Consider the following 111828-nt stretch of genomic DNA (forward strand, 5'->3'; position numbering starts at 1 on the left):
TCTTTAAGGAAATTCTCCAAAGAGTTTCAATTAAAGAGCTTCCGCTCCTGTTGCTCAGTCCACTTCTCTTTGGAAAGAGAAATTAGAGTTCCTTGTGTGTGTGTGTGTGTGTGTGTGTGTGTGTGTGTGTGTGTGTGTGTGTGTGTTTCTGTCCACTGGTTCTAACACTACCCGGGTAGATTTTTAAAGTGTTAGTCTTATCTGTGTCAAGGAATGTAGTTATAGTCCTGAGGTTCGCTGAAGATGGATCCCACGGCTGGCCACACCGTACTCTGGTCCGTCTACAGTCACTCTCTTGGGATTGGCTCGCCACTGAACCCACAGGGTTCAGATCTCGAATGATCCAGTCCTGGTCAAAAACCAATCTATGCACAAAGTTCAGAGTGCATACATTACTATTTTATCTATGCTTCTTCCATCACTCATCTTTCAGTCAAGTATTGCTCAAGTATAACAAATTATTTTAGTTATACAATGTCTCAACCATCATGAAATAACTTGAGTTACATCAGGGGCAATTTTAGCCCAATTTTGGGGGTGCTTCAGCAGCCCCAAAATGAATCAAAGCACCCCCAAAGATTTCTTTCTTTTTTTTGACAATATTTGCTTTTTGTGTGACACACTACTAAAAATATAAAAAGCATACAGTACTGTACTTGTTTGAGACGTAACATTGTAACAACAAAAGTATAGATAACCCCTCCTCCCAAAATGGTTTGTTCCAGCTCGCCTCTCCCCTACTCTGGCTCTAGCGCTCTTGCTGCCAGAGCGATGGTGGCTGAGACGCAGCGGAGCGGAGGTGTAAGTGCCTGGCTTAAAACAGGACATATTAGCTGCATTTATCCTTCAGTTACTCTTTATATAGTTAGGTAGGAGTCAGACCATGTTTGTTTTTAGCTGAAAAGCATTACACCCAGGTAACCTGCAGTGTTAAAAACGTTTTTTCCGACAATGTTTGCTACCCTACAATCCGTCCTGCTCTGTAGTCAATTCAGCGACATTTGACCGTCCTGTTGCCCCCATTGAAATGTATACAGCTTATTTAAAATCTAAAACTTAAAATTGTCCGTAGCGTACTGTTGTTACCACTGTCCTGTTTGAAATGGATATTAACTAGCTAACTGACTGAATGCCCATTAACCTTATAACTCCTGTTGTGTGTGTGTGTGTGTGTGTGTGTGTGTGTGTGTGTGTGTGTGTGTGTGTGTGTGTGTGTGTGTGTGTGTGTGTGTGTGTGTGTGTGTTTGTGTACAGAGAGACAGCCAGGTTCATAATGGATATAAGGAAGTTTTTTCAAAAAAAGGAGCCACATTCAGGTAAAAGTGTAAGATCAAATGATCCGTCAATCAAGAACAATGTTGGATCAGTGTTTCAATGTTTACATCTTTTATTAGATGTTCATGTGGTTTGGTTATTTGCCTTTTGGTTGAAAGTACACTGAGGGAGGACTTTTTGTTTGTGATCTTAATAGAATTTTTTTCATATTAATGTAACTTTTCATCTAATTGAATACAATCTATTTGTGTATGATTGTCAGTCTAAAGAGGGAGAGAGGAAAGAGGGGAACGTGAGGAGAAAGTACAAGGTCAGGAAGAACCACGTAAGAAAACAGACAGGGAACAGTGACAGGCAATATAGAAACTGTTAAACTGATAAAGAGAAAAAACCTGATTTTACTCATACAATCTGGAAGTTGTGTTCTCCCTATAATAAAGCTGCTATACAGAATCTGCAAAACAAACTGGGTTGAAACATTTTTGACCCTCTTTAACAACATTCCAACATAACATTGTAATTGATTGGGGAGATTAAAATTAATGATATATTTTTATGTGGTTCAGCCACAACTCTACTGAAACCTCAGCCAGTAATAGGTAGGCCAACTTTTGGACCGTCCAGTTGTCTGTATGACTGCCGCAGTATGTACATCACATTTGCACACTATCAGAAACTGCCAAAGAGCCCTGGTGGAGTGAGGAGCTGTAAAGAGAAGCAGAAGCTCTGTTTATATTCTAAAAATGTTTTAAGCTAGCTTGTTTCAAAGATTCTGTACAGCAGCTTTAAATGTTTTCCAAAAGCACACACACACTTAACTTATCAGTGTTTCTCAAACTTTTTACAGTGTGTACCACCTGATAAAAATGTCAAGCTCTCCTTAGTACCACTATGAAAGCATGAAACTCATAAATCTTACAACACAAAATTAGTATTATTAAATTAGTAAAATTAGGGTCTGCAATAAAGATTTTTTTTTCATACATTGTATAAATTCTACCACAGGAAAAGTTGCCTCCATTTTTATAGTTTTTATTAATATTTGTAATAATTTATTTGCAATAATTCTGTTTTGGGAGTGTTTTTTATGTATCTGTATTATATTATACATACACATTAAAAGTGAATCTCTGTCCAAAAAATGCACTCAGTTTACTTTTTACTCACTATGAGCATCATTTATTATTCTCCCCCAGTAATTAAGGTTAGGATATGTATTTTTTCTATTCCAATCCATTCTTCTTTTGCAGCATTTAAATAAGCTTGATCAGATTTCATGGTTTTGTTACAGACTTTTCAAAAAAGTGTTTTGCTTTTCTTTCACAAATGTGGGGATTAAATTGTGTTAAAATGTACAAAACAGTCATGTCATGTTTTGTGACGAGGACCCAGGTACAGAGAGACTTGATGAATTTAAGAATCTTATATTAATAAAGAAATTTGCAGACTTGCACAGAGATGGTAAAATTATGATGACTGATAACGGAGATGAAGACAACAGACGATGAGGACAGGGAGGAACGGGGGTTTAAATGCACCAAAGTGACAGTCAGAGAGAACTCGGGACAACATTTACAGATGCAGGGACTGACAGAGACAGGTTTATCTTGCCTGGCTGGGCAGCTCTCTAGGTGCTCAGCACCCCCAAAGCTCTGATCCTAGAATCGCCCCTGAGTTACATCACGCAAGGTTTTAGTGCAACAGAAAATATACCTTATATTTACCCTTTTAAGAATAAATGAACTTGTAAGATTAACTCTCCCATATTTATCCCTCGCTTTTAACTGTTCTTCTTTTTAAGATATTTCAACTTGAATTATTTCTCAGAAAAATATATCAACTTCTTAAAACATTAATACTTCAACAGAGTAATGAGATCCCTCACATTTTATAATCACATTTTATGAACTTTTTGCACCTTTATCAAATGAATTAACTTCTAAGTCAACAAAACTGAAAGGGTGCATTTTAGCACTACATGACAATATTACTGCTTCTCCAATGTTTTGGAACACCTCTCTTTCCGGCCGTCGAAGGTGAGCACTTTGTCCCCTCTTTCCAGCAGCATCTACGGAGGTGTCGATGTGCCTGGAGAGCCACCCGGGCGGCCCTTCTTTGCACAGCTGATCGCAATAAGCGCCTGGTGGACCGTCACCGGACCCCCGCACCTGCCTACACCCCGGGACAAAAGGTTTGGCTGTGGACCTGATTTGTTCCGCTCCGAGCTGAGTTAAAGAAACTGTCTCCCACCTTCATTGGTCCGTTTGTTATAGACTCTCTGGTTAACCCGGTTTCTGTCCATCCCCAAAATATGAGGATCCATAACGTGTTTCATGTGTCTCAAGTAAAACCCTGCCTGTCCAGTCCTTTGTTACACCAAGTTTAAGTATCTCGGGGTCTTGTTCATGAGTGACGGGAGTGGGAGATCGACAGATGGATTGGTGCTGCGGCTGCAGTGATATGGATGCTATACCAGTCTGTTGTGGTGAAGAGAGAGCTGAGTGTAAAAGCGAAGCTCTCAATTTACTGGTCGATCTACGTCCCTCCCCTCCCCAATGGTCACGAGCTGTGGGTAGTGACCGAAAGAACGAGATTGCGGATACAAGCGGCAGAAATGGGCTTCCTCCGAAGGGTGGCTGGCCTCTCCCTTAGAGATAGGGTGAGAAGTTCAGTCTTCCGGGAGGGGCTCAGAGTAGAGCCGCTGCTCCTCCACATTGAATGGAGCCATGGAGAGATTTTATCTCTCAGCTGGCCTGGGAACTCCTTGGTGTTCCCCCAGACAAGTTGGAGGAGGTGGCTGAGGAGAGGGAGGTCTGGGCTCCTCTGCTAGGGCTGCGGCCCCTGTGACCCGGCCCCGGATAAGCAGATGGATGGATGGATGCTCTTTGTGGATTACAGCTCAGCTTTCTATACAATCATCCTGGATATCCTCTTCACCAAACTGGTCACTCTTGGCCTTTGACTTTCTCACCAACCGGCCCCAGACTGTAAGACTTGACCCCATCTCTCCTCCACTCGCATGCTGAGCACTGGCTCCCCACAAGGCTGTGTGCTGAGCCCCCTCCTGTATTGTCTCTAAACTTAAGACTGCAGTTCAACCCACAACAACATTATCATCAAGTTTGCTGAAGACACCACATTAGTCAGACTTATCTCAAAGGGAGACGAGTCAGACTACCGAGAGGAAGACCTGAAGTTAAATGGTAAATGGACTGGTTCTTATATAGTGCTTTTCTACTCATCTGAGCACTCAAAGCGCTTTACACAACTTTTGCATTCACCCATTCGCACAAGCACATTTTTCTAAGTGCTTTTATAGCTAACATTCACACACATTCATACTCCGATGGATGCATCGGAGAGCAGTTTGGGGTTAGTATCTTGCCCAAGGATATTTGGCATGTAGACTAGGGGAAGCCAGGAATCGAACCACCAACCTTCCGATCTGCTCTACCACCTGAGCTACAGCCACCCCCAGTCGACATCATAGTGTTCAGAGAAAAAACAAGCACTGACTATTATGAAAACCAAAGAGATCATTGTCGACTTCAGTTGGCACAGCACTGACTTAGGCCCCCGATACATCAACAGTGATGGTTGGAGAGGGTCCACACCTTCCGGTTTCCAGGAAGCACAAACTGGACTCCAACCTGCTGCTGATCTTCTACTACCTGTCCATTGACAGCCTGCTGACATACTGCATCAAAGTAAGGTACGGCAGCTGACCAGATGGGAACAGAGTGAAGCTTCACAGTGTAATCAAGGCAGCACAGAAGATTATTGGCTGCCCTCTCCCCTCCTTGGCGGACATTTATTTCACCCGCTGCCTCAACAGAGCAACAAACATCATCAAGGGCAGCTCCCACCCAGGTTTTGACCTGTTTGACCTGCTTCCCTCAGGGAAGCGCTACAGGTGCATCAGCACAAACACTGACAGACTTAGGAACAGTTCCTTTGCAAAAGCCATGAGCACCCTGAACTCACACATGAACCGATGACACAGTTTCACCCCCCAATTCAAGCCTCCCCTCTATACACAGAATATACAAAAACTACCACTACTGTGCAATATTTAATTTATGTCAAATACCCCACTGTAAATATAGATATTGACCTGCTCATATGTATACAGTGCCACAGAACTGTGGACCTCACCCCCCCTTTCTTCTTTTCCACATGTCTGCACTGGGTACGAGATGCTCTCAATCTCTTTGTACATGTGTATAGTGACAATAAATGGCATTCTAGTCAATCAGTTTAGAGGGTCAAGAACAGCAGGGAGAGAACACGCCTATTGAGGAGGCCTTTGCTGGTAGTTTGTGTGGGATGTGGTGCTTCTTGGCCTCACCTGCTGCTGAGAAATGAGCTACCAGATTTTTATTTTATTTTTTTGCAACTATACACATTTATTTCTTACTATTTAACAGATTTCTCATTTCTTTTTACTTAATACAGTAAAAAGAAACATTTTGTCATGTAGAAAAACTGATTTGCACTGTACATCTTCAGCTTCAACTTTCAATCCTTCAAACAATGGAAAAGCCATTTAATTGTACAAGTGTTAAGTAAAAACGGATTTCATGTTTGATTAAGCAGAAATTCAAAAACTGGTCCAGTTGCTAAAACCTCTGACTGTTTCAATAAGTGTTAAAGAAAAAGAGGATAAAACTGAGAAAACTACTAAAACTGCTTCACATCCATGTGGTTGTGGATCAGATTTATAAGACAGCATAATATGGCGCGGCTGCCCCTCTGTTGGTCTTCCTTGGTCTCTTGTGTTCTGGGGGCCTCTGGATGTCTGGAGTTTTGACCTGCTCCATACCTGCTTCATGCCCTGGAGGACGGGGCTGTGGCTCCCCACACTCCCTAGCAGATCGTTACATGGAGAAACCTTTGGAATGCAAGCATGCTGATCCACACAGGTATGCACACAGGTGTACACACGGGTATTCACAGATGCGGACTACAGCTTTCTTGGCTGCTGCCTCAAAGCACATTGTGCGCTGTCTATCTTGCGTGCTGCACAATATCGTTTATTATTTAGTATCTACTGATATCTACTGCTAGCTAGTTTATTGTGATGGTGCCGTTTTTTTTATTATGTTGCTCTTTGTTGTTTGCTTTCTCTTCTGTTTTTTTTCTCCATACAGGTGACCCAGGTGTTTTGTTTTTTTGCTTTTTTCTTTCTTCCCCCCTTCTCACCGTCTCTTCTCCCCTTTGGTTTTCTTTCTCTCCCTCTCTTTCTTTCATTCTTTCTCCCTGTCCTATCCCCCAGTCATGTCTGTCCCGTTTGTAGCAACTGAAAATAAAATAAATTCATAATTATAATAAAGGTCAATCAAATGGACCAATATGGCAAGGCCATGATGATCCACTTGGTAAAATAAATCCGCTTGGCATCTTTCTTGGCCTTAAGACAACAATTCTGATGGCTAAAGATCCAGACGGGACACAAAACAAAAAAAAAACAAAAAAAAAAAACAGCATAATATCAAAATAGATTGACACTCTGATAGTGCTGCCACATCTAAAACAGTTTGTCTTTTAATCCTTTTCACATGTGCAGTCTCCACGGTGCCAGTTATTTCCTTGAACAGTAATGAGAAGAAAGAGTGAAATTTACAGCCTTTCTACATATCAGTGTTTTTTTGGTAATTAGGCAGGTGACCATCAAAAATACATTTAGTGCAAAGACATCTACAAAATGTAAATCATCTGGGAAATGCAGATAAATAATAAAACTTCATATCCGCTCACATCAATAGACATGTTTTCAGACAACTCCAAATAAAACACAAATTTCAGTAAAAATTAAACATTTTTTTTGGACTTATTTTAAAATGGATGTCAAACAATGGGTGTGACACTTAGCTGTGTGTGAAACTATTTTCTGATCGAATAAAACAAAAAATAGTTACTTTTAAAATAACAACACTATGAAATTTTTTTCGAATTTTGGTCAGTTTGAAACCGTAAATCAGAGGATTCATAACAGGAGGAATGACAAGAAACTCTAATGCTATAAAGTTTTGAAGGGTCCGAGGCAACTCTTTCGAACCCAGTCGCATACTTATAATATTAGTAAGTATTGCCACAACAAAAGTAAATAATGAGACGAGATGTGGGACACATGTTTGCATTGCTCTGTTTTCTATAGACTTTACACATGTTTGAATGATATACATATAGGACCAAACTATAAAAACACCATGAAGCAAATAAATAATTATTGTAATATTTGCAAATATGCCATTAACTATAGTTTGTGCTGGAAAACAAGCGAGTTGAACAATACTCCAGTTCACACAGAAGAGTGTGGAAATATACGGGCTGCATAACTTCAGTCTGGATGTTAGAAAGGCATTCACAGCCATAATGCAGAAATTTGTGAACCACAAAAAACATGCAAACCTTATGACTCTTTGCTTTGACATGATAGAGTGGTACTTCAGTGGCTGACATATGGCCACATATCTGTCATATGCCATGAGTGCAAGAATCGACAGTTCGCCGCAGACAAAAGAATTAATCACCTGAGACTGAATAAGGCAACCGTAATATGAGATGAGATGAACATCAGAGAGGAGATCCCAGAGAATTTTGGGAAAGAAACCTGCTGTTCCATAAAGTGCATTGATGCAAAAGACACAGAGCAGAATATACATTGATTCCTGGAGGTTGCTGTCCAAGATGATGATCACAATGAGAGAAACATTGACGAGGCAAATGAAGCAGTAGCAAAACAAACTGAGGAAAAAGAGAACAAACCTGTGACTGACTGTTTCATTGAAACCTGAAAGAAAAAACATTGTTATTACAGAAACATTATTCATTGTGATTGAGAGATGTAAGTGAAGCCTAGTCTCTCACTGTATCTGTTCTCCTCTCTCCTCTATCAGGTACAGATAACAGCAACACGTGAGCTGGGATTTCAAACCAGCCAATCATTGATCTGGAATGAAAGCTCACAGCTTTGGAAAATCACAGGGGATTTAATATGTATCATGTACTAAACACTAGGGGTGCAACGATACACAAAATTCACGGTTCGGTTCGATACTTTGTTATCACAGTTCGATATTTTTTCGATACAAAAAAAAATGTTCATGCCTTTTTAATTTGTCATTTATTAAAATTATAAATATATATTTTAACTCAAAAGTACAGTTTTTAAATTTAACCCTAACCCTTGTGTGTGTTTTTTATATCTTGACAGCGAATGCGCACCTGCGGACCACTTATGTGCAGCCCTGGTTATTTAGCTCGTCATATTGCAGCCACAGAAATTATTTTGTCCATGAAACCATAAAGCTGCACTTTCTTTTTGCCTTATAGTCTGATTTGTCATAACTTTTCCGTTTTGTGGTAAGCTTTTCTTTGGCTGTCACTTCTTCACCCTGACCTGTCTTATTTGGCTCAGCAGAACTGAAATATATATCCTGCTGCTTTTACACACGCACTCACATAAGCTCAGCGATTTTCTGCGCGATCAACCTCTCACATGTTTAAGCTGCGGGAGATTTCACTTGTCATGTTTGCATAGTAAGCTAACGATTGATAAGACGATGTCAGAGGAATTGGTGCACAAATTATCATCACTCACCAATCAGTACTGTCACTCTCTATACACAGTTCACGGGATTGCAAAGTGAAAGCAAAAAAACAAGCGCAAATTCAAACTCGATTTCAATATGTCACATATTGACAGTGGCTCACCGATGCCAATGACATAATTACCCAGCTACATTTCCGAAAGAATGCAAAAGCATTGATTTTTCCTTCCTACAATAGCCCGACGGGCAGGGCAGAGATAGATTTTGGTAGCCCGACTGGAAAAATCGCTAGCCCCGGGACGTCGATGTGCAGTCATATTCGTTGTGTTCCCACTAGTGCTTTCAGGTTAACCTCGTTAAAATGACCTTAACGCCACAACACGGCAAATCTCCGTTAACGAGCTACCCCTGATAGCCCCGTGCATGGGGCTAGACGGCCAACATGTTAACGAGCTAACTGCGCTAACACACTAGCTCCCACCCATGTAATTGAGCATTGCGTGGCACATCCAACATACTGTTTTACTTTAGTCCATGACGCGCTTACCTTCAGGGTCATACGTCACATGAAAACCAAAATAATTCCAAACGCCAGATCTGAATGAGGGTGGGGGAGGTCCATGTTGCAAAGAGAGCTTAACTTCTGTCTCGCTAGCTTGCCCTGCGCTCTTCCTTCTGACTATGCTGTCTGTGTGGAGCGCTCAGTGGATCTGCGCTCGACAGTGCAGCCTAGGCGGAGTAGTCGAACGCAGATTCACTGAGCGCTCCACACAGACAGCATCGTCAGAAGGAAAGTTGATAAAATAAATTACAAATGTTGTATTGTTCGATACATATGCGTACCGAACCGAAAGCACTGTATCGAACGGTTCAATATCGATACGAATATCGTTGCACCCCTACTAAACACATAATAAAACAAACCTGCAGGTTCTTGAAAAAGAAATATTAAAACGTTTTACAACTTTATTTAAAAAATGCTTTCTTCATAATACTGTTAGGATTTTTTTTACATTTATGCCAATTAAACATAATTGTCCAGGGCTTGTTGTGGTTTTCTTCTGTTTTTCATTGTAGTCTTTCGTAGTCCAGTCAGATCATTGTTGCTTCAGTGATAAGGATCAGGCTCTCTGACGTTTGCTGAAGTCACTAGTAAGACAGTAAGAAGTTCTTGTGAATGTTGCTTTGTCTTTGCCTCTTAGTAACTCTGTGGAAAAAAGACTTGTTTGCACCTGTTACCTGCTACTTACCTGTTACTCTGCCGCCTGCTCACTCTCTACCTTTCCTATTCCACAATGGAAAGATTCCATCCCAGGTGCTTTTCCAATTTTCTGCAGAGTGGTGTAACCTTATCGTTGCACCACGATCACCCCCTTTTCCTCCAGCCCAGAAATGAGTAAATCAAAGGGTTTTTTTTGCATAAAACCATGGTCTCAGAGATCAGGTTGTAAATTCTGAGTTGCTGCAGGAACCACAACCTCTGCTGGGCCTTCTTCTGGATAGAGTCTATATGTGGGGACCACTTCAGATCATGTGGAAAGGTGGATCCTAGGAATCTGAAGTGATCCACGGTAAGTACTCTATTTTTGAGGATAGTTAGGGTGAGTCTGAAGGTTCACTGCCACCTCCACGGTTGGGTCTGGGTGGTTCTGACTGCAACAGTGGAACAGCTGGTCCACATCCTGTTTCTATGCGGACTCGTCTTCATTGTGGATCAGACCAGTGATTACCAGTTTGCAAATCATGCGAACAGATCCATAGAAGATGCCATCAACGTAGCTCTCCACTCTGTGCTGAGCCACCTGGAGCAGCGGCAAAGTACGTCAGAAAGCTCTTTGTGGGGTTTGTCAGAATCTCATCTCTACTTTGTGGTTCTGTTGGCTTCATCAGGTGATGGCCTTCTGCTCGCTTTGGAACGGTTCAAAGCTGAGTGTGAAGCAGTGGGAATGAGAATCAGCACTTCCAAATCTGAGGCCATGGTCCTCAGCCGGAAAAGAGTGGAGTGCCCACTTCAGGTCAGGGACGAGTTCCTGCCCCAAGTTTAAGTATCTCAGGGTCTTGTTCATGAGTGACGAGAGACGGGAGATCGACAGACGGATTGGTGCTGCGGCTGCAGTGATATGGACACTATTCCAGTCTGTTGTGGTGAAGAGAGAGCTGAGTGTAAAAGCGAAGCTCTCAATATACTGGTCGATCTACGTCCTTCCCCTCCCCTATGGTCATGAGCTGTGGGTAGTGATCGAAAGAACGAGATTGCGGATACAAGCGGCAGAAATGGGCTTCCTCCAAAGGGTGGCTGGCCTCTCCCTTAGAGATAGGGTGAGAAGTTCAGTCTTCCGGGAGGGGCTCAGAGTAGAGCAGCTGCTCCTCCACATTGAATTGAGCCATTTGAGGTTGTTCAAGCATCCTGGGCACCTCCTGAATGAGGTGTTTCGGGCATGTCCCACCAGGAGGAGGCCCCGAGGCAGACCTGGGACACACTAGAGAGATTTTATCTCTCAGCTGGCTTGGGAACTCCTTGGTGTTCCCCCAGATAAGCTGGAGGAGGTGGCTGAGGAGAGGGAGGTCTGGGCTTCTCTGCTAGGGCTGCGGCCCCTGTGACCCAGCCCCGGATAAGCAGATGGATGGATGGATGCTCTTTGTGGATTACAGCTCAGCTTTCTATACAATCATCCCGGATATCCTCTTCACCAAACTGGTCACTCTTGGCCTTTGACTTTCTCACCAACCGGCCCCAGACTGTGAGACTTGGCCCCCATCTCTCCTCCACTCGCATGCTGAGCACTGGCTCCCCACAAGGCTGTGTGCTGAGCCCCCTCCTGTATTGTCTCTAAACCTAAGACTGCAGTTCGACCCACAACAACAACATCATCATCAAGTTTGCTGAAGACACCACATTAGTCAGACTTATCTCAAAGATGGGAACAGAGTGAAGTTTCACAGTGTAATCAAGGTAGCATAGAAGATTATTGGCTGCCCTCTCCCCTCCTTGGCGGACAATTGTTTCACCCGCTGCCTCAACAGAGCAACAAACATCATCAAGGGCAGCTGCCACCCAGGTTTTGACCTGTTCGATCTACTTCCCTCAGGGAAGCGCTACAGGTGCATCAGCACAAACACTGACAGACTTAGGAACAGTTCCTTTGCAAAAGCCATGAGCACCCTGAACTCACACATGAACCGACGACACAGTTTCACCCCCCAATTCAAGCCTCCCCTCTATACACAGAATATACAAACACTACCACCACTGTGCAATATTTAATTTATGTCAAATACCTCACTGTAAATATAAACTATTTATTTCTTTCCAATATTTGTATATTTGATATTTTTTGATATTGACCTGCTCATATGACTGGGCGATCGTGGCTCAAGAGTTTTTTCCAATAGATAACAGGGTTATGTTGATGCAACCACGGGTAACCCAGAACTAGTAGCGTGAGTGTAGCTTGAAACACATACAGGGAGTGCATAATTATTAGGCAACGTCCTTTCCTTTGGCAAAATGGGTCAAAAGAAGGACTTGACAGGCTCAGAAAAGTCAAAAATAGTGAGATATCTTGCAGAGGGATGCAGCAGTCTCAAAATTGCAGAGCTTCTGAAGCGTGATCATCGAACAATCAAGCGTTTCATTCAAAATAGTCAACAGGGTCGCAAGAAGCGTGTGGAAAAACCAAGGCGCAAAATAACTGCCCATGAACTGAGAAAAGTCAAGCGTGCAGCTGCCAAGATGCCACTTGCCACCAGTTTGGCCATATTTCAGAGCTGCAACATCACTGGAGTGCCCAAAAGCACAAGGTGTGCAATACTCAGAGACATGGCCAAGGTAAGAAAGGCTGAAAGACGACCACCACTGAACAAGACACACAAGCTGAAACGTCAAGACTGGGCCAAGAAATATCTCAAGATTGGGGCCTTTTCGGGTTGAGGATGGAGTCAAGCTCAACTCCCAGTCCTACTGCCAGTTTCTGGAAGACACCTTCTTCAAGCAGTGGTACAGGAAGAAGTCTGCATCCTTCAAGAAAAACATGATTTTCATGCAGGACAATGCTCCATCACACGCGTCCAAGTACTCCACAGCGTGGCTGGCAAGAAAGGGTATAAAAGAAGAAAAACGAATGACATGGCCACCTTGTTCACCTGATCTGAACCCCATTGAGAACCTGTGGTCCATCATCAAATGTGAGATTTACAAGGAGGGAAAACAGTACACCTCTCTGAACAGTGTCTGGGAGGCTGTGGTTGCTGCTGCACGCAATGTTGATGGTGAACAGATCAAAACACTGACAGAATCCATGGATGGCAGGCTTTTGAGTGTCCTTGCAAAGAAAGGTGGCTATATTGGTCGCTGATTTGTTTTTGTTTTGTTTTTGAATGTCAGAAATGTCTATTTGTGAATGTGGAGATGTTATATTGGTTTCACTGGTAAAAATAAATAATTGAAATGGGTATATATTTGTTTTTTGTCAAGTTGCCTAATAATTCTGCACAGTAATAGTCACCTGCACACACAGATATCCCCCTAAAATAGCTAAAACTAAAAACAAACTAAAAACTACTTCCAAAAACATTCAGCTTTGATATTAATGAGTTTTTTGGGTTCATTGAGAACATGGTTGTTGTTCAATAATAAGATTATTCCTCAAAAATACAACTTGCCTAATAATTCTGCATTCCCTGTACAGCTGTATAGTCTGGGAATGATTGCCAGAGAGAGTCAGTGGAACAGGCTCAGTGATATGAGTGATGTTAGGAAGCTGCTGGCCACTGAGGGCGGGGACTTGGAGTGGGACGATTGTGGCTCAAGAGTTGGGAGTTCGTCTTGTAATCGGACGGTTGCCGGTTCGAGCCCCGGCTTGGACAGTCTCGGTCTTTGTGTCCTTGGGCAAGACACTTCACCCGTTGCCTACTGGTGGTGGTCAGAGGGCCCGGTGGCGCCAGTGTTCAGCAGCCTCGCCTCTGTCAGTGCGCCCCAGGGTGGCTGTGGCTACAATGTAGCTGCCATCACCAGTGTGTGAATGGGTGGATGACTGAATGTGTAAAGTGCTTTGGGGTCCATAGGGACTAAGTAAAGCGCTTTACAAAATACAGGCCATTTACAATATGTATACAGTGCCACAGAACTGTGCACCTCACCCCCCTTTCTTCTTTTCCCACATGTCTGCACTGGGTAGGAGTGTTTATAGTGACAATAAAAGGCATTCTAGTCAATCAGTTTAGAGGGTCAAGAACAGCAGGGAGAGAACACGCCTATTGAGGAGGCCTTTGCTGGTAGTTTGTGTGTGGGATGTGGTGCTTCTTGGCCTCACCTGCTGCTGAGAAATGAGCTACCAGATCTTTTTTTTTTTTTGCAACTATACACATTTATTTCTTACTATTTAACAGATTTCTCATTTCTTTTTACTTAATACAGTAAAAAGAAACATTTTGTCATGTAGAAAAACTGATTTGCACTGTACATCTTCAGCTTCAACTTTCAATCCTTCAAACAATGGAAAAGCCATTTAATTGTACAAGTGTTAAGTAAAAACGGATTTCATGTTTGATTAAGCAGAAATTCAAAAACTGGTCCAGTTGCTAAAACCTCTGACTGTTTCAATAAGTGTTGAAGAGAAAGAGGATAAAACTGAGAAAACTACTAAAACTGCTTCACATCCATGTGGTTGTGGATCAGATTTATAAGACAGCATAATATCAAAATAGATTGACACTCTGATAGTGCTGCCACATCTAAAACAGTTTGTCTTTTAATCCTTTTCACATGTGCAGTCTCCACGGTGCCTGTTATTTCCTTGAACAGTAATGAGAAGAAAGACTGAAATTTACAGCCTTTCTACATATCAGTGTTTTTTTGTTAATTAGGCAGGTGACCATCAAAAATACATTTAGTGCAAAGACAACTACAAAATGTAAATCATCTGCGAAATGCAGATAAATAATAAAACGTCATATCCGCTCACATCAATAGACATGTTTTCAGACAACTCCAAATAAAACACAAATTTCAGTAAAAATTAAACATTTTTTTGGACTTATTTTAAAATGGATGTCAAACAATGGGTGTGACACTTAGCTGTGTGTGAAACTATTTTCTGATCGAATAAAACAAAAATTAGTTCTTTTTAAAATAACAACACTATAAAATCTTTTTCGAATTTTGGTCAGTTTGAAACCGTAAATCAGAGGATTCATAATAGGAGGAATGACAAGAAATTCTATTGCTACAAAGTTTTGAAGGGTCCGAGGCAACTCTTTCGAACCCAGTCGCATACTTATAATATCAGTAAGTACTGCCACAACAAAAGTAAATAATGAGACGAGATGTGGGACACATGTTTGCATGAACTTTGCCCTGTTTTCTATAGACCTGAGACATGTTTGAATGATATACATATAGGACCAAACTATAAAAGCACCATGAAGCAAATAAATAATTATTGTAATATTTGCAGATATAGCATTGATTGCAGTTTGTGCTGGGAAACAAGCGAGTTGAACAATACTCCAGTTCACACAGAAGAGTCTGGAAATATACGGGCTGCATAACTTCAATCTAAATGTTAGAAAGGTATTCACAGCCATAATGCAGAAAGTTGTGAACCACAAAAAACATGCAAACCTTATGACTCTTTGCTTTGTCATGATAGAGTGGTACTTCAGTGGCTGACATATGGCCACATATCTGTCATATGCCATGAGTGCAAGAATCGACAGTTCACCACAGATAAAAGAGTAAACTACCTGATTCTGAATAAGGCAACCGTAATATGAGATGAGATGAACATCAGAGAGGAGATCCCAGAGAAATCTGGGGTAGAAACCTGCTGTTCCATAAAGTGCATTGATGCAAAAGACACAGAGCAGAATATACATTGATTCATGGAGGTTGCTGTCCAAGATGATGATCACAATGAGAGAAACATTGACGAGGCAAATGATGCAGTAACACAACAAACTGAGGAAAAAGAGAACAAACCTGTGACTGACTGTTTCATTGAAACCTGAAAGAAAAAACATTGATATTACAGAAACATTATTCATTGTGATTGAGAGAAGTGAAGCCTAGTCGCTCGCTGTATCTGTTCTCCTCTCTCCTCTATCAGGTACAGATAACAGCAACACGTGAGCTGGGATTTCAAACCAGCCAATCATTGATCTGGAATGAAAGCTCACAGCTTTGGAAAATCACAGGGGATTTAATATGTATCATGTACTAAACACATAATAAAACAAACCTGCAGGTTCTTGAAAAAGAAATATTAAAACGTTTTAAAATTTTTGTTCTGATATCAAAAGTTTTTAAGGTAGACTGTTTTCTTGGATTTGGTAAATGTTTAAATATGCAATTGCAACTCTCTGGTGCCACCTTAAAACCTGTAGTCTGTAATAGGACATGATGTCGTCGGTAAACAGGAAGTAAGTCTGTGAATTAAGGAGAAGGCATGTGCAGCATGGTGGCCTTAGCCAGATAAATCCAGTGGCATCCACATACATCCTATGCCTTTGGTAGCATTGTGGGTATGTATAGACTTGTTTTATATTTTATGTGCATGTATAGACCACTTTCTTTCAAGTAAGTTCATTTTTCTGTAAGTTTAATGATAAAACCTATCTTGTGCAGTTTAAGCTAGCAATTTCTTATGGAGCTAGTTAAAGGGGAATGACAAACGAATTGGAGGCATTCATTATAGTAAGACTTGTTAAAATCATAATTTGAATTTGTATTTGACTTAAAAAGGGAAGTAATTCATATGAACATTGCATGTTGACATATTAAAAAACTGGGTTAATATATTTTCATCGTTATATATGTACATGGTGAATAAGTACAGTGATTATGCCTTGTACTGTTTGTTACAGTTTCACCTTTCCCTGTGTCAATAAACCTGTGAACCGGGAATCGTGTCATCAGAGTCTTGATGTGGGGAAGGAGTTTAGCTGACTGCCCAACCATAGCAGAGGCAGTACAATTTTATTAAAAAAATGCTTTCTTCATAATACTGTTAGGAATTTCTTACACATATGCCAATTAAACATAATTGTCCAGGGCTTGTTGTGGTTTCCTTTTGGTTTTTGTTTGTAGTCTTTCGTAGTCCAGTCAGATCGTTGTTGCTTCAGTGATAATGATCAGGCTCTCTGCCGTTTGCTGAAGTCACTAGAAAGACAGTAGAAGTTCTTGTGAATGTTGCTTTGTCTTTGCCTCTTAGTAACTCTGTGGAAAAAAGACTTGTTTGCACCTGTTACCTGTTACTTACCTGTTGCTCTGCCATCTGCTCACTCTCTACCTTTCCTATTCCATAAGGGAAAGATTCCAGCCTGCACTCCCTCCTTAGTCCATTCTGGAAAAGTGATCAAGCTCCTCAAAGCAGAACTCCACTCATGAAGCCTCAAGAACCCAGCTATTTCTCCAATTTTCTGCAGTGTGATGTAACCTTACCCTTACACAAAACACATGTTGACTGGTTGGTCAGTCACCCATGAAACCTCCAATAGTTCCATAAGAATGGAGACCTGGTCTAATGTTTTGTAGACTTTTGTAGAATCTACAAATTCTTCTTTCCAGCAATGTGATACTGTTTGTGATGCAATGATTGACTGGAAGTTTTTTCACATTTCCTAAATCTTTGCTGATAAGCTTCCAGGACAAGCTCCTATGTTTGTAACACAGTTTTCTTTACAATTTCATAATTAAACAACCGACAAACTGGTATAAACCTCCTGGGCTTTACCGACCAGTTTACGGTATAATAAAAGCAGCCAAAACACCTTGGGACAACTTGCAGTTGTTGAAATATGAACCAACTTTGTCTTCACGAAATGGAGGGACTAGTTGAATGTGCTTTGTGATGTCAAAACATATAGAAATAGTGGTGGATGTGCTGGGATGACCACACACAGGCATGGAAACAACACGTGAGCTTTTCTCTAAGTCCAAAGCCAAGGCATAGCTTGCATCTCAAGTTGTTTAGTGCGGGCCTCCATCTGTTTTACACAGAGGGTTAAGCAGAGATCCTCAGTGGACAAAGCTGTTTGAGGGTCCCCAGCTGCATCATTCAATAGAAGGCACTTAGATAGAAAGCGCATAGAAAAGAGTGCCTCTGCGAATATGTGTAAATGAATGAATGTGGCAAGTTGTGTAAAGCGCTTTGAGTGCTCAGACTAGAAAAGCGCTATGTAAGAACCAGTCCATTTACCATCAGCCTGCACGCTAGCAGGGAGCATGTCAGTAGCCTCCGGCACTTTGGCATCCGGTCCCAGTTTAGTCCTGTCTGGGGGTCAGGTCATAGCAGGAATGTGGCACCTGCTCCAAGCAGGACCCATGCAGCCACAGGAGACAATCTTCTGTCACTACATGGTTTTATTTATAGAAAGGAAAAAAAACAACAACCAGACAGGACAGTCAGCACTTCAGGGTGAGCCGAGGCCAAAATAATAAACAAATAGACAAAATAATAAACACGGGGAAGCAAGTAAACCTCTGTCACAGGCAGTTCTCCAGGTACCGCAAAAACAAGTATATATGACAACGGCTATAACACTATGCCTTTATGGTATACTCTGAAATAAATATTTTTCATTACGATTAACGATTATCCCCTTTTGTTCTTCAGACACTTTAAATGATCTTGCACATATATAAAACTGGTCAGAAAATCCAGTAAAATCACCGAAAACTTTTACAGGTAAATCTGAACAAGCAGAACAAAGATGATATCAGGTTTTTCCTCTTTTATTTTACTTATGAACATAAGTGGCGCTAACTGCTTGCAGTAATCACTGCAACCAAGATGGCGGCGCGCACAGGCGCAGCGGCCCGGAGCTCCTACACTTTTGCACTTTTGGTGGTACTGTGTATTATTTCACACAGTCTGGGGTTACTTCAATACAACAGAGATGATCTACTACAACTAAGCCGTGGAGATCTTCAACTAACATCCGAGTATCTCATCCCCCCGGAGATCGTTAAGCAACCCCCGGGGCTACCCGCAACAGCAAGCCGCAGGAGGAGACGTTGCGAGCGGAGGCAGAAGAGAGGCAAGCGGGGAGGCCTGTGGGCACGGCTAAAGACTAGTCCGTTTAAACCACCACTCCCGATCATATTCCTCTCCAACGCCCGTTCAATCCGTTACAAACTGGATGAAATACGACTGCAGATCGCCACTCGACGGACTTTTAATAACTGTTCGTGCATGATTTTCACTGAAACCTGGCTGGACAGCGCCATTCCCGATGCGGCTATCGATCTAGCAGGCCGCACCGCCTATCGAGCCGACAGGTCTGCGGACTCGGGTAAGAAGACTGGCGGGGGGCTGTGCATCTATATTAACAACCTTTGGTGCACGAACGTCACGGTAACGGAAAGACTGTGCAGTACAGAGGTAGAACTGTTGGTGTTAAAGTGCCGTCCATTCTATCTCCCTCGGGAATTTTCTGCCGTTTACATCTGCGCTGTTTACATTCCACCAGATGCTAATGCTAAGCTAGCGTTAGCACAATTGAGCAGCAGCATCAATAACAGCCTGGTAGCACACCCGGACAGTGTCTTTATTGCGGCTGGGGATTTTAACCACGCGGACCTGAAATCTGTACTTCACAATTTCCACCGTAATGTGAAGTGTGCTACCAGAGGAGATAGAACGTTGGACCAGGTGTACACCAACATGGCGAATGCGTACAGAGCCCAGGCTTATCCCCACCTGGGTCTGTCAGACCATCTCTCCCTTCTGCTACACCCAATATACACACAAAAGATCAAGAGCACTGGGATTACAACCAAAACCGTGAGAACATGGCCGCAGGATGCTATTCCGATGCTTCAGGACTGTTTCCACTGCACAGACTGGGATGTATTCAAGGTGCAGGACACTGACAATCGTGTCGCATTGGACAGTTATACCTCCACTGTCTTGGACTACATCTGTTTCTGTGTGGACAATGTAACAACTTGGAAACGATTCCGTGTGTTCCCTAATAATCCACCCTGGATGACACACGGAGTTCAACAACTTATTCGAACAAGGAACAACGCTTTCAAATCCGGGGACCAGGAGGCATACAGTGCTGCCAGGGCCAACCTGAGAAGAGGCATCAAGACTGCCAAGCAGCAGCACAGGAGGCGTATCGAGGCCAGGTTTGAGAACAACACAAACCCAAGGCAGGTCTGGGAGGGCATCAGGGCTATCACGGACTACAAAAGAAGAACACCATCACCCTCAGCCGACAGTTCTACTCTGGCTGAGGATCTAAATCTCTTTTATGCCCGTTTTGACAGGGAGAACACCGACCCTGTCCTGTCCCCTCTCCCCTCAACCGACCCTGCTCCGGTCCTGAGCACTCATGAGCTGAGGCGTGTGTTCCGGAGCATTAACACCAGGAAGGCGGCCGGGCCGGATGGAGTGCTGGGCCGGGTGCTAAAAGACTGTGCTGCGGACCTGGCGGACGTCTTCACCTCTATATATAACACCTCGTTGTCCTGTTCACTGGTACCATCCTGTTTCAAAGCAGCAACCATCGTTCCCATCCCAAAACAGTCAAATGTCACATGTCTGAACGATTTCAGACCTGTGGCACTCACCCCCATTCCCGCCAAATGCCTGGAGAGACTGGTCATTAAACACATCAGAGCTGCTTTTCCACCATCCCTGGACTCGCACCAGTATGCATACAGGGAGAACCGGTCAACCGAGGATGCGATCGCCACAGTGCTGCACACATTACTGAAGCACTTGGAACACAGGAATACCTATGCACGGCTCCTCTTTGTAGACTACAGCTCGGCTTTTAATACCATCCGGCCATACAAACTACGTCCCAAACTCCACCAACTGGGACTTAACTCCTCTCTGTGCAACTGGATTGTGGACTTCCTCACTAACCGTAGACAGAGTGTCAGAGTGGGTAAGAACACCTCTTCCACCCTTGTGGTCAACACCGGTGCCCCTCAGGGGTGTGTTCTGAGCCCTCTGCTATACACTCTCTTCACCCATGACTGTATTTCCTCCTGCGCGTCCAATCTCATTGTTAAGTTTGCAGATGACACTACAGTGCTCGGACTTATATCCAACAATGATGAGACAAACTATAGGACAGAGGTGCAACAACTAGAGTCATGGTGCCACGACAATAACTTGGTCTTAAACACCAAAAAGACCAAGGAGATCATTGTAGATTTCCGGAAGAGGGGTCATAACAACCATCTGCCTCTCTTCATTGGCAGTGAGGCGGTGGAGAGGGTGAGCAGTTTTAAATTCTTGGGGGTAACTGTGACCGAGGACCTGTCCTGGGGCAACCATATCACCTCAGTTGTACGGAAGGCCCAACAGCGCCTCTACTACCTGAGGAGACTGCGGAGCGCACACATTCCCAGATCTCTGATGTTGAACTTCTACAACTGTGCCATCAGCAGCGTTCTGACGTATGGATTTCTAGTGTGGTTCCCCAGCTGCACCAAGGCCGATCAGCAAGCACTCCAGCGGGTGGTGAAGGAAGCTGGCAGAATTATTGGAACAAGTCTGCCAGAGATCAGTAATATCTTCCCCACTCGCTGTCTGAGGAGGGTGCACAGTATCCTGCGGGACCAACATCACCCTGCGCGCCACCTTTTCCATCTGCTGCCCTCAGGGAGAAGGTACAGGTCTATACAGGCCAGAACATCCAGACTGGCCAACAGCCTGTATCCACAGGCTGTGAGGCTCCTGAACTCTCTGCCCCCCTCTCACGGACAATAACCATATCCAACTTCTTAATAGCAATGAACTGGTCTGCATTGGTGCATCATATCTTTATTCTCTTCCCCCTCCTGCCCCCCCCCCCTCTTTCTTAAATAGATAACTATCATATCTGATATCATATCTCACAGTACAATAATATTGAATGGGTTGCATTGTTGTATTTTGTCATGTTTCTCAGGTCTTTGTCTGAATTTCTACGAACATTATTGCTAAGGATTGTCTTATTGCATTGGAGTCACACTGGGTTAAATATGTACACTTGGGTTTTAAGGGGTATTTATTATTTTCTTCTTTTTTTTGGGTTGTATGGAAGCCCCAAACGCAATTTCATTGTTCTTGACAATGACAATAAATAAATAAATACTAAATACTAAAAATGTCAGTGAAGTTTCCACACAGAGTGCATTTTGTAATGGGTGTTAATCATTTGCCTTAGACGAATTCTCTGAGATATATAATTTGTAAATTACATGTAAAAATAAAAAAAAATTATTTTTTAGTGCCAAAAAACTTGAAATATAAAAAGATTTAAGGCACAAAAAGCAACTTCCTATCACTCAGTGTCATGATGATGCAACAGTTCAATAATAGTTTCTTACCAATTTAAAACAAAAAACAAAAAAAAATGTTCTCTCTCTGTGAAATGCTCTTAAACGGTCAATATTTAATTTTTAATTTACAGTGCATATTGGAGTCGGCCTGCATAAAATTGTTTTAGATGATTTTATATCATTTGGTCTGAAATTTAACTTTGACTCTACCAAAAGTGAACATGTGTGTGATAAATGTGGAGCTGTATGAATTCTATGTGACAGAGCTGTTAAAGTGTGTAAAATTAACAAAATGCTAATTTTATCATTTGCTGGAGAACATCACATTTATTAATTATTCCCTTTTAAAAGTAATATGTTGTCCATAAACAAGAAAACACATATAATGAATTTACACATTTTTATTAATAATATGTATGAAGCACATCACAAATGTTTGTTGTTGTTGTTTTTAACTCAACTCTTTATTTCAGTTTGTTTTTCTGAAACAGTCACAGCACAGGAACATGCGTTAATATAAATGCTGAAACATGAATCTATTCGCATTTACTCACATATTAAAATAAAGTAATTCTTAGCAGAACCATAATCCCTATTTAATTCTTTTAAGTTGATAATAAAATAACCTTTTTATTAGAAACGGCACAGATTCTTTTACACTATTTTCTTTGTCATATGACATTTATCTAATTAGGCATGATAAGTTTCTTAGGATACACTTTCTAATTTCTGGTAACTTTAAACCATACATGAGAGGATTTAAAATGGGGGGAATCACAACAAACTCCAGTGACAGAATGATGCCCAGAAATGGATTCAGCTCTTCAAGGTCAATTCTGCTGAGGGCAACATCACAAAACACAGTAATGGAATAATTGACAAAAGTAACAATGTGTGGCAGGCAGCTCTGTATGACTTTGCTCTTGAACAGTGACGAGCGCTTCCTACAAACCAGGAAAATTCGCATATATGTATACAAGACAAAAGCAAGTGGCAGAAACACTGTGGTTACGCTCACAAACATGCCAATAATATTATTGATCACTGTAGGGACACATGACAATTTTACAACAGGCCAGTTGGCACAAAATACCTTAGGTATCTTATTGCCACACAGTGGAAGTCTGGAAGCCAAATAAACACAGGCTGCAACTGAAAAGGCTGGATAGATCCATGCAAAAGCGAGCAACTTGGAGATCACCCTTGAAGTTAGTTTGCTGTGGTAATGCAAAGGCTGGCATATAGCAACAAAGCGATCATATGCCATTATGCCTAAAATAGTAAGCTCATAGGATGCATAGGTGTAAATGATATAGATCTGAGTGTAACAAGCCGAACGTGCAATCAAGTTTGAGTCAGACAGAAGATCTCTTAGAAATCTGAAGAAAAATCCACCAGAGCCATACAGAGAGTTAATTGAGAGGCACATAATAAAAATATACATAGGCTCGTGTAAGGTTTTCTCTCTTGATATTACCACTATTATGACAAGATTCGCTGAGATAATAAACGTATACAAGAGTAAAAACAAAACAAATGCCGGATAGCGGAACTTTCCTATGTACACAAACATCGTCAGATTAAAATATAGTGGATGGGAATTGTTTTCCATTTACCCCATAGGCAATGGGCAGTACCACAGATGAGCAACAGAGAACAACACAATTTAACAGAAATATTTTCAAACCAACCAATTATGTAAAACAACAGGTTAAAAATATTTGTAATAAATCTGGACAAGTTAGAAAATAAACAACTTTTAGTCTCAGTTATATTTAAAATATAAATTCAGCGTTTCTAAGCCTCACCACAACTGAAAGTCCTTTGTGTTGTCAGTGTGTGTGGTCTGTGGAACAGCAGGTAACCACTGAGGATTAAGAGCAGTGCTGAGCGCCTCTTTATGATGGCAGCTGACAGTCATCGTTCCATGGAGAATCTAAAACAATGATAGTTTACTTTATTGATGATTGCACTTGTGTACAAAAATACAAATAAGTACACAGTATTATCATGATTCACTCACCAGACACTTTCTCAGTTACACCATGTTCATATCCAGTTTGAGCCTTTTTTTAACTTCAAAAATGCCTTAATTCTTTATTTTAGAGGTTCCATATTAATATGATAGCATCACAGAGTTACTGCAGGTTTGTCTGCTGCACGTCCATGATGCAGAACCTGCCATTCCACTGCATCTGAACAGTGCTCTTATGGACTGCAATCTAGTCACTGTGGAGGAAACCAACATGATCCCGTCTTTGTGACATGGCATGTTAACCTGTTGGAAATACCCATCAGAACATGAGCACACTATGGTCATAAAGGGACGGACATGGTCAGCAACAATTTGCTTGGTAAGTTATGATGGTATCAACCCTGGTCCAAGTTCCCACTGCATTAAGGCTGTTTGTGACAAGGATGACGCATGACAGGTCCAGAGGTTTGATTTGAGAGCCAACTTTATTCACACAGTGCGGCCTGCAGCTCTCAGCAGCAGGCCGCACACCACACACACCAACAACCCTGAATCCCCGTGTCTCTAACTCTCCGGCCAGATTGCGGATGCCGTGCAGGTGTGTCCGCATGGCACCGCAGACCACGCCCCACCACACTGTTGTCTTTTTCTGTGTTTTGATCTTGTTTAATTAAATATAAACAAGCCTCTAAAAATAATCAGTGGTGATTGTCAGCTCGCTGGGGTTTTTGTTGTTGTTGTTGTTGTTGTTTTTTTTAGCAATATTCGTTTGTGTCTTTAAGCTAAATTTTTAAGACCTGGGCCCTGTTTCAGGAAGCCGGTTTAGTGGAAAAACTGAGTAAGTATACCCTGAGTTAACGAAAACTCTGGGTTTTCGGTTTCACAAAGCGAGTTCAGATGAAGCCTCAGTGAGTCACCATGACGACACACTCCGTGAAGCTAACCTGCCCCCTAGCAGGTTTACTACAACTAACCCTGACTGTCTCCGCCCCTTTGTCGGAAACCTGACAGTAGGAAGTGTCGGACATGGCGTGTCCCTTTCTTGAAGAGCCAGTAGATCGTGAAGCCCAAATTCTCCGCAGAGCTCTCCGCCGGGAGAGAGTGATTAGAGCGTGTTTGGACATTTTATCATTTCCTGATGATTTTCTGTGCGAATGTTACCGTTTGTCAGCACAATCTATAAGTTATTTGAATAACATCCTCAGGCCATATATTACGCATGTGACACATCGCGGACATGCTCTCAGTTCTGTACATATTATTTGTATTGCACTTCGGTTTTTTGCAAACGGGAGCTTTCTGTATAATATTGGTGACGCTGAGCACGTTTCCAAGGCTACCGTCTGTCGGGCAGTCAGGAATGTTACAGTTGCACTGAAACGTCTCCTGCACTCGTCTGTGGTGTTCCCCGGTCATAGACCCACAAGATTTATCAAAGAGGGATGCCACAAAATTGCAGGTATCAGGATGACCAAAACTTAATTTATGGTGTGGTGATACTTGGACTACTACTTAAATTTCACATTTATTTTCACGGTTCCCAGGCGTGATTGGCTGTATAGATGGTACTCACATTCCAATTATTGCTCCTTCAGTAAATGAAGGAGACTATGTGAACAGGAAGTCTTTCCACAGCATTAATGTACAGGTACATAGTTCCCTGTAGCATTTCAAACTAACAAATTATTTCATTATAGTAATGGATGCTAATTTGTGTTCTCTGCACTGTGAAGATCATATGTGATGCTGCCAACATTATCACAAATGTGGAAGCCAAGTGGCCAGGCTCTGTCCATGACTCACAAATATTCCGTGAATGTACACTGAGCACAATTTGGACATGGTGAGTTGAGAATACTTTAAAATATATAAAGACCAATTGCTTCAGGGACATTTGAACTGAAGTGTATCCTTCTGTCTTAGGAGAGTTCACTGGCTACTTGCTTGGTGATAGGGGGTATCCATGTTTACCCTATTTGCTTACCCCTTACTCTGACCCTGAACCGGGCCCACAGCAGCGATATAATCTGGCTAATTGCAGGACAAGAGCCAGAATTGAAATGACTATCGGAATGCTTAAGGCCCGGTTCCAGTGCCTGCAAAGACTCAGGGTCACCCCAGAAAGGGCATGTGACATTATTGTGGCATGTGTGATTCTTCACAACATTGCCACAATTAGAGGAGAACACTGTCCTTCTGAACCAAACATCAGCAGTGATCCAAACCATGAACATCCTGACCCTCCCACGGACATACAAGATGGAAGAGCAGTCAGAGACACCATATGTCACAATCATTTCTTTTGACCCATCACCTCAACATGTTGAAAGAAGAATAAACAGATTTTTTGTTCAACTGGCTTTATTGGTCGCCTGTATTTCCTGTACACAAAGTATTAAAAGATGTAAACCTCATAAAGTGTCTCTGTTGCTTCCTCCTCTGTAACAGCTGTCAATGTTTCTTCATTATTTTCCTGTAGTAAAGAAATAAACAACATTGCTGTTCTACTGTAAACTCATATAATCTGTGGAGTATTACTCACAACTGCATGTTGGTCTGGCTCAACAGGAGGCTGCACCAGATGCAGTACACCACCACCATCAACTGATAGAATATGAGGTTTATACAGGTCACTTATAACTTACAAGGGAACAAATGGCAATTAACAAACATACCAATCACCTTACACTTCATTGTCATTATGCTCTCAAAGACAACCAAGACTGAGGGAAGGCAAAATCAGTAGGAAAATAACTTCACTACAAAATAATCCATTATGGTAAAGAGTTTATCAAATGAATGAGTAGCACTGCAAAGGTGACTGTGAAGAATGGATGTATGCACATCATGTATTATTTAGAATTTACCCCCTATGTAGGCACTTGTGTCTTGCGGGGTTATTGACTCAGAGGATGTCCCCGCAGAAATGCCTTCGGCCACAGGGCGCCCACTGTTTTGGCTGAGGGCCAACTGCTCAGCCTCTGTGAGTGGTGGTGGTGGAGGACCCCCACCTGTTTTTCGGGCCTCCGCTTTTTTTCTGTTGGCTATAACGGGTCACATTTGAGCATACAGAGTAAGCAAATATGTACTTGTAATGTGCTCAGATAATTTCAATAAGTGCTTACAGAAAGAAAATTAATGTAGCCTCTAACTGCAATTGATTTACATGGGACAAACAGACCAAGCACTATGGCTCATAATACAATTACACCTTACCTGTTTGGACTATATTTTTATATTTCATTTTTACTTGCTGCCAGGAACGTTTGGGGCCTGTTGGGTTGCACCTGCGCTCACATCACGTCACAAAATAAAATGTATAAAATAACAAATAAAATAACATATGATAAAATAACATATGATAAAATAACGTGTTAATTGGGTGGAAATCCCTAGATCAATGTTTAAATTAACACTCACGCATTGACTCTGTCGGCTATGTTTTGCTATGCATGCTCCCTTTCTTTTGCAGCTGTGGCTGTGTTACTTTTTTCCGCGGAATTTGCATGTTATCAGCATATGCTGCCATCAGAATTTCGGCCTCAAGCGCTGTAAAATACATTGACCACGCCTTCTTTCCCTCCGTCTCCATGGTGACTCGCTTAATCTGTGCTCCGCTTATCAGGGCTTTATGTATCCTCGTCCGCGCGCTTAACTTGGGGTTAAAGCAACTCCGCGTTGACTGAACTAATTGTTATCAGCCTTTCTGAAACCGAATATTCCGAGTTGGACAGTTTGGGGTTACTCAACCCTGAGTATCGTTTTTCACTCTGAGTTTTCTAAACCGGCTTCCTGAAATAGGGCCCAGGGGTCCGTTCTTCGTACCTCGCTAAGTAAATTAGCTGGATTTGATTGTTGACGATTTCGCATGATCCTGGATCGTTCGGTTCCCCGAAGCTCATCCGGGACTTGCTGCCATAGCAACAGAGCCGTAAGCGTAAACCTGCTCGGGAGCAGGTTTACTTTATGTAAACAGGATTAGATCGCGGCCACGCAGGTATGTCCGCTTCATGTATACGAAAGCAACAGCGATATTCCACCACTGTTTCACCATAAATAAATATTATCAATGTAACTAAAGATAATGCAGCACTTGATCCTTTTATTGATTTCACACAGATACATACAGGTCATTTCCTAAAAAAGGGAAATGTACTATTAACATTCTATTACATGTATGTGATTATTACAGATGTAATTCATATTTCAGAGTAGTAATTGCAAATTACTTCGTGTAATCAAGATGAGAGACCACGGCTATAAAAGCGAAGGTGGATTTGGGAAGTCTGTCGCAGCCATGTCCTGTCCGTATACGCGAGCCACCCATTGCGGAAGGTGCAAGATTGATAAGGAGAGTCCTCAGAATCCAGCGTATATTGCGGGATAGACAGGATCCTTTAGCTCAGCACGACAGTGTGCTCATTGAGAGATATCGATATTCCCGTGAGGGTATTATTTACTTAACCAACTTGTTGACGAGGGGGTGCAGGACCACCACCTGTCTTTTTTTGCTCTGCCCTTTTCTTGGTTGTTGTTATAAACAAACAAACAGATTATTTCAGGGTCTCTTTTCAAGAGACTAAAAGCAATATAAGTGATAAATATTACCATTCTGTAGAATATTCTTATGTTTCACTTTTACCTGTTCCCATGTTCTAGTGGGTCCTGTTGTGGCTCTAATGTGAAAGAGGATAAAATATAACATATTATAATATAATGTAATATAATATTGGATAATATAGTGTAATATAATAGATTTACCCTACCGCCTACTGGTGTTGGCCAGAGGGGCCGATGGCGCGATATGGCAGCCTGGCTTCTGTCAGTCTGCCCCAGGGCAGCTGTGGCTACAACCGTAGCTGCCTCCACCAGTGTGTGAATGTGAGAGTGACTGAATAGTGGCATTGTAAAGCGCTTTGGGTGCCTTGAAAAGCGCTATATAAATCCACTCCATTATTATTGTTATTATTAAATTACTTACGAGTTTAATTTGTCAGTAACTTTCTGCAACTTTCTCTCTCCTTGCTTTTGCAGCCTTTGCAGTGTTCCTTTGCGTTTTAATTAAACTCTGAAACTCCTGAAATCCCTCAATCAAGAGTTCTTGCTCTGCTGCCGAAAAATACCGAGCGCGCTCCTTCGACATTTTCGCCGACCAATCAGAGGGTTGCCGATCAATGTTTCTACTATCGATGCTGTTAGGTATTTTAGTACCATGGGAGCATTTACTGGATATTGTTTTATAGTGACATTATGCAGGAAAACTCTGTCATTCAATAAGGCCCCTTTGTTTTAGTTATTTTTCTCTTTGACCCAAGAATTGATGTGTGAGAATCACAGGCTGGTACAAGGTTGAAATACCACAGAGATCACTCCCTAAGCTACATTAGTTTCTTAATCTTTTAGGAGATGCCTGTTGAAGACCAAATGGTTTGTTTCAGATTTCACTAATGTAAGAACTCTTTGTTTTGTGCCTTGAAAATATGTCGCTGAGATAATCACAATTGTAGCTGAACTGATACACTACACAAAGGATGCTTCTTCACCCAAGGGCAGGAAGACGCTCCCTTATCTTGGTCTGTACTGGTTTAAACTGATAATCTGCTGTCTCATGAATTTTACCCTCTATATAAACTGTTGTACTTGTGAATAAAGTTGAGTCAATTTGGGAAGACAACCTGAAGCAGTCTCTGTTTTCTTGTTCTCCCAAGCTGCTCCCGAGCTCGTACTAACACGCTGAATGGCATGCTTGAATATTACTTGAGAATATATTTGACTGTGTTACAGACTAAGGGACATTCTCTGCTGATAGGTGAAGGTACATTCTCTGCTGATAGACGTCCACGCCTCGAAGGAAGTCGATCCACGGATTAGGCCCTGGAAACCGTTTCCTTCAGATGCGTAGCCCCTTTTACGACACCCAGTGATCTCACATTACTTCATCCAGCTGTACTGATCGTCAACAGCAGGTGTGTTCGGGGAACCGGATTAGCGAGCTCACGGTTAGCGCGATGGTTTGGTCTTGGATGTGTCATTTGATCTTGGATGTAGTAAGCGACGTACGAAGAACGGGTCCCAGGGCCCTATTTCAGGAAGCCGGTTTAGTGCAAACTCTGAGTAAATATACCCTGAGTTAATGAAAACTCTGGGTTTTCTAAACCCGCTTTCTGAAACAGACTCCTAATGATGAAACTGCAGCCCATGGGCTCATGGATTGGAAGACATCAAATAGCTCAATGCTTCACTCTGAGGCAAAGATTTGAATTTGTACATGAAGCTTAGGATCAGGAATTTTTTATAGCAAGTAATCCAAACAACACAGCAACATATTAATGGCTAACCTCGTTCAGTCAGATGTTCTCTTGACTAAAGTTTGGTTCATTTTCAGCGACTTTTTTTGCCATATGATTGCATTTAGGCAGCACGGTGGCATGGTGGTTAGCACTGTTGCCGCACAGCAAGAAGGTCCTGAATTCAATTCCACCATCAGGCCGGGGTCTTTCTGTGTGGAGTTTGCTTGTTCTCCCTGTGTTTGTGTGGGTTCCCTCCGGGTACTCCGGCTTCCTCCCACCGTCCAAAGACATGCAGCTTGTGGGGATAGGTTAATTGGATAATCCAAATTGTCACTAGGTGCAAATGAATGTGAGCGCGAATGGTTGTCTGTCCCTGTGTGTTGGCCCTGCGACAGACTGGCGACCTGTCCAGGGTGTACCCTGCCTCTCGCCCTATGACAGCTGGGATGGGCTCCAGCACCCCCCGCGACCCTGAAAAGGATAAGCGGAAGCGAATGGATGGATGGATGATTGCATTTGTCTCTGACCATCAGGGACCCTGAAATTGACTTTTATTCAGTGGAAAGGAGATAACACTCATCCTCCATCTTTGCTGTCCTAATGTATTTATATTATCCTTAACACAGCTTTGTAGCTAGCCACCAGGTAGCACACCATTATATGCCAGCAAGCCCAACTTTAATAACCCTTCAAACATTGCTGCTGTTTAGTTTTTCCATCTTCATTTATGCATAAAGTGATTGCAGAACAGTACATGTTAGTCTCTTAGAAATCCATTAGTCAGAACATGGTACATCATCTTTAGATGGAGACCAGCGAGCTAACTTCCTGCTAACTTCTAATCAGTTAAGTCTCATAAATCCTCTTTTCATGGTTGTCTGGAGGTTCAACTTTGTTGTCACACCTGGGAGAGCAGCCAAACAGAATATTTTATTAAAGACGAAAGATTTTAGGCTGTTTAACTCACTGTTTGTTTAGGTTTGGGAACTGAAGAAGAGTTTGAACCTGGAAATGACCAATGACGTCAGAGGCCGCTGTATTTAAACACTGCCTCTGATTGGCTGACTAGAGATTTGTGTTAAAGAGACAGATTTGTGAGCGTGGGTAGCTAACTGCTGGTGATAGAAGCTGTTAAGTCAAACATGACTTTCAATAGCACCAGTTAACTTTTGAAAGGCCCAAGAGGGGGGGAAATAAGAGAGAAATATCCTGCGAAGATGACGTCACTTCCTGTTTTGCTGATGTGTGCTGTCACAATGCGATGACGTTTATTCCAATGTAGGAAGTGCCATGAGCAGCTGATCAAATCAGCAAAACGTGTTTGTGGATTGTAATGTTTTTGTTGTTGCCAGCGGTTTTTATGCGATTTTTCCAAAGTGGAAGGAAACCGCGGCCTGGGACAAGTTGAGTGCGTGATGTGTAAGTAAAACCCTCCGTTTTCATATGCAAAAAATTATTGCTTTAGCACGTTTTGGTTTCAATTCTGAAACCAAGATGAATTTATACATGATTGAAAAAAGAAAAATGTAGACAAAGGAAGGAACAGCTCATGATCTCAGCAGGATAAGCGTTTACAGACTATACTATATGCATACTGTGAAAGTAAATAATAGATGTTTTTCAATGGCCAAGTCAGTCACCTGAACTCAACCTCACAGAACATTTTCAGGTATTAAAACAAAAGTAAAGGCCTGACAGAGCCTCTCAAGGCTGATGTTCAGTAATCTTTGTCTGGGACTTTATTCCACATTTTAAAAACACAACTACTATTTAAACACAACTACAGTAAACAATTACTTTTGATCTTCTGAAATGGTGGACAGCAGTAAACATATATTATGTTGTTTTGGGATAACTGGGCTGAAATAACTGATGATGCTTATTTGGGAAGGACTTATCGGGTTCAATATTCCAAATCACATTTGAGGTCTCAGGTCCTTACTTTTAACTCCCTGTATGTGTATTTAGGTGGATAGAGTGATGCATAATGGAATACTAAAGATGGATTCACATGCATGAAGGATTTATAGGACAGACAAAATCTGTTTAATTTCAAACGTTTAAAACAACTTATCAAAAACACACACAGGGGCATGAATGATGCAAGGACACTGAAAAGAATTGCGTGAGTCCCTCGGCCCTTCTAGATGCCCATCACGGCCATGAACCCACACGTGTATCTGCCTTAGGTGCCAAAACACAGAGCTTGGGTGATTAGTGTCAGTAAAGTGAACTTGGGTGAGCTGTAGTCAAATAACGTTTAATTCATCTCCTGGTTCAATGTTTGATGAGGCTGAAAGTAATGAGAACCCATGGGATGGCTCACTGCTCAAGTTGGAAATGGTCAACAGGTCATTACCTTCATTATCCCACAAGAGCAATTATACACACTTTGCAACGCCCAGAGGGCTGTGCTGGGTTACCAAATCAAAACAAAGATGTTTTTCAGTGTAAGTGGTCAAGAGAAGATCGCAAACTATGACAAACATAGAGTGAAACCAGCTGACTGACCTAATGAACATGTTTGTGAGACTCTATGATGGCAGCAGTCATAAACTCTATTCCATACGTTTATGCTACACTGTATATGCATAAAAGGGCCCATAGCAGTATTTACCTTTAAGGGAACAGTGTTACTACTACTAATACTGTATATGTTCCTTTTGTTTTGTTTTGTTTGTAGTGTAGTAAATGTCAGATAAAGGAAGCATGACAGATGTTTACTTTGACTATATGAACATTATGTCGGCGTTGGTAATGGGTATTAATTTTTAAATAACTGAATATGAATAACTTGTATAATATCTTACTGTACTGTGCAATACTTTCTATGAAGATATAGCACATTTTGGGGTAGAAACAAAATTCCCAAATAAGATTCTAAAGTCCTAAATGTTGCCAGCACAAACAAAGTTAGTAGAATTTTAAGCAAAGCAAAAGACATTTTCTGAAAGTTTGACCTTATGTGATCTTGAAGAAGAGGTCAGAGGTCCAAAGTGATATTTAGAATCCTCATATATCATTCCCTACATATCAATATGTTGTTAATGCAAATAATGACAGTAAGAAACATAGTCTTAAATACCTTTTATAATGCATTTTTCTCACTTTGACCATCAGATGAATCTATTGACCTTAAAGCAGAGGTCAGAGGTCAAATGTGACATGATATTTTTACGAGGCCTTTTGGCAATTTTTAACCAATAAATCATTAACTGGAGCTTGAACACACTGATGAATTATTACTGGATTGTTAACATAACTTTACACTCCTACAAAGTTTCATTCAAAACTATCCTGTATGACACAGACACTCAAAAACATAACCTGCTTGGTCGAGGTTATGACAAAGCATTTTATCACAGCAGTCGGCTATAATATAATCATAGCCAGGTGTCCTTTGCTAAGATAAACCTTTTTTTTAACTGTATATCTTGAAGACATACTGTAAGGAATTTGGGGTATTAAGTCCCATCGTACAGTAAAATGGGTGACAGGAAAAATAATAATAAAAATCATAAGTATGTTTTGCGTTCTCACTTGAAATCATGCAATACAGTGACTAAAACTGTAGTGTGTTCTCCACTTTTCTATTTTGTTAATGTTCCAGTATGAGACAGTACAGTCTGTAGAAATTGTCCCATGAAAGGGTTAAGTAAGAGGCCCTGCCCCTGTTGTGCACTGTTAGCAAATCTGCAGCTGAGTTTAGTTCCTGGCTTCAGAGACACCTTTCAACTCGTAAGAAGCATTTTTTCTTCATCGGTTTTACTTTCTGCTTTTCTTCCCTCAGTGTTTTAAACGTATCTCTGCTCTCATGTTTGAGACTGCAGCTTCAGTTCAGTGATTTTTTTTCCTGTTAATGCTTTGATTAATGTGGAAAAACGTCAGTGCAGGAAAAAACAGGAGTCCAGTGTGTGTCCGGACAGAAAGCAGCTCTAACAGAGACTGTAGCAAGAAGACAAGAGAAGACATGCAGAAGCTTTATTAACAGAAAAGCAATTAAAGTCAAACAGGAGGCTGAAGGGCAATACGGGCGAACTTTGCTCCACAAAGAAGGCTGCTTTACAGCCCAGATTAAAAGGCCGCAGTTGTAAAGAGAAGAGTGAAAAGGCAACTCCATGGCATACCGGCTCTTTGAAGGGAAGGATCATGCTTCCATCTACCAAAAGTATCGCTTTACACCTCCAGCAGGGCTCAAGGATATTATTATTCAGTACTTAGATAAAAAGGTATGCTTAAAATATAATGTGCAAATTATCTTCACATATGAAGGCCTTTCCTGAGGAAAGACATTAACAAGTAGCAAACTCCTTTCTGCAACTCCAGAAGGGACAGCCACATGAGCTGGCGGTGGATCTGGGATGTGGAACGGGACAGAATTCACGTCTACTGGCACCGCACTTCAAGGAAGTAGTGGGTCTTGACATCAGTGAGTGTCAAGTGGAAGAGGCTAGAGCTGTGCCAGGGCACCCCAACATCACGTACAGGTAGGAGAGCTTCCGGGCTGCAGCCTGTAGGAGTGTGTACAGTAAAGTACTTCGAGCAAGTGATTTGCAATATCATGCCATGGGCGGTATCTGCCTTCTTATCTGGCTCACAGCAAGAAAGTAAATAAAAGTTTTCTTAATGTCAAACTGTTCTTTCAAGACCATGTCCACATTTCTCTTATAACTGCCAAGTCCACAGCTTGAGGAACATTTCTATTGTAAATCACTTGTTGAGTACTTCCTTCATGTTTCACCGCAATATATTTTCCTGAGTATTATCAAGCTGATCAGCTTTTAGCTGACTAGGTAGAAGGATCCCTTTACATGGGCAGGTTGTGTATTGTGTCTGTTGCATTTGCAGAAAGGGGACAGCAGAGGAGCTTCCATTTTCAGATGGATCTGTAGACCTGCTGACGGCAGCTTCAGCAGCGCACTGGTTTGATCAGTCGAGGTTTCTGGCAGAGGCAGCTCGGGTCTTGAAACCCAGAGGCTGCATGGCTCTGCTGGGCTTCAGCGATTATAACACCAAACCCACCTACCAGAACTGTGGAGACAGGCTCAAAAACATCTATGAAGAGGTAGGTGCAGACTGATAATCAGAGTAGTGTTAGTCCATTCCCATGTGCACCGTTGGATTCCTTTCAGTGCTCCTGGATCTCTCCCTGAAAGTGTCCTGTTCTACTCAAACATCCATGTGTGCATGAGCGTTATCACCTTGGCAATCAAACATCGACTTTGCCAAAGAGCCTGCAGCGTCTGAGACAGAATCAGCTCATGAATGTGACAAAGAACACTTTTTTGCAAAATGCCAGTTCTTTTCACTTCATACAAAGCGTCATTTGTAAATTTTCTTGAAGTTTAATTACTTCAGCTGCAGTTTTTCAGTATATTTTCATGTTCAGTGAGAGAAATCTGGTCTGTTTAGAGTCAGATTCAGTGCTGTGACTGAGGATCTGTGTCTAGTTTTGTTAAACGTCATCACTGACAGTGTTTGTTCACATGTGAAGGTGGATTCAAACATCTTCCGAGCACGTGTCTTTATGTGAGAGAAGAATAAAACTCGAGCAGTGATACTGTCCTGAAGTAATCTATCTGTAGCGAATCAAAGTGCAACAAACTGTCTGTGAAGTTAATTATCTCAGTTTCAACATCAGCAACGTGGTTAATTTTTAGCGCTGACAAAACCTGGTGCAAAAACGCTGCTTTTGTTGCTTTCCAAGAAGAGTTTCAGATCCCTGTTCCTGCTCGGCTTCCATGAAGTTCTTGTATTTCACTGTGTTTAGTCTCATTCATGATGATTCAAACTGTAATCTTTCACCACAGAAATCTGCTTTCCACAAACGAACCACACAGCTTTACTTCTGACTTCAGTAAATACTTAGAAGCCTTGTCTTATTGAAAACTTCACATTCCACATCAGTCTTTCTTTTGTCACTGTGACATCTCTCGGGGCTAGAAACTTTCAGAAACAGTGACGGTGCATTCCTTTGTGCACATCTACATACATTTTTAAAAAAAGTAGTTACTTAAAAATAAAAGCAGCAAAGTTGTGTTGTGATTTGTGACCCGTGTGCCACATGATTGCATCCACTCAGAGGCAAACACAAACATATATAGATCTATAAATAGAGATGTACAGATAGATAAGATGTATAATAACAATAAAAGTGAAGTGTACAGCAATTTAAAATTAAAGACAAAAATGATAAACACCAAGACAAACACAGCAGCCAGCACTGGACTGGCTTTTAAGGTGGAACACCCGACTAAATATAGTTTGCCTAATGTAGCGTAGACTAAAGGCTTGGGGAAAGAGCCAGCAATTCTGTCTCTTAACAAAATCGAACACTACAGCTAAGCTTTCTCTCTGTTATAAAATGCATAACTTTTTATTTTAAAATGTTTGTACTTTGGTAAATGTCTCTTGTTGAAGAATAATACTGGGCACTGACTGTTTTGAGAATCTCATATTTAGTCACTATTTGCAGCAGTTCCACCATTCACTGCTTTAATGTATCATTTGTTTGTCTTTTTAGAGATGTACTACTTTGACAGCTTTTGCAGACAGTCACATAACAAATGGTGCAGTAACATCTCACACCTCTATGAACTAACTTCCAGGTGAAGCAGGCGCTGCAGCCCTACATGAGCAACCCAGTAGCTGTAGCTGACGGTAAGCTGGACCCGCTGTACTCTGCCATCCCCTTTCCAGATAAAGAGAGGTAAACACAAACACATCCCTGTCTTTATGCTACCTCTGTGATGGTTAAATAAAAACCGCTTAAGCACAAAAACAGCATTAACTTGTTGCTTCAGAGGAAACTCACTGCCAACAATACAAACTTAGGCTGGAATGATTTTTTTCAGCTGTGTGTAAAACTAATCTTGTGCCTTATAGGAGACATTATTGGTGCTTTTTCATCAGATTAATTGTATTATTTTACTGATCCGACAGGATTGATTGTTTTCAAGCAAAGTCCTTGATCTCAGTGAGGCATCTGGTGGGTTTCATGCAAAGCTGGTCCATGTTCCAAGCCTACGCTCTGAAAGACCCCAAAGGTGCTGAAGAGCTGCTGTCCAACACTGAGAGGAGGTCACCTGCACACACAAATTCAGATATTTAACTGGCCCGTGCCTGTTATTGTGATCTGACTCACACTTTTTGGTGTCACTGATCTTCTTACAGGTTCCTTCAAGAGATGGGAGTCACGTCTCCTGACACTGAAGTGGAACTTGAACTGGATTATTACTGCATCCTGGCCTGCAAACCACATTAATCAACACTTCAACATTCAGTGAATATCACTGTGAGATACATAAACCTGTTGTTCTAAATAAACCATGTTTTTATCAGCAGATTCTGTGTTTTACTGATTTTCTTGAACTGGACACATGTTTCATTTTGAAGTGAATAACCGGTGTCTGACATGCACAGTCACAGGTTACATAAGTGGAAAGAAAGAATTGAAGATTAACCAGCTGTGTCACGTCAGGGGGTGGAGGTGGGTGGGTGCTTAGATGAGTCTGTCAACGGTCTTGATATTGTGGGTGGCCTGTCCTCTTATTGTAACCATATCAGTGGCCCTTCCTTAATATTTCCAATAGTTAATCTGATGTTCCAGCTGAAAGAATAGCTGTCATTATCACTCGGAAATCAATTTAAGAGATTTTTCACATAATGAACTGTCAGAATCAATAGATATGTCTTAGTGTAGGTATTATTTAGGTGTAGTGTAAAATCCATCCATCCCCTCGTTTCCACTTCTCATGGTGGGGTTGGAGCCTATCCCAGCGGGTACTCTTAAAACTTTACAACTTAAAGTGGCCGAATGGGGTCAAGATTAACTCTCTGTGCCAAATGTATTTTGCTAAGTAACTTTAAATCTCTCAAGAAAAGATATCGCTGAAGTTCATCATAATTACTTCCTTGGAGGTTTTTTCATGAACGTAATCCATTCTTCTAAAGGTACCTAACACGTGGGAAAAGAGGAAGCCATTATGTTTCCTTGCAAAATAAAATGTGTTGTAGGTGACATTTAAACTTTTGGTACAGGAAATACTGAAAGACTCCACTTTAGCTGTAACACACACACACACACACACACACACACACACACACACACACACACACACACACACACACACACACACACACACACAGACACACACAGGAGTTTTTATTGGTTCTGACGGGAGCACATACCATCACATGACCCGTAATCTAACCCTTTTCTCACACAGCGCTTTTGAGCTTGACCCAGATTTCAGTTTAATGTTAATATCATGGCTTAATTTTGACATTTAGAATATTAGAAATCAGTATTATGTACGGAAAGAAGAAAACAACAACATTATTATAACAACAAGCAAAAAATAGGAGTATAAAAAAAGACTGTCTCTTTAAAAGGCTCTAATTATGAAGCAAAGCAGGTTTTGGCAGGAGTGGGACCTCCCACTCCACTGTGTGTCTTTCTTTGTGTTTGTGACTTACTGCTGATTCTCACAGTGGAGTGTAGAGTTTCACTTCTCTTATCTGATCAAAAAGAAAGATACACAGACAAAAAAACAACAACACCACATTAGGTAACTTATTACTTAAACTGATGCTGGTTCAGCTGTTTGAGAAGGCTTCAGCTCACCATGGCCTACCGCCTGTTTGAAGGTAAGCAGCATGCTTCTTCCTACTGGAGGTACAGGATCTCTCCATCAGGTCATCTATTTCAACACGTGCTCGACTTCCTGGAAAAACATGTAAGTGTGACAAATGCTTCTCCTTCGAGAATCCTTTCAACTGTACCTTCGAGAATCCTTTCAACTGTAAACTGCCATCAAACATTTACAGCGCGTTAACATGTTGAATATTTTGTCAGAAAGGTCGGCCCTTTGAGCTGGCAGTTGACGTGGGCTGCGGCTCAGGACAGGGCACTCTGCTGCTGGCCAGACACCTTGCCTCTGTGGTGGGCACTGACGTGAGTCCCGCCCAGCTGGAAGTGGCTTTGCAGCACGCCAAAGAGCCGAACATCACGTACAAGTAAGAAAAGACCAAACAAGTCAGAATTCATCAAAACTCGTGCCTGTAAAAAAATAAAATACCACAGTTAATGCCACATCATTTGTTCTGTTCTAGTAGGAGAATGTTCCTTAATGTAAGCCTCACAGCATGACCAGCCTTCACAGGACAGGGGTTACATTGTTCTGCCGCGAGCTACGTGTTTTCAGAAGTCCTGCATAAACACTCTGAAAAATGATCCTGCAGTCGGTCAAAAGTTTCACTTGGCCTTTGCTCCTCTTTCATCTTCAGACAGTGTGGTGCCGAGGAGCTGCCACTCGCTGACAGCTCAGTGGACCTGGTGACGGCCATGTCTGCCTTCCACTGGTTTGACAGGCCACGCTTTCTCGAAGAGGTCCACAGGGTCCTGAAGCCCCGCGGCTGCTTAGCCTTGCTCAACTACACCATTGACATGGAGCTCAGCTACGCCGACTGCTGCTCGCACTCAGTAAACCAAGTCTGCAAAGAGGTGCTCGCATAATATCCACCTAGAATAGACTGCTGTGTTTTCATTACCACTGTTTATAGTCTAGTGGTTTTTAAAGTAATGCAGCAAAACCATTTCTGGAAAAATTCTTGAGCGCTCACTTATACACCACAAAGTCAATATGATTACTAAAATAACTCTTTTCTTTAAGACTAAACATTATTCAAGCCTCATATTCATGTCCAGGAAGGTGATTTCAGTTAAAATAGTTACATTTAAACTAAATAATTCTTACAGAAAAGATTTATGTAAAAAGGATTAGATGTTCCTGTGTTTAAAGTCTGTTTTAGAGGGTAAAAAAAAGTCCACCTTAACTAATAAATATATAAGGAAGGAGGGTTTGTGTGCCACTCAGATGTTATTTTATAGGAATGTGAGCGGTGAATAACGGCGCTTTCAAAAAACAGCCAAAAGATGATAAATAATAATAAAGGAAGCATCTCCTCTCTGCTTTCGGTGGAGTTTTATGCACCAGGTTCATTGCCACATCATCCAGAGAAACAGCACTTGGTGCAGTGCAAACATAAGGACACAGAGTTTGGATTACTTTGTTGTTAAGAAACTAAGATGATGTGCGTTGCCATCTAGAGGGCGTTTCTGGTAAAACAGCCTGAGCTGAGGGGTGCAGTTGTTTGAGTTGATGAGTGAGGTGCACCAACTTTGAGTGGACTGTAACACACAGCTCATAGTTATCATAACTTGAATATTACCGAGTTATGTCTGATTGATGCTCTTTGTAATATTATTAACAAATTCATAATAAATACTTCTCATGGCCTTTTCTGTTGGATTTGCCAGTTTTATGCAGCGTTGCAGCCGTACCGCAGCCCCCACCTTGGAGTGAGCTCTATTAACTTGTACCGGGAGGCCTTAGAAACTATTCCCTACCCTCACAAGGAATGGTAAATAATCCTAACTCTAATTGTTTCTTAATATGGAATTTTCGCAGCAGACCACCATTACTTATGTAACAGATGTTTTAATTCTTTCCAGCATATACATGTTGTGTACTTTATAATTTGTAACATTTAAAAAATAAATAAATAAAAATATCACTTTAGCTATTTTAATGTTCAGCATCCACTTTAAAAAAAAAATCCCCTTGGCATGTCTGATGGGTATTTTATTTATCTCTCTCTCTCTCCACTGACTGCGTTCATGCCGCGAGTGTATTTTGTGTTACAGGCAGGAGTGTTTGTGGGACAGAAAGACCATGCCTCTGTCCAGCTACATGGGGCTGGTGGAGTCTTTCTCCAGCTATCAGGCTCTGCTGAGAGACGACCCGCAGGAGGCCTCCAGACTCTCCCAGGACATCTGTCAGAGGTGAACCGGGACCTTCACGGTGTATATGTGTCATAATGACAATAATGTGTTTTGACAGTTTAATGTTCCTCAGTGTTAAAATCTATTACATACAGTAACATGACAAACATGTCAGCAGGTTTTGTGGGTGATAATAATGTCAGTGGAAAAACCACAATTATAGGTGTAAGACTGGCATTCGTTGTTGTCTAAACGAGTCCCTCTAGCTGAATTATCATGCGCTCTGCTTCCTGTGTTTCTCTGCATAGGCTGATGTCTGTAATGAAGGTGACCTCTGCAGAGACAGAGGTGGTGGTGGCTGTCAAGTATTTCTACCTTTTGGCCTGCAAACCACAGGAAGCCTGACACCTGTCTCCTCCATTATTATTATTATTATTTTAAACAACAAAAATGAACCTAATTAAGGATCCAGTAGAAAACATGTCCTGTTTTTGTTTTCCCTTCAGTTTCTCTGTGCACAAATGTATCTCTTTGATACTCAAAATTTAGGACAAGCTCAGAAACAAATAGTGCTATATAATGCTTTAATTACATAATTTATTTCCTGTATTTTAACTAAAATTAGTCACGTGTGTACATTTACCGTACAAACATAAGAGTGATATTCATCATCACACTTAATAATCCAGCTTTTATAAAACCAGCCTTTTCATAGAGAAGTTGCACAGAAAGGTTGTGCAGATATTATCTGCTGAATACGCACTTTTCCCAATAAGCACAGAATTATATACTCAGTGTTTGCATCAGATTGCTTTAGTAAATTCTCAGAAACATGTGAAGCCTTCATGGTGTTTCATAAGTTGCCACTAGAGGGAGCCATTGATCAATGTTCTACTGATGACTGAGACCATTCCGATCAGGGTTTTGTAAGTCTGGCAAAGCACCACCATTAAAACCCGACTGCTGTGTCCTTGGTTTCTTCATCATCACCATTATCAGTGTCTGCTTGGCTTCATTGCCCAGGAGGAGATGTAAATGAAGCCCCTGTTACCTTAATGTCGGTGTGCTTGGGCCATTTTCAACCTTCAGTCTTTGAAAGTTCATCGCAGCTTCTCTTAAATTTGTTTGCTCAGAATCTCAGTGAAAAAAAATAGAATTTCCTTAACTATCACAAGGGGTTGGAGTTGCTATTGCTTCTTAACAGTTCTCTATGACCTTGTATCACTCTTGTCTACAGGGCTTTAGAAAACCTTTGAACTTCTCAGGGCCCTCATCCCATTACAGACCACAGTGGATTTATGGGCTTGTTCTCCAGACTAATCCTTTTGTATTCTTGTCTTTACTGAGCTAAGAGTAACTTTATCATGTTTGTTATGCTTAAAATAGCCTCAATTTTGTTCTCAAACCCTGACTTTCTAACTGAGGGCCTTTATTATAAACACATTATAGTACTGGCAGTGCAGGAGTGTTAAACATTAGAGTGCCACTTGTTGCTGCTGGCATGACTTGAGATCATGGTTTGACTCAGGAGGGCCAAGTAAGCATGTTTGCCTAATCTGAAGTTGGTCTGCTTTAACCTTTAACCTCTTTAACCTGACAGGACATCCTCAAAATATGTAGTTACCTACATTTTGTTTCACTCTATATCATTTTATTTTTACAGTATCTTCTTGTCTTCCTCCTCTGACCAGGCAGAAGTATCTAACAAAATCTGTTAAATAGTGAAAAACATGACATTCTCACTCCCCTGTGCTTTTTGATTTTCTTCTTCCAATTTCTGGATTTTTAAATGATTTTTTTTACCTTTAACTTTTTAGTTTCCTTTGAACATTATTGCAGTTTTTTTACTGCTTAATGTAATTAATGTAGTGAAGGCTACAGCTGATTTAAACTATGATAGAATAATAGTTGTAAATAATATTACTTTCATGTATTAAATACAACAATTTACTACGGCACATCTGCGTCCTCCTTTCTCTCTGATGTTTCAAGTGCATGGGCTCCATTCAGATCTCATTATAAGCACCCTGCTATTATCTAAAGATATGGAAGGAAATCAATAGCTGTCTGTCCTTTGAAATCACATCTGTTCTGTCAGGCTGCTGACAAAGCTTAGCAGAAAGTCAGCTTGAAGGGATTTATTTTTATTGATCTGCTTTTGAATTACATCTTTGCACAATGGGGTACTCTGTGCATGCATCTCTGCAGACTCCACATCTTTGGGCACAGTCGGTGTCTATGTAACAGTTTCTGATTTTAATGGGAAATGATTAAAAATAATGTGAAAGCTGAGAATAATTTGAGGACCACCTGGAAGTCAAGAACACAAACAAACCAAGATCAGAATCTTCAACTCTGATCTTAAATCAGTTTTGCTCTGTGGTGCAGAACATAGGAAGCTGAGAAAGGCTCACAGACCTTCATCAGCAGCTGTCTAAGGAACATTTTGAAGACTTACTGGTCTAACTTGATCTGCAATGACCTGTAGGAAAAAGCAAAACAAAGACCTGCAGAAGAAGAGGAGGATGAGATGGGTAGGACTCAAGGGAACACCACCACTAGACGAGCCTGAAGGAAAGGAAAAAAGAGGCAGCCCAGAGTTTGAATAAGCAAATATTTGAATATACAAATATGAGCTAGAGCTCATTTGCATCCTCCTCCATCCCTATACAATGATCAAACAGAAGCAAAGGGGCTCAAGGAGAGTTTTAGTTTCGTCAGCGCATGTGTGCGGTGATTTGTGACTGAAAACTCTGTGCTTTACGTCAGAGACGCCAGGCTCTGATAGTAACTCTCATTGAATTCTGCAGAATGTGCTGGAGCAACTTCAAACCAACTGAGATATTCTGTCAAACAGTGAGCATGTCTGATGTGTCTGCTAAACACGTGTTTCCATCTGTGCAGTCTTCAATGTTATGCATTAAAAACCAAAGCAAGGATATTAATAACAGACAAATAATTTTGTAGAGCATACATCGTAAAATGAACACAAGCACAAACAGTCCTCTCCTGACTCAGTGTTTTCTGGTACTTGCAAACACTGCACATTACACATCAGCTTCCCGCATGCCCGAGGACAACATGACCAAATACTTCCATCAGGGTCTACTTTTTGACACAATTCTTCTTTCAGCGCTTTGCCCTGTCACGTCGCATATTCCTAAAGCTCACCTACAACAATAACACCACATCTAATGGTACATGAGTAAAGGTGGATTGCTTGTAATGGGTTTGACACAAAAGGTATGCCTTTTTCTGACATGACAAATTTGAGCCTGATACACGTTCTCTGGTAGCACTAAGCTACATCTCTTACTCTGCTCAGGAATCACTACTGCAGGGAATTTCAGCTCATAACATTCTTCTACATTTCACACATAAATTAGTCTGAATGAAAAGGCAGCAAGGTTGATGGCTGTCTGTATTTACCATCAGGTATAAGCATGACTGATCTGCAGCTAAACTCTGATCTTCTGTGTGTTCAGACACTTTTCCATCAGAATCAGCACAAACGTTTTGTTTTTTGTTGTTGTTGTTTTTTTTTAAACTTTGAGCTACAGAAGCTCGTCTGTCGGATCAGACCTTAAATCCTCATGTGCATCCATGAACCTTGGTGGTCCATGACCCGTCACTGGATTACCACTGTTCCTTCCGTGGACCACTTTTGATCGATCCCTATAAACCAGGAGCAGGGCTGTGGTTGTGATCCAGTCATCTAACATCACAGTTTGGCCTTTTGTCAAACTCAAAACTCACCGTTTTTCCAGCTTCCAACATCAACTTTGAAGACAAAATGTTCTCCTGCTCCCTGATATAGTCCACCCACTAACAGGTACCATGATGAAGAGATAATCAGTGTCATTCAGTTCACCTGCAGCGGTCAGAGCATTAAATTCAAATTCAAATTCAAATTCAAATTCAAATTCAAATTTTATTTGTCATGTACACAGTCATACACAGTACGATATGTAGTGAAATGCTTGGACAACTGCTCGTGACCTAAAGAAAACAAAAAAGGAAAAGGCTATGAATAAGATAGGAAATAAATATGAGAAATTAAAAAGGGTAAATTTAACTAGGAAGGAATAGAATATAAATTAAGGTTAAAAATGAAATAACTGTACAACACAAATTAGAATGAAGGGTAAATTTAACTGGGAAGAATAAGATAAAATATATAAATTAAAGTTGAAAATAAAATAACTGTACAACAAAATACACAATATAGAACTATATAAGAATGTATGAAGAAATCTAAATATAAATAAATATATACACAATAACAGCAGCTGTACAAGTATTAACTGGAAATGAAGAATATAGTGACCAGTGTTGTGCAAAACCAAAGTCCAGAAAGTCCAGTGTGTGTGTAAGAACCATATGTGTGGGTCAGTACTGTGTGGTGGTGTGATTGAGAGACCGTATCGCCTGCGGGAAGAAGCTCCTCCTCAGTCTCTCTGTGTTGGTCTTCAGGGAGCGGAATCGCTTTCCTGACCTCAACAGAGAGAACAGTCTGTTGTTGGGATGGCTGAGGTCCTTCACGATCTTCCTGGCCTTGGTCCAGCACCGCCTGCTGTAGATTGAGTGCAGGTCAGGGAGCTCGGAGCGGATGGTGCGCTCAGCTGACCGCACAACCCTCTGTAGAGCTCGTCTGTCCTGCATGGTGCTGTTCCCGAACCAGGTTAAGATGTTTCCCGCCAGGATGCTCTCTATGGTGCACGAGTAAAAGTTCCTGAGCACCTTGGAGGGCAGTTGGAAGTCTCTCAAGCGTCTGAGGTGGTAGAGACGCTGACGGGCCTTTTTCACCACGGTGTTGATGTGACAGGACCATGACAGGTCCTGCGTGATGTGAACTCCGAGGTATTTGAAGCTGTCCACTCTCTCCACTGGGCACTCGTTGATGACGGGGGTCTGGTACACCTAATCGGTGTAAGTGTTAGCGCAGAGATGGACTGGCATCCTGTCTGCACTGTGCTCTGTAAAACCTCTGTTCCCTGAATCAAACAAGGATGGATTGTTTTGTCTCACACAATAGTAACAGATTTTTGATAGAACCTAGCTGATAATAGCAAGTTTGCAACAGACATAATAACGGTATAAAAATGATATCACAAGCATTACTCATGTTCTTGTGGATACATTTTCCTTTAAACTGAGTGGACACTGTGCCAACATCTGGGTCATTTGGTCCAGTGGGGAGAGCAAAGCCCCAAGTGTAACTTTTTGTTTCTGCATGATTAAGACTGGAGCCTCTGGGGCTGATGTCACTGCTGCTGCAGTCGCAGTGTGATCTGAATTGACAGCCAGACATGACTTTATTGTGCATTCAGAGTAACCAGGGGTACTTCTGGGGACATTTAAGAAAAATCTTTGTTAAAACTATTTTTTCTTTTTATTCTGTACTTTGGTTTCTGAAAAAATATGAGCAAATCTTTGGTTCACCCATAAACTACAGATGTTTATTGTGCCAGTTAGAAAATGAATTAGAAATAACAAAGAGCCGTTGTCCTTGGATACAAGCACATAACATACAGTGGTTTAATAAAGTACCAATAACAGTTTAACTGTATTTACATTATTTAGGTGACCTGCAAATTGTCACCAAAGAAATACTTAAAATATACAGTAATTTTAAGTGTTGCATAAATTTTGCAGAAAACAAGCAATATTTCCCCATCCTACATTATAAGTATGCTGTGGAGCCATATTATTGAGTGACTTACCTTTTTACATCGTTATTTATTAAAATAGTTTTTAATCTTCCTTATATTGATGTGCATGATGGATATTCTATGTTTATTTGTTCTTTTTTGCTTACTCTGTACTTAGAAGCTGCTGAAATTGGCCGATAGTATAATAATTTCTTTGTGTTGTGTAAAAACTTGACTTTTTACTTATTGTAGGGTACTATCTGCACGTACTGGTAGGTAAATATAATCACGTTGTAATTTCAAATAAAATACACTGAAATTCCATTCAGCTGATTTTGTACTGTATGAACTTGCTTGTAAATTTTAGGAATAAATAAATAAATATAGCAGATTGTTTTTGTTTACTTTCAAGGCAGCTGTGTAATGAAGCTGGCTCGGAAGTGAATAATTACATGGAAATGTAATCCTGTGGTTTAAAGCTGGAACTCATTAGTTTTGCTGTAACTTGATAATAAAGTCACCAAAAGCGGTTAGCAGTCTCCACAGCTCGACTTAAAATGTCAAATTACTGTGACATTAAATCAAGTGAGTACCTCAAAATAGCACATGCACTGTGAGGAGCGCACACAGCTTCAGTCGGTTAGAGTTATAAAATAATAACTTGTGTAATATTTTCCAAGCAGCGTGACTGAATCTGAGTCACGGAAGGGAAACGAAGATTAAAGATCTGCCTTCAAGGACAATCCAGAGCCACCGGCTTGTAGACAACATAGCAGCAGAAGATAAATCCTAATACGTTTCTATGAGACTGTTTTTTTCACTTGGGCTGAATACTTTCCAAGGCACCGATGGGCTTCAGACATCAAAGCTGACAGAAGCTAATTAAACATTTCAATTTCAAGATGTTTCTGAAAAGATAAACAGAACTCAGAAATTCCTTAAGGGGCACTTCTGTCAGTTAATTTCCTCCTTTGGGTATGAAAGTAACAAACTTTGTTTTAAATCCCCCTCTTTAGTCTGTTTTGATCTCTGAGGCCCTGACGTGACAGTATACATAATTTTAGTAAATGTCTTGATTTTCAGTACTGGATTGGGGTCATTTAAGGACAGAAAGTCTAATTTGTCTATTTCTTTAGTCTGTGTTCTTGATCTCTCGCTCTCTCTTTAGGCTAAAACTCTCATTGATTTATGAGAGTATTTATTTGCTCGGGGTTCGAGTGTAATTTTTGCACTATTAATTATAAATATTTACTTATTTACTTTGGTTCTCGATCTCTACAATGAAGCACCAACACTCCCACAAATAAATACAGATGTACGCTTTGTTGTTACTGGACATCCTCCGAATAACAAACGCATTGTGTGAAGCGAGGAAGTGAACGTAACACAGTCACGGGGTTAGTCCTTTGGCCAGAAAGCCTGATGGCCAACACCTGTCTAAACACATGTAGATGAAAAACAGAATGCGCACCCGCTGCAAGATTAATACGCCCCTCCTGTTTTAAGACCCTTATCTAATCAGACGGGTCAGTCAAGAGCATGTGCTTGTTTACAGTGACAGCACCACCCTCGTTCCTTGTTCAACTGGCTGAGTGAATGAACAGTTTTGTCCAAATACTTTAGGGCGAACTGGGTTTGCTCCAAGAAGAATGTGCTGTTCTGTCAAACAGCAAATACTCCGGTTTATATTTCTGAGTGTGTTTGTGTGTCTTTGTGCAGACATGGCAAACAGGAGGTTTTCATTTCATACATAGATGCTTCTTCATCCTAACGTTTGAATTTATGAGCTTTTGCCCTGCACAGCAATGCAAGAGAACACCTTCACAGATAGATAGATAGATAGATAGATAGATAGATAGATAGATAGATAGATAGATAGATAGATAGATAGATAGATAGATAGATAGATAGATAGATAGATAGATAGATAGATAGATAGATAGATAGATAGATAGATAGATAGATAGATAGATAGATAGATAGATAGATAGATAGATAGATAGATGTTTCATGTATATATCTATGTCTACAGAATGAGCATGCTCAGAGTAGGATGAAGTCTACACTTTTCCTGTTCCTACCCCCATATTTCAACTTTTATTGCTTACAAATCCATATTCAGAATTTGACATTATATGATCCATACATGTTTAACTATATACAAGTCTGCACTCATATACAACACATAAACATACACACATAAAACAATTTTAGCACTTAAACCAAAACAATAACAAACTACATTTTTACATAAACTAAGCACGCTGTGGTTAACACCTGCTTAATCTCTGAGCTTATTTTATATCTATGTTACAAATACCTTAATGAGCGCTTGAAGCTTGGGTTACTCTGGCTTTGATCTATAAAAAGGAGGTCAAGGCTTCAATAGAGCACAGTAAGACAACTCAGTCACTGAGAGGAATATTCAAATCAAATCAAATCAAATCAAATCACTTTTATTGTCACATCACATGTGCAGGCACACTGGCACAGCACATGCGAGTGAAATTCTTGTGTGCGAGCCCCACAAGCAACAGAGATGTGCAAACACAACAACACAAACGAGCAAAATACAAGAATGGCCAACCTGAAACTAATAAATATATGTACAATATATAATAGTGTATGCATTTCTGGATGTGTATACTAAATATTTTCCTACTTGTGTGTGTGTGTGTGTGTGTGTGTGTGTGTGTGTGTGTGTGTGTGTGTGTGTGTACACATTTTTACAAATTAAATAGTAAAAAAAAAAAAATAATAATAATAATAATAAAATATACAGAGTTGAATATGTGCAAAACAAGTGGCATTTATATACAGCATGAATATATTTCCTATATTCATGCAATTTATTATTTTTAAACAATCGTGTGAATTTGTGTATTGATGTACTTGTCTTGATTTCATCTGTACAGGTGTTCTACACACTAACTCATGTGACTGTAATGCTGTGATAGTTTACATTTGTCCCTACTGGCTTGCTGAACATAAGGATTCCTCTCAGGTCATGAGTATTTTGTCTTATTTGGAACAAGTTCTGGATGTTGTGGGGCAAAGATTTATTTGCTGCTTTGTACATTGTTTGCACAGTTCTTAAACATTAAAGTTCATTACATTAAAATTAGAAAAAGACCAAATAATATTTGAAAGGGTTACAAGGAGAAAGCCTCATCTTTCAGTTGCTTCTGAACAAACCCAAATTTGCTTTAGACAGATGAGATCAAAATGGAGATGTTTGCCTATAACATAACACCGCATGTGGAAAAACAAACACAACTCATCAGCACAAACACCTCATACCAAGTGTCAAGCCCAGTGCTGAGAGGGTGATGATTTGGGCTTGCTTTGCAGGGACAGTCCCTGGGAACCTTGCAGCAACTGATTCGACCACGAGCTCCTCCGTATGCTAAAGTATTCTAGAGTGAAAAGCAGGGCATCCAGTGCTGCAAAGTCCAGACTTCAACCAGATTAATACTGCAGAAGGACCTGTAGGTGTATTTAATTATCCACATGGCCCGAGTGTAAGTGATTCCAGCCTCCTCATAAAAAGACTGCAGCTGTTTGTATCAACAAACACATATTGAAACTATTCACTTGCACTCGTGTGTTTCTCCACTTTTGTTCAGTGTTTTCTTTTACTTACTGATATTTTACATATGTTGATCAAAGATGCTCCACTGTTTCACTCAATCCACAGAACTGCACCGTGTCCTAGTTTCCCATTGGTCACATGACTGCATTTACTCCTCTTTGTCTACAACATTTCTCCTTTTCTTTCTTCTCTTGAATTTACATTTTTCAAACCCTTTAAATGTATCTTGTACATGCAAGATACTTCAACTGTGAGAGACAGAATGTGAAAAAAAAAATCCATGAATCCACATGGTAGGATTTGTAAAGAATTTATTCGTAAATCAGGGTGGAAAATAAGTATTTGGTCAATAACAAAAATACAACTCAATACTTTGTAACATAACCTTTGTTGGCAATAACAGAGGTCAAACGTTTACTATAGGTCTTTACCAGGTTTGCACACACAGTAGCTGGTATTTTGGCCCATTCCTCCATGCAGATCTTCTCGAGAGCAGTGATGTTTTGGGGCTGTCGCCGAGCAACACGGACTTTCAACTCCCGCCACAGATTTTCTATGGGGTTGAGGTCTGGAGACTGGCTAGGCCACTCCAGGACTTTCAAATGCTTCTTACGGAGCCACTCCTTTGTTGCCCGGGCGGTGTGTTTTGGATCATTGTCATGTTGGAAGACCCAGCCTCGTTTCATCTTCAAAGATCTCACTGATGGAAGGAGGTTTTGGCTCAAAATCTAACGATACATGGCCCCATTCATTCTGTCCTTAACACGGATCAGTCGTCCTGTCCCCTTGGCAGAAAAACAGCCCCATAGCATGATGTTTCCACCCCCATGCTTCACAGTAGGTATGGTGTTCTTGGGATGCAACTCAGTATTCTTCTTCCTCCAAACACGACGAATTGAGTTTATACCAAAAAGTTCTACTTTGGTTTCATCTGACCACATGACATTCTCCCAATCCTCTGCTGTATCATCCATGTGCTCTCTGGCAAACTTCAGACGGGCCTGGACATGCACTGGCTTCAGCAGCGGAACACGTCTGGCACTGCGGGATTTGATTCCCTGCCGTTGTAGTGTGTTACTGATGGTGACCTTTGTTACTTTGGTCCCAGCTCTCTGCAGGTCATTCACCAGGTCCCCCCGTGTGGTTCTGGGATCTTTGCTCACCGTTCTCATGATCATTTTGACCCCACGGGATGAGATCTTGCGTGGAGCCCCAGATCGAGGGAGATTATCAGTGGTCTTGTATGTCTTCCATTTTCTGATGATTGCTCCCACAGTTGATTTTTTCACACCAAGCTGCTTGCCTATTGTAGATTCACTCTTCCCAGTCTGGTGCAGGTCTACAATACTTTTCCTGGTGTCCTTCGAAAGCTCTTTGGTCTTGGCCATGGCGGAGTTTGGAGTCTGACTGTTTGAGGCTGTGGACAGGTGTCTTTTATACAGATGATGAGTTCAAACAGGTGCCATTCATACAGGTAACGAGTGGGGGACAGAAAAGCTTCTTACAGAAGACGTTACAGGTCTGTGAGAGCCAGAGATTTTCCTTGTTTGAGGTGACCAAATACTTATTTTCCACCCTGATTTACAAATAAATTCTTTACAAATCCTACCATGTGAATTCATGGATTTTTTTTTCACATTCTGTCTCTCACAGTTGAAGTGTACCTCTGGTGCAAATTACTGACCTCTGTCATCATTTTAAGTGGGGGAACTTGCACAATCGGTGGCTGACTAAATACTTTTTTGCTCCACTGTATCTGGTTACATGCAGCTCATAATTATATATAAACATACATTATTTGTGTGTTTATATATAAGTGGAAACATTTTACTCATGTCCAAATCCTTTTAGAGAAACAGTATCAAACTCAAACTACAGCCCACTCTGATCTTTAGTTTAACTCAGGGGTGCCCAATCCCGGTCCTCGAGAGCTACCGTCCTGCAGCTTTTAGATGCATCCCTACTCCAACACAGCTGAATCAAATGAATGGCTTGTTATCAGGCCTTTGCCAAACACAGCTGAATCAAATGGTTTGATTACCTCTTCAGCATGCCATCGTGTTTGGCAAAGGCCTGATAACAAGCCATTCATTTGATTCAGCTGTGTTGGAGTAGGGATGCATCTAAAAGCTGCAGGATAGTAGCTCTCGAGGACTGGGATTGGGCAGCCCTGGTTTAATTGCACAATGAATCCCTGGACGATCTCAATATAAGAAAAAAGACATACACTTTTAAAATGTACGTCTCAGTTTTTCAACATGACAAAGAAATGCTGCTGTAGTTAATGACATAAATGAAATGGTAAATGGTAAATGGCCTGCATTTGTATAGCGCTTTTCTAGTCCATAGGACCCCAAAGCGCTTTACACTACATTCAGTTATTCACCCATTCACACACACATTCACACACTGGCACTGGCACGAAATGCACGTACAAATGTACAAATAATATACCAATGTAATGTTAAATTATTTCTGTAATTAATTTTTTAAATAATCATATCGTCTACTACCCATTTTAAACTGGAACTTACTAGAATGGACGAGAAGACGGCTGCTGCCCTGCGGAACTATTTATCAGCTGCACTGTCTACACGGACAGCAGTAAGGTAAACTACCCACTGCACTTCCGTTGCCCATGACACCGGAGCGAAGTTCTGACAGCTGATTCCTAAATCAGTTCATATCCATTTCGTGCCTCCAGGGCGTCATTTTTGAGGTTATTTACAGGCGCACGGAGCTGCTACGAGTCTCGGCTGGAGTTGCAGACTGCGGCCCGAGCAGAGGAGGGGCGGCTGATTATGGTGTAGCGCGGAGCGCTAGCTCTGAGACAGCAGGTAACACAGATCACACACAGGCTAACAGCAGTTAGCACACAGACTTTGCGGGCAACTTTCAGCTGTACAGCTGCTCCCATCTGCGTTTAGAGAGGAATAACCCCGAGCCGAGGCTGCGTATGAGCTTGGGCATAGTGTCCAGCTAGCCGTGCTGAGCGGTGTGAGCCATTTGTTGTTGTTATTTTACGGTAACACAGCAGCCCACAGCTCGGAGACGAGGCAGTGACTTCACTCTGAAAAGTTTTAGTACGAGTCCTGAATGTGTTTGAAGCACTTTCAGCTCTGCACAAAGGTTTAACTCGTGTACTACACCTCTGTTTGGTTTGGGTGTTATAAGAAGGGAGCCGACTCCTTCTAGTTTGGGTCACGTTGGGTTTGGGTTTTGGGGAAGTTTGGGATTTAGGGAACATTTTCAGTTGCGCTGATCGCTGGAACTGCGGTAGGCCTGACAGATGTGTCATATGTTGCCTGCTTACTGTTTGACCGGCATCCAGGTGCTATGTGTCAAGGAGGTGCAGCAGTGAGTGACAGCTGAGGCAGGTGGGCCTTGACTCAGGCGCAGTGACACACATTTCACGGTCCGCTGATAGTTGATACCTTTAGTCTCTGCTTCCCACATCGCTCAGACTGGATTCACACTGACCGAGAGCTGCAGCCTGCGCTGTCTGTGAAGCAGTATCACAGTAAGAGCGCCGTGGCACATGATGTTTTCAAAAGACCATAAAGATTGAGTCTGATGTCAGATGAGAGTGGAGGACAAATATTGCATGTGCAATGTCTCATGATGTTCCAGATAAAAAATGTAACCTGTCAGGAAAAAGGTAAGATAGACCAACTGACAGCAAGCCAGTGCTGTCCTCTGTATGCCCCACTGATGATATACCCTTAACAGTCAGGGTCACATTCGGCCTCAGACACTGTTTGTTTACAGTATATCTGTGTTCCTGGATTCAAGGTCCATCTGTTTTCTCGTCATGAAAACTTCCAGCCCTTGACTGACTGTGGACTGTACTGTACGAGTAGTGATCCTGCAAGAAATGTAACACTCCGTGATGTCTTGACTCAGCAACCTGCTTATCACACAGAAGGAATGTGTGCAGTGAGATTTCCTTCTGTTGATGGAAATGTTGTGTTGCGGTGCTCAATACTAGATCTTGTTTTTGAGTTACATTTGAATCCCCCCGCATTAAATTCACACTAAATTCACACCTTCTCTGCAACCAGATGATAGCTACGAGATCAAAAGCATGATTGTGCAGGAAATAATATTTAACATATCTATAATTCAAAACTTTTTCAGCACGTCTCTGCACATCATTTGGAATTGCAGATGAGTTGCTTATGAGTTGCAATTAAGATGGATTAAAAATGAACGAGTTTAAAATCATTTTTTCACAGTAGTTGTAGTAATGTATGTGATATGTAGTAGTACTAATTTTCTGTGAAAAAATAGAGACTTCTTACTGTTTGCCTTTGATGCAATTTACCTTGAAAGAGCTATGGTCTGTGTGTTTGCGCCTCTCTATTCTCTGTGTTACCTGTATGTGCATAATTGTAACAGCATTATGTTTTAAACCACAGTTACATGAGAAGTTTTGAATTTTTGTCCTCAATTTTAGATTGTGGGAGGAAACCAGTGTGAATGTTTGAATAACTGCAATTAACAAGTGACGTTACTACAGATGTGATACTTGTTTTGAGAGTGTTGATGGGGAAGTATAGATAAGGTCAGAAGGAGCTTCACTAAGTCTTTAATGTTCTACGTGAAGCATATGATAGGGTGTCCAGAGAGGAACTGTGGTGCTGCATGAGGAAGTGAGGATTGGCAAAGAAGGATATAAGGGTGGTGCAGGACCTGTATGAGGTCAGCGTGATGGTGGTGAGGTGTGCAGTAGGAGTGACAGATGGGTTCAAGGTCGGGTGAGTTTACTTCAGGGATCTTCTTGTTTGCAGTGGTGATGGACAGGCTGACCATCCACTGATGGACTGTGATGATTGCAGATGACTGTGGTCTGTAGTGAGAGTAGGGATCAAGTGGAAGAGAGCCTGGAGAGGTGAAGCTATGGTCTCAAGAGGAGGAATGAAAGTCAGTAGAAGCAAGACAGAATACATGTGAATGAGAGGTGAAGGAGCAGAGGTGATGAAGGTAGATGAGTTTAAACGGGGGGGTCAGCCATTCAGTGCAACAGACAGTCCACAAGAGAGATGAAGAAGTGAGTGCAGGTGGAGTGGAGTGGGTGGAGATGGATGTCAGGGGTAATTTGTGACAGGAGAGCTGCAGGAATAAAAGGGAAGTTTTACAAGATGGTAGTGAGACCTGCTAGGATGTGTAGCTTGACATGGTGGCACTGACAATTAGACAGAAGGCCAGCCTGGAGGTGGCAAATTTTTATTGCAGGTGACCAAAATGGACAAGATTAGAAATGAGTTCATGAGAGGCACACATCAGGTTGGAGTCAAAGTTGATGAGCTGATTTGGACATGTACAGAGGAGGGGCAATGGGTATATTGTCCAATGGATGTTAAATATGGAGCTGTGAGGTGGTTTATGGATGTATTGAAGGAAGACATGCAGAGGGTTGGTGTGACAGTGGAGGATGCTGGGATATGGGGAGGGAGATTATCTGCTGTGGCGACCCCTAATGAGAACAGTTAAAGGAAGTGGTAGAAATATCTATTTGTAATGAAAACACAGACTCCCTCGTGTAATTCAGGATTATTTGACTGCTGTATCACTACCTTATAATGCCTCTGCATCTGTGTGTTATGCAGTATGGTGTAACTGAGCATTTTATTCTGTATGCTCTGTGTTGTTTGCAGGCATTTGAGCAGCAGTGCATTGCAGCACGGTGCACCGTGGTTTTGACAGTCATATCACATCAGCGTAGCCATGCTCACGTTGGCCAGTAAGCTGAAGAAAGAAGACGGAGGAAAGACAGGCCGTGCCTCCGGAGCCTCAGACTCCACCCACAGGGTCTCAATCAGAGACCGCCTCCTTACCAAAGGTACCCGGGTATTTTATAATTTGGTCCATTTTTCAGTTTCAGTTTCCCTTTTTTATTACAGGAACAAAACTAGATTTCAACAAGGTTGCAACAGTTTTCCTCTTGTGAATATAATCCATCCTTCCTTCCTTCCTTCTTCTTAACTGTTTCTCCATCTTAGCTTGACGGAGTGGCTGGAGTCTGTCCCAGCATTTGTGCTCACTGGTTAGGGTGAGAGTCACTTCTATGTTAGCTCTCTCTCTCTGGCTCTGACCACAGAGACAAAACATTCACTGTGCAGAGCGCCATGAATATTAGGGATGCTCCTTGAGGCTAATTTACTAATGTTTTTAAATGGCAGCACACAGTCTGACTGACTCGTGTCATAGTAGTACACGCTCGGAAATCCGAGTCGAGCGTAATGGACGAGGTTAAATGCTGTCTCCTCTGATATTACGTGTGTATTCAAGAGTTGTTAGAAACACTTAATCATGTTCTTAAATAATCAAATCACATTTTACATTTTGGGTTGTAGCCCTTGAAGTAGATCCAGAACATCGTAGGACAAGAGTGCAAGTGGTTAAAATGGGGCTTCCAGTGAGGGCTCTGCAATAGCAGGACGCCGCCCAGAGGTGCGCACAGAGATGATCTCTCCAAAGGGATCTTTCTTTATTTCTTTATGTTACACGCATAGAATCATGGAAATCAACTTTATTAAAATATTAGTTGTAGGTAATACATCTAATTAGTCAGAATTTTTGTTTGAGCATCACGTGGAGAAATACCCAAATGCCATTCCCTTTGAGACTCCCAGCAGGTGACAGCTTTGCCAGTCAAACATGCATGAATAATGGCAGCAGCTGCAGCTCATGACAACACAATAAGACCCAAGAGATGTAAACAAATTGGTTTTTTGATCAATGAATAATTTTGTGTTTCAACACAGAAAATAGCCTCGAAATAACTTTCACACTCACATTTGTCTGACGTTATTATCAAACATGTAATCTTACAGTCTGCTGTCAGACTCTTATTTCCTTGGTCTTACACTCCTGAAGCTTTACCTCCACTAACAAAATGCTTTTCAGGCCAACTGTTGTAGTAAGACATCTCCCAGCCCTCCAACATAAAGGCTGCACATGTCCTTGTTGTATTATTGTTATTTTGGTATTTTATAGTGCAAGTATATCATGTTTACAGACGCAAAATAAAGTTGGTAAATTTTATGTTTAACTTTTGAATGCATGACCGTATAAGTTGGTGATTTAGAGCCAACCATCCCAAAAACATACTTCACACAAATGTTTTTACACGTATTAGTTTTATAGAGAGACCCACCTTCAGCCAGAAGGAAGGAGTCTCTTTTAGCTTTTCTTAGCTGGGGACAGGTGACCTAAATTGTAGGTGGTGGATTAAAAATTTTTCAAAATCTGAATAGGACTTTGCCTTTTGGCCAAAGTTTGTTACTGTGAGCTACTCTTAATCTGATAAAAGCCCATCGTTGGTCTCCTTAGGCAAAACAGTAAGCCGGCATTATCTCCGAGGGAGCTGTTAAGTAGATTACTGTGTATGCACATTCTGTGTGGAGAAACAGATGAAACTCCAGCGACTTCCTTGAATTACCTAATTATTAGACTATGCACATCTCAAAGAGCATATTTACCAAAGTAAAAATTCTCAGCAGGCCACGTCCGACCAACAGCACCAGCTGCCCAGAGAAGAAAAATACAACGGGTATTTTTGTTGTGTATTTTTCTGGGAGGTAAAGGTGTTAAACCAGCTGACACGAATTAGGAGTGAAAAGTGTGTCAGTAGTGAGAAAACACAACAGACCCTGAACGCTTTTAAAAATTCAGCCCGACCTCGCCCTCTGGCAGCGAGAACAAAACAACCTTTTATCCTTCTTGCGTTGCTCTTCTCTCTCCCCGTCTCCTTTTTCCTACTTTGGCCCACCGTGTTACTCGCTGTGTGTCTCTGCTACACTGCGCTGTATGTAAAATACATTTTTTCGTGTATGAATTTCATATTAGACTTTATGTTTTATGCAGAGAAACTTTCCTGACAATGCAGCTACTAAAATATTACTTCATTATAAAAACACCAGTGTGGGAGTTTGAGTTCTTTGTGTATGAGGATATCACACTGTGCCTCATTCTTCAGCCTCTTTTTTTTTTTTGTGTTTTTGCTGCTGTCTCACTCGTTCTTATTTTCTGCCAACAGAAGTTGCCGAACTTGAAGCCAATCTTCCTAGTAAGTACTTCCACTTTCATACACACAGCATTTTTTTTTTCAGCTCCACGTTTTCCGCCAGTCAAAAGCGGCTGAAACTCTGACAACTGAGTAATTGGCCTAATTTGCCATAAATCCTCATAGTCTCCTTCTGGCTCTTAATTTCCTCAGTTATGGTATAAAGGAGGCAGGAAAGAAAACCAAGCCTCTGATGTGCTTCACGTTGTCTGTTTTTGACAAATTGCTTTGCTAATGTTAAGTGAAAGCTATTTGTAACCATACTTTAAGCCGTTATTACATTGCCACGAAGTTATTCAGCAACAACCAGTAACACGATCATTTTACTTCATGGTTAAAATGTTTGTTAAGTGAGTGATTCATGGAAGACTACTTAGTCCAAATGACTAGGGATGGGTACCGGTGTCCGGTGCCATGATGGCACCGGTTCTGACATAAACGGTAGTAACCAGACCGAAAAGCAGCGCACATTTCGGTGCTTTATTTCGGTGCTTTTTTTTCCTGAGCTGTGATACACTTCTAGCCAATCATTTTACGTTTCCGAGGATAGTAGGCGGGGCCAGGTACGTACGTTCTGTTAGAGCAGAGCTACAGATTAAAAATGCCCAAGGCGAAGCGGTCAAAAGTCTGGCTGTACTTCATAGCAAAATATGCAAACTCAGCAGCAACAAGTGCTTTAAGCTGATACTGTGATACTGTCAAAGGAGGTAACACCAAGAATCCGATTAAACAGCTGGCGACGCATAGCGTTTTTTTTAAAAGCCGAGAAATGCGCCGTATTTGATAGCTTGCTGCGAGACCTCACACCGAGCACGTCGGGTGGGTTGCCAGTTATCGGACCCGGAGCAACATCCCCCAAAAACCCGAAGAGGAGAGTCCTGGCCCCTAGCCCTGCCAGTGTAGCAGAAATGATGAGGATGATGCAGCAGCAGCAGCCGTTCTTCTCTGCGTGAGTAGCTTAATGTTGTTAGTGTGTAATTTACGTTGAGTAGGCTAACCACGTTATTACATTAATGCATGTAAGGTGAACTAGCAAACATCATCATAGCTACATGCGGCTGTCTTCTTGTTTGATGGCAGATACTCCCTTCACCCTGCCAAAAAGGCTAAAATGACCAAAGAAAAAGTGGAAAACAGTTAAACATGAGAGGTTTTTGGACAAAGTTTGTGTTTTTTCCATTGATTAAGCACTGCTTCCAGCCAAGAGTGATACCATATATGCCACATAGCTGCAGAAAAGGCACACATTGTTATCTTTTTACAAAAAAAACCAGCTGAACATGAGAGGTTTTTGGACAAAGTTTGTGTTCTCCATTCTTTAAGCACCGGTTCGAGCACCGTTTAAGCACCGGCACCGTTTCAAAAGTACCGATTTGGCACCGGTATCGGATAAAACCTAAACGATACCCATCCCTACAAATGACAGACTGGTGGATGTTTTTAAATGATAAGAGACAGCTTAGCATTATTTAGCTGCGCATTTTCAGCCAGCTCGTCGAGTTCGACCTCATAAATGTATCTGTGCTAAGCTGCAAGTGATTCATGTCTTTAAATATAAACAAAAGTGATGCAGGCCTGAAGACGTTTGCTGCTCGCTGTATTTCTGCCCTTAGGGGAGATATTTGTTTAAACAGACTTTACCCTTGGCTACTATTTTAGCACTTCCACCTCAGTATATCAGATCTTCTTTGGTCACTGCTATGCACAAGTGCAGAGTTCATCATGCTTGCTGTGGCTCAGACCAGGTTGCTTCTTTTTTTGGTTTTGTTTGTGGCCTGATGAAACTGATGTGTAGCTTGAGGGTCAATGAACAATGTGTCATGCACACGGAAACAGGAAAGTAACACCGCTGATTGGCTTTCTTAGAAGATGTTTTTGTGAGATTCAAATTTAAGACACAATTCAAAGAGTCCAAAAAAAGCACTAGTGAGTAGTTGCTGGAGGTAGGCGCTGCTGCAGCGGGTGTTCGCAGCTTATTTGATCTCTTCCTCATATGACAACCTGAGAGTTCTTCAAATTGCTTTTCAAACAATCACTACAGTTGCTGTGAGGTCATGCGGCTCTTAGATGAACAGCAGTGTGAAGCAGGAGGCGTTTATGTTTCTGCAACCTGTGCTGTACAATTAAAGAATGATAAAATAATGTTCTGTGCAAAGTGCTTTTTTTAAAGTAGTTTTTATTTATGGAAACCGGGCTTATGTGTAAAAACATATTAGGATTTAATATATGTTAGAGGTGGGAATCACCAGACTTCCCACTATACGATATTACCTCAATACTTCACTCGAGATACAATTTTATTGTGATTTTCCATCTCACTATTGGAATAACATATATTTCACTTTTTTATACTGCAAATTATCTCCCCAAGTTAAGCTTTTTCAGCATCTGTTTTGTCCAATAAGATTTTATCCAATCTGCTGATTACAAAGATCTAATTATTACATTTCCAATCAGCAACTTCAATTCAATGTAATTACATTTTATTTATTTATACAGTGCCAAATTACAACAACAGTCGCCTCAAGGTGCTTTATATTGTAAGGTAGACCCTACAATAATACTGTACATACAGAGAAAAACCCAACAATCATGTGACCCTTTGGGGACAGTGGGAAGGAAAAACTCCCTTTTAATAGGAAGAAACCTCCGGCAGAACAGAGCTTCCTGTTTTATAGGCTCCATGTTAGTATAACAGAAAAGGAAGGACCAGTCAAAACAAATCGAGGACCATATTTCTAAACGAGGGGCTACCTCTGTAGCATGGACATGGTTTGGTTATGAAAAGTCTGACACGGACCAGAAAACTGTACAATGCAAATTATGCCGAAAACCGGTCCCCACTACAGACTCAAACACGACAAACCTCTTCTACCACCTACTCAAGAGTCGCGTAAAAGAGTACGGAGCGAGTTTACGGATGAAAAGCAAAATAGAGCCGTCAGGTGCTCAAAATGCACCTTAGACTTAAACGTTAAAACAAGCTTTTCCCCGCAGCACGCCGTGTAATAAATACTCACAAAGAAAATGGCGGCCGTTACAACTTGTATCTAAAACTGTAGTTTCACGGATCGGTCAAAACACTCGACTTCAGGTACACGGCGCTCAGCTGAAAACACTTCAAGTCGAGTTGCCCGAGATTCACAGAATTTACAGAAAATTTAAAATGTTTGTGATTTATATCGTTGTCTGGATGATAAATGTTTTATCAAAACATATCAATGTTGTTGTTTTTTTTTTGTTTGGTTGGGTTTGTTTTTTTTTTTTTAGATGCAAAGTGCTGTTTGTTTTAGGAACTCCCGAGTGCTCATACCTCATTTGTTAAATATGTATGGACCACTACGTATCCTTTCTTTACGTCCCAGTATGAACGCTAAGATACCTTGAAGAGTATGAATTCATTAAATACGTAAAAACAACCCTCCCGGCTGTGAACACAGTGAGAAACACCAGTGTGAAGAACAGTGACAGATTTGTGTGCACAGTCTTTCACTTTTATATTTGTGACTTTCTTGGAATCACTTAAAGCAGAGAGCTTTGCCTGTTAAAGGCAATATGTTAAACGTAGGGTGGATGGGGAAATAAGAAGCAAATCAGATGTAAAAAAAAACAAGGAGCACTCGTGGCTGATGGACTTCACTGAGGGAAGTTTTGTTGTCCAGGTGAAAGCTGGGATTCATCCACCGTGCAGTGAAGACATTTTTATTCTCTATAGGTTTACGCTCATAAACATGTCTTAATTGTAGCTGTTTACTTCATCACATAATTATTATTATTGTTGTTATTGATCCATTTATGTAAGTTTTTATTTGCAGCTTTTAAGACATCATTTTCATGTTTTGAGGTGAAGAAAGGTTATAAAAAAAATTGATGCTGTATTTAAATGCAATATGCAATCTTCTCATAGAGCAAGCAGAGCACTTTATTTCTCAAGGGCTCTTTAATGACACTGATTCAGACAACCAGGGTTTCATTAATTCTTTTCTAATCAGGGAGCAATGTGTGAAACACGTTATATTAACATTCTGATGCATTGACTGGCAGCCAGCCCGGTATAATTTGATCATCCTCTTCAGAATGAGTTTCTAGTTGGTGTGTGTGTGTGTGTGTCTGCATTACTCTGATATTATAACTTCCATTGTGCAGCACAGAGTAGTGTTACGGTGTGTGACCAAAGCCAATAGTGAGCACTGAGTATATATGCTAGAGCTGCTGGGGCTCATTTGCATATATATAATGTGAATGTGAAGATGGCAGTCTGGAGTCATTTTAAGACATAAAGGAATTATTTCTATCATTATTATTTAATCAAAAAGCTGGTAATTATGTAAGTAAAACAAATAAAAGGAGGAGTTATTTTATAGTTTTAAGTGTAGTACCTGTCCTTGAACACCAGGGGGGAATATGGTGCCACAGGGACTTTGAAATGCAAGGCAAAAACCCTGCACCAAATTAAGGCGGTATCAACATACCATGGTTAGAACAGATTGCAGTATGTCTTAGATTTTAATGCCTTTATTTGCCAGTAAGGCAAATATTCTTCTGTTTTTATTATCTGACTCTAATGACTCTTTTTTTTCCCTCTTTCCCCACATCGTTCGTGTCCAGGCACATGCAAAGCCAGTTTTCCAGATGAGGATAAGCTGCATCATTTTCAGCTGGCAGTGTCTCCTGGTAAGAAAATAAGAAAGCCTGTTTTGATCCTGCTCTAAAAACTGCTTTGGTACACCCTCAAAAAAAAAAAGTTGGTTCTTATTCTAGTTATAAAAGTTTTTAAATCTCTGTTTCACTTAAATGTACTTCACCAGCACATTTAAAGATGAAGTGGTGTAGTAAAAGAAGCTCTGACGGGGACGTTGTTGGGTTCAGGTGATTTAGTGTGAAGGAGAGGAGACTGCAAGTGTTTGCAATTTGTTTCTCAATCTCTGTGTGTCCTAAAGTATTCCTATTGAAAGGCACTTAAGCATTCTCTGTACTTTCACATTACCGCAGCACTGTCCTCACTCCCCAAGGCAGTTGTGCTTAATCAGCATTGTTTCAAGCTCAGCGGGCTACCTGTCGAATATTGTACAAACCAAACATAGTGGTGTGGGGTTACCTAAGTCTCCGGAGGCTCTCATGCGTCCCACTTCCTGCTTCCTCTCCATCACACACAAACTTTCTTCCAGCCCAAACCCAGTTTCTCCTTATCATTCTCCTCATGTAGCAATCTGTCTTCATTTTCATCAGTAAACATGCCAATCCATAGACTGAGAGAAATCTCAGTCATGTTGGCGCAATAGAAGGAGAGAAGCAAAGAAACAGAGCGGTAATAAATATATTATTTAAATATTTGTAGAATATTTCATCTAGCTAATAATTTAAGGAAGATGTCTTATTATGTTTTCACATTTCCCAACAACTACTCATCCAGTCCACATCAAAGCTGGCGGGTGTACGGCTTGGGAGTGAGTGGACTGAGGTCATGTGCATGAAGGATGGTCTCGGTTTGGAAGTTGTTTTGGAGAGTTCATTTCTGATGGTTTTTGTGAGCAAGGCTTTGTCCACATTTGCAACTTTACAAATACATGGTAACACAAGTCTTTGCATGAGTGACTCCACTGCAGCATCTCAAAGAACTCTTTATAGAAATTAATCAGATGATTATAACATTAATGACCGCGAGACTGCATGTTGTTCCTTGTATTCATAAAAATGACACCTCAGTGCATCAAAACATGGCAACAATGGGTTCTGAGTCCACCAAGCATCTGTGCATCAAAGGTCTTACTCCTACCTGTGTAGTTTTAGTAACATGGGGGGTTTAACCCTAAGTGTTAAGTTTGGTCTGGTTTTAGGTTTTAGGATAAGTGTTATGCTAAATTAGTTTTTTCATATGACAAGGCTTTTTGTCTTTTTCATTCACCATTCGTACATTATTCCTTAGATAAAATACATTTATTGCCGCAATCACAGACTAATAGAATAAATTGGAGGGACAAATACATTTTGTATAAGTTAAAAAAAATAAATATTGGTGCGATTTGGTCTAATCGAAAGCATTTGAATTGAGTTTGTTAGTAGCAGTTTTAAGCTTAAACATGACTTTAGAGAACTGTTATTTAACTTTAGGAACTCATCAATATTTAAACTTTTTTCTTTTTTTTACAATGGAATTAATTGTTTAGGTTTTTGTTTTTTTGTTTTTGTCGGGTCGGGCATTTAGAAATGAATTAATTTGAAAATTCTAAGCTGTCTCATCCTGTAATAAATGTGTGCCTTGTGTAATTGTGTGAAAGTGTAATTGTGTCTCGGTGATTCATCCACCTCTCCTCCACTGCAGTATGCACTGTAACGTTCAGGTTAACGTTCACAGAGGCCTTTGTAAGCAATATCTGCAGAGAAAAGCAAAGATCAGCAATTAGAGTAAAGCTTTGGTTTCGTGTTATTCTAAGAGGAGTTGATAAGGAGACTGAGTTCTCAGAAAAGGCTTGCTCAATTATTCAAAACCTTCTCTTCTGGCGTGCACCACCTCGGCTCCACCCGCACCGCGCTCGGCTATCACATGCTCCCTTTTGCCATTTCTGTTTTCTGTCTTTGTTTAATCTTCCTTTTCCCTCCTCCTGTGCGGCTCCCTCAGCCGTCCTGCATTTCCTCAGTTGTAACCAATGTGGTGTTTAAGACAACAGCCCTGATCATTTGCTGGTCGTTTGTATTTCATCTGTGAGAACAAACAAAATATTGCCTCTCGTCAAAACACAAAATACTAATAGCCAAATCTAAAAGCATTTAAGCACAGGCACGATTACAGGAGTACATTTCTCTATAATGCATGTTAAAGGATGATACTATAATTTGTGTGAGTTTGGTTACTAAAAAAATAGCATCAAGCTTTTCAAATTAATAAATGAATAAATGGTGGATTTATAAAGACGTGTCATGTTACAGGTGTGTTTCTGGCAAAGCTGTATGAATATTTGTCTTATTTCCATTGTTAGATTTTTCCTTTAAGAATGGCAGTGTAAAAAGCTGACGTTACCCATGAAGCATCTTTAATTTGTGCTTCAGGGAAGGTAATTGTAGTCGGGCCGGAAAATGAAAAATCAAATGCAAGAGGAACTTGCCTCCGGATGCAGGCTGTCTAATATCTCTTAGCAGCGTAAGGTAAAATCAGCTTGACTTGCTATGTAGAGCATTTTTAGCTCTAGGCTAAGCGATCCTTTGTTTTGCTTTTTTGCTTTTTTCCTCATGTTCTTTCATATTTTCTTCTCTTGTTCTCTATGTTTCTCATAGACCGTGGCACCGTTTACTCTGGAACAGTTTTCATGCTACAAGGGTTAAAACGTTGTTCTATAAAACTCACTGCTTTGGTTAGAAATGCATGAATACATTGTTCTGAAGGTAGCAGAGTGTGCTCAATCACTTTTTGTACCAAATGTGGAAAAAATATTCCTGAATCCTGTATTCATTTAAATGTTGGACTCAAAGGTTGTGCATCTTGGGCTCTGTGGTCTTCATTTTAAAGTCAACTCTCTGATTTGATCAACCTGTAAAGAAGGTAAAAATATATATATATCAGTCAAGTGTTTAGGCAATGACACAACATTTGTAGGTTTGACTCTGTGTACTGTCCCTCATAGATTTTGAATCTTAGTCATTTGGTTCAAATTGCACTGTTAAACATCATTGGAGCATTTATCTGAATATGAGCAGAAAGTGGAGCCCCGTGCACTCCAGAATTCATCCTTCTGTTTCTGAAAGTGCTCACGTCATCAGTAAACTCTAATCGCAGCCATACAGTGGGGCAAAAAAGTATTTAGTCAGCCACCGATTGTGCAAGTTCCCCCACTTAAAATGATGACAGAGGTCAGTAATTTGCACCAGAGGTACACTTCAACTGTGAGAGACAGAATGTGAAAAAAAAATCCATGAATTCACATGGTAGGATTTGTAAAGAATTTATTTGTAAATCAGGGTGGAAAATAAGTATTTGGTCACCTCAAACAAGGAAAATCTCTGGCTCTCACAGACCTGTAACGTCTTCTGTAAGAAGCTTTTCTGTCCCCCACTCGTTACCTGTATGAATGGCACCTGTTTGAACTCATCATCTGTATAAAAGACACCTGTCCACAGCCTCAAACAGTCAGACTCCAAACTCCGCCATGGCCAAGACCAAAGAGCTTTCGAAGGACACCAGGAAAAGTATTGTAGACCTGCACCAGACTGGGAAGAGTGAATCTACAATAGGCAAGCAGCTTGATCTCATCCCGTGGGGTCAAAATGATCATGAGAACGGTGAGCAAAGATCCCAGAACCACACGGGGGGACCTGGTGAATGACCTGCAGAGAGCTGGGACCAAAGTAACAAAGGTCACCATCAGTAACACACTACAACGGCAGGGAATCAAATCCCGCAGTGCCAGACGTGTTCCGCTGCTGAAGCCAGTGCATGTCCAGGCCCGTCTGAAGTTTGCCAGAGAGCACATGGATGATACAGCAGAGGATTGGGAGAATGTCATGTGGTCAGATGAAACCAAAGTAGAACTTTTTGGTATAAACTCAACTCGTCGTGTTTGGAGGAAGAAGAATACTGAGTTGCATCCCAAGAACACCATACCTACTGTGAAGCATGGGGGTGGAAACATCATGCTATGGGGCTGTTTTTCTGCCAAGGGGACAGGATGACTGATCCGTGTTAAGGACAGAATGAATGGGGCCATGTATGGTGAGATTTTGAGCCAAAACCTCCTTCCATCAGTGAGAACTTTGAAGATGAAACGAGGCTGGGTCTTCCAACATGACAATGATCCAAAACACACCGCCTGGGCAACAAAGGAGTGGCTCCGTAAGAAGCATTTGAAAGTCCTGGAGTGGCCTAGCCAGTCTCCAGACCTCAACCCCATAGAAAATCTGTGGCGGGAGTTGAAAGTCCGTGTTGCTCGGCGACAGCCCCAAAACATCACTGCTCTCGAGAAGATCTGCATGGAGGAATGGGCCAAAATACCAGCTACTGTGTGTGCAAACCTGGTAAAGACCTATAGTAAACGTTTGACCTCTGTTATTGCCAACAAAGGTTATGTTACAAAGTATTGAGTTGTATTTTTGTTATTGACCAAATACTTATTTTCCACCCTGATTTACGAATAAATTCTTTACAAATCCTACCATGTGGATTCATGGATTTTTTTTTTTTTCACATTCTGTCTCTCACAGTTGAAGTGTACCTCTGGTGCAAATTACTGACCTCTGTCATCATTTTAGGTGGGGGAACTTGCACAATCGGTGGCTGACTAAATACTTTTTTGCCCCACTGTACATGCCTATACCATAACATTGATTCCACCATGTTTGATGTGATATGCTTCAGAGCGCTCTCCTTCTCCTTACATTTATCTCCCTGTCAATCTGGATAAGCCCTCATTGACTTGTCTAGGTTTCATGAAATATTTGCAATTTTCTTGACAGGTTAATTACTTTTTATTTTATTATATTTTGTTTTTATTGACAACTCTTTTGACTGTTTATTGAGTTGCAGTGAAAAGATCCCAAATGCAACACCCACAACTCCACAGCTGGCTTAACTTGTCATAAAATAACGAGGTAGCTGCCCTCACCTGATTGTGAAACTGCTCGTCATAGACTTGTCCAATTACTTTTGAGCCCCTGACAACAGGGAACTATGTACAAAAATGGCTCTTATTTCTAAACAGCTAATACAATACTTTTGTTAAGCCCCTGGATGTTTGACTTCAATCACATCTTGATTGTTTGTTTTAAAAGCCATCTGGCATGACTGGTTGGAGGCTGATGGGGAAAGAGAAAAGAAAGGAAAAGCGTAGAGACCAAGGACAAGATAAAAGTGTGTGTGAGAGAGAGGAGATGAAAGTTGATGACATGCAGTGGTGGCACAAACTAAGCTGGCAATTTGACTCAGAGGGCTTTTGAAAATATTACTTTTATATATTTAAACGTGTTAAATGGTGTGATTTTTAACAAAGAAAAAAATTAAAAAGGAAAAAAGGAACTCTTGTTGGCGTTTTATTCACAAAAGGCCTGATTTACTTTGCTCACCCATGGTGAGGAAATGCTGCTGCACTGATACTAATAACTTATCAGGCAAAATCCTGTAGTGGGAATGTTTTAATGAATAGAGCTTTGTGAGTCCTCTGAAAAGGAGATTATTTGTAAAGATCTAACCTTCATCTGTAATTAGTTTTAAATCATCTAAATCAGCAGGGCAAAACATCAGAAAATCACCTTTCAGATAAAGTCCTTGACAGTCACATATAATAGATCTGTAGGTCATTCTGGGAATTAAGCTGTATTACTATTCATTGTTCTTTCTCATATTTTTAGTAAACAATTACTTGTAAAAACATTTTTTGAGCAGCTCAAATCATCTCATACATATCACACAAAGTAAACGACACAAAACCAAATTAAGAACACATGAATACTCATCAAAGGAAACATAGCTGGTGCTGGATTGGCTTCCCAGATCTAATTGAAACAAGGCAGGTGGTAGACAACACATTAGTTAGGTCTGTTGTTATTTAGTTGGAATGTCTGTGTACTTTTGTTTCTTTTCCCATGAAACACTCTGTGCTGTGACCCCGTGCTCTTAGACCCCTCAGTCTCTGAGGAATGGGGACACCAGCAACACGACGGGGTGAACGCATTCTCACATGTCACTGTTATTATTATTAGAACTACAATGATGAGAGAAAATTGATGTACCAATCGCCTTGTCTTTGTGCTGCGTGGAAGCATAATTACAGTATTGTAATGCCCATTGTTGCTGCGTACAAAGTGTATGCGCAAGCCTGGAAGTGTGACTAAAGTTTGAATAAAGTAAAAGGGCCCAATCTTGATACAAAGTCAATTTTAAACATTTATTATGCTTTTCTAATTCGTTGCTAACTTCACTCACTTTTTGTTGCAGCCACGTCTTCAGATTTAGCCTCAGAATCACCACAGTTGGGTTTTTGTGTTTTCTGTTCTGTGATTTTTGGTTGTTAAGATGCTTGCCAGTGTTTGTTCCTTCCTGCTGTGAAGTTATTAGACTGATAAACACGGAGAACAAAAGTCCCAGCTAAGAGAGCAGTGAGAGGTGCTGTAGAGTAAACAACTGTTGTTTTTTTCCTGCTGAGACATGACCATAAGGAAGCTACAGCAGCTGCATAGTCATCAGAAGTTCAGTGATGTCCAGCTTGTGCACAGCTTTAAGTGGCGCCAGAACCATCTATAGTTTGGTGTCGCAAAGTGTCGCTCTGCTTTTCAGCATATTTTGAGTCATAGTCTCGTTCTTCGTATTACTATATTTATTTTATTTTTTTATTTTTTTACCGTCAGGTTTTCAACATTTAGATGATCCGTGTTTATGTCCTGTTTAAAATGCCTTTCAGTAAAACGGTAATTATCTGTAAACACAGACATGCACTGCAGAGATCACTTTTCCACACGCCGCCTTCCTAGGGGGAAAATCACAAATACAATAATTCGTCCGGGTAGGGCAATAAATTTTATGCTGCAATCAGCGAGTCAGAGGCTGTTGATCCCAATAAGGGTTGAATATTTGTATTGAGTAGGATACTCGGTGTGAAGGGCAAAGCAGACCGACCATGATGAAGGGCTGAGCTTTGTATCCCTTATTTAAATGTTAAGCTGTTTCTTGATGTAGGAAGAAAGCAATCTTCTCAGTGCCCTAAACAGGCAATAAGCAATATACATAATTATGTTAAATCATGTGATAATCATGGTTTACAGAAATTTGGAGTTCAGCTGTGAGATTATTTGTTTTAGTGTTCATGAGAAGTGTTTAGTCACAACAAATACTGATTGTTCCTGTGTACTGGAGACAGTCATGAATTATTTATGACCTCTGACTGCAGCTGTTAGAAAAAAAAAATACTGACTGTCATATTCTTACTCCTCTTGTTTTTATGGGAGGCTGTGTTAAAAAAAAAAAAAATCTTTTTGTTACTTTGCCTTGTTGGTTTTGATTCCTTAGCTTTTTCTTTCTTTACTCCTTCTTGCTAATGTTGAAGCTGCGTTTCTCTATGTCAGTTTCTCTGTTTGTGTCTTTTACCTTTTAAAATACAGAGGAGGTTGTTTGCCGTCTAATTAAATCGCACCGCATTGTTGCATTGAATAGAATTTAACAATGTAATAATGTTTGAATAGAAACAAGTGATAAAAACTCTGTAAATAAAGCCAGACATGTTGACTATACTGAGCCAAGACTGATTTTTAGGAAGTATATTTCAGATCTCTCTTTGTTAGAATTGCATTGGGAAGGAAACTTATTGCTGATTACGTTTCTGGAACATCCCTAATTGTATTACAGTGGAGCTGATCCACAATATCAGAAAATCTTGAGTACACACACACACGCACACACACACACGGATCATTTAATGGTCAGTTACCAAGGGTTTTTTCCATCCCTTGTCTCTCTTACCTTAATTTCAGCAGGTTGTCAGGAGTGACAAGTCCACCTTTGTGACAGGCTCAGTAGCCATTTCTTTTTTTCTTTTTTTTCCCTTTTGTCTTTTTCCTTTTTCTTTTTTTTTAAATTTTTTTTTATAACTTTGAATCTGACCCATGTCTCCTTTTTTTTTTTTTTTTTTTTTTTTTTTTTTTTTTTTCTCCTGTGATCCGTGATGGTACCATATTTAGTGCCTATCCTTTTCAAAGCATCTGGCCCCATAAGGTGAGAGCAGAAATGTAAATGTCATCCGGCTAATTAAAGACCCTTTAAACAGACCCTATGTCTGAACAAGCCTTTAATGAGCTTTGAAGGCTACATGAGGATGTGAGAGTGTGTGGAAAACTGGACCAAAAACTTTCCCCACCGTAGACCTCCCTGCATGTAGCTCAACTATATTTCACAGTAATTGGTCTTCCAAGAAGAAGAATCAGAATCAGAATACTTTATTGATCCCTGGGGGAAATTATTTTTTGTTACAGTGCTCCATTTTAAACCAACATTAAGACAAGACAGACAATACGCTAACTAAGAATAGTACAATATATACATATATATACATACATATATACATAAGTCACTTATAAATAAGTGTGAGATAAAGACATATGGGGAAGAAGAGCAGTGGAGTGAAAGATTGGGGGTGAAAGAGCCAAACTAAAGCAAAAGTGGACCTGGAATGTTAAACGCAGTGTGATTGCAGTCCAGGGGGGCGTGGAGGCATTCATGTGTTTCCACTGCTAAAGCTGGCATGCCCAGTATGAGGATGACCTAAGCGACTTTGAATGAGGGTTCATTGTAAGGGCATGGTTGAAATGAGCTTCAGTCATAAAAACTACTCGGCTGGATAGTTTTTCCATTAGCAGCTGTGACCGCAGAGGCCTCTGTATTTAGATTTACAGGAAGGATGTCAGTAAATGTGAACCAACTCCTATTTTTTTTGATGACCGTACCTAATTGATGTCAGAAATTGTGGTTTGGCACTGTGATCACATGTACACTGTGTCTGTGTGATGTGTTGAGGTCAGTGCAGTACGCTTCAGCAAAACTAGCCATCAAGGGTTAAATAGAGAAGGATATTTAATAAGGCTGCAATGCATAAACGTCTCATTACAAAGACAAATGCACATGTAAGAGTTTACTCCTCAGTGGAGATGTGGGGAAAGGAGATGTGGTCAGATACGTCATCCTTCACTGTGGTCCAGCATGTTTGGCCCCTACAGTGACGGGATGCTGATGGTATTTTGCTGCCATGTTTTAGTTTCCACTTGTCTCTTCAGAGAGAAGAGGTCACAGCAAATCGATACAGAGTTGCCCTGGGTGATCACCTTTTATCCTATGATGAAACATTTCCATCAATGATAACTGTCCTTTTTAAATCTTTTTTTATCACAAAGATGGTTCTCCCATCTCCAGGGCATCAGGGGTCAGGCAGTGGTTTGATGATAATGGCATGGATTGTTTGCTATATCTTCATGTTTCAAATCTGCCAGTTAAAGGTTAATGAGATTTTAGGCTGGTGTGTCAGGCAGAATTCTTAAGATCATCAAAACACCAAAGAAAGGATGTATTTTTGGAAGAATGGTTTTCTGTTAGCTCCAACCATTTAATGCAACTGTTTAATGCAAACATTGTCATGTTAAGTGTGGGCCTGTGAGAGAGAGAATCAAAATTATATCTCACCATTTCAAGGAAACTTGTGATAATAATATTTCTAATGGTCTAGGAGAAAAATACTGAGGGATTTATTAGTGATGGCAGCTTGCATTTAGCTGCATTTATTAGTGCAGATAGAATGAAGGGCATTTCCATCTTTCTTTTCCACTCCTGTCACTGATGACAGAGTCTAATGTGAAGAATGACATTATCAAGGTGGAGCAACATTAAAGTCCAATAGTACTGACACAGCATCAGTCAAGTGTGAGCACGGTAATCTGGGTAGTGTTATCCCTGGGAATTTGAAGTAAAATTATAAAATAATCGCTTAACAATACCTTACGTATCTTAACCTTAGTCTCTGCAAGAGCTGCTGCACAATATTCTCACATATTGAAATTGAAAAATATTTTTTTCCTGTTGTATTTTGGGTCAGTCTTTTTAAACAGGTACTGAAAGCCCTCTTCTTTTTGTTTTTCTATCAGGATTCTCTGTCTGTCTGCTTTCCCTGGCATATGGTGCGCTGCTAGTGATGCTCGGTGGGGTCTTTTGTTTATGTTTGGGTTGCGCATCGCCAGCTGTTAGCATCTTGTTCTCGCATTCCTTCATAACCTGGTTCACTGACGCCACAAAATGTCACATAAAACTGACACTCTTATTATCGTGGACAGTGTGATGTGGCACAGCTCTTGTCACGTGTTTGCTAAAGTTCTTGTTTTCAAGGTCATTTTTACTGAAGTCTTTCTGAATTCAAATACTTCTATTGTTGTTTTATTTTTAAGTCCTGATCACCAACACTGAATGAATGTGATCTCTTACCAAGAATCAGTATTCATGTAGATGACTGAAAATCTCCTTTCTTGTCATCCTCTTTCCAGATGAGGGTTACTACCAAAGTGGAAGGTTTCAATTTGAAATAGATGTCCCTGAAGCCTATAACATGGTGGTGAGTAGTCAAGTTTCTCTCCTGTGGGCTGGTTTGAAAAGCACATTTCTGTGCCCGTGGGTGTCTCTGTGTTAGCCTGCTCACCTCTTCCTTTTGTTTGTTCTTTCACTCATTCTTTTCCTACCAAGCATTTATTCTGATACTCTTCTGTGTAAGTGTATTTATTCTGTGTTGTTTTTCTCCCTTTGCTCTACATTTTTTCACACAATCATTATTTGCTCCACACAAGTATATGCAGCACTTCATAATAGCTTCACAAATCCTTCTGCATAAAAAAGCAATCATTTTAGCTCATTTAGATCTTAATGTAAGGAATGTAGTAATAATAATAATAATGCATTTTATTTATAGGCGCCTTTAAAGACCCTCAAGGTCACCTTACATTAGTGCAACAAAATAAAAACACGAGGTAAATGAAAAATAAAAAATGTATGAAAATATAAAAGCTCAACAAGGTAAAAAGAGAATAAGACGGAATCATCATGAAGGGTATGCAATTTTGAATGGATGGGTTTTAAGACGTGATTTAAAAGTAGAGAGTTAGTAGTCTGGGGGTCTGGTGGAAGTGCATTCCAACGTCTCAGGGCAGAATAACTAAAGGCTCTGACTCCCATGGTAGTCAGGTAAACAGGTGGAACAGATGGAAGGGAAGCTAAAGAAGAGCGGAGTGTACGAAGTGGTGAGTGCGTATGGAGAAGATCAGATAAATATGGAGGAGCGAGGTTATGAAGCGCTTTGAAAGTAAGAAGCAGGATCTTGAAATCGACACGGAGGTGAATTGGAAGCCAATGGAGTTGTTTAAGTCTAATTCTGAAAATAATACATGCAGCTGTATTTTGAACTAACTGCAGTTTAAGGAGAGATTTGTGAGGTAGACCATAGAGAAGTACAGTAATCTAAACAAAATGTGATGAGCATTGGCAAGTATGGCAGTACTGTTTGGAGTGAGTGAAGGTCGAAGGCGGTTAATAATACGAAGATGAAAATAAGTTTTGATTTGGTTCCTGTTAGAATAAATTCTGGGAGCTTTTTGCCATTAAGTTTAAGAAAATTGTGAGTAAACCAAATCGAGATTTCTCTTAAACAATCAGAAATGGATGTGGGTGGGAGAGTAGCTGTGGGTGTGGAAGATAAGTAGAGCTGGGTAGGGCTGCCACAAACAATTATTTTGATCGTCGACTAGTCACCGATTATTTTTGCGATTAGTCGGCTAATCAGATCATCATCCATTGGACATAAAACATACAGCTTATTGCACCAGTAGCATCTGCTCTTATATAACTATCATTAGCTTACAGCTTTAAGTGTTTAAGGTCTGTGCTAACTAAAAATAAAGACAAGATGATAGTTTATTAAATTTTAATGACATTTGCAGATTGTTTCGTTGGAGTTTAATAAACTCAGCCGTCTGCTCCTTGCTAACTAAAATATAAAAGGACACTGGAGTAAATTCTCGAGTATCTCACACTTCTGATAATCAGTTGTCTGCTTGACGTTTATTCAGCTGTGTAAAAACTATAACTTTAATCTCAGCCAAACAGATTTACTCAGGAACAAATAAAATACTAAAAAAAAGCCAAACAATAACATTTTTCAGTTATCTAAGTGATTTTAATAATTGACATTATCATGACTAGTCGACTAATCGTGGCAGCCCTAGAGCTGGGTGTCGTCTGCATAGCAGTGAAATTGGATGTTATATTTCTTGAAAATATTACCTAAGGGTAGGAGATGGATAATAAAGGGTAAAGGACCCAGGACAGAGCCCTGGGGTACACCAGAGTTAACTGGAGTAGATGGGGATCTGTGAGTGAGTAATTGAACAAACTGTGAACGGAAACGGAGATATGAGGTAAACTAGGCGACTGTTAAGATGCAAAACTGTTTTGTTTTTTTTGTTTGTTTTTTTTAAATGCCTACATTTATTACTGGCTTGACTCCAGCAGTTAAACTGAACTATCTTTACAAATGATATGATGCACTAAATTAATAATTGCTGTATCTTAGTAAGGTTAGCTGTGAGTCTGTGCTCGCAGGTTGTAAATATGGTTTTCTCCTCATGGTAGAGCCAGAATAAAGTCGGGGGTTAGAGACGGAATTAATGAACACATAAATACACTCATACATGCTGTTTATGGAGCAAATTACAATTCTCAAATAAAATCTTTATACATCAGTAGTATAAATTTCAAAACTTCTACGTTGCTCATTCTTGAGTTATCATGTTGACAAACTTGCATGTCCGCATCGCCCGCTCGGCAAGCTGACTATAATACTCTGTCAGCCTTTTACGGCTGAGGGCTAAACACCTGTTAATCATGGGAAAAAAAAAGCTTTTAATTTTGACATGTATCTCTGACCTGAAGCGAGGCTTTCTTATGAGCTGTGTAGCTGTAAAATCTTGCTCATGGACAGATCCTTCCTGAATAATCACCAAGAAAAATAATTTCCATGAACAGTTAATCAGATCGACTTTACGACTCAAAATGTCAGCTGTTAGGGGAATAATAAGTGGGTTTATTCATTATCAGACTGACACTCACGTCTTTTTAAAAACAAATTCTTTCTAATCTGAACTGATACAAATGTTCACCTTGCTGTTGAACAAGAAGTTCTTGATTATAGGTTTTTAAATGTAAAAAATAATCTGCTAATTTCAAATGGCCTAAAATGTTACATTAGTTGATCTATTGATAAACTTTAACTGAAACACAATCATAATTAATGGTCAGTCATTAAAGGACAGTCAGTTGCACTGTGCTTTTCTAGTCTTACTGACCAGTTAAACAGTATTACAACACAAGCAAAGAGAAGCATTTTCAATAACTGTTAGATTTGTTCCAGAAATACCCCCTCACTTTATTGTAATCCAGTTCCTGTTAGATGTGAAGTATCAATACTTGTTTATGTTTAATAGCTTTGTCGTCTCCAAATGCAATAGTTGGTTGTCACATGTAGGTACTCAAAATGTCAAGATGGGATTGACATCAGTGTAAGACTTAACTTCATGATATAGAAACAAGTAATTTGAGAAATTAAATCCATATAATTTAATTCTCATCAGAACCACATCACATAGCTGCTGGTATAAAGTTTTGTAGATATCAGGACATCAGAATGACTCTACAAAGACATAATTATAATTATCACTCAAGTCACTCCGACGTATCGGGGTGAAGTGAACAGTGTGTGTCATGCAACAGCGTTTCTTCATTTTCAAGTATTTATGAGTGCAATCTCTTTGTAATAAGCTGTTAGTCATAAAAAGTGCGATAAGAAATATTTCTTTTTTGGCTGTACTTGAAAATAGGGTGTTGTGACTTGCTGGGGGCTACTGTATATTACTCTTTTTTTCATAACAAAATGGCTCCAGACAAAAATAGCATTATAGGAAAAAGAAAGTAGCCATCAAGTCCAGAATGGGGAAGCTTAAAGCCGTTTAAAAAATCTGATTAGCAAAAAGTTTGTTTTTGTTTTGGACAGAAATAGAATCAACAGCAACATATTATTATTATTATTATTATTATTATTATTAACAACAACAACAACAACAAGTTTAAAAATAAGAACAACTGTGCAGGAGAGGTTAGGAAGACCATAAGGTTTTATAAGGCCACCTCCCCTATAACATTAACAGGTTAGCAGGAGAAACAGATAAGTGACATACAATAATTTACTAATATAATAAATATTCACATCATAAACTATTAGAAATTAACATTGGTTTTTATTGTTTTTTGAAAGATTAAAATGCAGTTATCGACTGAAGAGCTGGTGGTGGCTTGTTCTCATATGAAGGTCCTCTGTATTTAAATCTATTTTGCCCAGTTAACGTTGTTCATAAGGGTAAACAAAAACCACCACAATGTCTTGTTGAATAAGTACGTGCATCTGAAGTTGAAAAGTAGACGATAGTGTCACAGGAAATTCGATTTATCTATGTTTTTTCTCATCATGCTGCAGTAGTGGGAGCTCTAAGCTAGAAACCTTCCTTACTGTCTTCTTTGGTTTTACTTACTTAATTCAAACACCATCTTTGAAACCACTCCTGTAAAGCTACAATAAAATTCTAATTACATGATTTTACTGTTTTTACAGTGGCCTATGTCACATTTGCTAACAAAGAAAAGAGGTCAGAAAAGTCAATAATGCTTTACTAGAAACAGCAGGATACGAGGCACGTGCACCAAAGGCTCAGACGCATCCTCGTTGCCCAGAAATGATGACTAGACCATTTTTGGACACTCTGCTGGGTTTTGTGTGCTCTGCTTTTTAACTGCTGTTTGCACAACACGATTCAAAAAAGAAACAATACTCATTTAACATGATTCCTCTGTTTTTATTTTCTGGTTGAGGGTTTTCTTTCTTGGACATTTCTCTGTGTCTGAGTCTTGTCTGTCATCTAATGAAATTTAGTCTGATTAATTAAGTTGGTTTAGAGCGTGTATGAAGTGATGCTCAGGTAACTTGGGAGACTAATAGGAAGTAGAAATGGACTGCTTTTAAAACATCACATAATGTTAAAATAATCAGATAACTTAAATGTGTCTCTTCCTAAATTGTTGGTTTGTTGGTTTCCAGCCTCCTAAAGTGAGATGTCTGACCAGAATATGGCATCCCAATATCACGGAGAATGGAGAAATCTGTTTGAGGTAAATTGTGTGTACCCTTCCCCAATATTACTTCTTCCTAGCGCGTGACATTTTATCTCATGTTGTCATTTTCTATTTAGCCTAGAAATTGATAGAAAACCAAAACTGAAAAATAATTTCTCTGAGCCCTCATTCTTTGAGAATCCTCGACAATGCATGCAAATGCAAAAAAAAATTAGTAGTCTACAGTAAAAAAAAAAACATTGTGCATTAAAAAGCTCACACAAAGCATCTTACATAAAGCGCAAGCGTTTACAGTATTGCAGATACTCTAGCTGTGTATCTCTTTTTTCTTCTGCAGCTTATTGCGGGAGCACTCTATTGATGGCACAGGCTGGGCCCCCACTAGAACATTAAAGGTAAAGTGTAACTTTTTCTTCAGTAGAATTTCCTTTTCTTTGTTTTTGCTGTGTAATTGAACTTTGGGGTCATCATCAGTGTTTTATCTGTGGGCTAGGGGTTCAATTCAAGTCCCGTTACAAAGATGTGGCTCAAAGGTGTGATGAAAGGTGCAGTTTGCTGATGTCGGCAGTCTTACTAGAATTGGACTCTATGATGAAAAAAAGTTTGGACCCTTCTAATTGCTACATCATAATATTTATGAATCTCTCCTTAGCTTTTGATACCATTGCAATGTACCCAAAACTCAACAAACTATCTGGATAACAGGTCAATTTTCTCCGTCAGAGACCAACATGTGGTGGTCATAGTCTGCCAAGCGTGTTTGAAACCCAAAGCTTTTGTTTTGCTCTGTTCCTGCTATGAAGCGCACAGATATCTTAATTTATATGTGAATCAAAATTAAACTTAATGCTATTATTTTTTTCAAGACTATTTCAACTAACTATATAACTTATATCGTGCTGAACCCTTGGAGGGAAATATTGATGCAATGCTAATTTTTAAGAAATGTGGACACTGTAACATGTAAATTAAAGCAAAATACAGTGATTTGCAAATCTCATAAAACCCATATTTTACTCGCAGTGAAATGTAGAAAACATCAGATGTTTAAACTGAAATAATGTCCCATTTTCAGAAAAAAATAAAGTCATTTTGAACTCTATGGGAGAATCGTGCGTCAAACATTAGGACGGACCCAGCATGTCTTTTTTTATTTAACAGTCTGTAAACATCTGGGAACTGAGGAGGGGCGCTGCTAGACTTTGGGGAGAAGGAGGTTGACGCAGTCTCGTCTGAGCGAGGATTCTTGCTGCTCAGCCGTCCCTGGTCGTCCTTGTCCAATTTTATTTTTTTCATTTCATGACGAGCTAAATGTTTTTAAAAGGTAAAATGTCTGGAATGTAAGTTGGCCAGTTCATCGCCCAGACTCTTCTGTGAAGCCATGTTGTTGTAATAGATGTAATGCGCAGTTCTGCTTCCTCTTGCTGATTATCCTGAGTATGAATATGTAAGGTTTTGCTTAGATAAATGGGAGCATATGTTCCTCTAAAACCCATGTCACCCTATATCATCAAAGATCAAGAGTTTTGAACTGCAAGCCAGATGCCGTCAATTAATTTCAAGTCGCTTGACCACAGAACAGTTTTCCACTTTTCTTCAGTTCATTTTAAAAAGCCTTGTCCCAGAGAACATGGTAGTGTTTCTGGATCACGTTCACACATGGCTCCTTCTTTGTATCATAGAGCTTTAACCTGCATTTGTGGATTGCACGGTAAACTGTGTCCTGGACGTGTTCCTGAGCCCAGGCAGTAATTTCCATGACAGAATCAAGCCTGTTTTTAATGCAGTGCTGCCTGAGGGCCTGAAGACCACGTGTTTGCACGCAGATATTTCTTTTGAAGGCGTTACGTACTGCAGATAATAAGATATTCAAAGTCATCACAAATTTAAGTGGAGCATCGTTATTCTGAAATTGTTCTTCTATTTGTAGACACTGTGTTTTTACAGACTTGCAGACTGGTGAACCTCTGCCCATCTTTTCATAAACATGTTTTCTGTGCTCTATTGGGAGTAAAATATGGGTTCATGAGTTTTGCAAGTGATTGTTTTCTGTTTTTATTTACTTTACACAGGAGTTGGGGTTGTACATGATTTCAAACACAAAAGACACGAGCATCACACTCCTTGACACACGAGCATCACACTCCTTGACACACAGTGTCTTTCACTTTCTTAAACTAACAAAGAGGCAGAAAAAATACAGCTCAGAGCTTTGGCATTCTCTCAGGACACAATAAAGTGTTGCAGGGCCGTGGAAGATAAACTCCACAATAAAAAAGCTTTTCAGCTGCATGTAAAAGAAAGCCTTGACTTTTCATGCTTCACCCTTCACTCAATTTAGATTTTTTTTTTTTTTTTTTTAATCTCTTAAGAAAGAGTTACTGAAGACTCGAGCAAGGACGTCCTCCTCTAGCCCAATTCAAGATTGTCTGAAATAATGTCTGATAGAAACTATGGACTGAAACATAATGTAGTTGTACTTTCTACGTTAAATAAGATTTCTCTGCAGAGATTCAAGAGTATATAAAAATTGCTGTCACAAACTGCATTGGTATGCTCTTGTAGCTTTAGAAATATGCAAATGTATGCATTTGAAGTACTGGGTGGGCTTTCTTCCTCCAGTGCAGGATTTCCGAGTTTAGAGGGTCATTCACTAAATCCTCTTTGAATACCCTCGAGTTTCCTGCAAAGGCGCTTGTCGGAAGTTACTGTCAGGATTTGTCTTACCCTTTATTCCTGTTTTAGGTTGTGTGTGTGTGTGTGTGTGTGTGTGTGTGTGTGTGTGTGTGTGTGTGTGTGTGTGTGTGTGTGTGTGTGTGTGTGTGTGTGTGTGTGTGTGTGTGTGTGTGTGTGTGTGTGTGTGTGTGTGTGTGTGTGTGTGTGTGTGTGTGTGTGTGTGTGTGTCAATCCAGACTAGCTGCCTTCCTTTGCCTTTTGTTTTGTTTTTTGCAGACATTGCTTTTATTCTTTACCTTCCTTCAAAGAAGACACATTCCTTTATTCTTGTACAAACACTTTGTTCATACTATTTGTCCTTGTACAATATGTCTCACATAGTTGAAACTCTCAGGCTGGTTATGTTTTCTTTTATTGGGTGATCATCATTACAGGTTTAGTATCCCCAGAGCATTGAATAAATGATGTTACATTATTTAGCATGCTCTCAGTCACAGTCGGTTAGGGGGGAAAATGTATAATGGGGTCCAATGACTGTTATGTGTCTGCAATCAGGTTTCTACTAAGGATTCATAAAGGGAAATTATAGAAATGTAGGCTTATAACTTGGAGAAAAATAACTGTACAAAAGAACTGAATTATCTACTATTCTTCCGTGTACAACATGATTGTACAAGAATTAAAGAATGTGTCAAATCTACTTTTAACATCTACGAAACAATGTACACTTTGGAAAAAAATGTGCGTTATTTTATTTTATTTTATTTTTTTTAGCTGCTTTTATGGCAGTAAAAGTCTGGTGGCCACCGCTGCTGTGATCCAAAAATGTCCAATGTTGATTTGCGGACAGCAGGACATCTTTAACTCCCACAATCTTAAATGAGCTGGGTCCAATAAATCCTTGTCATTGTTTCTTTGTAGAGTTATTACCTTGAATCCGTGAATGTCGTTCACTGAAAATAGTTAGCAGGATTCCTGAAAAGAGTTTCTGAGCGCACAGAGTGATTTCACCAACCACATCTTTTCCTTTTTTTTTTTTTCCCTTTATTGTAAATGCAGTGCTGCCTGAAGGCCTGGAGATCATGGCTATTCAACATTGGTTTTGTCCCTTATAACCAGGCATTTCTGTTGAATTTCTAAAACTTGAATTAGATTAGGTACCACAGTCAGTGAATTACTTGCAGTTTTAATGTTGCTTAACAATTTGAATATCTAATTCAATATTCCAGAAAGTAGTGAACACTTTCCATTCTTTACCTCTTCATATGCAGCCGTGTTACTTATGACCTGTGGTTGGTTTTAAAAAATGTTTCAGGTATTTTTTTCCACATTTGATAAAAAATAAACGTTGGGTCAGTTTTTCCACAAGCCCCGCTGGTTTAGAGACTTATTCATCATGAAGAAAACAAGACAGTCAGCGATCGATCGATTTACTTGCAAGGGAGGCCTCGTCGGTGTCTACCACGAAAATGACCCCAATGACGGCCTCCTCTCACTGCCTTTTTATTGGGAAAGCAGTTCACACAATGCACATCACAGCAAGGCAACGCCCACATGTTTCTAAGACAAGGCATTGTATGTATATGTGTGAACTAGGGCTGCTCGATTATGGCAAAAATTATAATCACGATTATTTTCACGGAAATTGAGATCTCGATTATTCGACGATATTTATTTAACAACAACAATGTATTGAATAATGACTTTAAAGATTGTCAAAAAATAATATAAAATAGTGTGCAAATACTGATAACAGTGCAAATGTTTACAATATAAAAAATAAATGAAAAATGTAAACATCTGTGACAGCACTGAGCAGCTCCTTCAGTGGGAGACTGCGGCACCCACGGTGTGGGACGGAGAGATTTCGCAGGTCTTTCCTCCCCACTGCTGTCAGACTCCATAATAAAGACTTTAACTGATCAAGCACACACATCCATACATATGCAATAATACTTTCTGTCATCGTTGTATTTTTACTCAGTTGTATATAGTATTTGTATTCTATTTTTATCTTATTGTATATTTATTTTATTTTATTCTACTGTATATAGTATTTTATTTTATTCTATTCTGTACAGTTGTGTACTGTATTTATTCTTATTGTATTCTAATTTTTGCCTCATAACTTTTGCACTGTCCACTTCCTGCTGTGACAAAACAAATTTCCCACGTGTGGGACTAATAAAGGTTATCTTATCTTATCTTATCTTATCTATGTTTAGTGAACTTTGCAGTGTTGCTCTGTGGAGCAGCTACAACACTGTGGCAAAGTTTACACACTATGTCTACTTGATCCACGTCTGACTCCGCGAACCCATAATGTTTCCACACCACTGAAGGTTTTTTTTACCTCCCTTTTCAACCAACGCCAGTCACTCTCCTCTCCAAATAACTTCTGCTTAGCTTTCCGAGCTTCCCTCGGGTCCTCTTAATTGTTGTGACGCGAGTTCGAAATGCAGAGAGGTGCACTCGATTTGCCACACGGAGCAGCACGAGAGTAAAGCACGAGGGAGGTGCTAATAATCGGCTCAGTCATTTTTAATGATCGTTGAAAGCCCAGATCATAATTTAGATTAAAATTCGATTAATTGAGCAGCCCTAGTGTGAACATCTGTGTGTGTGTGTGTGTGTGTGTGTGTGAGTGTGAGAGACCTCCTGCTGACCAAAGGGTCATAAAAGCAGGAGCAACATCACAAGAAACAGATCTTCCAGATAGGATGTATCTGCAATAAAACACTACAGCCCCCCCAGAACCTCGAGAGGCTGGGGAGGGGGACAAAAGAATGAATTCCTTTCATCACAGAGTTAAAACAATGTAGAAATGGTAAGCATAAAAATGACAACATTTAACAATTCACTCTAACATTTCCCTCCTGTTTTGTCATTTTTATGCTCCAAATTATTCCTGTGTAGTATATTCTAGCAATGCACCTCTTGCTTGACATTTTCAGCGCAGGCGTCATTTATACACAGGCTTCTCTCATGTCATTCATTTCAGTCATTTCATATTGTTGTAAAAGTACATAATTAACAAATGTATTAGACATCATTTTAGTTAGCATTGATCTTATACACGGTAAAATGCATCCTATACATAAGCAAATCAATGTCAACAGTCCAAAAACAGGAGTTAATATTTTCAAAAGAAGATGCCACCAAGGACCAGACAGTAACCAAGCTATCCAGCCTTGTGGTGCATCTACTCCTGTCGTGCGATTCATCATGCATTTCTGCAAGTAAACAACTGAATGTCAACAGTCAAACAAGAAGAATCAACATTCTCAAAAATCATATGTCACTACAATCCAACTGTATACAGACATAGGCATTCAAACATATCAGTTGACTTTATTGTCTGTCCATGTGGCTCTCAGCTAACTTTCAAAGCTGTAGCCTGGTCAACACCCTTCTTTATGACTCCTATCAACCCCCCAAATCTTCTCACTGTAGGCATCCTGTGGGGGTTAGAGTCAACTGGTGAATTATCTGCATTTACAACTCTTCTCCTGTCCTGTTGTCACCGCAGAAAAAGCTTTGTAAAGGAAATTGGATCAAGGTGTTTTGATCTTCTTGGCTCAAAACTCAAGTGTTCATGATGTAAATGTAGACAAAAGGCTTCTCTGTTTACATCCTTCTTGCAGAGGACAAAGGACTAATCCACCAGAGCAGTTCACCTTCCCAGCTACTGGTGAGTCAACCGTCCATTCAGGTTCAGAGGAGTTGAAAAGTTGGCAGTGTTCCAAGTACGTTTACTCCTGGATGTGTTGCTAAGGCAACCAAACAAACTGTCTCGCTCTCAGTGATGCTATATGGCCACAGTCCAGAAGAATGTGTAGTCAGTGGCATCACAAGCATAACAATTGGTCTCGTTGTTTATGCGAGCGGTTGTGTTCATTAACTGCCACCAGTAGTTGGTTGAAAACCCATGCGGGTACTGGGTGTGGTTTGCTCTGTCCCAGTGCGCTCCTGTCATCCCACTCAGGGTCCACAGGCTCAAGAAGGTGCACAGCACATTCCCAGCCATTCTGATGAGTACCTGTGGCTCAGTTGGTTTCTTCACCGGATTGAGACGAGGGGCCCTGGAGGCTCTCCCCCCCTTTGTACCCGGTCTTCCTGCCACTTACTCCGAGCTGGCCTTGATGTGTGTCACCTTTTAATAGTGCGCTTGATGTATCCAAGTGTTTCTTTCAGCAATCTTCACTGCTGTGGGCGTCGTCAGCAGCACCTGATAGGGACAGTATATCTCAAACTTTATTCATTTCTCCCCTGTAACATTCACATTTTCTCCAACATTACCTCAACAACACAGTGTAATTTCATCATCAACATATATCCTGTAACCACAGTTTTCTTCACACAATATCTCAGTAATCCTGTGGTAGAAAAACATCATTAAGTTGTGTCCTGCTCTAAATCACATGATCAAATCAATTGATTAACCATCTGCTGTAAAAAAAGAAATGTAATTGTTAGCGCTGCGCAGGTGTATACACTCTTTTTCACAGTAATCTCTGTGAGCAACACAAGGTAGTGAATAACACACCCATGGTAAATTCACAGACACAGAAAATGTTAAACTAAAAAGGTTAAATTTGCATGTAGTTTTTGTATTATTTTCTAATAAATGTAGAATTGAAATAATTTCCAAATCCCTAAGTCAGTTTTTGATTACATTTTAGATGTTGTCACAATTTGTTAAGGTTATAGAGCTCATGAGTTGCTCAGCCTGTATATGCTGTGGTTATAAGCAGTTTTTCTTGTTGTGGTTTGGTGTACAATCACAGTTGATGTAGCGGACATGCACACATAGTCTTATTTTCATTTACCTTCCTCTGATTACTTCTATGGAACCCCACAAATCCTCCTCCGAAGCTCAAATCAATTACGTTACATTCGACTTTAATCTCATGTTGCTTGTTGGCACTACTTTCCAGAACACAGTGGAAATGTATAAAGTATAAAAAATAAAACAAATCCTAATCTGTGCTGATTTTAAAAAAGCATTTTTATTTCTATAAAATGAAACTTAAAATGTTGAAAATCTGAGAAATGGAGAACACTTTACTCTGAAACCTCTTTGATAAAGTACTTCAGCCGCGGTTCCTCTGTCGTTTTCTTTTCCATGACTTTGATTATAAGAAGGCACTGCACAGAAAGCAACTTTGTATCCAGTGTGAGGACATAATTGGTTTTCTCTTTATCGTAATGTTAAAAAAAACAAGTCGTGGACAAATATATTTTTGCATATGTATTCCTTACACAATGTAATTTTTTTTTGAGAAGAGTATTTGAATGAATCATACAAATGGGATTTACCAAAGTTTGTGGCAGACTTGCATTTATTATACTTTAATTTGCATCTAAGGTGGTTTTGATAGTTGCTGCTCAGACTGTTAATTTACTTTGAATGACAGGAGATGTTATTAGAATGAGCCCATAATACATATGGGTTACAGTCCTGTGGCTCCGTTCAGAACAATTAGAGGCTACTCTCACACAATCAGTCCTGTGAAAAACTTCGCAAAGCTTCACAAAAATGCAGTAGAAGTGTGTGTGCAAAAAACGAGTACATCCCACAATTCGACTACTTGTAGAACTTTAAGAGTAATAACTTGAGATGATTGTTTGAGTCCACAGGGTTTCTCTCGACTTGAGGTCTGATCTTTGACAGGGCTGTTGCAACACCTCGATTCTTTTCTTTTGCAGCCATTCTGTTAGAGGTTTGCTGCTGTGTTTGGGATCATTGTCGAGATCAATTTCCTGATTTTGCCCAAGCTTTAGCTGTCAGACCTATTATACAGTAAGTAGTAGTGCTTGTTATTGACAAAAACATAATATAAGAATTAGGGCTGCCACAAACGATTATTTTGATAGTCGACTAGTCACCGATTATTTTTGCGATTAGTCGACTAATCAGATCATCATCCATTGGACGTACAGCGTACAGCTTATTGCACCAACATGCATCTGCTCTTATATAACTATCAATAGCTTACAGCTTTAAGTGTTTAAGGTATGTGCTAAGTAAAAATAAAGACAAGATGGTAGTTTATTAAATTTTAATGAAATTTGCAGATTGTTTCGGTGAAGTTTAATAAACTCCTTGCTATCTAAAATATAAAAGGACACCGGAGTAAATTCTCGAGCATCTCACATTTCTGATAATCAGCTGTCTGCTTGACGTTTATTCAGCTGTGTAAAAACTATAACTTTAATCTCAGCCAAACCGATTTACTCAGGAACAAATAAAATACTGAAAAAAGCCAAATAATAACATTTTTAAGTTATCTAAGTGACTTATATATCATGTTTAACCTGAGAAGTGAAAGACGGCGGTGGGTTTGAAAACGATTTGCCGGGGGTCCGGTGTTCTCACGGGCTCTAGTGAGCCTAGCCCCCGGCTAGCTATCGAGCTAGTGGGTAACAGACGTCTCCAAAAACGTCGGAGCGCTTTTGAAAATATGTGGTGTCTTGATAAACTGAGTTTATTTTGTGACCCAGAAAGAATAATAAGAGTAATATTAAGACTAACTAGCTGCCGCCATTGTTGGAAACTGAGCAGGGCCGCGCTATGAATTCTGGGACACAGCTACTTCTTCTTCGGGCAGCTGGCATCCTTGTACATGCAGTGCTGCCATCTTCTGTTTCAGTCCGTTATTACACTGTTAAATCCTACTACTTATTCCTGCGTCTTTTGTGATCTTATAAAGCTTCAAACAACGCGTCGACTATTAAATCAGTCGTCGACGATTTTGATAGTCGACGATTTTTCGTGACTAGTCGACTAATCGTGGCAGCACTAATAAGAATAGAGAAAAATCAAGAGAATTCTGATTTAAAATAAATTTAAAAGCATAGATGTTAATGATTGCTGTATGTGTGATGATGTCTGTGCAAAGTTTCATATTGGCCCAGCTGCTAAGGAGGAGAGAGCGTACATGCCAAAGTACAAATGATTATAGTAAAATGCATAACTTTGTAATGAATAACCCCCAACACTGCTTTGGCCTTAAACTGGCTCTAAATCTGTCCAAATTACGATTGTACTTTGCATATCCAAAGCTAAGTGGTTGCTAGAACAGCTATTATAATTAAAAATGGCAACATTTAAACAGCCTTTCACTGATTATCTGGTGGAACGATTTATGAAGGACATAAAAGGCTTCGAGTGATGCTCACAGTCATATTGTTTAAGGTTTTTTGTGGCTGTCCCTTTCTATTCCTGGCCTGTCTCTCTGTGTGACCCCAGCTCAAGTTAAAACGTGGCCTGTGTTTGTTTACCTAAAGGTAGGTGTGAGTGTGATCATATGTGTGAGAGTGGTTGACTTTGGGTTGATGTGCGTCAGCAAGTGTCATCAGGTTCACAAAAGTGAAAAGAAAACACAACAAAAGGATTGTTGGTCACCACTCTTCTGTACTTCAGCCCACACACTGCTACGTGAAATATCTTTGCTGTGTGTATTTGTATATAGTCATGCCATATTCAATATTTCATTGCTTTAAGGTTTATTTCAGCAGAAATATTGTGCCTACATGTATTTATTTTCAACTTATTCTATGTAAGTGTTTCTAATAGGTGCTTTATAGTCAGGTCCTATATCAGTAGTTCCAGTACTGAGAATCATCTTTGTGGTTTTATGAATTCACTTCAAACAAAACTATTTGCTGACTAATCAGAAATGCTGCCAGAGGTTCTTTTTGTTAAAGGATTAGAAAAAAAGCAATGTTTGTTTCACAGTTTAAATCCGATGTTTGTTTTTAAGGTGCACCATAGCTTTTAGAAAATTCTGGAAATGTTGATTGGAAAGGCGTCGTGACACTTTTCAAAGTCGTCCTTTCTCTTTTACTGACTTTTGCTGACTTCTGCTCACACTCGTGGCTCTGAGCACTGGGCTGCCGGGGTGTCCTTGCAGTGAAGTATGTAAAGTAAGTCAGTAGAGTGTAGTTTTTTGCTTCTAGGTTGATTGGAGTGGTAATAACATTGTTTTTGTTTTTCTTCAGGTAACCAGTTTCCTCACATTTTTTCCTTCTGTGTTTTGCGGATGTTTTCTCTAAAATGGTTTTTACCTACCTAACTTCTAGTTCACTCGGAGCTTGTGTTGACTTTTCTTTTTCCCTTTCTTTTTCTTGTTGCTCATAAACTTTCTTCTGCTTAGAAGGGCATATCACTGGCTGCAGTGCCTTACAGCTTTAAGAAAAAGTAAAGCAAAGTAAAAAATAATCTCTTACTTTAGACTGGCTTTAATAAAAGCTGGAAGGGATTTAGTTTTAGCTCACCATGATTTGGAAGAGAAAACTTTTGGTTTTAATATCATGAACATTGTACAACGAGAAGGCTTTGTGTTTACTTTTCTCACAAAGCATCCAGTGCACACCTTCAGAACTTTGAAAGACAAGCTAGTTGTTTGTCTTTTAAAATAATCATTACTCAGAACTTCATGTAATTATGTAAATTAACAAAATATTTTCTTATGGCATGAATGAAGGTAAACGAAACCTCTGAAAGCATTCAGTTAAATCAAAGTAATCCTTTAAAATGATCAGTATTGCAAGTTGTATTTAGCAAGTGAATGAAATGAAGATTATTTAGTCTTTTTGGTCTCTCACAATTTCTTCTGATGTATTTGTTGTCATTTCTAACTGTCTGTTTTTTTCTTTACTGTAGCTATTGTGGGTGAAGATCACCCTTCAACCTTTTTACTGTGCATAATCCCAACATGAGACGGCACTGAAAAACATCTTTTTGCTTTTGAGGAAATTACTAGACGTGTAAAAATGTGTTTAATGTAACAGGTTATGTATAAAAATGTTTGCTGTTTTTGACATTCTGGTCAAGGAAACAGTTTATCTTTAACGTGTTTTCAGATAGGGGAAATACACTTACACCAAAACAAAGAAAGGCTGGCCTTTAAGTGTTTTATTCAACAAACGTGTTGTTAGATGTCAGCTATTGAGGAATTCTCACGTTCTCTGCTAGTTTTGAGCACTTCAGCAGAAAATGACTTCTTATAAAAGTTTTGCATTGTGTTATAGATCTTATACATGTTGTGTTGAGCTGTTCATCAGTCTCTGACATCTGCTTGCCAAAAAGTTTGCCAGACTTATAAGATGTTTTTGTGCTGTCGTTTTGTACGTCATCTTTCATTCGCTTTTATAGAATTTAATAAATAAACAAAAATGTTTTTCTTCATTATCAGAAGTCAAAAATCAGAATGTTTTTAAAAACATAGTATAAATATGTTCATAGTATGCATATAATGTAGTAAGTGTAGTGTTTTTGTTAATGTTCTTTCATTTGTTTTTGTCTTCTAGGATGTGGTCTGGGGATTGAACTCCTTGTTTACTGTAAGTTTTTGCTAGTTTATGACCTAACGCGTGAACACATGCACAGTTTCATTGGAGAATTTCGTCATCTAAATCGGGGAAATCCAACGAAAGAGCTTCCTAAAGCCCTCCCTGAATTAAATCCCTTAACTGGAGAGTAAACCTTCACAAAGACATTCACACTATTGAAGCTGCTCGCTGTATGTAGGTTATACTAATGACATTACTCTTAATTCACATCAAATTAAACAAGGTCCTTGTTTTTTTTTTTTTATCCGCTTCTGCAGCGTAGAGAAATTATCTTTCTCCTCATGATGAACGCTTTGAGTTGATGGGGAATAAAAGCAGGAAAATTGGATTACGTATTACTTATTGAGATCCTGGGCCAGCTGGCTCTGGATGTCTCCTAGTTCCAGGTCTTATATGGAAAGATAAGGACTAATTGATTATAAATTCTTTAGGAAATGAATGAAATTGATAAGTAATCGAATTGAGGGTTATATTGAGGAAAAACATAGTTATCTGAATGTCCTTTCAGAATTATGTTAAATGTTTAATTTTGTGAATCTAAACGTGAATTTTAAGTATGTCTGATTTTTTTTATTTTTTTTTTATTTTTTTTTAAATTAAATAAAAATAACTTTTAAAAAGTTATTTACTGCCATAGTAAGAAGAGATTAAGGAGCTTGAAGCATTTTGAATATTTAGTCCAGTCATTTAATGTGAGCTTGAATAACCTCATCACATTTCGAACATGTCTAAACAGCATCTAACATCTTTAAATATCGGTGGCCATGCCCTAAGTCCTACCACTTTATAAGGAAACCACTTCTCAGGCGTCTGTTTTAGCTCAATTTTCTTTCTGTTTATCACAGTTGCTGCTTTCAGGGTGTCAATACAGAAAGGAAGTAATGTGAATGTGGGTTGTATTTCCCACACCAAAGTTTACAGAATTAACACATGTAGCTGATACTGAAATAAATGCCAGTTTTGAAGATGTGTGTGGTTTGATCCATCGAACGATGATGACCCCCTCCTTTGCCTCTTCCACAGGACCTTTTGAACTTTGATGACCCGCTGAACATTGATGCAGCAGAACATCATCTGAGAGACAAGGTGAGACATGTCGTTCAGGTCATCTGGTATAAATTCGGCACACTTGTTAATTATCTGCAGCATCCAAGATGTGCTCGTAGTCCTCATAATACTAGCCTGTGGCTATCGCTCACATATGTAAACACAGACTTTGTACTTTAATTTATCACATTGCCTTTTTAAAATCTTCATTATATCTCTGTATATATGAGACGGCAAAAAAAGCTTATTTACTCTTATTTACTGATATGCATGACAACACATTCCAGTTTAGTTTAACGAAAATGTATGTAAGTTTGCACGTAATGCACACAAAATGTGAACAATGTCTCCATTCATTTGAGATCAGCTACCACACATAACATATAATTCGTAGATGTGTGTTCTAAAAATAATAGTTGCATTGTTATATGTAGATGTTGATAATCCCAGTACGCTAGATTGATCTACGTGTCTTGGAGGAGAAACATACACACATTGCGATCATTACAGTGAGATTCTTACTGCTGCATATCCTGCTGCATATAAGCTATATTTAGAAACAAAATTTCTGCTGCTGTAGGTTCCAGAGGTGCTCTGTGCAAACCATTGCTTTTGTAGCTGGATTATGTGGTAACTCGGTGTGCTTTAATCTGGTATGGTGGGCTGAAGACAAAGAGCACACGGCAACCTTTTTGAGCAGACAGTGACGTTATGACTCCAGAACTGTCTGTACAGAGCAGGTGCATATGGTGTTTTTGTGCAAGACTACTGAATACACTGCCTCTGAAGCACGCTCTGCCATTTGTAAGTCAAATAACACACCATCAAACTGGATGTCTGGGTTTATATATGCTTCACTACCCTGATGGTTTGTAAGCTAATTATGTATTCTGACTATAACTTTAATATATTTAGTCAAGCTTATATTGGTAAGTGCCAGGGATTTACTGGGCTTTTTGCATATTGGGTAAGCTTTGAGCTAACATGAGAACAGTGGAATCCCAATAGAGAATAAATAAATAAATATATACACACAAGATCCCTGAAAAAATATGTTTATCCTGGCTGATTAATCTTTAAATTATTATTCCCGCTGCGTCGCCTTACTTCCCTTCCATCTATGTTTAACTTGGCCATCAGTTACCTGCGATTTAGTGTCAAAACTGTTAAAACTGATCATTTGAGTATTTTGGTCACATAAGTTTAATTCATAGATTTCTGGCCAACATCTGCAGGGAGTCTGCTGACTGTTGAAATAATTATAAGGCTCAGTAGGGGCAAGCTGAAAGCATTTTGAAGTACATCACTGACCTTCTGCCCTGTGTACGTACAGTTTCCCGTGTTCACTGGAGTGTATCCAACAGTGTGTGATGATGGTTGCCATGTGAGCCCCCATTAGATATGCAGGTTTGACTGTGCGTGGGGTTTTAAAAGGCTGAGGGTTTAAAAAGTGTTTGTGGCAGAAGTTGCAGCTGTTAGGCTGTTGCAGGTAAATTTGCATGCAAATAGTTCATTTATTGACTGCTGTGTTTTGTCAAGCATCCACTGGATCTTTATTAACTGACTAAATAGGTGGAAACAAACGCCTGTAAACCATGTATAGACTTAATCTGTCATGTGAGTGTGGTTTACTGGTTCATGAAAGCCTTCTTTCTTTGTCTCTTAACTTCCGGTTTTCTATGACAAATATCTAACATGATGTAGCTGATGAATTCGTTCAATATACCCCTCTAAAAACATTATATGCTCTGCTGCCTTAATGGCTGCAGAGTTCCAGACCTCCTCTGGCATTAACAGCAGCACAAGATCTGTGCACCAGGAGCTTCATGGGATGGGCTTGCATGGCTTAGCAGCTCCTGTAGGTATAAATGTTTACTAACTATATGTCATTCTTTTCAGAATATGTGTTTGTGACCTGGGCAATGACCTTTTTAAATGTTTAACTATAAGTTATTAAAAATTCATTTCTGATTACAAAGGTAAAGGTTAATATGAATGATATTTTCTTGCATCCTGTATCACTCTGCACTATTCTCATATATTACTCATTTATTGTGCATTGTAATTTAATGCATTTTAATGCCGTTGGGATGAACACATTTCCACACAGTCTAGCCAGCTTGTGATAGGTAAGAAAATCTACTACTGGAAATGCACTTTTTATTATTCCCAGACCAGCTCACCACATGTGAGACTTAAACATTCAGGTGTCAGTTTAATTGCTAATTAACAGTCACACTAGTGGCAGTGTATGTGGTGCAGAATCTCTATATGAAGGTTTCTTGTAGTTAATGTGGTTGATGTACTGCTGTCTCAACAACCGCATCCTGTGGGGCACAGACAGAATAGCAGAAGCGCCTACGTTTGGCTGTGGCTACTTCATTCATTGCTGTTCACTTACAGCAATGAATGAATATGATAATTACACTGACAGAAAACCCTATGAGCTCACCCCCAACTGTTCCTCACTGAGCCTGTTTCTGCTGGAGGATTTTTCCTGTTAAAAGGGAGTTTTTCCTTCCCACTGTCACCAAGTGCTTGCTGATAGGGGTTGTCCATCTGTTGGGGTTTTCTCTGTGTTCTTTAGAAACTTGACCTTACAGTATATAGCAGTTTGAGGTGACTTGTGATTCGGTGCTTTATAATTAAACAAATAAACAAAATTTATTTAAAATTAAATTTAAAATTCTACTGCCCCAGTCTGTTATTTAGCACCTTTACCCGTTTCAGCTTTATAATGTGGCTTTAGTCAAATCAGTGTTTTTTTTCTAAACTTTGACTGATTACACACATTTATACTGAAACAGACTTTTGGTCGTTGAACTACAGATATATAATCAGATCAGTTGTGAAACTAAAAGCAGTTTGAATTGATAAGACTGACCAAAAGGCAGAATTTGTTTTTGTAGTGTATCCATTTAGTGTTTTCAGTTATAGTTCTGAGTTAACAAAGTTACTAATTTGATACATTAATGATAAAAATCTCTCATTTCGAAATGTGTTTCAGTAAGTTTTAGTGGTGCTTTACCGCCTGTTGTGGCTTTTCAGAGTCACAACATCTGAAAAGTCATCCAACCGTGACCCACTCCCACTGAGTCAAAGCCTGCTGTAATCAACTTCAGCAGCGAGTGGATAGAGATGTGGGAGTGCGAGTGTCAGTACACAAATATGCTTGTGAATGTGGATGCGTGTGCTACTTTGTGTTGAGGCATTTGAAGTGGGGCTCCTCCTGTGGCTGCTCTCTGAATACATTAGCTGGTTAAAGTGGCTAAAAGGAAGCATCCTCATGAGCAATGCAGTATGAGTGTGTGTAAATCTGTGTGTGTGTGTGTGCGTTGTTGGTTATAATGGTATTGTGCTATTATTAGTTGTGAGTGGGTTTTTGTCTGTGTACATGTGTAGACAGCGGTACAACAAACAGTTCAGAGATAACTCTAAATAGGACAGCGAGATTGTGTTAACATGTCCACTTCTTTAAAAATTATATTTATATATATTGTTCAAACTTTTTTTTTTACATAAACTGCTGTATTTGTAGTAGGTGATCAAAGCGTGGTAGAGTAGCTGACACTGAAGAAAGGAGATCATCCTATGACAGATGTTCAGGAGTCGCTGCCCAGAACAAAAAAAATTGTATTTCTCTGTATGAATCTCTCTGTGATTTATGAAGGAAGTGGATTAATAATGAGCTCTGCAATGCACACAGTCTCTGACATTTGAAGTCTTCAGCAAAGACTTGATCTATAAATACTAATTAGCTCCTTCCAGCTTAAAGAAGTGTGTGAAAGATGAGACTGACTGACTGTAATCCTTCTGAGATCTGTGTTTCAAACCAAGAACAGGGTGATTTGGGCGCTTGTTGTCAGTTACCTGTTTTTCTTGATGTGTAAACATTTTCTGTGCCCTAGTTACATAATACATGCTGACTCGAAGTAGGTTTTGCATGTGAAGAAAAAAGTAAATGTAGAATGGTGGAAAGACTTGAGGAAGGGCTATGGGGCTGGGTTGCATTCGATGATGCACCAACTATATTAGTTACTTTAAGAATATTTTGTACAGTACTGAATCTGTTAGCAAACTGAAAAGCATACAGGTCCACAAGTATCTGCACAATTACACATTTGTATTTTTTAGCTCTGTATGCCACCATGCTGGATTTTAAATAAAGCCATCACCTTGTGATGAAATGCAAATCTTCAGTTTTTAATCAAGGGTTTTAACAAGTTTTTAGGAATTACATTTTTAATTACAGAGTATCAACCAAAGATCCAGGAATCAAAATCATTGCATAAAAGTTATAATTTAAACTTTTAATAAAGTATTTGATTTCCAAGCAAAACATGGCTTAGTACTTGTTGGAGAAGTCCTTGTTGGTGATCACAGCGATAAGACGTTTCTTTAAGTTTGCACCTACAAGAAAGAGAAGTTGGATTCTATCTCATTTCTTTTTACTGAAATGCTTTAATTCAATAGAAGAAATGTAAAAACATCACATTGTTTAAAAATTGTCCTACATCTTACTTGTTCAGTTTTTTTTCAACAGCAGTGGTGGAAATGTTCTGGACAGTGTGAACAGTGTACATTGGCTCTTACCATTAACACGCTACCAGAGATCACGAGCATGCTTCTATCATAAAATATCAAATGTTGTTAACATGTCAACAAGCTGAACCGTGAGCGAGCAGAAGGCTCAGAGGACTGTGTTACAGCACGTATACTTCGGTGGATATGAAATACAAACGGGAGCCTGTGTATTTGGGATACATAGTAGACTCTCTGTCCTAAAGCGCACAGTGACCTTGTACCAGTCAGCCCTTGGAGGGTTCAAAGTTCATTCATACAATGCTAAATGTTCTGCACCTCCACTTATTGTTACTGACCAATTAAAGGGACTAACTCTCTCTAACTCTCCCAGATGCTCACTCCTGGGTCTCTCAAGTGGCTTTGCTTCTTCAGTCAATAGTCAGACGTGTCAAGTACAGACACACACTCTCTCACCTTTTGCTGCATCTCGATTGGGCTTCTCTTCTCCTCATCAGCTTTCTGTCCATGAATGACCCACAGGGTCTCGTTAAAGCACAAAAGGAGACCACGTATCAAGGTTGTTTATTCTTGAGTCTCTCTTAAAAGAAGCAGTGTTCACTTCTTGTTTATAAAATACTAATATTTTTCTACTTTGTCACCCACTGAATGTCCTGAATTATCGGTACCATCCCAGTAGGCTTCAGCAGATGTTATTGCCCCTATATCTGACATGTAATAAGGTATTCCCTAAATTTGTCAAACTGCGGCACAGAAACAGAAAAAGATAAAATAACTGTCTCAACATATAAAGAACTGAATGACTGATGGATTTAGCTTGGAGTGAGTTCCATGCATAGACACGATTTCTCACTGTCTTTCAGTCCACAGTACAGGAAGTTGGGGATATGAGTGCATGTGGGAGTGTGTGGTGTAGAACAGGATCCCAAAATAATACCCCAACAACCTCTATAACAGTGAACAGTCCACTCATTTTGTGCCATCGACGTACACAACAGACTAGGTTTACTGGGGGGGGTTTAATGTCCACTCCCAAAGTCTTACAGGGGAGACTGTCCTTTGGATTTACACTGCAGGCTCTTACACGGGTTAACAAGCACACTGTCAGAGCCTTCAGCAGCTCCAGTCACCTTATTGTGTTGTGTACCTGTTCTATCAGTTTAGTGTCAGAGCTCTGCAGTGGCAGCCAGGCAGTGAACGACAACAGCATTGGACATGTCTGCTCTCTGCTGCTGTCTGTGTTTAGTCAGACCAAGTGCTGACTTAACAAGCATGTGATGTAAAGTGGTCTATAAAGGTCTTTAACTCCATTTGTTGTCATCTGAAAAGATGGTGCGTCCGGAGTGGCCAGACAAAGCGTAGGCCCTGCCTGTAGACACTGATGAACTGTAGCTGAAGTGGAAGCAAAGATTTGTGCAAATAATCAGAAAACAGTCACTGGAAGATAAAGTGAGGCACAAGTTGGCTCTAAATTTCAAAGTCAAAGCAGCAGTTGTATAATGAGCAGCCTGGCCTTTCTTAAGGTGAAAAAGCCGAGGGAATCCAGAGTGGTGACGAGTTCAGTGCTGCATGAGCCACGATGTCATCCATCGTGAGCGGCCAGAGCCTCCACCACCTCCTTTCAGACTGTAGCAGAGTTGCTTTTGCATAGTGACACCTCCAGTATAGGTTTTTCAAACAAAAGGCTCTGGCCTCAGTATACCACTCCATGCACTCAATTAATGCAGAGCTATTCACCCGCAGCAGTGCTAATTAAGTTTCAGCTGAGCTGAGTAGGTGCAGAGAGAGGGGGGGGGATACCTGGGAGTTTATTTCACACTTCCAGGTTTTACCAGCGAGATATCAAATCACATTTACATGCAGCAAAGAATGATCCAGGGTACTGAAATCCTTGATTAGTGGACACAAGTGGATTGACTACAGAAGCTTAGAGCATGATTTTAACACGTGCCTGGTTCTTCATTCTGCTTTTCTTTCGTCTTTTTTGTATGTTTAAAAAGACGACTGGGAACAGTTGGCTAATTCGATGGATGTCATTTCTGTTTGCTGTCCTTTCTTTACTTTCCTGTTCACATCGCTCCTTACGCCGACATATTTTCCCTTCATAGTCTGCTTACCTGATATATCCCGAGGCCCTCAGTTGCTCAGTTTTTATATTTTAGCCGATTTTAAACCAACCATTTGAACCCACAGGGTTTAATTTACATTCCCCTCCCACTGATGGTGGTGCATATTTTGAGTACCTGTGCAGATCACTGGAGGAACAGAGTTAATTGCTTTCTCTAGGTGAAGCCAAGAAAAGTAAGCACCAGTCCAACAAACTTTTTAATCGACTGCAGAGTTCACTTGCAATATTAAATCTAATGAATCTCAGAGTAATTTGCAGTTCAGCCAATTTTCTTTTGTAAGAGAAAAATCGAGAACAAAGGAAGAGAAACGTATATGATCAAAGTATGTAAATGTACCCGTACTATTTTTTTGTGAGTCGTCTTTAATAGTTGCTGCTCTTATCCTGTTTCTCCTCATAGTTGTGTGATAGCTTAATTAAGGTTTTTTTGTTTTCTTATTCTGCCACTGAGAAACTTCCTAGTCTGTATTGACATCTTAATTGGACCCAGTTGACAAAGAGTTTCTAGCTTAAAATCTGTGTGCACTCTATTGGTGTTTACTTCCACAGTTAATGTGTCATTTTGTCACCACATATTTGCCTTTTTTTTTTTTTTTAATCCCCTCTGTGATGTCACGTCATCTGCCAAATGAGGAAGAAGAGCCACTAAGTGTCACAGGCAGGGTTTTATTATAACAGTAGTCAGAAGATGAACTGTGAGCTTAAAATTTTCAGCCTTTAGTGAATTCTCTCAGCAGTTCTTGGATAGATTGACATACTAATGTCTATACGCACGTCACTGGCCACTTCATTAAGTATATCTTACAGTACAGAGTTTGCCCCATCCTTTTTCCTTCAGAACTGTCTGAACTCTTTGTGGTACAGATTCAGCAAGATGCTGGAAACATCCCTCTGAGATTTTGAGATGATATTGACACAGTGGTGTCACACAGTTGCTGTCAGCTGCTCATCAGTGATGCAAACCTTCTATTCCACCACATCCCAAAGGTGCACTATTAGATCTGTTGACTGAGGGGGTCACAATGAACTCACGATGAGCTTTGTCCTGAAAGATGGGTACACTGAGGTCATAAAGGGGTGGACATGGTCAGTAACAACACTCGGACAGGCTGTGGTGTTTAGGCGCTGCCCAGCTGGTACTAAGGGGCCCAACGTGTGTAAATAAAATATCCCCCACAGGATTTCACCTCTACTACCAGCCCTAACAGTTTAAGTAGTTTAAGTACCATATTTTCTGCACTATGAGGCGCACTGAAAATCCTTTAATTTTCTCAAAAATCGACAGTGCGCCTTATGTATTCTGGTTGTGATACAGACCTCAAACCGATTTTATTTGGTACACGGCGCTCAAAAATCTGTCAAAAAATGCTTTAGTACGACTTTGGTAAGCTACGAAGCCGCACCGCTTTATGGATTGTCGGAGAATTACGGTTACTGTAGTCAAGAGCCTCGTGGAGTAATCTGGGTCCTAAATTCAGTTACTTCAGGTCCCAAAGTCAAACGAACACTGCAGCATCACTGAGAGTTAAAAACTGTCTAAATTCTTTCATCTTTAATAAGATGATCAGCGTTGCTGCTTTACCAGGTGTAACAATTAAGTTTAACATCCAGGCATCCATGAAAACAGAATTTATTAAATTTAACAGAGTTAGAAGTTAGCAGGAAGTTAGCTCGCTAGTTAGCTAAACATGATATAGCATGTTCTGACTGAGAGATTTGTTAAAAAATTCAAACGTACAGCTCTGCTATCACTTCCAACATAAATGAAGACAGAAAACTAAACACCAGTGACGTTTGTAGGGTTACTGAAGTTGGAATTGCTGGTATATAATGATGTGCTACGTGGTGGCTAGCGACACAGCTATGTTAGCATAACAAACACAGTGAAGCTGGAGGATGAACGCTAACTTTTTTCTACTCGTTAACTTGAGGGTTTCCAATGGTCAGGGACAAATGCAATCGCATGGCAGGATGCTGTAAACGGACCAAACTTCAGTCAGGAGAACAACTGAGATAATCCATCCACAATAGAAGGTTAGTCATTAATATACTGCAACAACATGGAAATAGAGCAGCTGTGAGAGAATTCAACATTAATGAATCAATGGTACGGAAGTGGAGGAAGCAAGAAGAATGAGTTGAGTAAAGTTTGACTTCTCTGACTGCTTTGTTTTGCTTAATGCGCCTTATAATCCGGTGCGCCTTATGGTCCGAAAAATACGATGCTTTCATATTATTTACACCAAATTCTGGCCCCATCATCCAAGCTCCTGCTCTTAGCTGACCAGAGTGCTGTCCAGTGAGGTCTTCTGCTGTTGTGGCCCATCTGCTTCGAGGTTTGGCATCCCGTGCAGTCTGAGCTGCTCTTAAACACCACATTTAAACACCACAGCCCGTCCGAGTGCTGTTACTGACCATGTCCACCCATTTATGGCCTCAATGTACCAATATTTCAGGACAAAGCTCATTATGAGTTCATTGTGACCTCCACTCACCAGGTTGTACACCTTAGTTATAATGAGTACTACTTTGAGTTACTCTTGCCTTCATATTAGCCTGAAACAGTCCAGCACTTATCCTCTGACCTCTACCAGTGAACGGCCGCAAACTGGATATTTTCCCTTTTTCAGACCATTCTCTGTAAACACCAGTGATGGTTGTGTGGGAAAGTCCGAGCAGATCGGGAGTTTCTGGAATACTCAGATGAGCCCATTTGGCATCAACAACCATGTCACCTTCAACGTCTGTGGTGCTGTTTGGTTTTAACTTCTCCAGGCTGTCTTGACTGTGTCTACATGCCTCAATGTGCTGAATGGGACTGACTGGTTAAATAATTGCATTTAGCAAGTAGTTGATTAGGTATACTTGATGAAGCCTGGATCAAGCTGTTCAAATTTAATTAATGGAAGAGAAAAAGTTGTTTATAATTATTGTGCAGTAATTCTTCAAGTTACACCTTTTGTAATAGCAGCTTTGAAATATATTTGGCCCATTTTGATTTCCTCTTGGCTCAGTGTGTTTTGCCAGTTTTTTTTTCTAATAACCAGAACTAAAAAAAATCAAGAAAACCTCAACGTTTCATGCAAAATACAAAACAGAAACGAGGCTGAACAGATGTTCACCAATCAAGGATGATTCTGATCCCTGACTCATTGATTTGTGCATCACTAGGTGTATGTCTTCAGTTTCACCATTTTTACTGTAGTCTTGTCCATTCTCAGTAGCTCTCTTTGCTTTTTTTAAGCTGAGGTCACAAGCCAAGCAGTGTGACTGGCTGAGTATGTTAGTCAGTACGGTCTGATCTCTCTCTATATATATATCAATATAATAAACCAAAATAGTAGGTTCACTTAGAAACAAGCAGTTTGGGTACCCAGACTCCAGCACACTGCGCTCATTCCTCTTCTAGCATTAATTAAAGTCTTAAGGGAGTAATCTCTCAACAGAGAATAGCTGATCCATCATCCCTCCATGGACCAATTCTCAGACCGCTGTCATCAATTCTTTTATGGTTGCTGGCAACTTTTCAGCATTAATGCCGTCTCCCCTGTTTGTGCACAGACTCTCTCTTTCTCTTTCCCATTTACTCTTTATTTTCTCATGCTCTCCATTTCTTGTTCGTACTCCAGCGACCTCAGAGAAATGTGTGCGTAACCAACAGGCCGCTCGACCTGACGCATAAATAAGGGCGTTGTTGTCAATGCACGGCACATTTATGTGAAAGGTTGGACAAGAGGGGGGGACTCTGTGACAAGGGCAGGACCCTGTGGTGGTGGATGGGTTTTAAAAAAAGAAAAAAGCAGAGGTATATTAAGAAGTGGGTCGACAGACGAGGATGCTTAGGAACCAAGGGTGCACAAATATTAATTTAGTCACAAATAAGCTAGCTAAATATTTATAGCAAAAAAAAAAAAAAAGGCCAGTTGAAAGCACAGATGGATTAAATCCATCTGTTTGGAATGATTTGTGTGCTGTTCTTTGGGGAAAAGATCATTTACTCAAAATACATTCAGCAGAAGACCATGTGAGCCTGTAGCACATAGTTTCTCATTAGAAATTTAAATAAACAGAGTAGGATTAACCTGCTATTTAGGGCCTAAGTCAGATTCAACTCTTTTTGGGGGGCCTAACTTCTACCCCATGTCCGCATACTTGGGAAATGCTAGCAATCTGTGCAGAGTCATACCTGCATCATCATTAATACTAGTAAAAAATGTCCCCTGTGTTGTTGTTATGTGTGAGCAGCAACCTCAGTTACAGCACTTTCTATGATTTATAATGTGTGTAGCTAACAGCCTGACCTTGCATTTTCTAGTGTAGACCAAATAAAGGAAACCTTTTCACAACAGAGTAAAGCTGCTGCAGCTCAAATTAATAGCCTGTAGCCTCAAAGTGTGTGTGTGAGTGTGTGAGAGTGTGTGTGTGTGTGTGTATATGAGAGAGTGTGTGAGTCTTGTAATGTCTCTGGACTGTCACAAAGTGCTTGCTGAAACATCTTTCTGTAATATTATAAGGTTTTTACTCTACAATGTAAAGCAAGTATAAGCTATCTGAATAAAATTGAATTGAAACAGTGTTTAAAGGAATAATGGGATTAAAAAGAAGTTAAGATGAAAAGGATGTTGGCAAGAAAAGCCAAATGGTTTTAAAGGATGGAAAACTTAAACCGTGACTAAAACTAGCGGGTAGCGGAGGAGGGGAAAAAAAGAGGATGGAAAGTGGAGGTCACACACAGCTTGGTTGGACCAGATGCCACCAGGAGATATGAGTCGAAGTAACGACAGAGGGGCGTTTACAGGACTCGTGCATGGTGGGTGGGGGTGGAACGATGTCAAGCATAACCTGAAGGGGCATGATCGAGTAGGGGGGGGGGGGACACATGGTAAGGAAAGAGGAAGACACTAAGGACCAGAAGGGATATGGCCAAGGAACGTCGACTCGATACAGACGTCGTTATTATCAAGATGTCAAGCACTCCACGTCTCGGGCACTAGATGGGCCCCGAGTGAGAAAAACTTGAAGAATTTCATTTTTAAACTATCAGACGTAAGAATTTAAACGTTTGTCTTTTTGTTTTGGGTTTTTGTGCTTGTAGATTTTACGTACATTTACTTGCAGTGTAACATCTGCATAGGACTGATACTGTGCATAGTACAGTTAAAAGAGATGTAATATTTGGTGAAATTAATATTCTAGTTTTGCAACAGTGGCTGTTATTTATCTTGTTGTTGTTGCTTGTTTAACAGTGTTTATGCATCATACTGTACCCCTATACATGTTGCATTTTTAGCAGGGTGCCTTCACTGTACATCAAGAAATTAATTGACAAATCTGCCGAAGGTCATTTGCATATTTTCAGTGTAGTAAAATTCAAATGACCCTTGATTTTTCTGGATCTACATTTGTGTAGTGTCGCCTCAGATTAGCCTAGTCCTCGTGCATACTTCTTACACTTGTTTGTCTTTTTGTTTTGTTTGTTTTGCTTCCAATTATTTGGCAAGAAGTTAACATGTGGAATGAAAAAGTGCCTTACAGCGTCTAATATGTCCAAAACTAGCATAGCGACCTAAAAAGTACATTAAAATATCTTCAGTTAGATCAGTGTTTGTGTTTTTTTGCCATTTTTGGTTTTAAATGGGGAAAAAGCAACACAGCAACATTTTTACTTCTAGTTTTCCCATCTAACTCTTTTCTTCTCTTTACCTTCTCTGTCCTCAGGAGGACTTTCGGAATAAGGTTCAAGATTACATCAAGCATTACGCCAGATGATAAAAGCATTGGTGACCCGCTGCAGCCTGCACCAACTAACCAAACTGCTCTACCTTGCCTCTGCTTCTCTTGGCCAACTCCCCTCCCACATGTGTGAATCAGCAGCTGACTCTTTGACTCGTACCACTCCCCTCCCTCTCGACACCACAGCTCTGGCGACGCCCCGCCTCTTCTGTTCACCCAATTGCAATAAACTTCACATCGCAGGAATGAAATAAAAAAAAAAAAAAAGTCACACGTTGAAGAGAGGACTTACATACACAAGAAAATAACGCTTTAGTTAATCGGCCGAGGGTTACAGTGACCACAGTGTCTGTCTGTTGTGGCAAGACACACGAATGACGCCACCCCGCTGACGAGCCCGTCGGACACGAGCCACGTGGCGATGGAATTGGATGCGATGTTTAACTGAAGAAGACAACAAGTCACGCTTGGCTATTTTTAAATTTGATGACTCAAGAGGAAGATTATCTGTTACTGTCAGTTCTCTGTTCCAGTGCCTGCCATGTTTGTGTCACTAAAGTGAAAATGCATGTGAGTTCACACACACACACACACACACGCAGTCACAGCCTGCAGTAAAAGGTGAGCACATGGAAAAACACACATTGGTTGGAAGTTGGAAAGCCTGCAGCCCCCAGCCCCATTAGACAGCATGTGAATGACCACACTGACCCATTTTAATGTCATTCTCTCTGCATGTGTACACACACACACACACACACACATGCACGCAGACACAGCTGTGTGTTTTCAGTTCCAGTGACATAAAATACTGCCACAAAAACAGCCAAATGCACTGTTCATTTTTCAACTTCATCTCTTGTCTCTGCACCACTGCCCTCTTCACTTCTTTGTCTTTTTTACTGCATCTGTCTCTGTTACGCACGCACGCACACAGCACAGGTGAGCGCACATGTGAAGTTCTGTGTTGCAGATGGAGAGGTTAAAACAGTACAGTCAAAACTTCTGGCATGCTGGCTCTTCATGTAAGCGAAACGACGACTGGTTTTAAAGAAGTGATGACATAAGAGTCTGATAACAGCACTAAGCAACAAAGTGCTAAACACGGTAAAGAATCTGTCAAAGAAAGAAAAGTTGGAGGAAACCTTAAACACGACTCCAAATGACCTCCTGGATGTACGTAGGCAACACTTGAAGAACGATCTTGAGTCATTTTGTCATCAACCACGTGCACTGCAGCTCCGAACTGTTCCAAAGATTATTGAGAGACGTGCAGCCACCTTTCAATGATCTTTAAAGTGAGCTGCGAAAAGAACAGGTGACTGTCAGGTGAATTCACAGCAAGCACTCCCTCCTGCCTGCTCTGGTAGCTGCAGAGTGTATCGTATCCCACCAGACAGTCCTGACATTCTCCAGAGTTCATGTGTGAAAATGTCTCCAATGAAGATCAATAGGTGCAAAGAAAGCCTTACAACTTTTAAACTCAGTCATTTTTTTTACTTTATAGTCACTGTTCAGTGCTGAGCCAAACTGATATTGAGGTTTTTGACTGATCTGCACAAACCCCCTCGTTCTGCTCCCTTAGGGAGATTTCCGAGCTGACTGTATCTTTCTAAAAATGGCGCTATTTCAGTCTCTCCCCCTTTGTAAGCAGACTGTATGATTTCACTATCTGAATGTGTGTGGAGAAAACAATAGCAGAGGTTCATAAAGACCACTCTGTAAATGATATCTGCATACAGACGTGCAGAGTCTGCTGTTATTGTTTGTAGCCAGAGTTCAACTGATCGGTGAGCAGGCTGTAGTTGCATGCAGGTGTAAGTCATAACTGGCCAAAAGAATATGAAAACTTGGCCCAAATATATCTCCACTGGGTGCATCAGAAGCCCAGAAGACTTGAACGCTGGTTCAAGCAGCTACTTTAAAAGGCAGGTTTCCAGATTGCATGAAAACAGATGGCAAGATGACATGCTAGCAGGATTACTAGCTAGCTAATGTAAGTGGCTTCAGATCTGTTAGAGACTGCAGGAAGGCGTCATTCTGGACATCTATGAAATCTATGAAAGTGCAGTACTTAACAAAGCCATTGGAACGCCTGTCATAAAAACAGGAATCACAAATATTTGAGAATTCTGTCAAAAATATGGTTTTTTTTCTTTGTTTATGCAAAAACAAACCGATTTTACATTTTTATAGGTGAATTTGATCTGCAGCACTTCTCTGAGACATCACATTCAACAACTAAAACGAATTTTTCTATTCAGTAATGCAAGTTAACATGTAATTTGGCATCTTAATAAAAATAATAACAATAATTGCTAATAATTGTGATTTACTTTTTCAGCGTTTTTGTGAAACAGGAAATTTAAAATGTCAGGGATCATAACAATAACTATATTTTACCATTTAAAAATCCAATTTTGATTAAGAGCTTGTGTGTACTGCAGGATTAAGCATTACAGAAACATAAACAATGATTTTGGTCATTACTAATACTTTTGATTTAGGGCAGCAGTGGGGTAAACCTTACCCTGGGGGTGGGGGGATGGGGGGGTCTAATAAATGTGTGGAGCTCTGCAGGCTCGGTCACAGTCAAACACTGGGGAAAAGGGGAGGTTAAAAAAACTGCACAGATTTGGTGGGAAACACTCTTGAGGCAGTTGACATGTTTGACACTGGATTAAATTGCTACCTCGAGTGCTAGTTAACTAGTTAAACTATATTTGCGCCTCTCGGTTGACTAGAGCAGATTATGCTTTGTGGGATGGCCGCTAGGAATTCTGGACTAACTAGATAATGTCTCCATGAACCTCTGCTGCTGTGGGTTTTGGCTAGTGATTGTGTTTTTATGTGTGTGTGTGTGTGTGTGTGTGTGTGTGTGTGTGTGTGTGTGTGAGCGTGTGTCGTTTGCCCGGCCCTGGCTATTGCTGTGCCTCCGGTTTGAGTCTGTAAGTATCGCCTGTTTTCACCTGTTCAGCTTTGTTTTCACGTCTGCATGAGGAAAACGTCTGTGTGCGAGTGTTGCAGTCTACCGAGGATGTGGAAATGTAGAGGCAGAAGATTGAATTTTTGTGTAGGAAGTGTGCGTGTAAGATTAACAAAAATGACAGTTTGTGCTCCTGGAGTGTGTCTGTGTGTGTGTGGGCAGTTACAGTGTGACTTGTGGAGACGATGTGACTTGTTAGCATGCTCTGGTTTCCTCTTTCTTTTTTAAAATCTGGATTCATCAGCTCAGATCATTTTTATTTTCTTAGCAAACACAACAACACAAAGCACCCGACTCTGCCAAAATAAAAGACCCAGGAGTTTAAAAACAGAGTGACAGCAGTCCCAGATCTGGCTACACCACGCTTCATTAATTGGCAACAAATTGTCTCGGTAGTTTTTGCCTCAGCCCAACACTCAGTGCTTTTTCTTGGCCTTAATAATACTTTTGCTTGCTGTTGGAGATCTTGTTATCGGTGTCCTTTAGTTTGGCAGTTTGTGTTGTTGGAGGTAATTTGTTTTGTTTTCTCCTCTTCTTCGGATGTTTCTCTGGAAATGTCTTCGCTTCAGTTAAACTCCAGGGCCAGAGGAACGAGATTAACAATCTGTTCTTCTTCAGATCCTCGACATTTTCTTTCTCAGATTGTATATCCATTTTTTAAGATATATTAAAGAGTATATAAATGAAACTAACGTGTCTTGTTTCTTGTGTTGATCGAGCGTTTGGTGACGTGTGCTGTGTCTGTGTCACTTCACAAAGGATGATTATTTTAACTGTCTGCTGCCGCGCTGCTGTCTCCAACCATTGACTGTGACACTAGTTAAGTGGCTGCTTGAGGCTGACCGTTAACAAAGTAATTATATATGTACATAACAGCTTCTGTGTAGCGCCCATTCTGTGGTTGTAGTTCTGTTATCAGACTAATCCAAACTGAGCATGTCTGGAAATAAAGGAAGCTCTGAGGTGAGCTAAAACCAGGCTGAGAGTAGAAATTATGAGACACGGGTATCACAAGTAATTCTTCACTTTACCAATATGCAATTTTTTTAAAGCATTGAAAGGTACTTTAAATGACTTTAAATAAAAATGTGGAGTAAATGATTAAAAGGAGTAACAAAATTTTTTGAGTGTTTACAAAAAATATTAAATGTGTTTGCTGCTTTTCTCCTTCTGTGCATTTGCTTCTCACACATTTGTGCATACGTGCACACGAAGTGTACATTCAGCACACAACCGTCAGCCTTTCAAAGCTTTGACTTGAATGGAAAAGGGACGCAGACAGTGCTGACGTCTGTCAGTCATCCCCACAGCCTGTCATTACGGCGGGTTTTGGAGGATGCGCAGTCGCACTGTTCCCGTGCCCTGTGGCTATGCAGCCTCGTGGATTTCCTGTGTGTGCAGTGACAGCTGACAGCCTCAACCAAATAATGAGAAGGCTGAGTGCTATAAATCATATTTCTCCAGTTCCCTGGGTATTCCAGGCCCCGCTCACCTACAGTGACTGTTCAGCCTGAATATAATCTAACCAATCGAGTCCTCTCCACCCACACTCAATTATCTTTAAGCAGATGTTTCCATATCCTTTAAAAGCAGGCTGTAAATAAATAAATACTAATGCAATAAAAACATAATGGGGAACTTGAAACCATGTGGACTCCACACCTGTCTGCTGCGTTAGGGAAGAGATTAATGGGCTCCAGTGATTGGTCGGTCTGATTCTTATTCAAAATACACTCACTGGACACTTTAACACTTTAACAGTGGTGGTAAAGTCCACAAGCAGCAGTTCTCTGGGAGAAAATGCCTTGTTGATGCCAGAGGTCAGAGGATGATGGTCAGCCTGCTTCGAGCTGGAATGCAACAGTAACTCAAATAACTGCTCATTACCACCAAGGTGCAACAAACCTTCAACAGATGGGCAAAAGCAGCAGAGGATCGCACCGGGTGCCGCTCCTGTCAGCTAAGAACAGGAAGCTGAGGCTGCAATTTGTACAGGCTCACCAATTTTTGCTCCAACATTCGGATGGCAGGATCACAGTTAGGTCAGAACACCATAAAAGCACAGCTCCATCCTGTCTTACCTCAACAGTTCAGGCTGGTGGTATGGGGAAATGTTTCATTTGCACACTTTGGGGTCCTTAGTACCAACTGAGCATCACTGCTGATCATGTGCGCCTTTTATGACCACAGTGTGCCTGTCTTCTAATGGCTGATTGCAGGATAAAGCCACAAAGTGAACTCCTATCAAACTGGTTTAATTAACATGATAGGTTCACTGTACCTAAAATGCAGTAAAGCATGTGCATCAAATCAAAAATAAAGCATTACTAAGTACTGTCTGACTAAAATATCCTATAATATAACTTAACTGTACTAATTATAATTCAGTTTCAATCATTATCTCTTCCACAGTGCATCTTTTGTCCTGTCTTCCTCCCTTCAACCCAGAGATTCCTGTTAAATGGGAGTTTTTCATTCCCACTTTCACCAAGTATTTGCTCATAGGGAGGTCGTCTGATTGCTGCGGTTTTCTGTATTATTATTATTATTGCGGGGTCTTTACCTGATAACATTACCTGATATTGTGATTAAGTTCTATATAAATAAAATTATGTTGAATTAAATTTAAATACCTAACGTTTTATGAGGAAGTGAGTCGTAAAAGAACAACAAATCGGTTAATCAGCGTATAGGAAAATATATATTAATATAAATGTACACTACGTGTGAAATGAAATTCCAAATCAGAAATAATTTGTGCAGTTACTCTACTTTTAAAGATTAGAGATAACTTAAAGGATTAAACTGCATGCGTTCACTCCAGATCCAGATAATTTATAATTATCATCAATGTCTCTGTGGTACATTGGAGCGTTAAATCATTTTAGATACTTTTGAAATTATTTGTTTTTTACTCTGTGGCTTTTCAGCTGAGTGATGCTGTTGCATGTTATGTAATTGAACCTCACTACCTGAGCAGCAACTGTAGTTTTAAGGGCATTACATATTACCTAACAACTGCTCCATTTATAGTTAAAACCAGCACTGTAGAATTAAAAAGAAAAAAAAAACTTTGTCGGATGATCAGCAGTTAAACATCTTCAGGCATCTCTCACCCACACACACAATTACTTCCCATCTCTCCTCTTTTCCCCCTCTTCCAAACAACAACAACAGATGCAGCGATCCGATCCCGAGATGTGCAGTGAAACCAGTGTAGCAGACAAGATAATCAGAGGATGTAAATTGTATTTGCGCCCATCAGCATCCAGTGTGAGTTTCCTGTGTGTGCATTCGCTGAAGGGCACGGGAGGTTCAGGGGTTACATCAGAGCAACAGTGGTTTTTATTTTTAGGCACTCACTGAAGAACAGTCTGAACAGGATCATTATCTACCTACAGTATGTGCGCTCTCACTTCCTGCTGACATGCACATCAGGTTATCTTATGGTGGCTGTTACAGAACAAAATATCATGTTTCTCCCCTTTCAGTGGCAGTACCATTATTTTTTTACTTTTTGTTTTTTTTACCTTCTCATTTTTCTGGCTGTCTGCAGCAGAGTAAAAGTTTTGTCTAAATATGGAAGGCAGGTCAGTGCGGACACACTCGTATAGAGTGCGGGGAGAAAATTGCAGGTTATTGGAAATGTCAGTCAGCACCGACGCTGGAGATTAAGAGCCGATGTCAGAGAGTTGTGCAATTTTCTTTGTGTCTTAATTCTCTGTAAATGTGAGTGTTGTGCGTGTTTGTTTTCTCTGTCCATCTGTCTATTTGTGCGTTTGTGTTGGTGCCCTGGTGGGCGTTCGATGTCAGCTGCTTATTTCTCTGCTGCTTCTCTGTCTTTCCATCACTCAGCTGCGTGCAAACTTCCGTTCGTCGGCCACGCTCGCTGCTTCTAGCTGTTTCCAAGCTTTTTCTCATTTCTTCAGCTATTTACCGCTCACTGGTTCTGAACAAAATTGCAGCGCTGGGCTGGAGCACTGTGAGGAAAACTCAAGTAAAAAGTCTCTGTGGCACAGACAGCCGTGATCCTCCACACCCATTAACACCCTATGTGACTTATTAGCAGTGTTGGTCAAGTTACTTGAAAAAAGTAATCAGTAGCTAATTACTGATTACTTCCCGAAAAAGTAATCCCGTTACTTTACTGATAACTTATTTTCAAAAGTAATTAGTTACTTAGTTACTTTTTAAAACATGATTTACACCCTGAATAGGTGATAAAGTGATAGATCTTTCATCCCAATTTTAATTTTTCTGCATAATCCATCATACAAAATGTAATCAAATGGAAAAGTCTCTTTTTAAAACTTGTTTTATTAGTTTTAATCTTTTAACTTTATGCATCAAGCAAAAATTAAATTATATGCAACATTCTCTGACTGGAAGAAATTTGTTTAACATTTAAACCTATTTTCTTCATATTCCATCACATAAAATAGTTCAGTTCATTTTTATTTCAAACATTTCAAACATGTGCCTTCACAATCATTACAAAATATCATTCCATTATTTGTTTGAAAAGGAGTAGGCAGAAGTATTTACTTATTTGTCCCTACCCCCTCAAGTTTTACCTCTCATTCATTTATTTTTTTTTGTCTTAAATTAAACAAACAACATATGAAACATATGAAGTAAAGCAAATAAAATAGTTTTTTGTGTTTACACTCACTCTTTCAAATAGATGCAAGTAAAACAGAGCAGAAAATAAATAAAATCAAAGACTCAGCGGTCCTGTTGCTCTGTTTTCACCTGTTTAGCAGGAGTGGGGCAGGCGGAGGTTTGCCCTGGTGCAGGTGTGTCGCAGCGGTCAGTAGAAGGATCTGGGAGTTTCTCTATGAATTTCACATTCCAGCGATTATTATAGCTTTAGTAATAATAACTTGAAGTGATTTTCTGGTTGACTTGTTTATGGAAACCCTTCCTTAAAGTCCCACCACAGCATTTCAGGTGAGTCGTGTTATGAACTTTAGATCAGCAAACGTCACTTTAACACTTACCAACGATCAGTTAATCAGTCATCTGGCTGTTACTTTCCCTCCTCCTTAATATAGAAACAGTAAGGGGTGTGCTTAGTTTTTCACACATGAAAACAACTGTTTATCACAGCTGGTAATGAGAGAAAAAAACTGAAAGTTGCAGAGGTTTTACTTTCGACTTCCATCTTTGGGTTGAGAAGTTAACATGACAGACTGTGTTT

At 40.2% G+C, this 111828-nt stretch overlaps 6 protein-coding genes and 3 long non-coding RNA genes across 11 annotated transcripts; 6 read left to right on the forward strand and 3 right to left on the reverse strand.

Annotated features, from left to right (window-relative positions):
• Positions 1-6437: 6437 nt before the first annotated feature.
• Positions 6438-8108, reverse strand: LOC113008325 (olfactory receptor 2K2-like). Its single transcript, XM_026145674.2, has one exon. The coding sequence runs from the start codon at positions 8106-8108 to the stop codon at positions 7143-7145; it is 966 nt and encodes a 321-aa protein (XP_026001459.2). The 3' UTR covers positions 6438-7142.
• A 6545-nt stretch (positions 8109-14653) lies between these two features.
• LOC113007606 (olfactory receptor 2K2-like) lies at positions 14654-15872 on the reverse strand. Its single transcript, XM_026144321.2, has one exon. It carries the CDS (start codon positions 15870-15872, stop codon positions 14901-14903), a length of 972 nt encoding a protein of 323 aa, XP_026000106.2. The 3' UTR covers positions 14654-14900.
• Positions 15873-16241: 369 nt separating this feature from the next.
• LOC145421015 (uncharacterized) lies at positions 16242-17604 on the forward strand. Its single transcript, XR_013902275.1, has 2 exons — positions 16242-16349; positions 17134-17604. It is a non-coding gene; the product is annotated as an uncharacterized LOC145421015 (long non-coding RNA).
• Positions 17605-22499: 4895 nt separating this feature from the next.
• LOC113007608 (olfactory receptor 4B13-like) lies at positions 22500-23844 on the reverse strand. Its single transcript, XM_026144322.2, has one exon. It carries the CDS (start codon positions 23723-23725, stop codon positions 22796-22798), a length of 930 nt encoding a protein of 309 aa, XP_026000107.1. The 5' UTR covers positions 23726-23844; the 3' UTR covers positions 22500-22795.
• Positions 23845-25620: 1776 nt separating this feature from the next.
• LOC145421227 (uncharacterized) lies at positions 25621-26448 on the forward strand. Its single transcript, XR_013902540.1, has 3 exons — positions 25621-25736; positions 25822-25931; positions 26012-26448. It is a non-coding gene; the product is annotated as an uncharacterized LOC145421227 (long non-coding RNA).
• Positions 26449-34051: 7603 nt separating this feature from the next.
• On the forward strand, positions 34052-37721 carry LOC113008268 (putative methyltransferase DDB_G0268948). Its single transcript, XM_026145570.2, has 6 exons — positions 34052-34607; positions 34705-34865; positions 35227-35443; positions 36987-37087; positions 37321-37458; positions 37552-37721. Exons 1-6 carry the CDS (start codon positions 34497-34499, stop codon positions 37640-37642), a joined length of 819 nt encoding a protein of 272 aa, XP_026001355.1. The 5' UTR covers positions 34052-34496; the 3' UTR covers positions 37643-37721.
• A 1098-nt stretch (positions 37722-38819) lies between these two features.
• LOC113008267 (putative methyltransferase DDB_G0268948) lies at positions 38820-43122 on the forward strand. Its single transcript, XM_026145569.2, has 6 exons — positions 38820-39116; positions 39236-39396; positions 39667-39883; positions 40700-40803; positions 41087-41224; positions 41473-43122. The coding sequence occupies exons 1-6, from the start codon at positions 39006-39008 to the stop codon at positions 41567-41569; spliced, it is 828 nt and encodes a 275-aa protein (XP_026001354.2). The 5' UTR covers positions 38820-39005; the 3' UTR covers positions 41570-43122.
• Positions 43123-52576: 9454 nt separating this feature from the next.
• On the forward strand, positions 52577-107316 carry ube2f (ubiquitin-conjugating enzyme E2F (putative)). Of its 3 annotated transcripts, XM_026144148.2 has the most exons (12): positions 52577-52645; positions 52945-53016; positions 53112-53244; positions 56065-56249; positions 58449-58478; positions 63084-63149; positions 73476-73543; positions 78125-78195; positions 78497-78554; positions 90151-90183; positions 91216-91278; positions 103628-107316. In XM_026144148.2, exons 4-12 carry the CDS (start codon positions 56135-56137, stop codon positions 103676-103678), a joined length of 555 nt encoding a protein of 184 aa, XP_025999933.1. In that variant the 5' UTR covers positions 52577-52645; positions 52945-53016; positions 53112-53244; positions 56065-56134; the 3' UTR covers positions 103679-107316. The 3 variants fall into 3 exon arrangements, with proteins under 3 accessions (XP_025999933.1, XP_080147326.1, XP_025999934.1); XM_080291200.1 differs by lacking the exons at positions 52577-52645; positions 52945-53016; positions 90151-90183; positions 91216-91278; positions 103628-107316 and adding an exon at positions 81895-84080 and having other exon boundaries at positions 53017-53244; XM_026144149.2 differs by lacking the exons at positions 52577-52645; positions 52945-53016; positions 90151-90183; positions 91216-91278; positions 103628-107316 and adding an exon at positions 79321-81066 and having other exon boundaries at positions 53017-53244.
• On the forward strand, positions 63156-65941 carry LOC145421228 (uncharacterized). The gene is made up of 2 exons (XR_013902541.1): positions 63156-65618; positions 65748-65941. It is a non-coding gene; the product is annotated as an uncharacterized LOC145421228 (long non-coding RNA).
• Positions 107317-111828: the final 4512 nt, after the last annotated feature.

This window comes from Astatotilapia calliptera, chromosome 16 (genome assembly GCF_964374335.1).
Source record: "Astatotilapia calliptera chromosome 16, fAstCal68.1, whole genome shotgun sequence".
NCBI lineage: Eukaryota > Metazoa > Chordata > Actinopteri > Cichliformes > Cichlidae > Astatotilapia > Astatotilapia calliptera.

Coding starts and splice junctions, on each gene's coding strand:
- LOC113008325 (XM_026145674.2), bottom strand. CDS start 8,108: ATGAATAATGTTTCTGTAATAACAATGTTTTTTCTTTCAGGTTTCAAT.
- LOC113007608 (XM_026144322.2), bottom strand. CDS start 23,725: ATGGAAAACAATTCCCATCCACTATATTTTAATCTGACGATGTTTGTG.
- LOC113007606 (XM_026144321.2), bottom strand. CDS start 15,872: ATGAATAATGTTTCTGTAATATCAATGTTTTTTCTTTCAGGTTTCAAT.
- LOC113008268 (XM_026145570.2), top strand. CDS start 34,497: ATGGCATACCGGCTCTTTGAAGGGAAGGATCATGCTTCCATCTACCAA. Junction 37,088..37,320: donor CCCTTTCCAGATAAAGAGAG/GTAAACACAAAC, acceptor CTGATCCGACAG/GATTGATTGTTTTCAAGCAA. Junction 37,459..37,551: donor CTGTCCAACACTGAGAGGAG/GTCACCTGCACA, acceptor ATCTTCTTACAG/GTTCCTTCAAGAGATGGGAG.
- LOC113008267 (XM_026145569.2), top strand. CDS start 39,006: ATGGCCTACCGCCTGTTTGAAGGTAAGCAGCATGCTTCTTCCTACTGG. Junction 39,117..39,235: donor TCGACTTCCTGGAAAAACAT/GTAAGTGTGACA, acceptor ATATTTTGTCAG/AAAGGTCGGCCCTTTGAGCT. Junction 41,225..41,472: donor TCCCAGGACATCTGTCAGAG/GTGAACCGGGAC, acceptor TTCTCTGCATAG/GCTGATGTCTGTAATGAAGG.
- ube2f (XM_026144148.2), top strand. CDS start 56,135: ATGCTCACGTTGGCCAGTAAGCTGAAGAAAGAAGACGGAGGAAAGACA. Junction 56,250..58,448: donor AGACCGCCTCCTTACCAAAG/GTACCCGGGTAT, acceptor TTCTGCCAACAG/AAGTTGCCGAACTTGAAGCC. Junction 73,544..78,124: donor CTGAAGCCTATAACATGGTG/GTGAGTAGTCAA, acceptor GTTGGTTTCCAG/CCTCCTAAAGTGAGATGTCT.